This window comes from Ambystoma mexicanum, chromosome 2q (genome assembly GCF_040938575.1).
Source record: "Ambystoma mexicanum isolate Mex_15411 chromosome 2q, UKY_AmexF1_1, whole genome shotgun sequence".
Classification (NCBI taxonomy): Eukaryota; Metazoa; Chordata; class Amphibia; order Caudata; family Ambystomatidae; genus Ambystoma; species Ambystoma mexicanum.
The window spans coordinates 900,773,501-900,917,679 of record NC_090924.1 but is presented as its reverse complement, the minus strand read 5'-3'; the positions used below and the strand labels follow the sequence as shown (position 1 = coordinate 900,917,679).

Here is a 144,179-nt window from a genome sequence, read left to right as displayed (position 1 = left end):
CGTCCTAGGAGAAAGAAAACCTTGAGACTGGCCAGGGAGGACGATCCGGAGACCGGGAGCAGAGACGCAAGGGGCCCGGGGTACGGCCCAACCCTCCCATCTGGACCGGCAAGGAGAACCGATCGATCCGACCGGATGGAGAAAAAGATGCTGAACTGTGCCATCTATTGGAAGAAGATGAGGAGAACATCCCAGATCTTGCAAGTTCCATCAGTGAAACAGAATGGCCATCGCAAGAGGGGGGCTTGTGGGATGTTTTTACCCATGCATCCGAGCCCTACCAAAAAAAAAAAAACCTGTGCATTACTGGCATTGAAAACATCATGATGGCCAGAGCTTCCCAGAAAATGCCCAGGGAAATGCATGAAGAATAGGCTGCCACCCATTTTTGCCGATGTATGGGTACAGAAGGGCACTGCCTAAAACCACCATTGGACTACCCACACAGTAGCCTGAAACCATTGGGAATGGCAATGCTGATTGCCAAAAGCAACCTAGAACTGTGGGGAATTAATTTTCTTAAATCCCAAAAATGGTTGCAATTCCAGTACTCACCACTATCAGAAAGCCGGCGTTTTAAAACCACCAGACTTTTGTGTAAAACTGAATAAATGAACCCAAAGCAGGCCAAAGAAAGACTTACTGAGAGGTGGATACAATGTAAAGTTATATTCTGAAGTGACTTGAAGGTTTATAACAAGACTGGCTGAGCTCTGCAGGTCTGCAGCGGCTTAAACTGAAACTGGATTTAAAATTACCAAAAATCGAAATGTGTAAATAAACTGAGGGACAGACTTGTGACTGCCACATAGTTTGTCACCGTTAAAATGTCATAGTTTTGAACTTAGAATCAGCATTCTAGCTGCATATGTAAAAATTGTTAGTTTTATTTGAATGCAGAAAACTGGGTAACTAAAAGTGACATTAGCTGGGGCCTGGCTTAAGGAACTGGATTCAGCCTGACAACTTCCCCCCAATTGGAGTGAAACTGGATCCACAGCAGTTCTCAGGCCTGGCTGCATTCTGAGGGGAGGTTACCCCTCTCTGATTGAATTACCAAGGGACTGCTAGAGACTAAACAAATGACCCAGGCAGAGGGTTTATTGGGGGGAGGCCATAAATGGCTTCCTCTTGAACAATGGGCCTTCCAGGGCCCAGGCAGATGGTTTATTGGGGGAATCGTAAAATAGCTTCCTCTTGGCAGAAGCTGGGAGGGGCAGGGTCTCTGAGCTTGGCAGAAACTGGATAAACTGGTTTCTCCACCATGTGACCTGGGAAGACACACCCCTGTTGGCCAGAATATGATTTTAAGAAAGATGTATAACTCATGGTGCGGACTTGTCAAAATTATTTAAATGATACCATAATTCTTGTGATTTTTCTGTGCACGTTTTAAGACTCGTTGGGAATTTGTGTGATGTTCTGGGGCAAAACCCTACTATTTATGTATACTACAGACTCTGTGTTTAAGCTAGAGACATGGGAATTTACTGGAGTATGTATGGACAGGCCGTGTATATGTGTATAATTTTTAATGAAAAACCAATATTGCAAAACCAGTTAAAAAACGCAAAATGTTGCCGTTTCTGAATGCAAGCTCTTAGAAACATCAGAGTTTGAACAGAGTATACCTCATGTGATACGTGATGGGTGCATGAAATTTCAAACCACTGTGTATCTATGAAATATGTCTTTAGGTCAAATATAGATTTGTGGGCAAACTGACCAGGGGAGGATCCTCTGACCCATAAAACCTACAGCATCACCATGACACACATTTCCTTCCCCCAATCAAAGCAGTGCGGAAAGCTTGACCAATGGGCAGTTGAAAGAGGGGCTGGCTAGTGATGCTGCACACACACCCACTTTCAAAAGACATAAAAAGAGCCACTGGAAGCTAGAGAGGACATTCAAATCCAGTTGCTGCAACGCGCTCTGCCGGACCATACAACATCCAGAAGATACCAGATTCAACACTTAGACTTTAAAACTCCAAAGAACTTGATTCAGAACTCAAAGCAAGGGCCTAAACCCACAAACTGAGAACTCTTCTCAGTAGGCCTCAGCATCCAGCAAACCTAACAGCGGTAGCAGCATCCAGGAGCCGTGCAGATCAGCGCTGGGTCCAGAGAAAGCTGTGCAGAAAGATCCAGAAGCAGTGCTGTACCCAGAGAAAGCAGAGCAGTATCCAGAACCAGAGGCCAGAGATCCAGAGTGACCCAGACCGCTGTTAGCAGAACCAGAGAGCTGACCCAGATCACTGTGAAGTGCCGAGACCAGAACCGGAGTCCAGTCCAAAACCTGACCAGATCCGTGGGGAGGCCTATTTCAAAATGTATTGTGAGTACCTAGCAGAACTGTGCAGAACCATTCTCTTAGTTAAAATAATATAATTCAATCTATTTTAAATCTAACTAGAACTGCCTCCTAACTGTCACCTGTCATTTGCAAAGCTGTCACCTGTCATTTTCTAGCTGCAAGCTGTAACCTGTCGCTTTGAACTTTTACAATTTCAAATCGCAAAAACTACCTTTATTTAATCGTCCGTATCTCTGGAACTGGTTGTGCTAGGAACTTGGTTTAACTTTCCTCTGAAAGCTTAGAATTCCAGCTTTTCAACAAGCTACTCCTTATTCGCACTCGCGAATTTTGCCGCGATTAGCGATTTGGCCCGATTTCTTTACTTGTAAAAAGGTAGCTGCTTTTGCCTGAACTGCTAAATTTCGTTTGCCTCTTAAGAACCATCCCTGAATCATTGCTAGAGTGAGCCTGAACTCATATTAACTAGATACCACTCACCCTGAACCTCCTGAAGGGAATTAAAAGCATTTTCAGCATATTTCTCACTGCATTGTCATCATATTCAAAGCCTTTTGCCTGTGTTTCAAACTTCTGTAGTCTAAGCTTGCTGGGGTGAACTGAATTACATTTGATTGCATTTCTAAGAACTGTGTGCTCTCCCCTTCATTTACTTACATTGCATAAGGGGGGAGTGGATTGCCAGAGAAAAGTGATTACATTGTTTTGTTGAAATCATATTGAGTATTTTCTGTATTGCATTTTCATTCAACATTGCATCCATCTGAAACTAGATAAAGCATTCTCTACCACCTTATTCTTCTGTTCTTATTCCCAAGCGTGCTACCTCATCCTTTATACTACTCCTGGGTAATCAAATCAGTTTATTAGTAGAACATTACCCATTGTTGTTAACTGCTCATGTTCTGAAGTGTGATATTAATTATTAATTTATTATAAAGTGTGATATATATATATATTGTTTACATTCTCAAATAAACCGTTTAAACTTGCAAAACAGAACTACTTCTTGGCTCAGTGGGGTCAGGGGGGTTCCAAGAGAGGGGTGTTATATAGGGGTAGTCATCCAGAACTCATGAACTGGACATAAAGATATATCAATAAGGGTTTCCATTCAGTATCCCAGATTAGGCATTGACTTAGCTGTAGTGCTGGATTGAATCCTCTTACATTCTGCTGCAGGCTTCTGGCTTTGAAGATCCCACAACGCATGGGCCCAGTTCCAGCAAGGAAAACTATGACTCCCTTGGTAAGAGAAATGACACATCTTTCAGGTGGAAGTACTGGCTTCCACATGAGAGCAGCCACCGCCTTCGAATCACCCGCATCTTCGTTGCTGATCTTCATAGACAGTAACCATACCCAGATGGTCACCTTCCAACAGTGATCTTCAAACGACCATGGTTAGGGAGAATTCTCAAGAATGTGCTAATTTCCCTTACCTTTTGAGACCCCCAGCAACTTTGCTGGATTTCTAGGATTTACATTTTTACCTGGAAAGAGAGTGAGCCTTTTTTCCCACTATTTCATGTATTTTGGTGTGTGTTTTACTTTTGTGTTCTTTGGATATGGAGTTTTAGATAACTCCATAGGCATCATCTATTTCTTGTGTGTCACACAGCACCTTCAGTGCAGTGGCACACAGGTGTCTTTCAGACTCCCCAAGGTTTAAATACCTTCTCTGGGACTGACTACTGTCTCCAAGAGCATGTCAAGTTAATTTGACTTTGCTGGTCTATTTAAATTCATAGACCCAGCGCACACTAACTTCCTATAGAGTGCTGGAAGGGTTGCCTAGCATCCCCTGTGTCTAAACGCTCATGTAACTGTCAAATGTTACCCTTTCCTCTTGAAATGGCTGGTGGCAGTGGTTTTAGAATGAACTACCATGATTGTTCCCAACTGCAAACATCGGTAGCTAAAAATCGGGTCAGCCATGTTTTCCAATATGGCGCCCATGACTCCTCTGTAAAAACAGACTCTGGTCGTCTTTTTTCCCGTTTCTTTTAGAAAAGGTCCTTCTTGTGTTTAACTCTGCACACCAAACCAGGTATGGTCCCTTTGTTCGATGTCTGATCAAACAGTTGATCAATTCTATTAGATCAGAACAGTTATTTTCTGATTTTATATGTTCAGCAAAAGTTATATATTGTGAACAGGAGAATAGCTGGCAAACATACTGAACAACCAGAAATTTGGTGAATCTGAGTTGCTTTCAGGAGACTTGTGTACTTATCTGTTTTGTTAACAACTTCAATAGTACATTGCAGCTACTTAAGTTCAATATTATATTTTGCCTTTTGAAGTTCCCTCACATACTTTGTTCTGCCTGTTGCGGTTGCCTTGTATATTTATTTCTGCCTGTGTGTGATGAATGTAGATCAACATGGGTCACAACCTGCTAATTGGCTATGTGGTGGATGTGATAGCCATATGAATGCCTAATGATTCAATGCACATTGAATGAGTAGGCATTGCGCAGGCTCCTGCATGTCCAGTTGCCCTTACACTGCCTCAAGGCTTTCGTAGCACTTAAGGGTCTGTATCTGCAACCCTGCAGTCCCCTGACCTCTGCACTTATGTGCCACCTACTTGCAGCACTTGAGTTATCCGCACTTTCCCTCCCCCTGGCACTTGCATCTAAGGGCACTTCTCCCCCTCTTTCATCCCCGCACTTTTGCAATCTGAATGACACAAGGCCTAGTAAAATCATTGTTTTGTCCTCCCTCTGTCCTCCCTTCCTCGTCTTGTCACACCTAGAAACACTTGTTTGCAGGCGTGTTATACATGACTTATCATATCATAACACATATATCACTCCTAATTTATCGGAACACAACTATTATTTATAATAATAGTACTCACACCTTAAGCCCTCAAAACAAGGGGATCATGTCAAATTGGTTACAAACGCTGAGCACAATTAATCAAATGTATAGCAATAAGATCTTGTCCATTCATTAGGGTTGGTTAACCAAAATATAATCATTTAGAAATAATGTGGTTCACAACTTTAGAACCTTTTGTTAATGAAGCTGTGAAGAATGAGAACAATATCTACAATACAACACCATTTCAGGATAACCAACAACACATTGGACCTCATTAAGAGTTTGACAATATTTCCAACTGAAATGTCACCAAACTCATTTTCCGTTACTGACACTTGTTCTGGTGGTAAATCCGACAGATTATGCCGAGAAGAATTGTAGTGCTAGCCTCTATTCATGGACTTCATAGGACTCCATCTGGATTTAAAGAATTTACCTTGAGCAATAATTCGGCACAGTAAATGCACCATTTTTTGGAGGTAAAGTGGAGGAAAATCCTCCAGCCAAATGTTGATCATGCATAAAGAATCCATTATTTAAATTTTTCTTTCCAAATATGTTTATGGAAGCCCAAGTTTTACTGAGTAACAGGCATTTTCTCAAATTCAGCTCTATGGCATGACACCTAACCTTATTATTAACAACAGAGAAGTCCGAGACCAAAACCTCATGTTAGGTAAGCTAGGACCAGTATCATAATACCATAGAAAGTACCTACCGTAGGAAAAATAGTCACTGCAGGCATCTACACCTCATATGACCTATATCAAAGTAATCATACATATATGTCATTAATTAAAAATAAAACCTTTTATTTTCAAAAATGCACTTTCTTTAATATTTCACAATTTTTTAAAAATATTTTCAAACTACACTACTCCCATGTATATGTACTCAAAGAAAAAACGTTGTTAAAGGGATATTATGGCTAAGTTGCAATAATAAAAACCTATTAAAATCAGTGTCAAATCTTTGTTAAAGGGATGTTATGGTTAAGTTGCACTAATCAAAAACCCTTCAGTGAAAAAACGTTAAGGGGACCTTATGGTTACACAGTAAAATTGAAAAACTCAAGAAATTCACCAGTTATGCTGAGCTATGCAACCATAACATTTGCTACCGCCATGCCCTGCTAAAATTAACACCCATAACATCAAAGATGGCATCACAAATGACATCATTGATGACATCACTGATGACATCACATACCCAGGGTGGTTCTTTGTGTTCAGTGACAGTGAGAAGTTTAAGCAGATAATTTGATCTGGTCATACTACATTGAACAAAAGATACACATACTCTAAAGTTGTGTTATATGTACAACTTAACCTTGTGCTATGTTTTTAACGTTTTTTTGTACAGTTTGAACTGAGCTCATGGTGCACATGCATGGCACAATAAGCAGGCCCCAGACAGAGGATGTACGTTTTGTACATGATGATGAGCACTAATCCTAGTGTTATTTTATGTCAGGGTGTTTTTTTTCTCCACAGTACAGTTTCTAAGTGGGTGCGTCAGATTTGTATTCATTGACAGTCTCAAAATATATTTCTTGTACTAACACTTTTGTAGTAACTTTTGTATTGTTAGCCGTTAATTTCAAATTTAATGAAGTCAACATTCAGATACGCTTTTGATTTATGAGTCTACTCGCCAATATTAGCATATTAAAAATAGTTTACTACTATGATGCATGCTGCAGTTATTGCCTATGTGCATGTATTATTAGATTGCTACACTAACAACACTTTAATAGAACATGTATGTTCTCAAAAGAACATTTTAAGATAGATGGAGTAATTCAAGAGACTTCTTCTGATCACCCTTCATATGTTGCTTGCAACATTCTAAACAGAATCCTTTGTGGGGACTTTCTGTCTGAATTGGCGACATATAAGATGTCATCAGTGATGTCATCAATGCTGTCATTTGCGAGGTCATCGTTGATGTCCTAGGTGTTAGTTTTAGCAGTGCATGGCAGTGGCCAAAGTTATGGTTGCATAGCTTACCATAACTGCCACATTTCTTGCATTTTTAGATGTTACCTTATAACCATAATGCCCCTATAAAACTGAATTCGATAGGTTTTTATTAGTGGAACTTAATCATAATGTCCCTTTCACAAAAATGTTTCCACTTAATTTCATAGGTTTTTACCAGTGCACACCAATTTTATAGAAGTTCCTGATATCTATTTTCAAAGTGTTCACCTAAAAATCACTCTCCCCTCCAGATTGTCCACGAGCTCTACAGTCCTCTTTCCATGCAGGGCTTGATTAGAGGACCATGATGGCACGTGCGCTCTGCGAACAGTCGCGAATGCTATCCGAACACAGTGCAGCCCTTCTACCCTTTTTACCTTCATCTCTGTAACACTCCCTGATTGGCTACTTTCGAAAAGTCACACATCCATCCACCAATCACATAAAAAAAACTAAACATGTAACCCTGTTTCTAAGTTCAACCGTTCAGATCTACCTTTCAACCCTGAGCAGGGCTCCTCTATCACAAACTACTGTTCACCCTCTCACAGATTTCTATTTGCAGTTTCAAGAAGAACTACATCTAATAAGACTCTCTACAGGTATGCTTTAATTTTCAGAAGTATTTTTCCATCACTATATATGCATCTCCATAAGGATATGCTCTTTTTTAAACACTGCCATCAGGCGCCATATATTGCCACCATTTTTCACCTGCTCACATAAAGTGGCAGTTAATTGTACCATAAAAATTTTTAGAAAGTGCATTCTTCTTAACTTTACAGAATAAAAAATATGCTGCTCATACACCTTTGCACTGTCACTGTTTTACTCAGATTCTGTTAGAAGTTGTAATCCCTAAAATGCAGCAAGTTTCCTTACATATAAAGCTACACTATTTTAGAGGCGCTGCTAGCAGATTACATTTAGTGGCAACATATTATTACACCTGCTCACACCAAGTTCCAGTTACCAGTATTGTAGAAATGATTTGCCAGGCAAATGGTACAAATGTTGGGGATCCTACAGCACTTATGCATTTTTTTGACTTTCAATAAAATGCTGCTAAAAACATACATTTTTAAAACAACAGCATTCATATTCACCTGTTTCTCTTTTTCTACACAGGTTACTTTTCAATAAAAAATGAGAACATTTAAAAAAAACAATGTACACACGTCTTTGGGGAATTTATGTCTTCCCAGACTAAGTGTGTACCATATTACACATCTGTGGCAACCCCTTTCATTCACTTTGCCAAATTCCTCTGACATTAAAGGTTTATTTCCTTGCACTTTTCCTAAACTTTCTCTGCAATAAAACAGGACCATCAAGGATCAGACTTACAAAAGGAAGAGCAGTTGCAACAGGCCAGATTCCTCCTTCAGTTCAGTATAATTTTCTATCATCGATACTGCATATACATCTCGGGAGGATAGCTTAAGGGCAGCGTGCTCGCCTTGGATGCAGAAGAACAGGGAGCACCAGAGGTTTGATCCCCAGGTCTGCGCTTAGAAACCTCTGGGTATTAAGCGCATTATAAATAACCTATCATATCATATCATACATCTTTGAAAGTGTATGGGTTTTTTCAATCCACCTTCGATATTTTCCTAATGACATTACTACATGTGAAGACAACAACAGTGTATCACGCACAAATGTTTTAATTTTTATTTTTTATTGACTTATACATGGTTATATATAAGACAACCTTTGGCCACATTAAAATTCATACAAATCTAAGAAAAAACGAGAAATTAAAACAAGCTTCTCGCAGCTAGCATTCTGATAATATCCAATTTCCACTGATACCAGTTCTCCGTTACTGAATGCTTTCATTTTCCATCTCTCTGGATTTCACCTTGATAGTATCAAAAATGGTTACCAGCAATTTTACTAGGGCCAGTGATATAGATACTTTCCCACCATCCAGGAGGATTTTCCACCATTCCTCAAGTGATCTAAAACCATATTTGTTAAGAACCTCAGTCATAAGTTTTGTTCGTTGGATGTTTAACGCAGGACAGCTCATCACAAGGTGCTTTAGGGTTTCTAAGGAATTCATTTCCTTACCCTAGTCTGCATGTTACCAGATATTCCACACCTTTCTTCCACTGTTGTAAATCTCTGGTTGGAATCAATCGAAAGAACAAAAGTTGCTTCCTGAGGAACCAATTAGGGAACAATAGCAAGTATCTGGGTGTAGTGTTCAGTTTACGTGATTCTTCAATCGATAATCAATAGCGTTTGTACTTTGCTCTTTCTTCTTGCATCAGTATCTCTTCTTGCATGAGTATCTAATCTAATCTGAACAATTTTTTCAGATGTTGTATCAAACATAGTACATACGATATACTACTTATGAAGGTCAAAAAGTGTGTTTCATAAAGTATGTTCTATAACTAATTATATTTTCTTTCCTTAACAGACAAAAAAGTGCACATTATCCCCTTCTCACCATATCCAACTAAGTCTCCATACCTAATATGATACATATTGCAAGCCCAATAACCACATTATTCAGTGTACAATGTTCATATTCATTACATAATCACTGTGAACATATTACTGTCGCCATGGCCAGTGTCCAGATGATTGGGAGCATGGTGAGGTTTCGTCCAACAGTGCCAAAGTTATAAACCAGCCCAAAACTGCTCTTCCTATCGGTTGAGCAGCTTAACCATAACTACAGAGTCGCTATCGCAGACCCTGTAAAATATATATATACATGTTTCACCTTTTTTATGAGAACACATCCCTCCTACATAAAGTTCATTGCATAACTCCTGTGTTTAAATCAGATCCACTCAGTGTTAACAGTCAACAGTACTAAATCGTCACACTGTACAATACTGTTGATCCTGTTATAATTGTTCAAGCATATGTTTCCTTTTTTACTTTAAGTGTGATAGTGTGATATACTGTACTATGATGTCTCTATCCAACACAAGTCTGGCACAAGGGGCAGTGTGGTTGGCACAAGGGAGCTATGACAAGCAGCACAAGGTGCTGTGAGTGATGGCACAGAGTCTGTGTTGACTGTGACAGTCAGAATGTGAGGGCTAGTATAAAGGAGCAATGAGGACCTGGTCAATGTATGCTGGCACATAGGCTGTGACTTATAAGGGCTATGAGGGCTAGCACAGGAGGCGTTCAGATATGGCACAGGTAGAAGGGAGGGCTGGCACAGGGGGTGTCACCCTGTACCTTGATGAACATTACTATGCTGTTTTAGCAACAGCCTTGTGGTTATTGTTTTGTTCCTTAAGATGCTATTTGCACTGGTTCCTGTGCTATATTGAATTATATCAAGCACAATCAAAACCTTTATAAAGCTGTAGCTCACGGATCACAGCTTCATGCCAGCTCAACGGAAAGAATAAATAAAAATAAATTCGTAAGACTGTGCAAAATCTTCCACTGCCAGTTATCTTTGGGTCGAAAGGCTACAGTGAAAAGACAGTGAAATTGAAAGTGTTCTACAGCCAAGGAATAGGCTAAACACGTAATTGAAAAGCCTACCTGGTAGCTGTGCCTTTATCATGGAAAGGCGAAACTTCGCCTTAGAAAACAAGCAAAGACATCATAGTTACTGATATCAAGGGAAATCTTGGCAGCCCTTTTTAGAAGACGAATCATGTTGGACAGTTCAAGAAAGTCATAAGAAGATGTTGACTGTGACATTTATAGAGTTAGAAAAAAGACCATTCTGCTGTCGGGACAAAAGGAAAATTATACTGCTTTCTCCGCAGGTTTAAACCTTTGTAGGAGAGGGTGAGTGACAAAGAACTCAAGCGTGGTAAACGAGAAAACGTTATAATATTGTTATGTAATGGTGTTCATGTCTGAGATGGAAGCATGGAGAGGGTTGCCTCTAACAAAGAATATATCTAAAAAGCAGAAGAATAAAACAGAAAGATGCTCAGAAAAGTAATACAAATATATTTCCAAATGCCTTTTACTTTGCTTACGAACAAAACAGAGAGACTATTGCATACAATGTTGCGTGTTGTGATATATTTAAAGCTGAACAAATGTGAAACGTGTGATAACATCAAAAGGATCCATTATATGATTTTAAAATAATTGGGTTAACTAGCAGTGCAGTAAAAAAAGAAAAAACAGTAAAGTGTTGTACTGGATTCACTGCCTCTGTACCACCACTACCACACCACCAGATTCCCAGTTTGCACTTTGTGTTCATAGGCTGGTTCTGTTCAGTCATTGGTACACAAGCCAGCATGCACCATCACCATCCAAGAGATGTTAGTCCAGTCTTTTTTTACTTTCCATTTTGTGGCTTGTATGCCTGCATTTATGAAGGGGAAATTCAGGACTACGTGTCCCAGAAAGCAAAGAAAAAACGGTCCTTGCCTAACATCTCCCAAATGGAATAATACATGTTGGTACGTATACATTGAGCAGTTACATTTTGAGACACCCAGTTAATCTCACGTCGCAAACATATCTAAGAGACAAAACTGTCCAAATACGGAAAGTGATACATTTGCATAAAAACTTAACAAGTTCTCTTTTTATAAATGTTTACTTCTTACCTTTGTCTAAACAAATAGTAGAGCAATCACATATTTCTGATGCTGGGGAGGAGCTTTATGAAAGGCTTCTGCGCCCTCTGCACACAGCTTTGGAAACTGCACCGCCTCAACTGAAGAGCAGAACGCCTGCAGTTTGACCTTCCACCACTGGTGGAGCTGTAGGCAGTAGTTTCTCTCCTAGTGGATGCAGGGACTGCTCTATATGTAGGCCAATGCTTCCTGCTCTAGTGCTCACCCTTTGCAGGGAGGAAACTGACAGCTTGACAGTGCCTTTCACCAAGGTCCCTGCTGCATGAGCTCCCAAATATTATCCCTCTACTTAGGGGATGGTTTACAGGTCAGAGCTTCTGATAATATGGAGGGGGGGGGGCTGATCCCTCCACATCCCAGCCTGAGCCTGGACCTGGATTTAGCGATTGGGGAGCCATGCTTTAAGACTGCTGTGCCCCATGGGGCCAAGGAAAAACGAATTATCCATTAGTGTTAGGAAAGCAGTTGTCACTCCTGGCCTCATCAGCAGACTTGGTCATCATTGAGCCCGGGCCCGGCCGCTGAGGTAAAAGCCCAAAGGGGAGCATTCAAATACACCCCATGCCATTCCGAAAGTGCTCTTCCAGTGATTACTTTTTGATTGCATTTTTATTTCTGCTTTTCCCAATTTATACATAAATTGCAAGTCCCATAATGTAAATTGAAAGTAGAAAAGGATGGTAATCTCCCAATCAACATGGGGCAAGCTAATATGATAGATGTTTACTTTTTGTAGCGTGGCCACATTTCGAGCAAATAAAAATGCCCAGAAAATGTATTCTGTCAAGTCTCAAGTCTCCTATGTATGTGGAGATACCATGCCCCAGCCCTGGTCTTTCGTTTTTTTGTCATTGGCATTCTGGGAGTTGCAGTGCTGGGTTGCTTAAATTGAGTAAAATAGATTAAAGTGAAAGCAAATCCTCATGGAGTCATCTGATAACCTTACCCAAAAGGGCATGTGCTTAATGATCTGTTACCTTCCAGTTACTGCTGAAAGATAACACACAATGGGGCTCATTGTGAGTTGGCCGGTGTGGTTGTAACGTGCCAGTATTAACCTATACCAGCACATTACTGCTCTGGACAACTACGAGTTTGCCACTGAGATGGCGGAATGACCTTCAGCTCCCTCCAACTTACTGGCAAAAATCGCCAGTATTACAGGTGTTGGTAATACCGGCGCCTTTAATACCAGCAAAGTCCCCCATGGAGTCCTATGGGTCTCCATGGAATGGGGATTTACACCAGCTAACGGCACTCATAATCTAGTGGTAATACCGCAGGACCGAGTGCCAGTATCAGTAATTCCGTTTGCATGAATCCTGCCGGATATACCGCCAGGATACCGGCAAACATATAATGAGCCCCTATGTCTCCATGTACACCATTCGAGATCAAATTAAAAGGAGGAAATAAACGCTTTCTTATCAGAATTATATTTGTGTGACAATTACCAAAAGCTATGATCATGTTCGTTTTTCAGCACTGTAACCATTTCCACTAGAGGTTTAATTGACGTAAGGGCATGGAGTTTGGGCTCTAGAAAGGTTGGAGCACTGTAAATGACCACGGCAGTGTACATTTCTCACATTAAATACCAATATACATTAAACTATTTACAAAGACACTCTCAGAAAAAGGTTTATTTATTTATTTATTTATTCACATTACTTGAGCGCGCAGCAGACCAAAGGCATTGTGGCGCTTGTTACATTGGTGCTTATACTTAGTTACATACAATTCAAGTCCGTATCTGTTACATTGGACGAGATGACTTCTTTACCTACATACATTGAGAGGCAGGTTCTAATCTGCCCACGAGAAAACAATGAATATGTGGCTGGCAGGTAGTTCTGGTGCCATGCTCATTCATTCCTTAGCCTCTCTGAGGACCCGACTTTTCACAATTTTGTGATTTGCCATGAGACCTGTGTATTTAGGTAGAATTCCTGCAAAGTCCAGGCTGGACTAAAAACCCTTTTCCGTTTTTAAACATATGCACAGTACTTATTAGCCGTGCATCTTTTACTGGCCTATTATTAGTTCAGTGCAATCACACGTCTTTGTGTCTCTCACTGTGGTGAACTCCCACGGTTGTTGCCATGCTGCCATCGCCTGAACTGTCAAAACAGTCCCCTTCCACCCTTCGCTGAGATAAGCCTGCCCAGAAGCCATTCTATTGCTCCCATCCATGGCTAACGAGACAGAAAGACTACAAAAAGGTATGGAAATGCTGGTCAGAAGGATTATATGTTTGCAGCTTTCCATCCATTGATATCAATGGAAACCTCCAAATTATTGTATGATTTGATTCTTTACAGACTTTTTGAAGGTCAGTAAAGCCATTTTGCTTTACTTACCTTGCTTAGCTCATCCGTTTTGGGGTCACTGTTGTGAAGGCATCATGAAGTAGACACAGACATCAGGTTTAAGATTGGTTCCCAAAAGGCTTTATTAATTTAAAAAGCAGGATGGAGTAAGGCCCAACTTGCCCTATGCTAAAGTGGGATTTCCCTATCTAAACAAAACTAAGGCTAGTCTGTGTCAGGAATTCCAAATCAAAAGTTCAACTGTGTCCAAAACCTATACTGGCCCTCACAACTAACTGTGTACAATGTTTAGGGATGTCAGTATCAAAATGAATAGTGTTCAAAATAAAGTTCTGAGCTTCTTCCAGCTCTTGACTTGTAATCAGCTCCACCCTTCCCCAAGTACAAAACAGTTCATAACGCCTCAGGGTTTCCTTGCACAAGAGTTCAAATCTTCCAGCTTTTCAAAACAACTAAGTTCCTTGGGACACTTCCCATATCTTTTGTCATCAATACTTTTCACTGGTTCACATAAGTAAGTCTGTTTCTTGACTTCAATATCACATTAGCGGCTGTTGCAAAACACAAGCTTCTTTATGTTTACTTTCATTGGCACTTTCCATAAAGTGGGCCCTCTGTCTAAGTGCAGTTGTCGGACCAAATGGTCCACCTATTACAGGTCACGCAACCGATACCCGTATGCACTCTTTTACACTTTGTATTCTTCTGACTCTTGCCAATACAGGTTTCACCTTTACTTGCGTTTCCTTGAACTCCTGTATCTTTGGCCAATACTCAGTTTCTCATCTCATATGCCCTTCTTGGTATTTTTTTGGCTGTGCCAACACTTGTGTTTCACACAATTAATTCTGTGGTATCTGCCATTTGCACCACCTTGCTTTCACTTCATTCACAAGTGCTTATAATTTGCTTTTGTTATGTGCAGCATTCAAAAGTGCTGTCTTGCAGCTTGTTTGTTATTCAAAAATTACTTATTTCAGCATTCAAAAGTGCTTGTTTCCAGTCCCCAGAACTGCCCGGTATGCGTGTATCCATGTTTTCACTCACCGGTTGTATACAGCAGCTCCCTCAGGTTTCTTTCCACTCTATGCTCTGCTTTCGGGCTTCTATTAGTTCCGCTCCTGTCTCGCTGTAGCGATAGCGAGCCCCACTCGCTCTCCTGGAGTCCTGCAGCGAGTAGCCGCGCTCTTCCCTTGCAGAAGCTACCGAGAGCACGGCTCGCTCTCCTGGAGTTTTGTGGGACCGGCATGCTTCGGAACCCCACAGCTCCTGCTGAGTCTACCTGACAGGGAGGGCAGCAGGATTTTTAGACCCTCCCACGGCCAGCCTTGGCCTCAGCGACTCTCTCTAACTCCTGCTCTGCATGGCTCCTCTCCACTCCGTTCCTCTCCAGCCCGCTCCGTTCTCCATTCCGCTTCTTTTTCTCCAGGCCATCTCTCCCTTTGTGCTGGGCGGCCAGCATTTTCATACATATTGAGATTGTTAAATGACCGCAGGTGTGGGTCATTGAGCTCAATTGCCTGACCATGGTGAAACATATTCGTTGGACATGCCTGGCTGTTCCAATTGAAATCCTCCATATCCCTCTGTCTCATCTCAGTACCAAAGTGGTGTTTGTGGAGGTTTGAATGAAAGGAAGTGTGTATAACTCTGTGTTGTCACCTCCTCATCTTGGTACTTGATTGATGTGTGTCTGTATTAGCAATATAAGACTGATTTATATTGGTCTTACCCAAATGAGGATGTGTCTTCCTAGTTGGTCTCTTCCTTGTCCCAGTATTAAGGTGATGTTTCTGGGAGACATTTTGGGGGGAAAAAAGGGGAAAGGGCGGACAGTAGCCTGCAAAGGCTTGAGGGATAGAGGGTTCATTCTGAAAAGGGAAATGGGGATACCAGGTCTCGCCTAAGGACAGTCTCTCCACACTCCGTAAATTCTCTCCAGTCAGGTGATCCTCCCTCGCATATCCAGCCCCAGGGTCGGGATCCGAAAGCGATGACCTTTCCCTGGCCACCTGAGAGGAGTGTCTATGGGGAAAAGAAGTGAGGACGCCCTCAGGTTCCTCACACTGGCCAGTCCCTAATGCTACCAGTGCAGTGGACTTTGTCTCCTTTTATGCAATTCCTTGTTATTTTTAGGCTTCCCCATCACCTTAAAGGGAAGTGCGACATGGGTACTTTGTATTCATTTTCCTTTTTGTAACACGTTTGTTTCTTGCAAATATCCAAGAAAGACTAGTGGCAGCAGATCTTTTTCAAACATGTTTTTCCATTTTTTCACATGTGTATTTTACCATATAATACTATTTGGAGCACCATATATTCAAAATGTCTGTGACACAAGTTTGTTTTATCTGTCCTTTGGCATTCTTCCAGGGTTCTCGGGTTAGGAAATATCATATAATGAGTCCCCTTTCAGGGGCCAAGCAGCAGCTTGTGTAACTGGTCAGATGTGGGGGATGGCACTGTCTCATCCCTTTTCATACTTTGGCCGGGGGGATGTCTTTGCTGGACGGATGTGGGGCAGAGTCTGTCCAGGACCGGACCGCCCTTGCCAGTTTGAATGGTGCAGATCTATTCCATTGGAGGGCATTGGGTAACCCAGGCTCAAATCTAGGATACAAGGGGGACTCTTGCAGTCATTCTTCAAATCGGCATTGGATCTAAGTCTACTGCAAAGAGATGCATCCAGCTAAAGACCTGTGGACAGTTGCTTAAGACTTCCAGCATTGTCTCTGGCTCAGTCATGGTGAAGCCCTGATGCTCTGGCCCAATCTCGTGAAGACCCTCCTCAGGGTTCTGACCTCTGGGCTGGAAGGATCAATTTACCTCAACCCCTGCATGTGGATACTGCTATTGGGATTCTTTGGAAGTGTCCACGGAGCGTTCTCTGGGCTGACCAGCTCCATCCAGACCCTTGCCGAGCATTGGTCATGCATCCCGCTTTTGCCTTGGAACACTGCAGGTCTCCAGCTTGTGGGTCAAGAACAATTCTCCAACTCGATGAGTCACCTTACAGGAGCAGTTTATTTGTGCTTGCGGCGTGAGTCACCTGCCAATGCTTGAGTGTGGTAATCGCCGCTGCTGCCCACTTTCATCATGTCCTGGGGGCTTCCTAATGTCGTGGGACTTGTGGTGGTCTGCCTATTGGGGTGCTTGGGGTATCCAGCTGTCCAGCAACAGGAACCATCTCATCAGAGTTCAGAACCGCCCCTTAGACAGACCCAATCCCGACAATGAAAGTGACCAATGCAACAACAGCCTCTGGAGCCCTTGCAACAGCACCTTTGATGGAAGTGGGTGGGCATAGAGAATTTAGGAACCCTAGGAGTGGTTCCTGGCTGAATCGGACTAAGGTGTTCTATCCTGCTTGGATGTCTTCTTCACCCCCCAACCCCCACATAGGGTTGCATGGGTGCAAGGCCATGTCCCTACCTCTCCCTTGCCTGTTAAGTGAAGATCTTGCAAATGTTCCCCTAGTTCTGAGGGATTGGGCGAGGACCCCTAAACTATGGCACTTACCATTGTTTCTGCATTCTTGGAAAATTTTCACCAACCGGTTGGCTTTGCCAAAATGTGTTTCTCCCCTCCAAAATATGTATTTATTAATCTGTAAAGCGCACCCAAACCCACAGGCATCTAGGTGCTGCTGCTTAAATCAAGTTACATCAAGTTACATGTTACATAGTGGCAGTAGGCTATATGCGAAGTATATAGTTTTGCAGTGAGAGTATACATAGTATAAAGGGGGTTACAGTCTGAGTATGCAGGCATTAGGTGCCCAGAGGTAACAGGTAGCATATTTAGGTGATTGGTGTAGCTGATTCAGGCAAACAACCATGTTTTCAGGGCTCTCTGGAAAGCCCAGTAAGTGGGAGGGTGTTTCACTGTTTTGTCACGATAACTGGGACGCAAGACCCGCCCACTTTAGTTAGTTTGAACTTAGGTTGCACTAGCCTGTGGGTGTAGAGTGTTCGGGTGGGTCTGGACAATTGAGTCTTGGCAATTGTATTGACCAGGTAGTGTGGGGCCACTTTTAAGATGCATCTATGTTTGATCATGACAGATTTAATGGCGATTCTCTCTCGAATGGGGAGCCACTGCACTGTTTGCGCATTGCTGTGATGTGTTCCGTTTTTCAGAATATTCAAGGCTGCACGCAATGCATTGTTTTGGATGGGCTGATGTTTTTGAATATTGTGTACAGATGTACCAGCAAAGAGCAGATTACAGTAGTCCAGTCCGGTGCCGACTACTGCGAGCACAATAGTTAGGCAACTGTCCGTGGCAAGGCGGGGTCTGGTGTCATTTATCAATTTAGTAGTGTGAGTCGCTGGCGAGGAGATAGAATTGACTTGACGGGACAGGGAGAGGGTAGCATTGAGGTAGACCTCAAGAGTCTTGACCGCTGGTGAGACCGGTATCCTTGTTCTGTCAATGTCAAAGGATAGGTACTTTTTTGGTCGAGATTTTTAAGCACAGTTGACGTGCCGATGAGACTGAGCTCTGTCTTTTCGTCATTGAGACAAAGGCCATGATTTGCCATCCACGATTGGACGGTTGCATAGACTGAGCTCAAGGTCTCAGCATCATTTGCATAGTTGCCAGAGAGGGGTAGTAATATTTGCATATCATCGGCATAGTTAGTTTAGGTTATGCCGAGTACATCCAGAACGTCCAAATAGAGGTTTTGTAAATATATTGTAGATTATTGGTAAGGTGCATGAGCCTTGCGGGATGCCACGACTGATTGGAGCAGGAATGACACTGGTGATCTCAGAGAATACTTTTATTACTATGCCTTCTAGGAAGGAGGCAATCCAGGAGGTCACTTCTGGTGATAAAGCAGCTGCTGAGATCAGGTGTTTGCAGAGAATTTAATGGTGGACCAAGTCAAAGGCAGCAGAAAGGTCTAGGAGGAGGAGAAGGGCAGGTTTCCCTTCATCCCTAATCTCATCTATCTGATTTTTCTGGTCACGGAGTGCTGACCCCGTGCCATGGCCGGGACAGAATCCAGACTGGCATACTCCTAAGATGTGGTTGCCTTCCAGGTGGTGTTGGATTTGGACATAGGCTGCTCTGTCCAGTATTTTTGCAGGAAGGGGACTGTGGTGATCGGCCGGTAGTTGTTGGGCAGAGCTGGGTCAAGAGAACATTTGTTTGGAGAGTGCCCAGTTATTTTTTAGGCTTGGCGGCACTGTGCCTGTCCAGAAGGAGGAGTTGATGAAAGCCTTGATAAATGGTGCCAGGGTTTATGCACATTCTTTGATGAGAGATGCCGGGCAGACCTCCCCTTTGCATCTTGAAGGTGTGAGACTCTGTAGGATGTGTAGGGCTTCTTCCTCATTGATATTTTTAAAGTAAAACAGTGGTGTTTCAGGGTAATTGGCAGTGAAGGAGGGGGGTAGCGAGGCTCCTGTTAGCGTATTTCAAGACAGACTGTTTGACCGCTGTTTTTTCTTGTAGTGTGTTGATTTTAGGCAGTATTTCATTCTGAATGCTAGAGCACATCATGCTACATCTTTAGAGAGGGGAGAGGTTTGGGGGGCTTGGGCTTCCAGTTCCCTAAGGATGGAGATAGTTCCCTGGTGTTGGATTTGGTGTTGGATATTCTCGAGATAAAGGTAGTGGCTTTAGCTTGAATGATGGCTTGTTTGTACTGCTTGGAGATACTAGAGAATTCCTGCTGTAATGCGTCTTTGAAAGTTTTTTTCCAGCTCGTTTCGGGGAGTCATTTCTGGGTTCAGAGTTCCACATAGGTCCGGCGTAAACCAGGAATTAATGTGCGCTACTGGTTTGGCATTTTTTGGAGCTATTGGGGCAATTGCGTCGACAGCAGAGGTTAGTGTTCTGGCATAAAGATCAGCAAAGGATTTAGGGTTTTGCATGTCCAGGTGCTCGTGTTTGAGTGAATCAAGGAAGGGTAGGATCTGATCTTTAGGTAGTTTACAGGAGATGCGAGCCAGAGATGAAGGTAGCAGAGCCGTAAGGTGCTTGGTTTGCGGGTTGAGAGGAATAGTGAGGCCAATGACATGGCGGTCCGACCAAGGGCAGAGAGAGTTTGACCTAACGGTGATGCAGCAGTTAAGATCAGCTATCCAGTCAAGGGCCTGCCCTTTAGTGTGGGTGGAAAGACTGACGCGATGACTGAAGCCAAGGGAACTCAAGGAGTTGGTCAAGGAGATTGCCTGCAGGTCAGAAGGATTGTTAGCACCTAGGTTTAGATCGCCTAAGAGGATCACTTTCGAGGATGACTTAATGTTGTCTTCTAGTGTGAGGAGGTCCTCCTCTAAAGCTAGGATGGGGCCAGGAGGGTAGTAGACAAGGTGGACTGTGATGGTTTTAGGGGGATCTAGTCAGCATCAAAGACAGGGTGTCAGAATGTTCGTTGAGCAGGGTGTGAACAGGCCTAATGAGGAAGGAGCCTTTGGCTATGAGGGACACTTCGCCTCCTCTGGAAATCTGTCTGTCACTTGTAAAGATGGTGTAGCCTGATGGGAGAGCCAGTGACAGGGCCGGGACTAATGCTGAATGTAGCCAGGTTTCAGTAACTGCAAGGGCGTCAAGTTCCCTTTAGTCAGGAGGTCATGGATGTCTAGTACATGGGCGGGTACGGAGCGGGCATTGACCAGTGCAAATTTGAGTGCGGTACCTGAGGGTTTAGGAGAGGAGAGGTTAGGTCTACAAAGAGCACCAGCTGTGACTCTTGGTGCAATAGTGGTTTTAGGGTGGATGGGGCAGGTAGAGTGTATGTTATGATTGATGTTGTTGCCGGGGATGGTAGCATCAGAGGAAGCAGAACAGTTGGTAGCTCTGCCATGGTCTACGTAGGCTAGGCTGTGAGTGCCGTTTGCTAAGATTAACACCAGGCTATTTTTAGGAGCGATGGATGCTTACATCTACATTAGTATGTCTAGAGGTGTTAGAGAGCACAACATTTCTAGCAATATTAGCCTAGCAAGAAGTGTCAATGGTTGCATCAATTCTAACCTCATTAGTATGGCATAGGGTATCAATGGGCACAGCATTTTTAGCAGCAATAGTATCCTTGTGACGAGTGACCCTTAAGGGCACTAGGCTCGCTCACTTTATTAGGAAAGGACTTTTGAAGTGTTACATGCCTTTTTATTATAAGTCAGGGTAACCGGGTTGCATATACTCTTTCTTTGCTTGCCTAAATTTCCAACTGTTCTTGACCTTTTGTCTTGTTTTGCTTGCTTTACTATACACAGTCTGCTTATGTGTCTTAACTGAATTGCCATACTGTTTTAAAATTTCAAAGTGTTGGTATTTTCTAGTGAGAACAGAATTACAGTGGTAATTGTATATATGCATATGATATTAGTGTGGCAGTCATACTTACCTATCGGTCTTATTGCATAGAGTGTATCCAATCCTAATAAAATAGTGTTTTGTACTCCCCTGTTTAACGGGTTTTAATTGAGGGCTCTTTGTATGTATCATCTCATGTACAACTTCACAACCTCCATTATTCCTTAAGTCTACGTCTTACTGCTCAGCTTTCTACCTTCATAGAGTTTGAATAGACCTCAGTGTCTAAAAACCCTGTTCACTATGATAGGGTGGCCTCCCAGAATCCCCCCTCAGTAACTAAAACCTGCACTAACTTCAAAGGTCTTGGGACCATCCAGCTCCCAAGCACCAATATGAATTTCTGTTATTTTTCTGGCTCATATGATAGCACAACATTTGTAATTTGCATGGCCCTTCGGTAGAAGTAAAATATGTCGTGTAAATGGTGGGTTAGTGGGAGTATACATGAGGTTTCTATTAGATGATCAATCGTGCGGGACAAGCTGACATTTACTGATACTGGCATGTAGATGTGTGTGCTTTGTGTGTGATATGTTTGAGGGTTTTAGTGTATGGTGAGGTGGCAAGAGTGGGTGATATATAGTGAGTGATGTATTCCTGTTATGCAAATTGAGTAAGACAGGTGGAGGGTGCTACTGTGGTCACATACACCTGCAGTCAGTCACTCACAAGGTCGTTAACGCCTGGCTTAATGCTCCTACCACCAGGTTCTTGTTTTGATTCGCTAACCTTTCAGTGAGTCCATCTCTGCTGTAACAATGAACCCTTTCACCCAAACATCTTCCATCATCATTCTTCCAGACATTACACTGCTGCAATACGAGTAGGATTCTCCCCCAACATCCTTGATATATGTCTCCTGATAGTCTCCTGACACTACATGTGCCATCAATACATGCTATTTACCTAGAGAGAATTTTCCCTATTTCCATGTACAAGCAACATAGACCTAGCACATGGAGCAGCCAGATATAATGTTACTTGTTTCTTGTTAAGTAGCGAGCTGGAGGAGCTGGAGCAGTTTACAACTGCAGAAACAAGATTGCCTCTTTACTGGATTGGAAGGTGGTGTGCATTAAAAGGGGTAAACCTGCCAGGTAATGCTTGGATGGGCGACAGGAGGTCTGACAAGGTGAGAAAGTTCTATGGAGAGTTGCAGGGGGAGCTTTCGGTGTGTGCTTGGAGGTGAGAGGGGTGAGCAGTAGCCATGCTTATCACTCTTTTGAGTTTTCAAGGACGACGAAATCATATGTTTTGTGTGAGTGATCCTATTAAAGTCAATAGGGATTACAAATCATCTATTAAACATGAATGTTTGCTTCAACAGTGATTGTATTGACGTCAATGGGAGTAATCAGGCTTATTGGAAGAATGAAAATGAGCCATAGGTGGGTGACACCGCCAAAATAAAAGTAAATTGATAGGGAGTTAAATGACTCAACTGTGGTGTTCGCTATGCATGGGCGGGGGCACGGGCAGCAAAATCAGTGTAGCATTTTACTCACAGACCTCAGTCCTTCATCCTCCGACTTTTACCCTCAACACTCAGCCCTTCACTCTCAGCCCTTTACCCTTGGCCCCAGAACTCATTAGATCTGATCTCCAGCCCATTGTTCTTGGTCCTTTACTATTTTCCTGTAAACCCATTGCTCTTGGTTTCTCTTCCCTTTGGCCCTGGAGCCTCTGTCATTTACTAGAAATGCCTTTGCCCTGGTCCCTGACTCCTCTGCCCTGTGCCGAGGACTCCTTTACCCCTACTTCTCTTCCTTTGATCCTTGGCTATGGTGCCCTTTCACGCTTGGCATTTTTGTCTTTCAACCCTCTGCCCTTCCACATTTGGTCCCTTCCCCCTGACTCTCAGCTCCCCATTTCAGAAACAGATTTTCACCCACACCCACTCATGTGTCTCTTCGCTCTCAGTTCATCAACCCTTTACCCTTGGACCTTAATACTTAATTCTTTCTCCTCAGCCCTTCACTGACAGCCCTTAGCCATTTAGCCGCTGGAATCAGGCCTAATTCTTAGCCCTTCACAATCAGCCGACCACCGACATCTCTTAGCTCTCCCTCCCAAATGCTTTTCAGTTTTTGCCTTTCAGCCTTTTTCTCAGCTCTTGAATGCTTCTCGTCAGCCAGAAGTTCCTTCCTCGTCCTCTGCCAACAGCCCATTGCCTATGTTCTTAGCCTCACAAAGGTGGCCCACATCCCTCTACTTTAAGCATTTCAAACTCTGCCCTAAGCACTTCAGCGCTCGCCCTGGGCACTCTGGCAATCCTACTTTGCTCAGAACATTTCCCTTCCCTTCCAGCCTTCCCCCATGGTGGTCATATTTGGCCTACATTCCACAGAGCTCAAGTGTGTTTTTAAAAAGGAGTCATCCTGTGTTGCTGGCACTCTCTTCTGAGACGCTGACCTCAATGACAGCTAGGGACTGGGCACCACACAGAACTCTGTGAGCCCGTGGTGCAAGGTTTCACTGATGGCAGTCACATGGGTTTTACCAATGCAAGTACTAATTACTATTGACAGGTTCTTCCCGACCGCCAGCTCCTTGTCTGCCCGCACCATAGAATGCACTTACAGACGTGATGGTGCTGCTAATCTTGCACCAGGGCAGACACCAAGGTAGGCCTGTGCTTCTACTGCTTGGTCAGAGTTGAATGTTGGGGTCACGCTTGGAATATGTTCCGCTTACATCGGAGGAATGTGTAGTGAATGTCTCTGGTTGCTCCCTTACATAGCGGGGCTTGGTTTGTTTTGAAAAGCTCCTCGTCGCAGGTTAGAGAAGTTCTGGCGCTTTTCAAAGACCATCAGGTCGGTATATTTTGGTAGCAGATGCGCTGCTTTATTTGTATCTCTCCAGCTGCACTGAAAGGAAAATTAGAGCAGCACATCCACTCCTCAGCAGTCAAGCTCTAACTGACACGAACGCAATATTCCAGTTAGCGCTTCTCAGTAATATTCAAGAGGAACACAAAGGACACAATGTAAGACTTCATAGCAGGCCTCAGATGATTCTAAGCAGGGCCAATAAAACACCAGAACCTATCGGAAGACAGCCAATAGCAGCTTAGCCATAATGAGGTGTGCGCTGGGGCCGACCATGCATTAGGGAGCAGTGGAGAGAAAGGATGAGCAGAGCAGTGTCCTCCACCTCACAGCTGCAGTGTGCAGCTATGACCATAACTGGTAATAATAAGCAGCGCTCAGATACCTGAGGGTTCGTAGCACTATATAAGTGCCAAAGTATTATTATTATTAAACACAGTGTGATGAAGCAGGCTGTCTGGAGGCGTTGGTAATGTTCTGGGTAGTTAGGTCCATGAACAGGAATGATTGACAGCACCTCCCCCATCTTTTGCGTGAGCCACCAGGTGATCACAGGACAGCTGGAGCTTTGCCATGTCAAGGAGCAACATGAATCAGTGAGCAAGCTCAGGAAACTTGAAACAGGGAGAGAATTGCCAATCATCCTTATCATGTGTACACAAACACGTCAAACAATTACAAATCTGCTACATTGGCATGGATAGTTCATGGGATTGATCATATGAATGTTGTGGTCCACGTAGCATGAAATAACCTTTCTTGTACCTATGGTTCTCAGCCAATATCAGTTTGTGGCAGGTGTCTTCACTTGGACGCGTAATTCCTACCATTTCACAGATTTCCCACTCACATAAGCTTGCTCTTTTGCTTAGCCTCAGACTTGGGCATTCTCCTTTGCGCTGAAATTGCCTTCACATCTCTCAGTTCTGCTTTTTAGTTTCCTGTTCTCATGTTCAAATCTGATAATATGACTTTCTCTGCAGGTTCTCAAGTCTGACTTCACAGCATGGCTCCATACGTGATGTAGACATTATGCCTGGGCCTAATATACTTTCTCAGCGCATTGTGTTTTGAGGCTGTGCAAGAAGGGCCTGAAAGGGTTCAGCTATGGATTTGTCAAAGACTGAGATCTAGGTCCTGGTGGTGCCTGTGTTTCCAGGTCTGAGCTGCGGCTTTGCATACAATGGCCTCATTACAGTTTACTTGGTGCAGTAAAAATGTAGGTAAAAGTATAACTCTGGCAACAGCACTTTTACTGTACCTGGGAAACCCAAGTTTGCCTGTGAGGGCACTGAATTACCTCCAGCCCTGAGCTACCAGTAAATCAGGCCCCCACCATCAAAACAATGCTGCAATTACCGGCACCGGTGCCAGTAATTGTGGCAATCCCCTTCATGGAGTCCCCTGGGACTCCATGCAATGGGGATTTCATACCTTTGCCGGCACCTGGCATGTCCCAGAAATACCAGGATAGCAGGCGCTGGTAACGGTAGGGTGAGTCCACTGAACAGGTTACCATGCTGTGTTCTTTCGAGAGAGGAGAGCCTGCTACCTTTTTTGCATTGTCAGTTTGCTGCTATCCCTTCAGACTTACCGTCAGGATACCTTTTCAGTGTAATGTCTCTATCATGCACAGTGTATCAGTTAAAACCCACGAGGAGGTTTGGAATTATATATCTGCCAGTACAATGAATAAATATAAACAAACACTATAGCCACAGCATGCTTTTTTAGGATTTCCCACTGCACTACTATAGCTACTGATTTTGTTGTACAGACTCCCGATTTGCACTCGCTTCTACCTAATGGCTAGTGATTATTGGTTCTTGGCAAGTAAAACATAAGGTACAGAGAGGGAGAATTTCTTTTTATGCCTGGCTATTGGCTTGCAACTCCGAGATGTTTCCGCAGCAGTACAGTATTATGGCTAGTCAGGCTGGGCACCAGTTTAGGAGTGGCCAATAATGGCAGCCCTGTGGGACACTAGATAACACGACATGTTGAGGAACATATACACATTCCCCCATTGGCACTGCGATTTTCAGTCCACCAAACAGTAGGGGCGGGGGGAGCGTCATCATGCAGTTAAATTACTGATGAGTGTATCCAGAATGGGAGGGAAAAAGAAACCTGTAATAGGCAGCTCCCTGAAATGCAAGGTATCATTTCAGGGCAAAGGGAAAACTGTGTGAGTTGAAGTGTCCACAAGTTACTGGGTGGTCACCCAATCATAGATCCTCAAGCCTATCCCGAAACAAATTACCAGGAAGGCTGTACTTTGTCTCTCCCCACACCTATGTATATTATAAAGCTTACCACAGGACTTTGGGAGCCGTGATGAGGTAAATTGAGTAGTAGAGCTTAACGGATAAAGGGATGTTCACCTTTATTCTGCAAAAGCAAACTGCAGCATTAGAACGTAAAACATATTTCCAATTGGCATGTCTTCACAGCAGCTTAAACAATTTGTTTTGTTACATTGTGTTGCCATTGTTAGATGAACTCTGGTATGTAGTGTGTCACATACTCATTCATTTAATTAGTATAGGCTTCCGTGGTGTCGTCAGCATATGCAGTTGCCTTGTGTCATACATGGACCTAAAGAAGTTGCCAGAAACCACAACACTTTATAAACTAACAAACAATTCTCAGGAAGGCCTTGCTGTGTAATGTTGTGAGGTGTCTACATAAATGGCAGTGTCATGATTTACAACTTCTTTGGTACCTTTTGGTACACTTACATTCCCAGAAAAAGGAGGCAATAGGTCCTATCTGTCACAACATTTGTTGGACGCTTTGGTACTCCATTTTCTAGAATGCAGTGGCAATAGTTTCTTTAAAACACGTGTCTTGGGGAGTTCTTCAGGATTCAAGTTAAACGAGCATAAGAGTCCTACTTTTTGTGTAGGGGCTATGAGGATGAGGACAAATAGCTACCCTGCTTTTACACACAAAGGTTGTAGGGAGCCCACTGCTCATGTGCTCCATCTTCGCTACATGCAGTTTAGGCAATAACACAGTAGGCCAACAGAAAAATATACATATTTGAATTCGTAAATACATGTAACATTTGTCAACTAATATAAAATCAAACACAGACAAATAGTTGTATGCACACGAAAGTGTCAAATGAATGTTTGATGACCCAAATGTAAAGACTCATCACTCTTCTATTATTGAGGTCACTTGTGTGAGGTTAGTAACAAAAGTGAGAAGCTGCTTTCACAGAGTCGTCTATGCATTAGTTCTATCTACTGGGTGTCTACGCTCATTGGTGTTTCTGGGTTCGAGTGGGAGAGCACCATCATGAATTAATCTCTTTTATGTGCTTTCTCAAGCCCATCTTCAGGATGCTTATTGTTAATGGAACGTGAGTTAGATACCACGTTTTTTGTGCACACGGAACCATGTGCATAGGATACGACAATACAAAATAACAAAAAGAGAACATTAAAAGAATGTTTTTTTGACCTAAAAGCCTAAATCTAGACCATGTGTGTTATGCTCACGTGGGCTGGGTTCCCATTTACCTAAGATTTCATTTCCTTGCCGTGTGTAGAGTTATTTTCACGGATCTCCTTTTCATGGCGCTCTCCGGGATGGTGGTATTATTCACTCCTACAGAGGGGCAACAGATTGCCCCATCTTATTCTTCGTAATATGACATTCATATTATATTCTGGTTGCTATGATGATATTAATATCACAATATATGTATTCTGTTTTCCAGAATTCATCATCAATAATGTCTTGCTCACACAAGCACTTTTGGTAGTGTTGGTACTTGTGCTTAATTAGCCAGAATATCACGTAACAATTACTCTGTCAATCAAGATCTTTTGAACAGTTTGTTACTTCTCTGTTTCCCACAGTGCAGTACAGCATCTATTCCTGTCTTGCATAATTTCTATTAGATTCGTTGGTACTTCTGTTTCCTACAATGCAGCACCCATAGTTTCCTTCTTCCTTTAAAAATCTCACTGTATGTGAAATGTTGTGCTATCTTTCAGAACATTTACCAACATTTTACAATGACTTCTCTCTCATAAAGTCTCTTACTTTTCCAATATACATTTCACTGACATTCAATACGTTTACTGCAATTCACAGAATGCTGTGTCAATATCTTTCTTCTCTAATGGAATCGAACAATGACTCAAAAATGCTGACTGGGCTTTTACTGCACTGTCGGCATTTTAGAGAATCCCGCCTCCCAATACTGCGCCCAAGTGGAGCGGGGATTGCAGGGGTATCCTCCACTGTCCTTGGTCGCAGTAATGGGAGTCAGGAGTCAGGAGTGGCGGGGTTGTCCCCCGCTTACCATTACGGTAAGCGGGGGACAGGAAAAAGAAAAAAAGGACAAGCAGCGTCAGTACCGCCTCACATAAGTGGGTGGAACTAATGCCGCATGGGTACAAGGGAATCGGCGGTGCACACAGAAGTGTGCTGCGGTAAAGGTAAGTGGGGTCGGGGTGGGGGTATTTTGGAGGAAAAGTGATCTATCTGATCACTGCGCCATGCCGTAATTGGCATAGACCTTTTCAGCTTCGCAGGTCTCTAATCTAATCTCTTTCTGACACAATCTGTGTTCTTGGGTCTTCTGTGGGAGGATGACTGCAAGTCTCAGAATGCACTACAGCTTATTAACTGCCCCCATTATGTTTACTGGCTTTCAGTGTTGGCAGTAATGTCCTTCTCTCTTTGTTTGACCGGGTTCTCTGTGACCCTATCAGTCTGTTTGTTTTCTCTCCACAGCACAATTGGCCTAACGTTTGTACACTCTCTGTGACTGTCCACAGCCCATCTTTGCTGTGCTTTATTTAGGCTCTGCATTTCCTTCCATAGGACATCACACAGGCCTTTGTCAGAGGGTATCTCTGCTTCCCTCCAACCTCTCACAATAGGTTACGGTTCACCTTTGGTTGGCTCAGCTTGGCGCTGGCCTCTCATGACTACTTGCATTGCATCAGTACTGGTCTGATTGGGGTTCACACTGTGCCCAAATATCTCACAGCTGATAGATGTTCCTCTTTGCTGGGTTTAGCCCTGCCCTTGTCTTTCACTGCATCTTATGGTTCCTGCTCTATCGGCCTCTGCTGTACACCTGCGGCTGGCGTGTCAGCTTTGTTCGGCCTAGCACCTGTGTCGCACCACTGACCCTCGTTATTTACTTTCTGTATCCACACTGGTGATTTCTCTGGCCCTCCTCTCCAGATATGTGCCTCTTTCCTTAAGCACTGTACTATGGCTTTGCTCACACAATACTATAAAGGGAGGTTTAACTACCTCACCAGAAATGTGTTCTTACGTTGTTCATCACATTTGGTAATAATGGAACATCTGGTTAGAAGAGGCTGAATATTTGCAGCCTTTAACATTTACTTTTTAGGTGCCAGACTAAAAATAAACTTTTCTGAAACTGCTTATTAAATATTCTCAAAATTATATAAGGCAGAGTGTGGTGGGGTTCATTTACCTGTGGAGAGAACCCAGGGAGTCTGCCTTCACTTTCCATTGTCTTTCCAGCATTGAAAACACCATAGCCCTATGCGCAGCATTGTGGAGTGTGGTGGAGTGTGTTTACTGTGTTTCCCGTGGAGCCCCATGAAGCCCGTATAGACACTGGGAGACCGCCTTACAAAACCCCATATTTTGCATAACGATGGACAAAGTGGACAAAATGGGTGTATCTGCAAAACAAGTTCTTCAGCGCCCAAGATGCCAGGCGAGACTGCAATTCCTGGCCAGTGCCTCGCTCTCCTCATCCCCAAAAGTAATGGAGACTTCACTGGTGGTGCCGGACAAAGGTATGTGTGCCTTGGTTATTCCAGACTGTGTTGTACAACTGACTCAATTGGCTCCCGAATTATCACCTACGGCCCTCACGGCGGTCAAAATGGCACCCTCTGACCAATTTGTACTCTGGGAAACATCAATCCCCCCGACAATTAGTCTCAGGGGGAGGTGGGGTGTGGGACTTTGATCAAAAACAAAGTGCAAAAATCAACGGAGATGATACAGAACCTGGATACTAATATTGACATCATGGAGGGGTGTGGCCCAGGATGGAAATTAGTAAACCCACCCTTAGCAGAAATGGGGGGCGGGAGAAAGAGTGGGGTCAAAGAGCAGCGTGGAAGATTTCTGTGAAGAATCTAATGACAGGCATATGGTATGCTCGACTGCCACTCCAAACAATAGGAAAAGCAGAATGAAAAATGTAATAAACAATGATATGAATAGAAATCAACTAGAAACAGACAATGCCATTATAAAGGTTATCATCAGTAAACAATGCAACAAAGACAACTCAAATAACCCCTGCGCCTGCTCCTCCCCCTTTATTAATGACCAAGGGCCCTGCCAGGAGTAGACCTTTTGAAATAGGGGCGGGTATACTATCAAAGAACCATGACCATGCCCATGACTACGATCATGACTAAATTCCGGCAAGTGGGGCATTGGCTGATAGGCTGACTGAGGACATAGCCAAAATCACCCTCCAAATTGAAAACCTCTGTGGACATGTAGAGGAGGTCCCAAATACAACCTGCACTCCAGTCGCCCATTTTGAAGTACCAGGAACGTTCACACCGAGATATGTGACGTATGATGAACAAATAAACCAGCAGAGAGCTGCACTAGGGTTTTGCCCAGTGCCCATCAGAAGAACAATACCTATTGAAGTACCAATAACCAGACAACCATGGGCAGTAAGGTATCCATTGAGACAACCATACCAGCAAATGACACAAAATGAAGATTGCTTAAACACTTTCCCAGAAGAAACTCAAAAGGCCTTAATTGAAGACGAATAGTGACGTCACAAGGGCCAGGACAGACTCACAGGTGAACGAAATGACAACCAAAAGATGACACACAAAGACAAAATGTTATGAATAAGGATGTAATGAACTTAGAAGGAGAGGTGATGTTGAACCAGATAGAAATTTAACTGTAACTCAGGATGAAAATATTCAACCAACTAACGCCTGTACATATGCTTGTAACGCAAGAAGCTAAGAAAACAGTGCAGCTTGCTATGCTTAGTAGAAGAATAGAGCGGCATGCGCCATTATACATATCTACCATCTACGAAGCACATTATATAAGTGCAAGTCCAATTTATACAAAAAGCAGAAATAACCCAGGTTACTAAGGGTCAAACAGGATTCATGTTCTAACAAAAAGGCAGGAAGAGAGGCCTGAACCGAAACTCAGCAAGAAGCAGCTCGCGCCTGGGAAGTCGAGGTCAAACCAAGAATGGGAGGCGGATAGTAACTTCGGATAATCGAAACTTAAGGAGCAGAGCAGCCTGCCCCGTGAAGGTCGAGATAAGGAGGCACAGGCAGGTGGCGGCTGAAAGTAAGAATTAAATGCACAAATAGAAGGAAAACAAAGCAAATCCACGGTGTGCTAACACGTGACTAGCCAAGCGCGAAGAGGTACCAAAGTCTGATGTCACGCAAAGCAGAAGATACCATAACTTTTCCTGACAAGAAGCTACAGTTTCGAGGCCAACCACAGCCAACTAATTGACACATAGCCATTCAAGTACTGATTGATGGAAGGGAGGCTGGGTGAATCTTGGGGCATCCTGTATCTGGGTGTCCGTTCTGCATGCTGCTAATTAAAGTGGAGATTTATGCTTGGGGATGTAGCCGACCCATTTACAATGGACCAAATAATCTAGGGTCCTATAGCTAGTAGAACCAATGAGACGTCGTACTTGTAGTGACATTTTACATGAGTAATGTTAGAGGGAAGGGCGTAGACGCCCTCCTGATAAGAGTTAACCAATCCTCACACTCCATTACCATATACAGATACAGCACCTATATGTAAGTTACCTTTTCCAACCAATAGAATTGCACGACAAACTTTTGAGTGTTACACGTCAATGATGACGAGTTTTGAGCATAAATGTTACAACTTGTATGAAGGATGGTGAGAGTTGAAGCAAGAAGGACCATCGCATCATTGTTGATCTCCATGTTTCCCCGTTTCTTGTACTTGTCATTAAACGGACTCCCCTTTGACAAACCATTGAGTTGTCCTTATTGATTGGTGTTGGAGTAAGAAACCTGCACCCCCATCCACCTCAAGGTGCAGCTATCTCGTCTTAAAGTATTCGAGAGCCAGCTGTGATTCTATAGGCCAATCAGGGGTTAATCGCCCTCATTTACAGATGGAATCAGAATGAAAGCACTTTAAAGAGTCACATGGAGAAAGAAAAGTTAGAAACAGCGGATGAAAACCAGCCGCGGGGTGTTGGGCAAAAGATCCTCATCAAGTGTCTAGAATACATACAGAGAAAAATCCAAGAAGACTGAATGGCCAAATGGAACAAACCGCGGAACAAATGAACTTGGATCAGAAGAACACCACTGAAAATGATTTGGAATCATCATTTTATTCGGATATGCAGAGGGAGAGGAAGAGATTCAGGCAGAAAAAAATACAGAGCCACACAGAAGGTTAACATCGCCAACAGGCCCCACGACACAACACAATCACACTTGGATGTTCAAGCAGTCCTGATGTCGGCTGTAACAATTTCTCTTTCCCAATTTTTGAAACTATATGAGGTAATACACAACAGTTTCAAGGATCAGACAACCCTCACTACAATGATGCACTCAAAGCTGATATATCTGGAATCCTATGTGACTAGACATGAAATACTGGGTGAACAAATAGATCAACAAATATTAGACTCCATCAAAGAGTGCAAGCGAGAAAACAAAATTCTAGTTGAAGAGATAAAAGCCCTAAAAGATAGTTTGGAGGCAACGAAGCAGGACGTGGAGCTGGCCAGACCACATGAAAATAAACGTGGAAACTTGAAGGAGCCCGTTGAAAGCCGGGAGATTGTAAATGCCCAGTCAAACCTAGAAGAAGCCCAAAGGACCAGTCGATGGACAAACGAGATACCCTTAATAGAGGGTGTTATATCAGATCCATGGTCTGCCGACATCAATGTGAAAAATATACAAGGTGAAGATGGCGAAAAAGAACTTCATGAATGCTATGTGAGGAGAGTGAATTTGGAGGTTGTGGAAGCCCCGGACCTGTGCAAAGTGGATGGAAGCGATAATGTTAACATTGAGGGCGAGTGTACTGAAAAAGAGTACCCTACAGGAAGCATAGAAAATAAGGCTGATGACAAAGCAAACTTCAAAATCTTCCATTCATGAAGAAAAGGAAAACAGTGAGCATGTGAGAACAAAGTTATGCAAACAAAAAAAGTAAGAACGAAATAGAGAATAAAACAGCGAGATCCAATGGGTCAAGGAAATTCCTACGAAACATGAGAGAATGTCTATTAAGCCCAGAGGACGCTAACCTCAAAAGAAGACACTTCTATATCAGCCGTAGGAATCCAAGAGGAGGCTGCATATGGAAAAGAGGCAAATGCCTCTACAAATATTAATCTGTGGAATATCTCAATTTATGACGAAGATGAGATTGAAGAACATGGGGTAGTCAACATCCTTCCACAATTCACCACCCCAAAGGATCAAAGTAGAAATGAAGTGTAGAAAATAAGCCAAGAAAGCTTTTTAACTGCAGATGAGGCACTAAATCCACATTTTTAAACCCTGGCTGAAAAAAGGACGCTAGCAGATAAAGCTTTCAGCTTAAAGATGGGGTTACTAACATCAACGAGGAATCAAATCTTTAATCAAGTGGGCAACATGGGAGATTTGGACCCAGAAGTTGAGAGGAAAGACCCAAACTGTCAACTAATGGGCGAATTGTTGATAAACTTGCAAGATCTAAGACTAAAAAATAAGAGAGTCGAACTGAACATAAAAAGCCCGACCGTAGAAATAACCGTCATAATATTGGGAAGGATCTTAATGAAAACAGATGACTTGATCCTAAATCACAATAATGGGATGCAGCTTTTGCACCACATCCCAATGCTAAGAACTATTGAATCAGAGGAAATAATCGGAGGACATTTCAATTGTTGAATTTCCTAATGAACGAAAGCTTGACCTAGTTTGACTACACATTAAATCAAACATAATACGAAATGTGTTAATTGAGGCAGCGCCAATCATGCGACCATTAGGGTTTGATATTTCAATAGGCACTGTGGGTCAGAAAGTGGGCGATGGGAATAAGGAAAGGAAAATGAAATTGTCCAATATGAAGGATCAGAGGGAGGAAAATTCAAAGGGCAGTATAAAAATGCACGGAAAAATCTTAGAGACCAAATTTGGGAAAACACAGAGGAATGAATAGAACTGGGCCCTTTGCAAATAACAATTGACCAGAAGGGTGAGGGTAAAAGGAAGATTGATGAGCAAACAAAAGCCAGAAAACCTACTCTACAAGAACTTAGATCTTGGGATTGGCTGGCGGGTGCTTTTGCGACTTGGGAAAAAGAAATGTTAATGCCATACTGGAAAGGGGAATAAGATCAGGAGGGGTACATGGAACACAATGGTTTTGCCCACCTATTCAACAGGAATACGATTGAAATTAGGGACTATGACATCCTATGTCTCAAAGAGACCTGGTTGATGCACAACCCAATAGTGGATGGCTATAGTGTGTTTCTGAATAGTGCGATAAAGGGGATGAAGGGTCGTACAATGGCGGGTTTAATAACGATTATCAACAATGGAGTTGCCCTGGAGGTGATGGAGGTCTGCTCGCCCAGTCCACACATCCAGACAGTAATCATTAAAATGAATGGAAGTGAGGACAGGGGGAAGCACTTCTTGGTATTACTTTAGCTATACTGGAATGATAAATGGTGCGAAACAGAACAATTTGTGGGTACAGTTATGGACGTGGAATGTGTGGCAAATAGGAGAATGTATGGTGTATATTGTGTGGAGATTTGAATATAGAATGTCATAATATGGAGAATGAAGAAGATTGTGAAATAAAAATCGAACGCAGTTGGAACAAAGAGCTAAGTGGTGGGGAAATGAAACACAAGCTAGAAATCTTCATATGTTACATGGTCAAATAACCAGAGACATCCCAAGTGCCCCAACATGGCACAGAGGTGACCAAAACACAGTTCTAGATTATTACTTTGTGTCGCAGAATGTGTATGATGAGGCGCTATCACTGGAAGTAATCCACATGCAAAACAGTGAACACGACCTTGCAAGATTGATTTGGTAGGCACCACATGAGATAGATACAGAAAGTTGGCCAGTGAGTGTTGAGGTTCGAATCGAAACAGACTACTCATAAATTCAGCTGAAGTTACACAGCTGACCAAAAAATACGTGAAAGGAGCGAATGAGAATATATCCATAGTTCATACTCATTTATTGGTAGGTTTTGGCCAAAAAAGTTTGGGAAATAGGCATCCCAATTTTAAGCCTCGACATACTTATGACAACGAGACCATGGAACAAAAAAAGAAAATGCACAAAGATATAAGAGAAATGAAAAATCGGCCTGCTTTAATACACCCAAAATGCTGTTGGAACTGTAAACAGCAATATAAAAATTGGTTGATATCCCATAGAGGTATGATGATGCAAAGAGATGCAGAGACTATGCTTAGATTACCCTCTTTAAGTAATACTAGAGGACTGTGGCACATCCTAAATGAAGGATGCCAAAACCAGCAACAGCCCAAATTAATCCAGTCCCGGAAGCAAAGTGGATTGATCACTTTGGATGCCTATTTGCCAAACCAGATGGTGAGAAGGCAGTTACCCCCGATTGCAAGGATTGGAACATAACATTTACTTGGGAGGAGTTGGTGGAATTGATAGGGAAGGCCAGCAGCTCACGTGCCCCCGGACCTGATGGTCTAACTAACGCAATATTGAAATCGGTTCCGGGTGAGTGGGCAGAATCTGCACCAGCCCTGTTTGCTAAAGTGGTGAGAACAAAGGCGGTCCCTTCCTCATGGAAGTAGGTGGCGGTGGTGCCGATTTTCAAAAAAGGTTATAGATCAGAGGCAAAATAATATCAACCAATTGCATTATTAGATGTGTTGAGAACATTATTTGCAACGGGTCTATTAAAAAGATTACAGACATGGGATATGAAATCCGGCCATTTTGATCAATGACAGATGGGGGTTGTTAAAGGAGTTGGCTGTTCTCTGAATTTATTTTTGATTAACTTATTAAAAACTAAAGCATTCCAGGAGGAGAAGAAATTCTACCTCGCTTTCCCCGACCTAGAACAGGCATACGATGGAATAAGTTGAGAACTCCTGTGGGAAAAGTTAGCAGTTTGGGGATGCCCGAATGGACTAATCCGTGCAATAGAGGAACTCTATTCATCCACATCTGTTCAAGTGAGACTAAGTCAAACAGGCCTTTTGACAAAAGAAATTGTACATTCAGAGGTTTGAAGCAGGGCTACCCCTTTTCACCGGCTCTATTTAATTTGTTCATCTCCGATTTAAAATTGGCAATGAAGGATGAGGGAACATTTCTGCTAAGAATAGCAGAGGCCCCGTTGGGATGGCTACTTTATGCTCACAATCTCGTCATCATTGATCGGACCCCAATTGGCCTGCAGTGTAAGCTATCAATGTTGCAGTCGTATGTAGATCGTAAGGGTCTTAAGATAAATGCAACTAAATCGGAGGTATTAATAAAATTCAGCAAACAAGGGCAAAAGGAAAAGGGCTTCGACGATGGACATTGGGAGAAGCTGTAATCCACCCAAAGGAATCTATAAAGTATTTGGGAATAAATGTGAATGTGAATCCCAGGGACTTTATGAGAATCAGGGAAATAAAACTGAAAAACAAAAATTTGGCAACTCAAGGCAGTGTGATCCACATTAAATATGGATGATTTTCGATGGTCCAGCTGCTAAAGTTTTATAACCAAAAGGCAGCACCAAAAATATTATATGGCGAAGACGCAACATTGGGTGTGTCATGGAAGATTTGGGAGATGTTGGAAGTAATGCTTTGGCAGAAAGTACTATGCTTCCCAAGTTGTGTTCTGATGACATTTCTTAGGTACAAACTTGGTCTCATATCACTGTGTGCAAGGGGGTTATGGAATACTTTATCCCTATTCTGAAAACAAGCTGTGAAGACAGCCCAGCAAAGTTTGATATGCTAAAAGATGGGTGGGAAAATGATGGGACGATGTGGCTGTGGCTTTGTGAATGTTTAAAAATGTTAACAAAGATGGGCGTGACAGAGCAGCAATCAAAAACTAATCTGGAATCCGTGAAAACAATTTTATGGGCAAATGACTGGATGGAAAACTGGGAGAAAGAAAATCAGTACAAAATGTTTCAGCATCTGAGGGGAGATATCAAATGGTTAAAAAGGTTACCAAAACATTTAGAAAAATTCTCCAGTGGATATCATCGTGACAGATTAATTCGCTTTCGAATTTACTTGTTACCCGCAAGGGAAATCCTAAGCTGCAGGAATCGAGGGATGACCATTGATAGTACATGCCGATTCTGTAAAAAGTATGTGGAATCATTGAAACACCTAATCATGGACTGCCCCACGGTGAGGGACTGGAGAACAATATTTTTGGGCGATTCTAGATGGGGAATCATAGATCAGAGTGATGAGGAATGGTGGGAACTGTTATGTGGGGGCACAGATTTTATTTTATTTATTTTATTTATGTATGTATAATGCAACGAAGCCCGCGGGCATCAGGGCGCTTACATTTAGACTAAGACAACATATTGTTAAAACAGGAAACCTGGCTGCAATTTACTTATCCTGTAGGTTTCTCGGTTTATTTAAAAATAACTGTCTTCAGAGCTTTCCTAAATGCAAGATAGTTGCTCTCTAATCTGACTACTTCCGGCAGTCTGTTCCATGTTTGGGCTGCTTTTACTGGGAAAGATTCGCGCAATCTTATTGATGTCTTGAACAATGGGCAAACAATCTGCCTCAGCAATTCTGCTCTCAGCGAGCGACCTGGGATCTAGTGAGATATCTGTTCCCTCAAGCATACAGGTGACTTTCGGTAAAGGCATCCATGGACTATTGTCATGGCCTTAAAAGTGATTCAGTCTTTAATTGACAACCAGTGAAGGGATCTTCTGTCTGAGGTGATGTGTTCCCTTTTAGTTTTCTTGCTAACTATTCTTACAGCTCTGTTTCGAATAACCTGGCACCTGTCTATGCACCCATTGTTGGCTCCTATCATCAGAGCATTACCATAGTCTAGTCTAGATAGAATCGTAGTCCTTGTTATGGTGGCACAGTTCTTCTCATTCAGGTAAGGTCTAATGTGCTTCAATAGTCGCAGATAGTATTGGCAATTCTTGTTCATGTAATTGACATGTGATTCAGCACTTAATGATGCTTCTAGATAAATTCCCAAGGTCTTCACTTTTTCACCCACCTGTATAGGTTTACTTCTAATCTGGAAGCTTTACCTAATTTGACTCACGCCTGCCGTGATCCAAATATCATCAGCTCTGTTTTTCCTCCCGTTCAGGCACATCTAATTAGCTTACATCCATGTCTTAATGTTGTTGTATATTATCTCAAAATTACGTGCGTCTGGATCATAACAACCAGTCAGCACAAATACCAGCTGAGTATTGACCGCGCAATTTGTAAAAAAGGCTCTGATGCTCTCGAGCACTGTGCAGAAGTCTCTGAGATGTAGACTGAAAACCAAAGGGATAGAGACTTGCCCCCTGTGGGATTCCGTAGTTGATAAGTTCAGCAGGTGAAAGGTTTTCCCCCCAGTGTATCTTAGACTTTCGGTTAGCTAGGCCTTTGCTGAGCAACCTCCCATGTGTTCCAGTGCCCAATGGAGTTGCTTGTGGTCTATTAAATCAAAGGGCGCTGAGTAGTATCAGCATAACCAACTAGCCTTTGAACATAATCTTAAGCATGTGCGACTGAAGGTCTAGCATTGCTGTTTCTGTGCTATGATCACTTCTAAAGCCAGACTGTTGTTTGTGCAGTAAGTCTTTGGCTTCTACATATGCTTGTAATTGTACTGCTGCTGCTTTATCCAAAATCTTCAAAAGGAAATTACAATTATTAATTGGGCACACATTATTTGGATCTTCACTAGTGGTGTAACTATAACGGTTTTAATGGCTTCTGGTATGTGACTATCTCTGAATGATGAATTTACTAGTTGTGAGAGGAAGGGTGTAAATATATCCTTGTGGTCTAGGATCACCTTAGGGGGCAATATATTCTGTGCACATGCCATTGGTCTCATTGTTGTAAGGATAGACCTCATATCTTCTTCTCTAATGGATAGAAAATCAAATTTCTCCACAGTTTTATACGCCTGTGGGACCATTAACGGTTTTGCTGAGCAGGGATCGTGGCCGTAGTGCTCATAATTGTATCACGCGCCTTCAAGATTTTGGCTGTGGATGCCTCCTGAACCTTTACACACTCTTCCAGTGTTGGTTGAACTAGTGGGGACAGGGCCTTTGGTTTTTCCAGGGATCTCAATATCGTGAAAGGTTTACTTGTGGAGTTAGCTGCCATTGTTATTTGCTATTTATAGAAGTTCTTTTTGGTATCATTAATATTTTGTTTATATTTTTGCTCTGCTTCCTTCCACTTGTTCGTATTATCGATAGTATTATCTTTTAGGCTGACATGTGCTCTGATAAGATTCCTAGATGACATTTTTAAAAATGAATAATCTGTCAATGAAAAATGAATCCAGTGGAAAGTATAGGGGAAAGGATATGAAATATTGTTTTATGATGTATTGATGGTAATGGACGTATTTTAAAATTATTAAGACTTTGGAACAAAGAGGATAAGAAATGTTCCTTTGTTGATCTATTTGCTTTTATTTTTGGATTCAATGGATTAATGTATAGTGATGGATTGATTTGTTAAAAGTTTGTAATGAACTATATAACAAAATTAAAAAAGAAAAAAGAAAATAAGGCATTTAAGGGAACTGCTTGATAAGCATTTACTTGGCTGTTGCTAAACGGTTAAAAGGTTTAATACCATTTACTTGACAGTATAAGAAGCAATCCATAATTTTTAATCCGCTTAGAGAATTGGCTAAAACCTACCGGACGTTTTTGACATTGCATACAAAGCAGTTGATAAGTAGTCTTAAGCCTTTGAGAGCTTACATTTTCATATCCTATAAATAGATGGGTAGAGTTAAGTTACATGTGTTTTCTATAGAGTGAAATGCTTAGATTATGACTTTATGCAAGCACTTTGCCTGCTTAGTGAAGGCTTAAGAAATAACTTTTATTTTGAATAGGTCTCTCTCATTTCCAACTTCCCCGGCCTAGACTTCGTTGAGGGTCATGGTTGCCTGCTGGCAATCCCGCTCCCCATCTGTGAATCCAGCTGACAATTTCCCTCCTGTACACAGAGGTAAACTCTGCCTCCACCAGCTGGTGGTTTCATCCTTTCTGCTTAATCCATGATGTCTGCTTTACCCAATCCTCTGCGAGACTGACAGATCCTTCTGCGAGACTGACAGATCCTAGAAGGAATTATTACTTTAATGTGTTTTGGATCTTGTGGGTTGTGCAGTATAGCCATTACATAACTGTAAGAGAGAATTGTTTTCGCAATCAGGTCTCTTAAAGGCCAGTGCTGATTTCCCGACTCTTCACATTTTCCCTATACCTTTTCCTTTTTTGCTTCATATGGTAGGTATACTTTTATACCAAAGGAGCAGGTAGAAATTGATGATTTGGATTATCATCTCATCTGATATTTTACCTTGGAAACCTTTGTTTGGCAACTGTGGTGGGCCAGCAGAACATTTGACACATGATATACATTTTATTGATTTCATTCTTATTATTAATGCTACTGTGATGTTTCTTAGCCAAAGACAAAGACAAACATGTTTTACTTGTCGAACTATTTAAAGTAAAAGTGTTGGAGACAAGTACACCATAATGTATCAGGATCTTCCTATCTGGTAGGAGTTCTTGTCTCCCTTTGGTTCTGTGTTCTAAACACAGTCTCAGGGTTAGTGATCAGTTCACTTCTTCACAATCGTAGGGCTATTGCACCCATCATGCCTCTTGTCCTTCTAAAGACAGTCTCAGAGATATAGCACCCAGCATGCTTCTTGGCACATGCAAAAAATCTGAGGGATATATCACCTAGCACAATATTTGTAAATTCCCTGGTATACCGCGCCCAGCTCCCCTCCAACAATATAGGGCCCAGCTCACTTCATCATGAACACAGTGTCCAGCTCACAAGTTCAGGGATATATTGCTGACCTCACTTCCAGGGTTATAATGATACAGATACAGCGCACTGCTCATGCTGCCAGCTATTACAGATATTCTCACCCTCTAGTTGGGTTGCCACCTTGAACACTGCTCTGGTGCTCAACCCTCCTTCATGCTGGTATAGAGTGCCTTGGCTTCTTAGGTCTCTTAGCTAATTTGTATCTCTCTTGAGCCGCATCACTCTCTCGGGCCAGTCGGCTCTGTTGGCCTTCCAAGATCTATTGTCATTCCCAAAGGTCTAAGACTGCTCAGCTCTCTTTGCCTTCCCAGCTTTCCCAGAGGTCTTGTGCTGCTTAACTGTCTTGGTTTTCTCTGCTCACTTGGGTCCCTATACCCTTTTGGGCCACTCGACTGCTTTGGCTGTCTTAAAGTTGTATGGTCACTTAGCTCTTTGAGTCTTCTCTGAGTTTGTGGCCACTCCGCTGTCTTGGCCTTCGCAGAGCTCCTGTACCATCCAGGGTTCTTGCCTTTCTCAGTGCTTCTGGGCCCTTTCACTCTGTTGGACCACTCGTTATTTTTGGCCTTTTCCAACCTCATGAGCCACTCAGCTCTCAGCGATCTTCTCTGGAGCTCCTTTCTTGGGCTTGGTTGTTTGTCAGCTGCCCCATTGCTCTGCTTTGTTAGTACACCACTGCAAAATTATAATCCTTACAATTATTAATTGTAAAATGTCCCATCAGTCAGACAAAAGCCAAATCACGCTCCATCGTAGAAGGATGGAGACAGAAGATCTAAGAGGTAGGTTGTCCCAGGTAATGTTGTTGGCATAATAAGGGTCTTCACTAACAGGTATGCTTTAAACATAAGCATGATATCTACACTGTGATCCGCTTATAAGTGATGTGATCTGTGAGCAAGCACAGTGTCCCAGAGGAATGTTGTGGAGCTATGATTTTGATTTGATTTGATTTTTTGAATTTTTAGAGCACCTATCCCAAAGGAACGAAGTGGCATGCCACACCTAGGCGCAGATTTAGTTTATAATACATTAGACACAGTGATGGCTACTCAAAATGCAATCTTACTCGAACAAGAATGTTTTAAACTGTTTCCTAAACACAGCCAGAGACTCAATTTTTCGTAAATAGAGCGCAAAACAGTTCCAAGCCTGAGTGGCGCCTACTGAGAACCTTCTGTCCCTCCAGCGAACAGATTTAGAAGATGGAACTATCAATAGATCTTGATTCATGGACCGTAAAGGGCTGATGGGGTTGTAAATCTTAATCTTGGCAGTAAGGTATGGTGGTGCCAAGACACGCAAGCATCTAAAAACAACACACAGCAGCTTTAACCGCATCCGCTGATGGACCGGTAGCCAGTGGAGTTTCCTATGGAACTCTGAAACTGACCCTTTCCATGGTAATGAAAAAATTACACGAACTGCAGAATTTTGGGCCACTGCAAAGCTCTGCAGCCGGTATTTAGGACAACCTACCAGGAGCTCATTGCAGTAGCCCAGCCTGGAATTAACAAGAGTACCTTTCACAATTGATCGATCCCCTTCTGAGATAAGGGGAAGAAGAGGTTTCAGCATTTTCAACTAGAAGTACACTGATTTAATCATCTGGTTAATGTGCAAGTTATACACCAAATTTTATTGCCAAATGCAACCTACATTTTTTACTTATTCTGTGTACTTCAATGTAATTCCAAACAGAGGGGGGCATTGGACTATTTGAAAAAGAGTTTACAATTTCTTTTTAGAGCCAAAAACAACAATTTCTGTCTTATTGAGATTAAGTTGGAGCTTGTTATCAAGCACCCACATTCACATTTTTTCTGTGCATTTCAAGATTTTCTCAGCTGCCTCCAACGGTTGTCTTAATCTAACATAGATCTGCTTATCATCCGCATACGAATGATACTGAACTGAGCAAAAATGTTTAGCAAATGACAACTGTACGGATTGAACAATACAGGAGATAGGGATGAACCCTGTGGCACACCACAAGGTATTGTCAACATTTCCAAAAGAGAATGGCCCGGTTTCACCTATTGCTTTCGATTGGTCAAAAAGGAATCAAACCATCTCAATGCTTTATCAGAGACCTGTGCCAGGGTACTTAGTCTTGCACTGAGGATATTAAAATCAACTTTGTTGAAAGCTGCCAAAAGGTCAAGTATGACAAGCATGCTGATATCACGATTGTCAGCATTTTTGAGTATATCATCCCAGACCTTGAGCAGTGCAGTCTCAGTACCACTGCTTGGCCTAAAACCAGATTGATGTCCATCTAGAATGCTATTTCTTTCTAGATGATCCTGGAGTTGCATGGTTCCAACTTTCTGAAGGCTCTTAGTTGGCCACAGTATCCCCGAAATCAGGCGATCATTTGCCAAGACTTATTGTCCAGGCTGGGTTTCTTCAATAGTGGCGTAAGGTAGGACTTTTTTAATTCCTCTGGCACTTAGCCATTAGCAAGTGATGCACTGCCAACACTCTGAATAGGTTTGCTTAATGCTTCTGCATGCTGTTTAGCTAGTTATGCTGGGATAGGGTCATACATGAGGTTGGTAGTTTTAAGAGCACCTAAATGTTTCCGAACGGTTTCCTTTCCCACTGGGGCAAAATTAAACTCCAGATGGGAAGAGTCAATTAAGAGAGGAACAGAGGTGGACTGATCATCAATATTCACTCTAGTCTGCTCACTTTTATTAAAAAAGAAACTATTAAAACAATTTGCCATCTTCTGACTAGGACACAAGCATGTGTTTATACAATCAGGATTCGCTAGATTTCTAATGGTCTTGAAAAGTTCTTTCAGGCTATTTGCTGCCAGATTGTTTTGCTTCTGTACATTTTGTTTACGGTAGGAGGGTGCTCTACAACCAGTAGATTTGATCTCAATGGTTGCTTTCTGTTCCAGTATCAGTTCACAGCTTTGGTCTCTCAGCCACCAACAAGTTTGGTCACACTGCCTCCGCCTTCCCTGTGTAGTTCAGAGGCAGCCCATCACAAACATTTATGTTGTTGGACCATGGAATGAGCAGGTAGTGAGGAAAGTTGCATAAAGTATTTCATGGTTTTGCAGAGCTAAGCAAGGCCGTTTTGTGTTACTAGATTAACAGGAAGTGTCCCTTTGTTGGTGATGGTTAGACCTCGAGCTGGGTGGATGTTATGTATTTATTTTATGTTTTTTCATCTCACACAATATTCTGAAACACATGTCTGGCACAGCCCTTCAATCGGATGTATTTCTAAGGTTGTATAACATAAGACACTGCCATAAGGGAATATATATGTTATATTCCAGCAACACAGTACTGCAAATGTGCATAGTTTAGGAGATGGTTGCGTTAAAACATAGGCTATGCTTTTCACTGGGGACTGGAATCCTGAAACAATATTTCTCACGTGGTTTTGCTGTGCCGAGTCACCAAAGTACTTCCCTGCATTGAATAGAACACGACACTGCATTACACAACTGTGTGACCCCACTTTAAAAGCTGCAGTTTAAACTTAGCTTCTGCTTTCAAAATACCCCTTCTGTAAAATATGTGTTATATTGTATGCCCTACCCTATTCAATGCAGGGAGATACTACACGGGGAATTGGAGTGCATAGTAGAGTTCCCTGGAATCTGATTCACCTGACACTATCCAATGCAGGGAGGTACTGGGGGCATTCTAGTGGCCCCAAATCTGCTTTGCTAAAATGCTATGAACCTGTGATGGGTGCACGGAATGCTAAACATTTTCTCATGAGTACTGCATCTTTGCAGCATTTTGTTGGTACTGTGTGAGTCGCAAGTTCACCTTGCAGCAATTAAGAAAAAGCCTGTATGGTTCCTTTAAAGACCAGGACTCTGAAATAAACTGGCACTAAACTGTAGTGGAGGCTGCCTGGAAAGCTGTCCCAAAGCTGTAGTTGTAGTTGTGGTATAGGATGTGTGAAAGGCTGTCACTAAGCTGCTGTAGAGATTGTCAGTAAAGCTCTGCAAAGCTACAGGGGTATTCACTGAGGAAGCATGTATTGGGGACTGTAACTAAGATGCGGTTCATTTGCATATTCAGAATGTCATTAGAGTGTGACTTGCTACCCTTTTGTTGAGGGGAAGGAAAGAGTTGGTTCGGAGATGTAAGAGAATAAAGATGGTTCATCTGTTCCTGGGCTCCTGGTGTTTCTTGGTACCTTTGCGGTGTGAGTACCTGTAATGTGTGGAGCCCACCCACAATAACTGGCGACGAAGCCGCCGACCCAGGCGTGCTGCAGAAGGAACCCCTAACCCAGCAGTAGAAGACACCGAGTGACAATGATGGAGCGGTCCCTTCGACTGCAGCAGAGATAGCCTAGTTTAACGGCCGGCAAAGCGAGAAGATGCAGCGGGTACGAGTGGCCCTGGCGCAGCAGAAGAAGGACGCCGCAGGAGCCCACCCCGACAGCGGGAAAAAGCAGCCCAGCAGAAGAAGGACGCTGCGGGAGCCCACCCCGGCAGCAGGAAGAAGGACCGCCGAACGCAGTCCAGCAAAAGGAGAACGCTGCGGGAACCCACCCCGGCAGCAAGAAGAAGGACCGCCGAACGCAGTCCAGCAGAAGAAGGACGTTGCGGGAGCTCCCCCCAGCAACAGAAAGGACTGCAGGATGCTGCCCTGCAGAAGTGGACGTCGCGGGAGCCCACCCCGGCAACTGAAAGAAGGACCTGGATGCAGCCCTGCAGGAGGAGGAGGAGCCACCAGGCGTAGCCCAGCAGAGCCTTTGGAGCGATCCCAATGGCAGGTGGACGCCAAAGCAGAAGCATGCTCCCAGCAAGAAGAAGAGCCGCTGCCAGGAGCAGCCAGCGGCGATAGCGGGACGCCACAGGAAGGGTGCAGCCATAACAGGTACAAAACCCTGTGTATCCCGCGTAGTAATATAAAAAAAAAAATCGTGAGTGTGTATCCTCCTGCACGGCCAGAGTTCCACGGCCTAAACTACAATTGCCCACACCAATCACTAACCAATCACTAAAGAGGGCAAATAATAAAAGTTTCAACATCAAGAGGGCAAATAATAAACATTTAATCATCGTCCTCCAGCCACCCAGCCACACATAATAAGGCATCCAGCTATGGCCATCCTCCAGCCACTCAGCTACACGCACAGGACGGCATCCAACAAAGACCAGACGATACACAACGGGTACTGGACCCATCTTGCACCTCACACAAGCCACGCACAAAGTGGTATACTGCTAGCTACCACAAATATACCAAACGCTAAGCAAAAAAAAAATGACGTATCCAACCCTGGCACAGGCAGCAGCTGCTGACGCAGGGGCGCTCAACGGCAACCCCAACTCCCATCCTTATGAGGAGACCCAGACGTTCACCCTAAACCCTCATCATGACCAGGGTCAACGGTGGGAAGAGTGGGTGGAAGAATTTGAAGACTTTGTGGGTGCAATCGGCACCCAAGACCCCCCCCAATAAGATCAGCATCTTCACAAATGTAGCGGGAAGAGAGATCAAAAACATCATACGCACAATCCCCGCCCAACACCGGAACACATATGCTCGCCTCCTAGAAGCAATAAATGAGAACCTGGTCATCAGACCCAATAGAGACTATGAACGCTATACGTTCAACCAATGCGTCCAACTAGCTCATGAATCCATAGGTGAATTTGTCATCCGACTCCAAAGGAAAATCATAAAGTGTGACTTTGCCAACTTCAATGACGATGAGGCCATCAGACTACGAATAATTGAAGGGTGCATCTCGACAATGTTTCGTAAGCATCTCTTGAAGAAGCCCCTATCTCTGAAAGAAATACTGGACCTGGCCAGCGTTTACGAAAGAATAGATGTCCAAGCTGCTGCCATAGAGAACACCAAAAAGGAGATTCCATACCAGCCATGACCCCGTACACCCGGTACCCAAACTCACCGAACAGGCAAACCCTCAGGAACACCACGCAACGACCACCTAGTGACCGCCAATGCTATCATTGCGGGTTTGAATACCCCCACAAGGGACCATGCCCTGCAATTGGGAAATGATGCCTGAGATGCGGCCTAGAAAGCCACTTTCAGGCTATGTGTACAGAACAACTTCCAGAAACAGGGCCTCACTGCCCACAGAATGTCAATCGCCCCTCGGAACCCCAGGGAGGACAGCAGGACCAATGACCTGCCGAAAGGGGATTGCCATACCCCACAAACCCTCAACAACGCCCCAACACCGTGAAAGCACTAGAAGGACTACAAATTGTGCCTGACAGAAAGCCTCATGAACTCTATGACCTCCACCACTATGATCAAACACTAACGACCAGCTCCGAGAGGTCCTATGCAAGAGAATACACTCTGCTCCATGAACAAGAAAATTACATGAGCCCTCTCCCAACAAGCTACGACCCCTAAAACAACTCCCCACCGAGCTCCTCTCAAGATATCACGCCACTGACCAGGGCATACTACTGCGAGAAAAACCGACTGGTGGCACCAAAAGACCTGCGGAAAACCTTAGTAGCAATAGCCCATGAAGGTCATAGGGGGATCGAGAACACAAAAAAGATCCTACGTAACCACACATGGTTTCCCTACATGAACGTCATAGTAGAAGACATAATGGCTCACTGCAGACCCTGCCAGCTAGCGGCGAAAAAGACAGACCCCAACCCGATGCAACCAACAACACTCCCAGAAAGGCCCTCGCAAAGGGTTGCAATAGACTTCTATGGGCCCGTAGAAGAAGGAGGATACCCTTTGGTGGCCATTGACGAGTACTCAAGCTTCCCATTCATCAAGCAGACATCATATAAATCATTCTATGACACAGCACCCATCATAAACAAACTCTTCAGTGAGTGGGGCATCCCCAACATCGTCAAAACCGATAATGGACCCCCGTTCCAAGGAAGAGATTTTGCCAAGCTGGCAGACCACCTCGGGTTCCTACACAAAAAGATTACTCCACTCTGGCCCCAAGCCAACGGAATTGTACAACGATTCATGGCAACCATAAAGTTAACCCGGCAGAAAGCCCTAGTTGAATAGGTGTCACACCCTCAAGCGATCTGCAGTATGCTAAGAAGTTACAGAAATACACCACACGATGCGACAGGGCACACACCGGCCGAGCTAATGGTGAAATACAAACCCAGGACCCGTATTCCCCAATGGGAAGACTACATGCCGGAAGAAGACGCAGCCATAAGAAGGCGAGACGCTGAGAAGAAAGCAAAGTCCAATGAATGGACCGACATGAAAAGGAATGCAAGGGAGCCACAACTCGAAGTGGGTTAGACAGTATTAGTCCGACAGAGAAAACTAAGGAAAACCGAGACACGCTATAGCCCAGAGCCTCGAGTCATCACGGCTGTAAAAGGGCCCATGATAACAGCAGTAGGAGAACCCGGTGAGATGAAGTTTGAAGTTTGAAGTTTTGTTTATTTGTAAAGCGCACCAGGCCCGTGGGCCACCGGGCGCATAATCATAGTGAAGGTTACAACAAAGTATACACATGGTACCAAATAGACAATCTTTACAAATTATGCGTATACAAATTTACAAGTTATGATGGTTACAGTGTGGGAAATGTACATAGAGATAGTTGTGGGTAGGGAGCCAGGCTAGCGTGAGGAACCTTATTATTTCTGTGTGAACAGCCAAGCTTTGGCGTTGTTCTTGAAGGTTAGGAACGCAGGTTCAGTTCTTAAGTGGGTTGGCAGAGAGTTCTACAATTTGGAAGCTAGAATAGGAAAGCTCGCACCACCCGCTTTTTGCACTTTAAATCTGGGCAGGGTTAGGCTGTGAACTTGGGCTGATCTGGTGGGGCGGGATGAGGAGAGAAGTGTGAGACACAAAGAGAGGTATGGAGGTGCGTTGTTATTCAGGCATTTGTGCGTCAAGGCTAATGTTTTCAGATAATGCGAAATGCCTCATTCTTCAAAAAGCTATACTTGGAAGACATGGAAGAACCCGTGAATGCAACTGCGGACCTTGAGACTGAAGGGCGTGCAAGCCCTCCCGTTGAGGCGACGGGCGAAACCCAAGAATCACCAGGCAGGCCCCACAGAGCAGTGCTGAGACCTGCGAGACTTATTGAGCAGATGTAAGCCCCGCTTTCATGATAAGCATGGGGGAGGTGTTGCCCTGGAAAGGGACATGGCCCCCTTAAGAGGACAGGGCACACCAAGGCGGGAGGAGGGCGGAAGGGGAGGGACAGGGAAGGAAAGAGTTGGTTCGGAGATGTAAGAGAATAAAGATGGTTCAACTGTTCCTGGGATCCTGGTGTTTCTTGGTACCTTCGTGGTGTGAGTGCCTGTAATGTGTGGAGCCCTTTCACAGTTTGTGTGTTTGCTTCTCCTAGGCTCCTGGGTAGGTCCTGGGCAGCTATGTTACAATTTAAGTAGCAAATTCAAAATGAAACAGCTGAGCAGCTGACACGAAGCTTAAAATGTAGTGACTTTGCATCCTTCACCAAAGCTAAATTAAAGACTTCAACATTTCAACATGGATAGACCTACAGTAAGCCCACTGTACCTGCCAATGGGAAACGTTCAAACATTAAGCCAACAACACATGTATCACTTGATGACAGAGGAAGCATTCCCATGAGTTCATTAGACATCACTTCAGATTCATAAACAGAGTTTTGGGACTAGTTCTACCCATTAGCTAATATGGAGCAAAGACTTATTTTAAGAGCAGAGGCCAGATTATCTAACATTTCCACCAGTGCTAAAACTCAAGCAAATGCACTTAGCACCAGTTTTCCTGCTTAGGTGATTTAGAATGGCACCAGCAAGTTTTGTCACAAACCATATTACTTAAAAACATTTGCATTATGGCAAACATTAATCAGACCTTGTTCATGCAATGTTGTCTCTATAACATGAAAATAAATGTGTCTAGTGCATTTCTTGTTATGTAACACAGCAAATAGCAAAAACACAGCTTCATGTTTACCGCAGCGCACGGACTGAGCAAAACCTGCTTGCTCAATGCTATTATTCAAGGAGAAAAATGTGGGCCAAATTAACTTGCTCCGTTGTGTTGCACACGGTCTGTATGTATATAATCTGGCCCCAGATGTAAAAAAAAAAGAAAAAGAAAAAAATGAATGGGAAAGAATAAAGCAAAATGTAAGCCTATAAGGATTTTGGCTCCAAATATTTCTAAATCTGAAACGACTAGGAGAAATGTCAGTCTGAAGAGGTAGGATAGTTGCTCGGCTCATGAGGGTTCACAACCCAGAGTGTAGGGGTGTTTTCCAGGGGAATGCTCCTGTGAACCCCTCTGGGTCGTATAACATGCACCACTGGAGCCTGGGATGTGTAAGATGCAAAGCGCAAGGTGTACCTTAAATTAACTAACTGGACTGGAACTGGCTGATTGAGGCTGTATTTATACACAATGGGTCTTCCCCTTCTGTTTTGCTGATGGGGGGCCTTACTCAAAACACAGGGCGGATATCAGACAAGCAAAAAGCGAGTATCAGGCTACCCTGCCCTCTTTAGTGCAGCCTGTCTGATCAAAGGTATGAAGAAATTCGACTGCACCTTGCCTACCATCAATGAGTTGCATTGGCTGCATTGGCTGTCACTCCAAGAATGCATCACATTCAAGATAACCTACATCACCTTCAAGGCAGTGCAAAGAAGGCTCCCAGCTGCTGCTACATCAGCTGCCACAACATCACCATACTGGAAAACAAGAATGTTATCCTTCTCATGTTATGTACCAGTACAGTGCAAACACATACCAGTGCCCATCAGGCGTTTCAGGAAGACTCTACTCATCAAGTACCAACTTGTTAGCCGCAGATCACAGGATTGGGAACACTTACCATAGCCACACCACTTTTGTATCCTCCTCGTATACTGTACAGCTCTCCTTTGCTCTTCAGTGAGGTTCATGCTATAGAAAACCCCTTACATACATGAGTACATACAAACATACAAACATCGTTTCTGAGGTCGGTTTTGTTACAGTGCCATGAAGGGGTACGCTTTTGGATCAGCGAAACCTGAAAGGAAGTTGTCGAAACTGAGTTTCATATGAACTGTGATCATGTCTCCTGCATCTCTGTAAGGGTGAGTGGGGGGTCAACTTTGGAGATCCTGACCCCACCACCCCCTACATGGTGCGAAGTGCTGGGTGGATAAGGATAGAGCGGAAGGTGGGGAGGAGCTGGAGGGTGGAGAGAGCTGAAGGTGTAGGAGGGAGTGAAGGAGTGGAGAAAGCTGATGGTGCAAGAGAAAGGTAGTGCAGTGGAGACTGCAGAAAGTGCAAGAGGAGGTGGAGGAGCAAAGTAAGTTGAGGACACCAGTGGAGGTGGGAAAAGAATACAGAGGTTGGAGGAAAAGATTAAGGGAGATGTGAGAGAACAGAGACTGTTGGGGGGGACATCAAGGGAGTCTTTTGGAGAATGGAGAATATCAAGGAGGAGACTTGAGAACAGAGGGGGAAGATAGGAGGAGCTGGAAGTAGAGCTGGCAGAGGATTAAAGGATCCTTGGAGGTACAGTATCAGAACCACTCAGACATCACCAGTCTAACCATCTTCTGTGAGAAGTAGAAGGAATGAGTTTGACGCGAGGTTAGCTGACAGGCAGCAAAAGGATTATGGCTGAAACTGGGGACAGGCACCAGGCACTAATGAGCACCAATTCAGCGAAAAAGGAAAGAGAGACAGGCGTGGGTAATAGAAGCAGGCCCCTGAAACAGGGATATAGTATATGGCCTGGATCTTTGCCTAGAGACAAATTAGGCACAAAGCTATTTGCACCTTGCTGTATCGCTCTAGCAGATTTTCCAAAGGAATTTAAGGTGAAGTGGGAGATCCGCGTCAGCATCAGACTTTCCCCCACACTCCAACAATTCAGAAAAGAACTCAAGACCCACCTCTTGAAGGAATCACTCTGCCTCAACACCTAGGCCATTGCATCGCCCCTCGCGCCATCTGACTCGCTAGATGCTACCCACCCCTCTCGTCCCTGTCACCTGGTACAGCTATACTTATCCTGTGCCCCTCTGTATCTCACCTCCCCCCTATATCTGTTTTGTTGTTACCTCTGAAAAGCACTGCTTTATGCATCTGTACTGTTGTATACGCCTGTAAAGCGCTCCGTTGCTTCTCAGTGGTCCGCTCTCATTAAATACCATAATAATAATAATAGTAATAATAATAATAATAATAAAAGAGAGGAAATACGCCTCATACTTCCCACTCCACCTACACATTCTCTCTGTCTTACAGCTGCATGTGATCTTCACGCTGAGGTAAAACTAAGGCAGCACCTACTAAAAGCAGGAGGATTCCAAGAGAATCCATTGTAAATGCAATCTCTATAGCAGAATTGTCCCCGGAGTATAGCTCAGCAGCAACGTGCTCGCCTTGGAAACAAGATGACATGAAGCAACGCAGGTTTGATCCCCGGGCCCTATCTTAGAAACCTCTGGGTATTAAGTGCATTATAAATATGCAACTAAGTCATAGTCAGGGGTGTTGCTAGGTCTGGAAAAGACCCGGGGCTACGCTAATGTCGGGACTGTCGGGACTGGGGGCTAGCTAGCCTTTTGGTTGTAGCTTCTGAGATTCTATCCGGGGCTACAACCAAAAGACCAGGGGCTATAGCCCCCTTAGCCCCCCCCTAGCAACGCCTCTGGTCATAGTCCTGTACCAGCGCCTCGATACCCCTGGGCTGTGTGAGCGTTTTAAACATGCAAACAGAAATAAAAAATAATTTGCAGGTGACATTTACTCGTTTTACAAGACAGAGAGTAAAAGTGAAGAGTAAAGGTGATTTCACCTGCTGTCACTCTTCACCGTCACACTGTGCCCTGTAGATGTTTAAAATTGCATGCAGGGGACCCAATGGCATGTGGGAGCTAACGTTGGTGGTCCACTGCATGCAGTTTTCTTTTGTCATAAAATGACCCCTACCCACTTGACCCAAACTTTGCAGTGACTACATTTTGTACATTGTCCTGAATAAGACCCTTTGGAATCAGATTCATTAGTTGCGTTCACTCTGAAGTCCAATTTGCTTCGAGAGAGAGCCCTTTGCAGTAGACTTGGAAGTAGACTTCATTGGCCGATCTATGTGAAATTCTATCCCACATTGACCTTAACTCCAAGCTCTGAAGACTACAGACTATACCAAGGGAAGAAGACTCAATAAAGTAATACATGATGGATATATTTTCCAGGATTTGAGACCCCTAATAGCATTTTGTGCAGAAAATTGGAAAAAAACAGGATCAAACTATTTAATTGATAAACTATTTGTGAATATTGTTGTTAATAAATGAATATATATTTTTGGTGGAGTCTTAATTTGAGGAAGGTACGCTTTGGGCTTGTGGCAGATTAACTCCAGAAAACCCATAGAGAAATATTGAGAACCATAACAGGCGTATTTCCAAAGGGGACATTGGGCCTCATTCCGAGTAGGGCGGTAAGGGTTAACGGTCACCGGTAAAGAGACTGGTGCCATTAAACCCTTACCGCCCTACTACGAGTTCCCTTTGCGAGTTCTTCCTTAACGCCTGCTTTTAGCAGGCGTTAAGGACGGGACCCACAAATGGACTTTAGAGCTAATAACGGTACCCTAATTTACGGTACCGTTATTAGCGCCTTCCCCATTCCCATTGAGCCCTATGAGGGCTCAATGGGAATGGGGAAGGGCCCTGGTGAATGGAGAATTACCGGTCCCGCCAAACTTGGAATGGACCGGTAATTGCTCCATTCACCAGGGCGGAATCGGAACGAGTTTGGAGGCAGCCATGCCGCAAATAGCAGCGTGTTTACCTCCAAACTCGGAATGAGGCCCATTTACTCCTCAAATAACAGGTGTTTATTGTTACCCACCTTAATAGTACTCATTTTATAGACATGGAAAGGATTTAGGGCTGAGTGGACTTGCCAGGATTCGAGCATGTGACCATGAAGTCAAACATAGGTCCCTGTAGTGGATGCATTAGTCCACCGAGCCACAGACCCAGATGCTTAAAACATGCACAGAAAATGATAAGCAAATACAATGCTTCGAGGTCCCACTGGTGATCAGCGTTTTACTTTCCTGAGGTTAGGAGGCAAATCTAGGCCTGAAGAATAGGGTTCAACTCAAAATCTGTAGACTGAAATTACAGCACTCTGAATATCAGTACAATAACATGACCTTATTATTAAAGCAGCATTGAAAATTCATTCTCTAAGAATGCATCCTTTGTGGAGTTCATTTGCAGCCATTCACGGTAGCACAACGTGACATGAGGGCAATGCCATATGCGGCAGCTGCAACGGATTACACCAAACCATTCAGACCTCGGGAGAGTGGGGTTCACAGTTTGCACTGGAAATTTTCAGTTAGTCTGTTTGAAATAACTGAATAATTTAGATGTATAGTGTCTGGAATAAATGAATGCATGGTTGTAGTTATGTCTGGGATTTATAATGCACAAAGCTAGCTGGGAGGTAATGGAGCCCTGCACGTAGGGTGTGCATTTGGAGCGGTTACAGGCAGGGTGCAAGCTTGCAAAGTTAGCTGGGATGGATAGTGGAAGAACATGGGGTTCCAGAGTGGGAGAAGAAGGGTTGAGTCGAGCGAACAGTGATTGTTGGGATGTTCTTTGAAGAGTAGGGTAGTCAGGTCCTTCCTGAAGGGTAGGATGGAGGAGGACAGACTTATGTGATTTGGTGTTCTGTTCCAGAAATAGGGCGCCTAGAGCAGGAAAAGCCCTGTTTCCTAGTGTTTTCCCCTTGCAGTTGTGTGCTTTAAGCCTGGCAGTGTTGTGGCATCTGGTGGTGCATTGGCCTACAGAGATGGTAATTTTCTTGTTGTGACTGTTTTGTAGGTAATGCAAAGTGCCTTGCACATGATGCATATTTATTTGGGTAGCCAGTGCAGCTCACTGAGCATGAGGCAGATGGGGTTACATTTTCATAGTCGCATGCTGAGTCATGATGTAATGTGTTCAATGGCTTTCAGGAGAGCCAAGGTGGCATCGCAGACCCTTCCTGTGTTCAGGGCATTGCTGTAAATTGTAAGGTGATGAGGCGAGGGGCGTCATTTTTAGTAGCTCCTGTACCACAACTTTAACAATCTCTTGATTGTATTCCTGTATTTATCCCGCCACCTACTGTTCAGGGGGGCAGGCCACAGTGGGTCAAGATGCGACTCTCTCTCTGCTCAGTCATCCGAATCATTACAATGTCGACATTTGAGCTCTCAGGGGACCAATGCTTTCCCCCTTATTATACTGCCCCACTGACTGTTGATTTAAAGACAGCTCTCGAGGCCTATGGCATCTTTCATACTCAGTGCTTAAGAGCACCTTCTGTAGAGGTTGCCTAGCACCTTATGCTCATCTCCCAGCTACCTCACACCAGAAGCACTGCCATGCTTTAAGCACAGGTGCAGTGTTAGATACATAAGGGTATCCCAGGCTTCAATTGTATCCCAATCAGACAGGAATGTCTTCCCTGCAGGATGTTTTAATCAAGCAGTGTGCTGCACTTGTAGATTATCCTAGGTCATCGTAGGCTACATTGTTTGTACTGGCAGAGAGTTTTAGACGCAGATCAAACAGTTGATACCTGTCTTTTCATAATCCCTGTCCATTCCTCTACACTACTATGTGCAAACAAACATACATAAACTAAAATGCATCACTGTGCAAGCATGTGCCAGGCAGCATCACAAATCAAGAATTCCATTAATAAATGGCCTTTAGAAAACAAACATGTACAACTCAACTGATGCACAGAATCAAGTAGAGTGTTGATACAAAAACCCAAGCCTGTATATTCCTGAAGTGGTTGGCTATATTTTGTAAAGAGGTCAAATGTTATTTTGCAGGGATCGAAATAAGGATTTGATGAGCAGGATCTGAACGCAGCTCCTGGACACGTTAGGCATCAGCTAGCAAGCAGAGGCTACCTCTGGGAAACCTGGAGCTAGTAGTACTTAGCAAGCCCCACATCTAGCTTCCACACTAACACCTATTACCTGTTATATATGATCTATTATGCCTTAACTGTCTTGTACCTTTGTCCTAATGTGCCTTTACACACATTTCAATATCCACACATTTAATGTCAGGTAGGTATGTTTGAATAGTACCAGCTGGTCTGGGGAGTCCAGAGTAGCTCTTGGCAGCTGTTGGTGTGAAGCTCACCAGGCTCTTCTAGGCTACAAGCAGCAGCTAAATGGCTCCCAGCTACAGGCAATTCGAATCCTGGATGGTGTGCAACTCATCCAACGAGCACCTATTTTTTTTAAACATGATTGTGTTCATGTTATCATATTTTTATTCTGTCAATTAATACAACATAATTGTTAATGTGACCATGTAGAATTCCCAGCAGAGGGAAACTGCCGCCGCCAATGCTAGAGATTGTGCTTGCATTGGTCCCAGTGAGTGCTGCCATCCAACCCCCATGAGGCGATATGATATGATATGATATGATATGGCATTTGTAACACGCCTATACACAAGTGTTTCAAGGCGCAACGAGGCAGGGGGGGGGAGGAACAAGGGGAGACAGATAACGATCCTACTAGGCCAGGTGTCATTCAGATCGCGCAAGTGCAAGGGTAGAGGGTAATGGGAAAAGTGCAAGGGGAAGGGGAGAGGGGAAAGTGCAGTACATGGTTAGTAGAATACAAGATAAATAATAGGGCCAGCTGGTGGCAAGTGCAAGGTAAGTGCCGGGAGAAGGGGCTGTAGGAAACACAGACAGTCCCGTAGTGCAGGTAGGCAGTGCAGGGAAGAGTGGCTGGGCCAAGGACCAAGATTGGTGAGTGGCCCAGTTGCAGATTCTGTGCAGGTTCAGTGATTTTAGCAGGAGAGAGAGGGAGAGAAAGCAGAGGCAAAGAGGAAGGTTTTGAGGTGCTTCCGGAACCAGAGATGGTTCTCCTCAAGTTTCAGGGAGGCAGGAAGGCTGTTCCAGAGGGAGGCCCCTGCTGCGGAGAGAGATCTGCCCCCAACTCGTTGCTTGGAGAAGCGGCTGACACTGAGGTAGTTGGAGGTGGATGAGCGAAGAGCTCGAGAAGGAAGATATTTAGGAAGTGAGAGTTGAAGGTATTTTGGCCCAAGGCCCCAGAAGGCCTTGTGGACAATGCAGAGGGTTTTGAACTTAATCCTCGCAGCCACTGGGAGCCAGTGTAGTGATTTCAGTCCTGAGAGATACGGTCCCTGGGCTTGAGGCCAAGGACAAGTCTTGCAGTCCTGTTATGGATGAGTTGCAAAGGGCGGAGAGTAGAGGCAGGAAGATTTGGATAGAGGCTGTTACAGTAGTCCAGCTTTGAGAGAACCAGGACTCTGGAGACAGTGAGCTTCTGGGGGAAGGAGAGGAAAGGAAGGATACCTCTGAGGAGGTGTAGCTGGTAGTGTGACTTCTTAGAGACGTCAGAGATGTGAGGAGAGAAAGAGAGTGTGGAGTCGAAGATGACCCCGAGGTTTTTTGCCTTGCAGGTAGGAGCAGGAAGAGGGCCAAGAGAGGCCGGCCAGAGAGCTGCAGGGAAGGAGGGAGTGGGTGTGCCGATGAGTAGAATCTCAGTCTTACTGGCATTAAGGCAGAGGTCGTTGGCGGCACACCATTCCTGGATAGCAAAAAGACAGTCAGAGATGAGGGAAGGGGAAGAGGAGGCCGAGGGTAGCCTGAAAATGAGCTGAGTATCATCCGCGTAGCACTGAAAGTTGGGACAGAGAGCGGCGATGCGGTGAGCAAGAAGTGCCAGATACTGGTTGAACAACCAGGGGGAGAGGTTAGATCCCTGGGGGACACCACAGGTAGAGAAAAAGATTTCAGAGAGGAAGGAACCCAGTTGGACCTGGGAGGGTCGATTGGAGAGGAAGGAGGTCAGCCACGCCAGAGCCTGACCAGTGATACCCAGGTTATCACGAAGACGGTTGAGCAGGATGGTGTGGTTGACAGTGTCAAAGGCAGAAGAGAGGTCGAGCAAAATGAGAACACAAGGAGTGTTAGAGTCAAGGTTTGAGAGCAGGTCCTCACAGATGTTCAGGAGAGCAGTTTCCGTGCTTCTGGCAGCTCTGAAGCCAGACCGATGGTCATGAAGACTACCAACAGATTCAGCGTGGAGATTAAGCACTCTTTTACTTTTTAATGTGTTCAGCTTTTCATGTACTTGTTTTCTAATGTCCATTTTTCCAAATTCCAATGCTTTATTTATGTTGTGGAGGAGGGGATGGAAGAGCAGTGTGTGGATTAACGAAAACAGCCAGAAGGAGAGACGTGATATGTGTGCTGAAAGATTGCCCTACAAACGCAGGCTCTTGACATGTGGTCACTTTGCATTCAAGTAAACTAAAAACAGATAAAAAGGCAGAGCACTGGTTGAAATGTTAAAAACCAGCTCGCATGGGTGGCCCCAATTACCACTTCAATTTTATAAATTTAATTGTATTTTATGCATTCAAGCAGTGTGTTTTCATTCTAGGTCATTTTAGATCATACTACTTATATAGTGCACAGGTGGAGAGGTTGGAATACAGCTCACAAATCTGATTGCTACCTGTTCCACTATACTACCAGTGCTCTAGTATTGGATCAGGTAAAGGAGTATGTACGCTTAATTACAGCACAGTGCATCGCTATGCCCTGGGTGCCATCATGGAGATGTCAATCAGTGCCTACACTACCAAACACTCGACAGTCACTCCGCAACCCTACATGAACTGAACCATTTATTTAAGTGTTGGGTTGTTTCAAAAGAGGGACATTTTGGACTAAATTAGCAAACACCACATTTTTCTAAATTAATTTAGTGAATCGATTATTGCTGTAACATGGGCAATACAGTAATGTGCATTTAACAGTAGATATAAAAAATAATCACTCTGACTAAAGAGGCACAGTTGAAAAATACATGGCTACTGCTGTCTTCTAGTAGATTGCGCAATCAAGATATGTAACATCACCAAAGGGGACACAGAGTGGTGTTAGCAATGGGGAGGGAGAGTAAATAAAAAAAGAAGCAGAGAAGGAGAGAGCATATTCTGCAATACCTTTTCATTCCTTCACGTTGTCCTTTGTTACAACAGTGATTAAAGAAACATTAACTATGCAAAGCACAAAGTCCCGTGCCATAGTGTTTGTTGTATTTGTACACAATAGGTTTTGCAGGGACAATTTTTTGGTCATTCAAAACAAACTGTTTTACAAATGTTCCCAATGATGGGTGTCACATGCTGAGATTCCTAGTCATTTGTGATTGTGAACAATACCTCAGTCTATTTCAGAACTTCTTGATGCCAATTTCCATATCTGGGTACCGGCGCAACTTTAAGGCTTCAGTAATTCTGTTGGTCACTCCTAGTGTTGGGTAAAAGGTGGTGACATTTAACCTTTATGACTCTGGCGCCCCTGCTACAGAGTTCCCCGTGGTGGTGGTCCCTGTCACTTAAGCAAGACATGATGACAAAGGAGACAACCTATGTAGAGGAAAGAAGGCAGCCACACACAGTAGATAAATGTGTACAAAGATAGTTAGTTACATGTTGACCCATTGTTTAGCTTTATGGACATTTATCTCGTGCCCCCTGTACCCTTATTTCCTGACAATGATTTTGGCGAGATCAATGCTTAACGAAGTTAGAAATCCCACCCATTTTCCATACGTCAGAGAGGGAGAACCTTTTTGTGCAAGCAGTATGCATATTCAGTGCAGTTGAAGGCCTAGTGCCATTGTTTACATCAAGTACACACAGATTCTATTTTTTATAAGATCGGAAGTTATTTAGGTTAGATAACAAAGCCTCGTAAAGTGTCAATTTATTGGTGAGTTGGTTACAAGCCCAAAAGATGAGGGCATGCTGCGGAGGGTTGGGATGTTCCTCCTGTATCCATAGTTACCGTTGTACCCAAAGATAGGTTTTATGGAAGTAAAGCCATGGCCTTTCAAATTTTCTGTCGAGTGTCCTGGATGAAAAGACAAATGATTGTTATGAGTTGTTTTGACCAGGAATTTACATATTTTTGCAACGTGACATACAAGCGATATTTCAAGTAAGCATACAAGGAGTGTGTACATTGCATAGTTCCTGTACTTCGTAGATTGTTTCAACACCCGTTGCATCAACATTGCTTGTTTGTGCTGCCATCTATTCACTAAATATGGATTATTATTGAGGTATTATTTTAATATTATTTATATGTGCTTCTTCAATGTCGATATAGCACACATTTGATGAGTATTTGTCTTTGGTAATAATAGCTACAGTTGGGTTTTCCTTATTTTGTTCTCATATGTTAACAATCCATGACTTTTTATTTAAAAACATTTTTCTGCCTAGATTTGCTCTGTCAAGCCACTGGTATTTAATAAGCTAGCATTTTGGTGACAGACTGCTCAGGTGGGTGGGGGTCAGACTGATATGCAAATAGCTATTTCTCCCCTATAAAATGTATAAAGGACTAGAACGTGGTTGGGGACCCACCTGAACAGAACCTACCGATGAAACAGGTCATTGGGCTGTGTACATTCTCAGTAAAGGGGCTCCTGTACCTTTGCTAATTTTGTAATAATTGGGGTTTAATCCTAAATTACCACGGGTAATGCAGACATGGACCATCATGGTGGTTAGAGAGGCACAGTTTCACCTCACTGGTGGGGCCCAACAAGCTTAGAACATGTCTCTGGGGTTGCTTTTGGTACTCTTGTTCAGAGAATTGCCTAGCATTTTGGTGCTGGACTGTCCGGGTGGGTGGGACCAGGCTGATAAAGAAACGAATATTTCTCCTCTGAGAGAAAATTACAGTGAGCTAAACGCGGTTGTAGACCTGTCTGAGTGGAAACCTATCCACATGACAGGTAATTTGGCTGTGTTTGTACCTGCTTATCTTTCAGGTTACAGCTTCTACTGGGCCCTGTGTCGTCAATATACCAAAGAGTAGATAGAGGATGGCTCAATGGGTTCCAGCTCCAGGTCCTGATCTTAACCAGTGCCTGAGGTGCAGTCCTCAGCAAATCGGCAGCTTTCTGTCTTCCTCTTGGCTCATTCTCTGCTCCTCTCACATCCATGTGTTAATCTGAGATGGCTCATCTCCATACAGTGAGGTCTTCTTGATTCGCTTGCCCATTCAGTACATTTTCTGATTGGTGCCTTTCTAGCATCTCTCTGTGCGGGGTCTGGAACTGGATAGGTATTGTTCTTGAGTGGCTGTTGGGTGTACTGAGTTTTCCTCATTGATTAACAAGCTGATACATATCATTTCCCCTTATTACATGATAAGATTCAATTATTCCTTTCCCTTTGATAACAGAGGGTTAAAATCCCTAGCCATCATTTTGGAGCAAGGCAGACGTAATCTCACTGATGCATAGCTCTTCTGCGTAAAGCCTGACTTGAGCAGTGGCTTCCCCCCAGGCAGCGTGACCACTTCAGTTTGGTAACATAGAGATTGGGGCAGTGTTGAGGACCCAGAAGTAGGTCACATGAGAGGTGTAGCGCTTCAATGGGAACACTCTCTCCGGGTCTCATCACTCTCTCATCAAGGTTAATGGGTGTTCATGGGTTTTCACTGCAGACTGTTTAAGGGAAGGGCTTTGAAAATGGCTGCTCTAAAACCAATGAACAAGGTGGGTTTCCCAATAAACCCAGACCTTACTTGTCTTCGCCTCATTATGCAAAATCTGTGCAGCTCCGGCCCTGGAAATGCGTGAACAGCAAGGTGTGCAACAAGTAAATTGCTAGCAAGTGATATTGGATTGATGTGTGAAATGAAGGGGCACCTTCCATTCTCCAGTCTCCATGATTAAGAGGTAAAGTTTACCTGGTAGATATATCTGTTCTAATGAGGAAGGATTGTTTGTGAGTGGTGGTAGGACACTGGGAGATCTCTTGTGTACCGCCTCTGCGTAGTTCTTGGCCTTGCATCCACAGCCGCCGTAGACCCTCGTATTCCCACAGGTGGCCCATACGATGAGACTTTAGCACAGATGGGTATTTCAACAAGCCTCATCAGTAACAATATCCTAAACCCGATTCTTCAAACCTCAGGTTCACTCACAGCTTATGATTCTGATGTGTCTTCCATCACAATGATGTCTTTTTTCCTGAAATTGTCCTTTGATGAAAAAACAATGTGTTTCTTTGATGAATTCCAGAGATTCATGAAAGAAACATGGATGCATCCTCCATACTGAGCAGGTACTGGTGCCGTGTGCCATGCTGGAATAAAACAGGAAATGGGCAGACAAAGAACTGGAATAGAACAACCAAAGGCTGTTGGGCATTGGGCTGTTGGACAAATGCTTGAGAGGTCAAGGGGCCTCATCACAAGTTGCACAGTATCCCAGCTGTAAATCTGCCAGAATACCACCCAATGCAATTACTTTTAGCGCCACTTGGTCCCGTGGTATTACCGCCGGATTACCAGTGGCAGTGTAAGTCCCTATTGTTTTGAGTCTGAGTCCATAGGACTCAATGGGGCATTTTGGCGCTATTACTGTGGCAGTAATTGCACCATGGTAATTGCACCGAAAGTGGGTGGAAAGTCGGTGCACTTCCAAAAGCTGGAGGTGAATCCAACAATATTCCCCCAAACTCGTGATTGGACGGTATGGTAATGTGGCGGCAACGCTATTATCGCTGCATTTTTACCACGCCGCCCAACATGTGATGAGGCCCAAGGAGTGAGATTCAGTTGGAGCACACCCTTGATTAAAATAAGAAAAGCTGAATCTATTGGCCTCATCATGAGTTGGGCGGTAACGTCAGCGCTATTAGCACCGGCGCTAATAGCCCTACCGCCAAACCCCCGGCGCTATTAGCGCCGGATCAGGGGTTTGGCGGAAGGGTTATTGCCCATTCCCCATTGGGCCCAATGGGGAAAATTAGCGCTATTACCGCCAGCGGATTTCCCGCTGGCGGTAATCGTGCTTTAAATCGGCAATTGTGCCCATAAGGTGATAAGTTGCATCAGAACAACTGGCAGCCTGTTCAGTGAAAGATCAGGGAGAGGGGTAGGTGTTGAATGGTTTGTTATGGACCCTGGTATTGGAGGGATGCAGGTAAATGGGACTGTGTGTGTGGGTGGGGGTTATTTCAGAAAGAGAAAGCAGGATGGGAGACCTTGGCTGGGGGTAAGCTGAGGGACAGTACATTATAGGGGGCTCAGGAGTAGGGGATTGGGGCCTCAGCAGCATTGCTTCCACATGCAGGAGGGTCAAGGAAGGGTTGGGCTTTCCTCAAAAGGGTAAAGCCGGCTCTGAAAACATCCCCACCCCTAGCCTTACTGCCTATCTGGTCACAGGTTTGGAACTTCACCAGCTTGCTGGAGGGTATGCTTGTCAAGGAGGAGGCAGGCAGTGTAATGTTAACCTCTCTAAGAAGACAGCTCATCTAAGTAACACTGTCGGATGGCACTCCAGCTCATCACTAGTCATGCTGGGCAAGCCTGTGTTCCACAACACCCATGTCTGGCTCAGCCTTCTCCTACACCTATTAAACGCATGTAGGATCTCAATGTTTTGGCTTTCTTTTTTGCCTATTAAGTGCAACTTAAGTTGTTGGTGCCTTTTGTTCCTCCAACTAAATACATGGGCGGGCAAAAGGGGTTCTCAGGGCTTTGGCCTTCTCTGCCACCTACTAAATGCATAAGGAGTTCCCACTGCTTTGGGCCCCTTCTCCTTCACCTCCTAAATGCACATGGCGTTCTCAGGGTTTTTAACTTCTCCAACGCTTTACAAATGCATGTGGGACTTTCAGTGTTTTTGCATTCGCCTCTGTTTACTAAATGCAAATGAGGTTCTCATTGTGTTTGCTTTCTCTTTCATTTGCTAAAAGCACATTGGGTGGCCAATAATGTGGCTTTCTTGTATGTCTAACAAATGCATATGGTGTTCTCAGTGTCTTGGCCTACTCCTCCACTTACTAAATGCATATGTTGTTCTCAGTGCGTTGGCCTACTCCTCCACTTACTAAATGCGCTTGGGGTTCTCACTGCTTTGGTCTTCTACTGCACCCATTAAAAGCATATGGGGTTTTCACTGCTTTGCCCTTCACCTCTATGTCTGTACGCTCATGAAAAAGTGTCTTTAAAAAAGTAAACTACAATTTCCTTCCACTTGCATCCACAAAAAAGGAAACATGACTAATATATCAGCGGCCAATTGAAATAACAACAAGCATCGTCAAAGCAAACAATGTTGACTTTTGTGTAGGCTTGGGATAGGCATTTGCTAGGCATGGCCATAATAGTACTACCTGGCCATACAATGGCAACAGCTGCAAGACGACGGTGTGATTACCTCTTTATATGATAGCAGTGCCTGGCAAATGCCTATGTAATAGCAAACTGGTGGTTTTGTCAGTGCTTGTTTTTAACAGGCCTTCAGTACCAGGAACAGATATAAATCAAATTGCTGACAGTAAACTTGGTTTAGACATTGTAATTACGGATCTACGTGATCCGACTGCGGCTGAATGTCCCGCGGCCGGAAAGTTTGCATGAGAAAGGTGCAGACTTCCAAAAGTTTGCACCTTTCCCATGCGAACACACGTACATACCCACACCCCCACTCATACCCACAACACACCCACCCATGACACCCCCCCACCCACACCCTCAACACACCCCCACCCCACCCACACCCCTATCATAAACAAACCCCACTTACCTTCTTCTTCACGCTGGGTCCCTGCGGCGCCAGTTCCCTTTCACTTCCGTGATCGGGAACCGGCGCCACAGGGTCTTTTTTTTTTTTTTTTACGGAAGGCTGCAGGGTTTCCCCCCGCAACTCCCGCTCAATATACTGTAAAGTATAGTGAGCGGGGTGTTGCGGGGGACACCCCCGCGGCCCCTGTTTTAAAAATATTTTTACAGAAGGCTGCGGGGTGTCCCCCGCAACCCCCACTCACTATACCATAAAGTATAGTGAGCGGGGCGATGCGGTAGACGCGCACCCCCGATTTCTTTTTTTTTTTTACAATGCTACCACCAAAGGTTCGAACGTTTGGTGTTCGAACCTTTGGTGGTAGCATTGTAAAAAAAAAAAGAAATCGGGGGTGCGGGGGCGTTCATGCAAACCATTATATTCGGTAAAAAGGTACAAACCCGTAATTACACCAGGTAGCACATATGCACCTGCAATTAAGCCATTAACTTTCAGCAGATTGCTCATTAATAAAATTGATAGGCCAAAATGTGATATCTCTGCTTGATAGGGCTAACACAAAGAGATCCCAGGAGGATGTGTGTTGAGCAGGGAAGGGCAGGCATTGGGCGGCCATGGCCATAGAGATTAGAATGGCCCTGCACAGTCACTGAGAAGGGAAATAACAAAACAACACCCGCAAGCAGTGTGTCCCTTCTCACACAGCATCTCTCTCCCCATTGTTTGTTTGTTTGTTTGTTTTATTCATTTAATTGATGTATTTCAGTGAAAATGTGTTGGGCTATAGTTTTCACTTGTGCCAAAACTAAAAAAGTTTTATCAAGTCTGCATTATTTGGTGAAATGTTTCATAATCTTTGGGGTTAACATGCCGTGTAAAAAACTATATGTACAACTGCTCACCTTATTCTAAGCTACAGTGGTTGTTTGTGACGGACTGATGTGGATTGCTTGTTTAACAGGGACGTTAAATGCATATATTTAGCACCAGTCATTTGTATCACTTTCATTGTGTGCCTATTTCAACCAATGAACACCGAATACAATGTAATATAAGTTTACCTGCGCCGATAGAGTTCCTGTTTCGTAAATATATGGCTGCTGCTCCTTGGCGCTGGAAGTAGTCTGCAAGCTCCCCATAGATCGAGGTTCCTCCCTTTGACTGTAAAATTCAATGTTATGTATTACTTTTTTCACTATAAAAGCAATTTTTTACACTGTAGAAAAAAAGACAACTTAAGCAGAGAGATTTGGCTGTGGCCTCTGTTATTGTCAGCTTTCCTTCCATAAGTCAAATGCCTCCGCCGTGAAAATAAAAACGCAGGCAGGCGCAGGCTGGCCATCTGCCAAGCGATGGATTTCCCGGCCACTTGACACCATGATTAAAACAAACGTAAAGGCTTGTCCTTTTTTCCACAAAAGAAAGTAAACAGTAGCACGTTTGGACCTGTGATACCTCTGTAAGGCTTACAGACATGCAATCATTTTTTTATATGTATTTTATTCAATATTCAAAACAGAAGAAAAGTGCTTCATCAGGAAACACTTCACAAAAGTAGACAAACAGAACAGAGAACACCCATGTTATTTGCACTGGAAGGGGACACAGAGTATTACTGGCAAAGAGTGTGTAGTGGAGGAAGGAAGAACATTGGTGCGTACACGAGGAAGATACAGACCAACAGAGGGTTACAGAGCTACATTTTACAGGAATGAAACAATATCCACACACGTGTACAATGAGAAATACGCTGAAGGGGTAAAAGAGTCAGTGATGCTATGAGAATGCAGGGGGGGTGAGGACCCCTTCCAGGTTGTGTTGACACTTTAGGGCTGATTTAAAAGCCTGCACAGTGACAATGTTCTTGATTTCTGGGTGGGTAGAGAGGACTTTTAGTAGTATTGATACAAAGACAGTTGTTGGGAAGCTTCTGAGACTGTATTGGTCCCTTCTTTAGGCAGTTTTCATACAGGTGAAATTATCCTTCCCCTCTTATGGAAAATGACTATTTTACGTGCACAACAGGACTGTATTCACTCAATGAATGGTTTATCCTACAGTACCTCTCTTCGACATTTGTAATATCTGCAAATATGCAATGCACTGTTTGCCATGAACGAGGCCCATTGTCTTATGATGGTTGATAAAATCCTATTTCCAATCGCTGAAATGCCTAATAAAAAACAAATGCTCCTCTCCACCCTCCCCATGGTGTAGTTGTTATGTAAGAATTTGTAGAGTCCACTTGGTGTGGGACTTTACAAGACTTATCTCTTGGTATTAGGTAACCCACCTTTTAATATTGGCCTATACTACACACGTTGGTAGAGTGACTGAGCAGCCAGGCTTATCTTAAGATGGGTAATGTGAGCAGTAGGGCTGTACAATGAAATTAGTAAATACAGATATCGAAGTAAACACACCCTGAAAGTTATAGTATATATATATATTGATATGTACACAAGTATAATTAAACAATCTTTAAAAAGCAACAACTAATAGGAACATTAATATGAAAAGTTAGGATTCAATATTAGCACTTATTTGAGATCACTATTACAATATTGAGTTTCAAGGCAGGAAAAGTTAAAGTTAGATCAGAACATACTTTGTAAGTGGTAAACAAGTTAAATTCACCCCAGAGGGATGTAGCAGTCTTTTATCACAGCAATAATAGTGTTCAACAATTAAAACTTGTAAGGGAACAAGCACTGCCAAGGCCAATGGGTTAAGTAGGGTGCCCTTAGGGAGCCAAGACAGCCAAAGTCAATGGGCCAGTTCAAAGTTCTGATGCTCACTTCTTAGGAAACGTTTTCAAATAGTCAGTAGTCAGTAGAAAAATCACAAAAGCTCAAGAGGAGCCACCTTGAAGAAGCACAAGCTGGGGGGCCAGTGCAGGTGAGTTAACTGAGTTGAGTTAACTCAAAAGGTTTTAAAATAGTACTCCCCAAGCTAGGACGCAACACAAATGGCAAAAGGTAGATGTACCTCAAGCCCCACAGTACTTGAGAATTGAAGAATTGGTTCCAGCTGGATGACTTCCTGTTGCAGTGTAGCAGACCCTTGTTCCTGGTCCATGATTGTGGTTATGAACAGAAGGACGTCTGGCGGGATACTGCAGCAGCACTCGAGAGAGGGACTCTGCAGCAATGGATTCTCCTTGATTCAGCAGCTTGTTGTGGTTTTGACATATTTTTCTCAGTGCCAAAGCGGAACAAACAGTTCTCGTTGGAAGTTACTTGATCACCCAGTCCTGAACTCTGGTGAGAGAATTCTGGATGAAGATTTCCTGTGTTTGTAGGGTCTTCTGGATGCCCACACATTTTTGGCTGGATTCACACTTCCAAAGACAAAGCACTCAATGATAGCCAGGGGTCCAAAGGCATTCTGCACCCTTGAAAAGTCACAGCAAGTCGGGAGTTACGCCAAAATGAAGCTAGTCTCAAGACTTCTTGGTCGCACTAGCCCAAGGGAGGAAGTCGCCCCTTGTGGGTCTTCCCATTCAAAACGTAAATGGTGTCAGCACAGTTGCAGGGCTTCATCAGGCACTTCATGGTCCAGGAGTGTGCTGTGTCTCTTTAAATCTTCTTCATTGGATTTTGTCTTCCAATGGTTGACTCTGCCTATAGTCCCAAAAACATCCCCTTTAAAGCTAGTTTCCATTCATTCAAAGCCCTATGGCTGTCAATCACCCAGCAAGGTGGCTGTCCCTGCGGACAGCCAGCCGGCCATTCAGAACTGGTTTCACTCAGGCACACCTAGAGACAAAGGACAGGGATGTTTCAGTAAGCTCCCTCACTTCCTGCCTTTCCAGACACACTGGACAGGCTTGAGGGCTGATGCCCGCCAACGGCAAAATGCACAAAGGACTAAAACCTTATTCAACAACAGAGTAAATGCCTTGAAAGAACTAACTGACAAGAAATGGCGAAAAAAGAAGGCCAGGGCCATTTTGGAAAAATGTTCACCCTTGGGTACGGTACTGCAGCTGAGAAATGAGCCTGCAGATACATGGAACACAGATAGTAAAAAAGAAACCACTGCCACCAGCCATTCAAGTTAGTTAGTGTAACAGAATGTTACATGAGAAGTGGCTTAAGGTGTTACTATGTAACCCCCCAGCACTCCAAATTGGGCAGTGTGTGCTTGACCCACAAAAGAAAAGGTTAGTAAGACAAAAGTCATCTTACTATTCTTGGGAACAGTAGTACACCCAATAAAATGTATTTAAACAATAAGAGGAGTTAAAGGGACTTCTCAGTGGCACTGCACAAAAGGTGCTGTGTGTCACCATGCAAAAAGCAGATGCCTATGGAGTTTACCAGACTCCATTAAACAGTAAGAAACACAAAATGCTAGTCAGAAAAACAGGGAGTGGGGGTTAAGTCCACTCACTCAGGAGTACCAATGAAAAAAGCCCTGCATCCAGAAAAAGACCTGGGGGTCTCTAAGGTTTAAGCGAATTGGCACAGAAATGAACATTCTCCCTAACACATGTACCCCACCCCCCCCCCCCAGACTAAGGGACAGGAGGATTTAATCCCCTCCTGAATTAATCTCTTGTTCAAGTCATTCATACTTTCTTGAGAGACCATCAGCAATGTGGTGATTGCATCCTGGCACATGCTCAATGGTAAAATCAAACCCTTGGAACATGATAGACCATCTTAGTAATTTAGGATTTTCCACCTTCATTTGCATTAACCATCTCAAGGTTTGGTGAACAGTTTGAATATGGAAAGTAGAACCATACAAGTATGGCCTAAACTTCTTCAACAACCACACAATGGCACAACACTCACGTTCTATGGTTGCCCATAGAACCATAGAACTGGTCCTTCAGTTTTCTACTGATGAAGTAAAATAGGGCGTTCCTTTCCTTGCTCATCCTGTTGGCTTAAGACTGAATCTATTCCTGTATTTGAGGGATCTGTCTGTACAACAAAGGATTGGGTATAATCAGGTGCTCTTATGACTGGAGCTTTACAGAGGCCCTTTTCCAGCGCTTCAAATGCCTTGGCACACTCCTCATTCCATCTGACCTTCTTAGCAAATTCTGGAGAGCAGATGGCATTTAGGGGAGAAGCTATGCTCCCATAATATTCAATGAAATTCCAGAAGTACCCTTCAAGACCTAGAAAAGCTCTCACCTACCTCATGCCCAAAGTAGGCCACTTTACTCTGACCAATTTGACATTTACTTGCCTTTATGGTCAGATGGGCATGTTCAAGAAAGTGCAATACATATCCTAGGTGATGAAGATGGTCTTCCCAAGTAGGGCTAACATTGGAATGTCATCCAAGTATGACATGCAGAAGTCCTCTAACCCATTCAGAACCAGGTTCACCATGCTTTGGAATGTAACAGGTACATTCTTTAGTCGAAAAGGCATAACCCTAAACTGGTATAAGCCTCCTGCGGTGGAAAATGCAGTTTTCTCCTCGGCATGGTCTGTTAGTGCTATTTTCCAATAGCATGAGGTCAAGTCAAATGTACTGAGGAACTTGGCTGCTCCAAGTTTATGCACCAGTTCATCTGCCCTGGGTAAAGAATGGGCATCAGTCTTGGTGACTGCATTCAGTGCCCTATAGTCCACACATAACCTTAACTCACTGGTTTCTGCTTTGGGCACTAGCACGACTGGACAGGCCCAGGGAATGGTGGATGGCTCTATAAGCCCAAGGTCAAGTATCTTGTTGACCTCTTCCTTTCTGATATGATCAGACATTCTGCAGCCCCTGCTTTTGACAGGGAGACTGTCACCAGTGAGTATATCATGCTGGGCCCAAGGGGTCAAGCCTGGTGTCAGTGAAAACAGGGAGTCAAACTGACTGAGTCAACAGAGCGTTGCACTCCTCCTCTTGCTTCAGCATCGATATGTATAGAGTTTAACTCCTTAAATTGTCTCATCTGAAGGTTGTCCTCTGAGGAGATCAGGGAGAGGCTCACTCTCCTCCTCTTTATGAGAGGCTAGAAGCAAAGCTCCTAGTTATGGGCTAGAGACATAGGCCTTCAAACGATTACTGTGATAGACCGCTTCCCAAGTCCACTAAATAATTCACCTCTCCAAGTTTGCCTACAATTTTGAAGGGTATCTCTGCCTTGTAGAAACCATAACTAGTGCTAACTGCTCTGGAGTAAACTCCACCATGTTGGCCTTCTGGTCATGTCAATGTTTGACCAGAGCTTGACCAGCTTTCAAGTTTTCAGATGCTGCAGTCATCAAGAGTACCATCCTCCCCCTGAGGCCAAGTACATAGTCAGTTATACGGACTGGCTTTAGGGATGGATCATTCTCCAAACTTTCTATGAATAGAGCTAAAGGGCATCTGACAGGATGACCATAGAGGAGATCAAAGGGGATGAAACACACTCCAGCTTGAGGTAACTCTCTATAAGCAATTAGGAGGCATGGCAGTAGAAGGTCCCACTTTCTTCTCAGAGGTTCCTCTAAGGCACCTATCATGGTCTTCATCATCTGGTTAAACCTCTCTACCAGCCCCTTTGTTTGTGGGTGGTAGGCAGTTGAGAACTTCTAAGTTACTCTGCAACTTTTCCACATGGTCTGCATGTAGTGGGACATAGAATGTAACCCCCTGCCTGAGATAACTTCCTTAGGAACCCAACCCTGGTAGAAATACCAAGGAGGGCCTTAACCACTGCTTGTGCAGTAACAGTTCTCATAGGTATTGCCTCACGATATCTGGTAGCATGGTCTACCACAACCAATATAAATCGGTTACCTGAGGAGGTTGCAGGGTATAGGGGACCAACAATGTCAATCCCCACCCTCACAAAAGCAACTCCGACCACTGGGAGTGGGCACTAAAGGTGACACATTCTTGGAACAACTTTTGCCATAGGTCTGGCAGGTGTGGCAGCTCCTCCAATGTTTATCAACATCCGCATCCACCTTGGGCCAGTAAAGGTACAGAGAAAGCCTCTTTTTGGCCTTTTCGGAACTCAAGTGACCCGGCAGAGGAATCTCATGTGGTAGTTGTAGGAGCTTGGTTCTAACCTCCTGGGGTACTACCAGTCGCCTGAAGTTCCCTGGGGTAGATTCTGTAGGCTCACTGTAGAGGATACCATTCTCCAAGTAGAGTCTATGCTTCCCTGGGTCTTGCCCTTCCAGCTGGGAAGCTGTCTGTTGTCTCAGACCTTCTAGAGAGGAGCACTGCCTTTGTCCTCTGCTGAAATCTGCCCTAGAAGGTCCACCTTATGCAAGCAAAGTCTGCGGGTCAGGATGGTCTCTAGGATCCAGATCTTCTAAGCATTGAAGGACCTCCTCCAGCTCTGTCTCGCCAGTAGCTGGCTCTTCAGGAGTTGGCTTGTCCACCCACTGAGCCTCAGCTGGGGATGGGGTGACTAGGGTGACTGGGTGATCTGGGACTGTCCTCTGGGAAAACCCTGGCTTTCAGAGCAGGTTTGGGTTTGAGACCCTTTTTCTTAACAGAGACTCTGGATTTCTCCTTGGTCTCCTTCTTTCTTGAAGTGGAAGGTTGGCCTGCCTGCTCGTTTGGGATGCTGGATTTTTCAATGATCTCAAACTGAGAGTCTCTCAAGGTTGCCTCTCTGGCCAATCTTGTCAGCTCCTGTTTCTATTTGCTGGGAGGCCTGGGGGTACTGGAGCCTACTCCAAGAGTTTTTAAGTCATTACCCAACAGGACACTCCCAGGTACTTTGGTTTGCACACTAACCGGAATTCTTACAGTCATGTTATCACAGTGGATAAGAGCTGGCACAATGAGAACCATTTGGATAGGGCCTACAGCAAGTTTAGTGTGACCTTTGGGTGCCTTAGCTACATCCTCAGGTTTAAAGAAACGTTCATCAACCACCTATAATGCTGGCCCCAGTGTTCTGATGATTGGAGTCTCCTGGTCATCTAAAAGTACACTGTACTTGTAATATTCTTTTGTGTTTTCAGGTATGGTATTATACACATCTATATTTTGTTGCTCCCACAGACCAAAGGACACTAAAGAAACACTATCTTGAACTCCAATGGGTTCTTCAGCTAGTAGGTGAAAGTGAGCACTTGTCATTGGAGCTTCATTCTCAGGAACAAAGGCTAAGGAGACAGTGTGGAACCCTGAAGGTGTAGCCTTACATCTGGGATCCCCTTTCACATGGTCACTAGACCCACAAACCACACATTTACCAAAGCTTTTCTGGAATGTGGGGTTTCTGGTAACCTGCCTCTAGTTTGGCCCCCTCACTAAACCTGTATGGCTTACCTTGGTAATTACCCTTGTGATTTTTGTGGCCCTCTTTTGGTGGTGAAGTAGTAGAATTTACTATCTTTTTTGTGCTTCTTCGCCTCATCCTTTTTCTGAGTTGCCCAGAATCCTTATCAGTGGCCCTGTTGGCTATCCATAAATCAACAGCTTGAGCTAGCGTCTTGGGATAAAGTTCTTTGGCGTCAGCCACGTTCTGTCTCAGCTCAGGGGAGCAGGCATCACAAATATTCTCTAGTAAAAATAAATTCCTCATTCCTTCAAAGGAGTTCACTCTGTAACCCTTAACCCAACCATCTAAGTTTTTCAGGCATTCACAAACCCATGAAGCCGAAGAGGTACCATCCCTCTTTATGTGGTCTCTGAATCTTTTGAGGTATGGAGAAAGAATCTTCCCAAACCTGGCCATAAGAGCTAGATCTAGTATTCTGTAAACCATAGGTGAATTCAAAAGTACTCAACCAATCCAACACATCACGTTTATTATCATACATACTTACAGCCTCTTTTGTTAGGTGAACTCTCTTGGGACTTGTAGACCGAGAAGACCCTGTGAAGGAAGCAGAATCAAGGGACATCTTTTTCATCATACTCATGCTGCATTTCCCTTTCTCTGAGCCTCCTCTCCTTCTCTTTGTCCTCTGATTGTACTGCAAGTTTCTTGAATTCTAGTTCCAGTCTCATTCTTTCAAGTGAAAGATATTCTGGGCTTATATTCTGACCTGCAGGGTCATGATAGGAGGTTATTGAGGTACAGGGGACGGCTGTGGAGGGGAGTTGCTCACGCCTTGAGGATCCTCCTCACCTTTTGACCCATTTGGCAGATTGGAGCTAAGATCTGAACTATCATTCTCTTCAATTTCCTCCATTTCAGTGTTGTAAATAGGGGTATCAGCCTACTTCCAGGATTTTGGTGATTTAACAACTTTGTAATCAACTCCTTTTTTGTTCCTTTTAAACTCAGTCCCCTTGTTCTATATAATTCTTTCAATTATTCCATTGTAAGTGAAGTAAGGGGCTGTTCATTAAAATTATACATTTCTGGAATGTTTTTTGGTGGAGCTAGCTTTGTGGATGGTTTATTTGGGCACAAGCACAACCAATAGCATACTTGCCAACCCTACCGATTTAGGCGGTGGGATACCGCTTTTTAAGCAGTCCTACCGCCTACCGATTTTTTGACACCAAATACCGATTTTTTTAGTAAAAGTTTTTTTTACATTTTTTTTTTTTTTGCCCACGCCAGCTCGGGGGAGTCTTTCAAGGGCTCCCCCGAGCTGGCGTACCGGGAGAATGCCCGGCATGCAGGCTTTTAATGTCAAAGGCACCCACAGCGGTGGGCTAAAGCGCCCCTCCGCCGCGGGTGCCTTTGGCAAAAGGCACCATTAGTCCCCCACCACGCCAGCTTGGGGGAGTCTTTCAAGGACTTCCCCGAGCTGGTGTAGTGAGAGACGGTGTGGCATGCAGGCTGTTAATGTCAAAGGCACCCACGGCGGTGGGCTAAAAGCGCCCCTCCGCCGCCGGTGCCTTTGGCAAAAGGCGCCATTAGCCCCCCACCACGCCAGCTCGGGGGAGTCTTTCAAAGACTTCCCCGAGCTGGCGTACCGGGAGAATGCCCGGCATGCAGGCTTTTAATGTCAAAGGCACCCACGGCGGTGGGCTAAAGCGCCCCTCTGCCGTGGGTGCCTTTGGCAAAAGGCACCATTAGTCCCCCACCACGCCAGCTTGGGGGAGTCTTTCAAGGACTTCCCTGAGCTGGTGTAGCGAGAGACGGCGTGGCATGCAGGCTTTTAATGTCAAAGGCACCCACGGCGGTGGGCTAAAGCGCCCCTCCGCCGTGGGTGCCTTTGGCAAAAGGCACCATTAGTCCCCCACCACGCCAGCTTGGGGGAGTCTTTCAAGGATTCCCCGAGCTGGTGTAGCGAGAGACGGCGTGGCATGCAGGCTGTTAATGTCAAAGGCACCCACGGCGGTGGGCTAAAAGCGCCCCTCCGCCGCAGGTGCCTTTGTCAAAAGGCACCATTAGCCCCCCACCACGCCAACTCGGGGGAGTCTTTCAATGACTTCCCCGAGCTGGCATAGCGGGAGAAGGCACGGCATGCAGGCTGTTAATGTCAAAGGCACCCACGGCGGTGGGCTAAAAGCGCCCCTCCGCCGCGGGTGCCTTTGGCAAAAGGCGCCATTAGCCCCCCACCACGCCAGCTCGGGGGAGTCTTTCAAGGACTTCCCCGAGCTGGCGTAGCGGGAGAAGGCGCAGCATGCAGGCCTTTGTTGTAAAAGGCGCCCACGGCGGTGGGCTAAGGGCGCCCCTCCGCCGTGAGTGCCTTTCACAAAAGGCGCCATTAGACCCCCACCACGTCAACTCCGGTGAGTCTTTCAAGGGCTCCCCCGAGCCGGCGTGATGGCAGAAGGCGTGGCAGGCGCCTCATTGTCATTGAATGCACCCGCGGCGGCGGGCTCATTCAATGACAATGGGCTGCTTACGCGCCCTATTCCTATCATTACCTCCTCGCCTGACTATTTTTGAAACTTTAAGATTCCTACAGATTTTTGGTCACAGAATGTTGGCATGTATGCAATAGTCATTGTAATCCACTCCACACCAATCCCACCACCTGCCACCAGTGTTAGATAAGAATGTGTAGAGTCCAACTGGTGTGGGACTTAACAACACTCTCTTGGTATTAGGTCACCCACCAAGCCTGTACTACACAAGTTGGTAGGGTGACTGAGCTGCCAGGCTTATCTCAAGAGGGCTAATGTGTGCTGTAGAGCTGTACAATGAGATTAGTAAATACAGGTATCCAAGTAAACACTTATACACTTACATTTATAGTATACATATTTATTTATATATACACAAGGATAATTAGACAATCTTTAAGAAGCAGCAACTAATAGTAACATTAATATCAAAAGTTAGGATTGAATTCAACAAGGGCAATAAAGTAGGTGGGTAAACCTTTCTTATGCTAAACATATTCCAGCACACTCAGTGACATCGTTTGAGGTCAGTATTAGCACTTATTTGTGATCACCATTACAATATTGATTTTCAAGGAGGGAAAAGTCAAAGTTAGATCAGAACACACTTTGTAACTCATAAAACAGTTAGATTCTCCCAGAGCAATGTTCAACAATTAAAACTTGCAAGGGAACAAGCACTGCCGAAGCAAATAGATTCAGAAGGAGGCAGAGTTGGCTGCTGAGTTGCAGTCTGCGGCAGTCCCTACTACTCAGCTTCACTGATCCCCGGTGTATTGGCAGTCTATCTACGACCTTCATTGCAAAAAGTAGGAGATACTTTAAAAACCTCTTTGTTCCACTGAGCGGCCGCAGAGTTGGCTGCTGAGTTGCAGTCTGCGGCAGTCTATGGCAGCAATGGCGTGAACGCAGAGCTTGGAACATGAAGGACGCTGTCTTCACATCCAGCGCCCAGACAGTGAAGATCACAGGCTCGAACATAGAAGCCCGTTAAAATCTCTGCCGCCTACAACAAAAAAGACAATTTCTTCACCTGCTGTGAAGAGCGAAGACTACGATTTAGGTAGGAAAGCTGTGATTGTGGATTCAGAATTCCTACAATCATCATTGTCTGCCTCCATAGATAAGCCAGTGACTTCATACACATGCCTCCTCCGATCTCACACCGCGCACTCATTAAAAAGTAAAACTGCAAACAACTTACTAGACTCTTTGGAGGTGCAGGACGGTGAGCGGGGCCCGGGCAGCAGTATGGCAGGAGGAAAAGAGTTGGGTGGGAGGGTTGCTCTACAAAACACGGACGCGGAGAACCGTCACGACAAAGAGGGTTGGAGGGGAAGTTTGTCGGGTGATACGCTGGCCCCGCCCCCCTCTCTAGTTGCAAGCTTGGCACAGCAGTGCCCAAGGAAACAGAGATCTGTGAAAGAAACAAATCGAAAGGAACCTACCCGTTGCAGTATGAGAAAGCACTTGTACATGATTTGTTGACACAAAATGTTGAAAACCGTCAAGAAACGGAGGAAACTCAATTATGTTAAAAAAAACTTGAGTCCCTTGAAGCTGGACACTGGTGGGAAAAATATTCCAGATAATTCTCTAAAACAAAAAGAAAGTAATGTTACCCAAATGGAAAAAAGGAACGATAAGGGTTCAAATTGAAATTCACGCAATACCTCATAGAAAGGACCTGTCAACTTCAGCCCTCTCCCTGAATATTCTCGATCCGTTACTAGAAGAGGAAGTGACGGGGGATATTCAAACTCCAATGAGGAATTTTAGTGTGGATATTGAGGAATTAAATGATTCTCTACAGGACTTGTGCAACCCTATGAATTTTACGGACATGGGAAGCAAATCTGAAAAGGAAGGACAAATAGAAAACCCAATAAAGCGATTTCACGCAAAAACAACAAACAACACAAAGACATTGCAAAAACAGGGAAAATTTAAGGGGCCACCTAAATCAAAAATCACTCAAAAAAATGCCCTGATGAAACAGGCCCCTAAAGAAATCAAAATGACTGAAAAAACAAGGACTTATAGATAGATTACTTCCCAGAGAATGAGGGGCACCCATACTGTGGGCTCATTAGCACACTTTTTTAAGAAAAATGACAACTCAGCCCGGGTGAACCTTAGTGAACTCTCCGATCCCGAGATCCTGGAAGGAGCTCATTATCAAACCAGTCATGAAAAACCTGATAAACAGACTTTCCCATGATCTGGCATTCGTCCTATATCAGAGAAGAATACCAAAACTTTAAGGCACCCCAACCAAGGCAGAATTGTAGGCACTGTACCTGCACCAATTAAGTTCTTGGGGAATCAGCCTTACATCCAAGAAACAAACTCAACACCCTTCTTACAAATAGCAGAGGACACAGTAGAAGATGCACATCATAAACAGGTGAATAACCATCAATGCAGCCCTGACTTGGGGAAGAACAACCTACCCCCTGGTGTCCTCAGTTATGATGTTCAGAAGGACCTTACCACTTTCATAGAAACCATCGCCATGGCTAAGACCGGATTATCAGCTCATTCAATGAAGCAGGACAGCACTCAACTACCTTCTGAATCCAGAACTATTGAAGTACACGATACAATGACACTGGATTTGACAATCAATAAATCAACAACCCGACAGAGGGAGGGTGGGCAAGAGAGTGCTTTGGAGCAGCCGTACTGATCTCTAATAATAAGAAGGCCCAGAATCTGCGAAGTGAACGACCAGTGGAGTTGTCACCATATTTAAACAGAAAATTCACAATCTCATCTCAACCTAGTGGCAGGGAGACTCCAACAAAAAAAACAGACCTCTTTGCCATTATGTCTGTAGTGACGATCGCATTGGCCCTATTCATTAAATTATACATGGCCTTGAATGACACTTTGAAGGATCAAACCATGCTAGCAGCCATGATGCATACAAAATTGATATATCTGGCAGGATATATCATAGCATTAGATACCAAAAAGGGAGCTCCACAAGATATAGGTAAACAAAGGGATGTGTCGAAGTTGCCAGACTCAGGAACTATGGAAACAAGTCAAGCACTGAGAGTGCCGGAAACTTTGACAACTGCCACTCAGACAACATTTGAGCCTAACAAAGACCTGAGACCGAGTACAATTAACATCTCTCAACTTGATGACGCCAGCAGTGGCAGCAGAGAAATGAAGTCCAGATCTAAAGATAATAAGGACATGGCGATAGAAAAACTATTGGAAGAGTCCAAAAGAAGCACACCACGGAAGTGTATTAAAGATGTATTACACCGACCAAGAAAGCCGCAAAATGGATGCATAGTTCTGTAAGTAAATGAGCAAGCAGCGATCACAAATTCTCACTCTCATTTACCTAAGCAAAACTGAAATATCATCCAAAGTGACACAGATAATTACCCAATGTTCTCACAAAAAAGGTGTAACAAGCCGTTAGACACAAGACTTGTCAGGATAATTAGTGACTCACAAGAGAGCTCTTTGTCTCTACAAAAAAAACAAAGAGACTAAAGAAACAAGACAAACAACTATTCCTGCCCCGAAGAAAATTCCAGTAGAACTTTGAATGAAAGTTTCACCCACCTCATTCAAATGCCAGGATCCCGAAAAGAGGAACACACCCCCGATAACTACAAAAGAATCGGAGGAGAGTATAGACTTGATGGATCTATCGCAATATTCAATGGAAGAGTCTGAATCAGAACTGACCAAGCTCCCTGTGAGAGGGAAACCAAAAATAGCAAAACTGTCAGAAATCAGCCACAAAACAATTAATGAATAAAACTAATTCACTGATGTTTCTGACTTTGGCTGACAGGTGTAAAAAACTGGCAAAACATGGAAGAACAGATGACTTGGGACAAAGAGAACAAATGTCAACAGGGGAAAAAATTAACAAAGCCTACCAAGTAAATCCTACAGAGCATTCAGGAAGAAGTAAAACCAGATCACGTCATGATACAAACCCCCAGAGTAAAAGGAACAATGAGTTTATTGGAAATGCATCGACTTCTAAACAAAAAAAGAGAGAGAAAGTATTGCCTCAAATCGATCGATTGAGAACATCTACTAGAGCCCCAAGAATGAAAGAAAGGGAGAAGCAGCAAAGGGGGCAACGCCGCCCATATAATAAAAAAATCAAGAGCACTCGTAATCTTAAAATAGAACAAATTGGTGGCAAACAAGAAGAAACATTTTGAACAGAAAAAACATCATGACTCTCTTTCAATGTATTCCAAACTTGCGACAGATTCACTCAGATGACATAAAAATTGTAGAGTTTGGATATAGTGGGAGATTAGACAGTGTATATCTCCTCTTTGGTGGTGTGAATGATGTTGACAGCAGCGACGGAGAGCTTCCTAATGTTAGGCTTTGACCTAACAGAATGTGCCATAGAGGGGGTGGAATCTAAACAATCTGATCAAGACACGAGACCATGGGCAAATAGGGTGCCCTTAGCTCCTGAGTCTACCTTAACTCTGGAAAATGAACATAAACGTGACAAAGGGAAAGAGGGTAAAGACATGAATGCCCCTTCAAAATATACAAACGGAAAACTCAAACAGAGAGAAGAGGATGTAAATGTGGAGAGTAAGCTAAATTCACGATCCCATGAGGATGATGAATGAAAACAGAAGAGAAGAGAAACTAAGATCTTTGGAGACCCTTTGAAGCCAAAAGGTCCGCTCCCAAAATTAACACTGACTTTCAAACCAGATGCAAACCCAATCTCTCAATCAGATCAAAACAGCAATCTTGATAAAAGATCACAAACTCAAGATCACCTAAAATGGGTGTGGATTTCTGAAGCTGTAGCACATCCAGTTAGAAGATAGCCACTCATAAAAGAAGAGGTGGAAAATTACTCCCTGGCTCAACGCCTAATAACATTGGGTTCTTGGAACACGAGAGGTTTCAGGCATCTACTCCCATCTAGTGATGTTAACTTAGGTGATTTTGACATCTTATGTCTCCAGGAGACATGGCTAATTGAAAAACCATAATTGGATGGGTATGAAACCTTCATTTCGCCAGCCTCAAAAGGCTTATATGGACGACCACCATCAGGACTGATTGCGATTCGATCAAGGAGCGAATTTCACTTCATGCAAGCACTAGTCTCAAGTCAATTCTTTCAAGTGCTACTGCTAAACTGAAAACATAAAGATACCCAAGAAAAGGAGGATGATGGTGACGACATGATAATAATTAACACATATTGGAATCCACTAGCCATGAGTAATGAGAAATTCATGGAAATGGCAGAGAACACCTTGGATGAAATACATACAGAGCTTCAACCTAAATAAATAATGTTATGCGGCGACCTATGCCTGACCTATCCAAAAATCCCGGCAATCAAGAGTATACACAGAACTACAAAACCAACTGCAGAGAGAGGTATCCTGTCGTCTTCCCGATGGTATCTCGAGATTTACATAATCTCCATACGATATTGGAGAGGGATATGGAACTGGTACCAACTTAGGAGAGAGAGGGTCAAAAGGCCGTAATAGACCACATTTTTACTTCTCCCTCATATTTCAGTTTTCAAAATAATCCGGACCGAACATAGCGATCACAATCTGCTAATGGTGAAGTGGAAAACGAAGTGTGAAATAAGTAGTAAAATGAGAGCAGCAATAGAAGAATTTGGTGGTGGAACACGCCTAAGATTAATCGCAAATGCTGTCAACTGCAACAAAAAATGAAGAACTTGATGTTCTAAATATTGAATATCAACTTCTTTTAACCATCTATCAAACAAAAAGAAAAAAATTGAATAAAGCCACATTAACAAAAAAAACATCATTTGTATGATAAACTAGTGGTTGCTGAAAGGAGAAAATTAAGAAGAGCAAAATGACTGGCAGCAAAAACTAATAATGGGGAACATAGAGAAATGGCCTTAATGGCCATGAAAACATATAAAAGTTGGGTGAGATTCCAGCGAGTAAAAATGTACCAGACAGACACAGAAAATATGCGACGAATGATCTGTGGTAGAAAATCGAGGGAATTTTTGTCACTGATAAAAACAACAGCGAAAGATACAAAAAAATTCACTGCAGAATAGCGTTGGTGAAGAAGTTTGGGTCGAACACTTCTCAGCCCTCTTCCAAAAACCAGGTACGCATTACCCTCTCCATCAAGAAGCAATCAATCTAACTTGGGACGTCCCTTGCGATGTGGATTTGATCAAAGAGAAAATCTTTAAATTAAATACTTCAAGGGCTCCGGGTCCTGTCGGACTTAGTAATGCACATCTGAAAGAATTTCTGATGGAATGGGCTATCTTCATCCACAAAATCATCAGAAAAAGCATTGAAACAAGATCAATACCATCATCATGGACAATGTCAACTGTGGTGATCATTTACAAAAGTGGACTAAGAGGAAACGCAAGAAATTATCGACCAATATCTTTATTGGACGTTATTGGTAAGGTCTTTGGCTCATTGATGTTGGATCATTTTCAAGCGTGGATAAAAGCGACAGGCTCCGCTGACCTTTTTCAATTGGGCTTCGTAAAGAATGCAGGGACAAAGGCAAATATTCTCCTTCTAAGTGCATTGAAGGGAAGGATAATGGAAGGTAGCCCCAGAATTTTTGTAGCTTTTGTTGACCTGGTCCAGGCTTTCGACGAGGTCAACCGCAAAATCCTTTGGGAGAAACTCTCTGATAAGAAATGGCCAAAGGAGATTCTGGATCCAATAAAATCTTTGCATAGAAATACATTGATGAGAGTTTGTCTGAATTAAGCAGGTACCCTGTCAAAGATAATTCAAAGAGCTAGAGGGGAGAAGCAGGAGTGTCCACTCACCCCAACTCTTTTCAATTCATATCTATGGGACTTCCAAGACTCCGAAGGCGATGTCAGATCCTTTCCTCCAGCAATAGGAGGGGTCAAAGTATCACACCTGCTCTATACAGATGATCTGATTTTATTAGATCAAACTGTGAAGGGCCCCTAGCAACAGCTAGAAAACCTGGCAAACTATATCAAAAGGAACAATTTAGAAATCAATAAAAACAAAACAAAAGTTATGACACTTGAAAAATCAACTAAAAAAAACTAAAAACTGCAGTGGTGTCTGGAGGGTTCCAAGATTGAACATGTAAGAGAATTTAAACATCTAGGGGTGATACTGAGTAACAGCCCAAGAGAGTCCAATATGCAAGCTTGTCTCTTTGAGAAAGCACAGAAATTATCGACACAAGGAAGAGCAATCGACAAAACATGTGGCTGTTTCTCCGTGACACCGATCATACATTTCTGTAAGACAAATTTTGTCCCTACCTTGACCTATGGATCAGATGCAATGCCAAAGATTCCAGAAGAAATTTGGCTGAGAATGGAAGGCTAGTTTTGGCTGGAGTACTGGATCTCCTGATGTCGACTCCAATGGCACCAATACGCTGAGAGCGGAGTATATTTTCATTGCAAGCAGCAGTAATTAGAAACAGTATGATGTTATATAGAAAAATAATCCTCTCAGATCAGACAACATTTTTCAAAATCATCAATACTGAATTTCTAGGGAAAAAAAAACAAAATGCTGACAGACTGGGCACAGAGAAACCAGATCAAACTAGAAGAGATAAATTCAACCGAAGAGGAGCTGAAGCAAAATCCAACTAAGGTGAACAAAAAAACTAGAGGAACAGGATTGGATAATACATTATCAAAGGCATCTGGATACAAACTGATGTCCCATCTACTGATAATAACGAAGCAAATACATCAACCACCGGCATATATGGGAAAGTTTACTAACAAAACTTTACGAAATATCTTCATGAGAGCACGTTTGAACCGGCTTCTGACCAATGAAATCAGGGCCATAAGAGGACTCTCACCTACAAATAACTGCTGCTTCTGTAAAAATGTGTAACAAGTGGAAACTGTTAGACATCTGTTTCTATCCTGCAAAGGTTTGACAAAAGTAAGGAATACTTATGTGGGTCACATTTTTCAAGACCAGCGAATCTGTGATGAAGAAGACTGGTGGCATTGTTTGTTCCACACTTTCCTTCTCGGCTCACATCGCTGATGTCTCTAAAAAGTCAAAAATCCTACTGAACCTCCTCAGAGGTACTCTGCCCTTCCTCTCCTTCCCCCAGAAGTTCACTGTCTCCCAAAATCTGGTTCTCGCTAGGTTGGATTACGGCAACAGCCTCTTTCTAAATGTAACTGCCTTTACTCTCTGCCCTTTGCAACTTACTGCAGAACAGGACTGCAAGACTTGTCATTGACCTCAAGCCCTGGGATCATATCTCTCCAGCTCTGAAATCTCTGCACTGGCTCCCAGTGGATGCAAGGATTAAATTCAAAACCCTCGGCATTGTCCACAAGGCTTTCTGGGGCCTGGGTCCAAAAAACCTTCAGCTATCCATCTGCAAATACCTCCTCCCTCCAGCTCTCCACTCCTCTACCTCTAACTCCCTCAGGGTCAGTCATTATTCAAAGAAACAAGCAGGGGGTAAATCTCTGTCTTCGGCTGGTGCCTCCCTGTGGAACAGCCTCCCTGCCACTCTAAAACTTGAGGAGAACCATCTCAGGTTCCAGAAGCACCTAAAGATATTCCTCTTTGCTTCTGGCTTTGCACCCCCCTACCCTGCTGATTCTGTTCTCCCTCAGCATTATGCACCTGGACACGCTCTGTTCCTCTGGGCCCAGATACCTGCTCACCCTGCTGCCCTACCGCACTGCCTCGGGCCACCCGTTGCATTGGGGTCTGTGTCTGTACCCATACAGCGCCCCCTCCTTTTTTGTCTTCCTGCCTTTTTCAGACCTACTCAGTCTGCTGTCTTAAACTCAGCACTTGCCACTGACTGGCTGCACTATCATTGTTTGTTGCCTTTTATTTATTTAATTATTATTTATCTGTTCTCTTTGTTCTGCACTGTCCTTTTTCTCCCCGTTCCATGAACTTTTCCCCCTCTCCCTGCCTATGCACTTGCACGTTCTCAATGTCACTGGGCCTAGTAAGATCGTTGTTATGTTCTCCTCTGTTTCCCCTTCCCTTGCCTTGTCGCGCTCTGAAACACTTGTGTATGAGCGCGATATAAATAAAATATCAATTCAATTCAATAATAGGAGGAGAAAAAACTCCCTATGTGATAGCAGTGGCACTCTTTTTTCAAAGAGTTGACTTTCAAAGACAAGAGGAAGATGGGAAAGAGAAAACAAATCAGATTGTGTAATCAGGGGGGGCGGGATGTCAGACAAATTGGAAGGATGCTTTAATTTACTTGTCTTTACCCCTTTCTGCTTACTCTGCCCCAACCAAAGTCAATGGGCCAGTTCAAATATCTTTTTTTTAAAAAGTTTTTATTAATTTTAATCAACCAAACAACAATACAACCAAACATGCAGTGCTTTTTACAACAATACCATTAGTCAATGCTCAATCTTGGTCACTGCTCCCCCCCTCCCACCCCATTCCATGAGCCCATTTATTCTTCGTACTCTGTATCTGCCATGCGCAGTGGGGCCTCACTTCCCATAGATTCTGTTTGGTCTTGTATTGTTCCAAATAATTCCGCTAGTAGTGATTTCCATGCCATCAGGGAACCTGTCTCTTCCTCCCCCCTGCAGTGCTTGCCTCTTGCCACACCATTGTTTCTCCTTCTGACCACTTCTGTAAGTCTCTCCACCACACCTCCATCCTTGGCTTGTGACAAGTCTTCCATCCCATTGCAATCCTTCGTTTGGCAAGCACATATGCTAAATCTTTTAATTTACCAACATGTTTAAGTTTAGACGATCTGGGGAACCCTCCCAACAAGCAGGCCCATGCTGTATCTATAATTATCGTGACCCCCTTTTCCGCTAGCTTTTGTGCGACTTCTCCCCAAAACCGCTCAATTATCGGGCATGACCAGAACATGTGTGTCATATCAGCATTTTCTTCTGTGCACTTGGGACACACTTGACGTCCAGCGTTTCCAAATTTAGATATCTTCATAGGTGTCATATATGCTCTGTGAGTTATGTATAGTTGTATGTGTTTCAGTCTTGCATTTCTTGACACCTTTTTGTTGTATCCAAAGGCCCGTTCCCACATCCTATCCTCTATCGGGGTCCCAACTTCCACTTCCCAATCTAGTCTCAATTGTGTCACGTTCTTCCCAACCTTAGACATCAACATTTCATACAGTCTAGAAATCTCATGCCCCCCCTCCGATATGTCATATATTACCTCTATAATCGCGTCTGGTTCTTCTTCCAACACTGTTTCAGGCCATGTTTTCCTAATTCTCTGCACCATCCTGTGATATGTAATGTACTGGCCCATATGCAATCCCCTTTCCTCCCCAAGTGTTGCAAAGTCTAAAATGGTCCCTTCCGCCAAACATCTCCCAACGTAACCAGCCCCACCGATTCCCAGTGAGACCTGATTATCGCCCTCAACTGGGTATCATCTCCTGTCCGGCATGCCCGACGCCACATCTGCCACCCAAGCGTCATCATCCTAGGGCGCTCTTTCATTTCAGACTTAGGAAGCTAGATTATTTCTTTTAAGTAAAATGGAGCACCATCGTGTCTGAGTAGTCTAGACTCCGGGGTCACTTCCTCCGAGAGTCACTTAGCCACATACTGCAGCTGACTTGCTATATAATAAACCTCAAAATTTGGCAGTTTTATTCCTCCTTTTTCATAGAGGTTCTGCAACTTCCATAGCGCCACTCTGTTTCAGGTCCCAATCCACCGGAAATCTCTACATATACTGTTCAATTTAGCAAAGAACTTCTTAGGTATCATGTATGGAATATTACTGAAATAATGCAGGAGCCTAGGCAGGACAACCATTTTTAGCATTGCACCTCTTCCAATCATAGCTAGGGGCAACTTTACCCAGAATTGCATACACTTCTCAATTTTCCGGATTGCCACCTCAGTATTATGCCTATGTTCCTTCTCCACACATCTATCCCAAGGTACCGGAAAGAACGCACCGCCCATGGTATTTGTAGCACTGGTAGCCATTCCTCAGGGATTCCCTTATAACTGCCCAGCGGGAACATACTAGATTTCCGGGGGTTCACAGCTATCCCAGACAATCCTGCATATCTCTTCATCACTTCCAGTATGTACTGGAGATTTTCTTCTGGATACCTTAAGTATAGCAATATATCATCTGCATATAAGGAGATCAGGTGGCGTTCCCCCCCACTTCAATACCTATCGTGTCATATTGTTGTCTGAGGTATATCGCTAGGGGCTCAAGGGCCAATACATAAAGCATCGGGGACCATTGGCACCCCTGTCTAGTGCCCCCGCTAAGTTGCCATCTCTCAGATATTACTGATCCTGTTCTTACTCTGGCCAGTGGTTCACTGTATAGCATCTTTGCCCACCTCATGTACCCAGGTCCCATCCCATATTTCTCCAAGGCCACCAGCAGCCATGGCGATTTGACCGAATCGAAAGCTTTGATCGCGTCTAAGGACACGATCGCCATTTCGCCTCCAGTCGCACTACCCCAGTCAACCACCCTTCGGAGTCGCCTATGGTTATGAGTTATGTTTCTGTTCGGGACATAGCCTGTCTGATCAGGGTGAATTAACTTGCCAATTACTCTTCGCAATCTGTTTGCCAGGACAGCCGTCAATATCTTGCTGTCCTGGTTCAGCATCGAGAGAGGTCGGTAAGATCCACAGCTGCGCTCAGGTTTGTTAGGCTTAGGGAGCAGTATAATGATCGCCTCTCTAAGTGTTTCAGGTAACCGTCCCGCCTCAAACGCTTCATTGAGCATATCTAACATTGGAGGGAGCACTTCTTCCTTGTATATTTTATAAAACTCACTCGGGAGCCCATCCGCCCCTGGGGTCTTACAAGTAGGTAGCTGCCTCACCACTTCTTCCAATTCCTCTAGGGTGATTGGTTCATCTAGCTCTTCTCTCTCCTCTTCATTTATCATAGGTAGCCCTATGTCTTCTAGTGTTTCTAATATTTCTACTTGGCTACCTACTCTCTTGTCTGTATATAGCACCTTATAATATTCTGCAAACTCTCTGTTGACCCCTTCTTGGGTGTCCACCACACCACCATCTTCTCTCATTATCGTTCTGATCGTAGGTCTGGGGGCTTCACTTTTGTATAACCATGCTAGAAGCCGTCCAGTTTTATCCCCTCCCGCATGCTGTCTCTAAACATATTTTTTGTAATTGAGATTGCAGAGCCTTTCCCAGTATTCAGCACATTTCTGCTGAACCCGCACCATGTCTTCCCATCCCTCTTTTAGTGCTCCCTCCAATTCCTTTTCTGTTTTTTGTAAGTCAGCCAAAACCCCACCTTGCAAGCCTTTTGATTTTGCTATAGCAACCTCTCGCATTACTACCTTAAAGGCTTCCCATGGCCAGTTCAAATATCTTATGCTCTCTTATTAGAACATGTTTTCAAATAGTCAGTAGTTCAGTAGAAAAATCACAGAAGCTCAAGAGGAGCCACCTTGAAGAAGCACAAGCTGGGAGGCCAGTGCAGGTGAGTTGAGGTCAACTTAAAAGTGTTTAAAATAGTACTCCCCAAGTTAGGAAGCATCACAAATGGCAAAAGGTAGATGTACCACAAGCCCACAGTACCTGAGAATTGAAGTATTTGTTCAATCTGGATGCCTTTATGTTGCAGTGTAGCAAACCCTTATTCCTGGTCCTTGGTTGTGGTGATGAAAGGGAGGAAGTCAGACAGGCTACTGCAGCAGCACTCAAGAGAGGGACACTTTTGGTTTTGGCACCTTTTTCTCAGCGCCAAAGGAGAACGAACAGCTCTGGTTGGAAGTTACTCGATCCCTCAGTCCTGAACTCTGGTGAGAGGATGCTAGATGAATATTTCCTGCATTTGCAGCGTTTTCTGGATGCCCACGAAATTTTAGCCAGATTTGCACTTCCGAGAACAATGAAAAAATGAAGCTTTTCCCAAGGCTATTTGGTCCCACCAGCCCAAGGGAGGAAGTTGTCCCTTGCGGGTCTTCCCAGCCGAAATGAAAACAAGGTCAGCTTAGCTGCAGGGCTTCACCAGGCACTTCAGGGTCCAGGAGTGTGCTGCTGGCATCTCTTCATGTCTTCTTTGTCAGATGTTGTCCTCCAGTGGTCAACTCTGCCTCTAGTCCCAAAAACCTCACCTTTTAAGACAGTTCCCATCCATTCACAGCCCCATAGCTGTCAATCACCCAGCAGGGTGGCTGTTCTCCGGACAGCCAGCCAGCCAATCAGGACTGGTTTCACTGAGGCACACCTAGAGACAAAGGACAGGGAATCTTTGGTACCGTCCCTCACTTCCTGCCTTTCCACACACACTGGAGCCGGGGCGGGCTTCAGGGCTGAAGCCTGCCAAAGGCAAAATGCACAAAGGACTGAAACCCAATTCAAACAACAGAGTAAAAGCCCAGAAAGAACTAACTGACATGAACTGGTGAAAAAAAGAAGACAGGGGCCATTTTGGGAAAATGGTCACCCTTGGGTGCTGTACTGCAGCTGGGAAATCATCCTGCAGATACATGGCACACAGGTAGTAAAAAAGAAACCACTTCCACCAGCCATTCAAGTTAGTTACTGTAACAGAATGTTACATGAGAAGTGGGATAAGGTGTTACTATGTAACTACCCCAACACTCCACATAGGGTGGTGTGTGCTGGAGCCACACAAGGAAAGGTAAGTAAGACAAAAGTCATCCTACTATTCTTGGGAACAGTAGTTCACCCAAGAAAATGTTTTTAAACATTAAGAGGAGTCCAAGGGACTTCTCAGTGGCACTGCACAGAAGGTGCTGTGTGTTACCATTCAAAAATCAGATGCCTATGGAGTTTACTAGACTCCATTAAACAGTAAAGAACACAACATCCTAGTCAGAAAAACACATGAGGGAGTTGGGGAAAAGTCCCACTCACTCAGGAGTATATATTAAAAAAGTCCAGCAAAAGAGCTGGGGGTCTCTTAAGGTTAAAGGGAATTTGCACAGAAATTAACATTCTTCCTAACAGTAGTGCTAGACAGAAACTGTGCTATCCATGCAAACGGTTTTGGCATACACGATCACATGGTGACTTATTGTGGTGGGACTGGTGGCCAGGGGCAGCTCGCCCATAATGAGCCAAAGCCAGCCCAGTGAAAAAACTGAGCGCTCCTAAGCACATCAAGGTGGGCTTTAGATGTAAAAGGGAACTGTGGTTTCCCTTTGGCATTTTAAGTTCCCCAGCATGCATGCCCAATGAGCCCAATAGTCATTTTGCTTCCCCAGCCTTACAAGGCCAATTGGTGATGCAGGCTGGGGAACTGCAGGACTAAATGTGCTTAGAGCAGGCTCCTCTGCCACCCCACACATGTATGCCCTCAGGAACCAGGAACCTCTGTCTTCTTCCTGGTTACTGTTGCACACTGTATGGGTGCTGGAGGGCCATCGTAGCAGGCGGAGTCGGGACCAGGGCTGCAGGTATGCAAAGAAAGGAATGTATGTATGTATGTATTTACACTTGTACATATGTTTAAACACTTGTGTATAGGCGCGTTATAAATGCCATATCATATCATATCATTTATGTATGTATGAGTGTATGCATGCATGTGACTGTTTTTATCTGTAAGTGTGCATGAGTGAATGAGAGATTGTCTGTTGTGTGTGTGTGAGAGTAAATGTGAAAAATGAATGGATGTATGAATGCAGTGGTTCTAGTCTGGGTGTATTTTCTTACTGTGGCATGGAATGTTTTCATGGGTATCAAGAGTAAAGCAAGTATGATAAGTGTCATCACCTGGCTAAATTGGCCTACATTGATGGTGCCAGTCCGGTTGTATGTTCTTACTGTGACATTGCATTTTCTGCTGGGCATCAAGAGCAAAACAAACATAGTAGTGCTACTATGACGCTAGACTGGCCTACTTTGGGGTAGCCAGTCTGGATATATTTTCTGTAATAGTGTGGCATTGCAGTTTTTACTGGCATCAAGGGTAAAGCTAGCTTATGAGCGTTCTTTCATGGCTAGACTGGCCTTCATTGGTGCAGCCAGTCTGCACATGTTTATTACTGTGGCATGTAATTTTTACTGACAAATCCAGCAGGTGTGGGTTCATCTGTGGGGATACTGGCATGTATTGGCAGAGCCAGCATTCTTATAGTATATATTGGCAGAACCAGCATTCTTATAGTATCATTAAAGGTATTATGCGCAAAGCAAACATGAGTTTTTTCTGATATGGGAATGTTAGCAGATATTGGGGAATCCAGCAGCGAAATCTATGGGCACAGCCAGCATGCACATTTATGTTTATACTGGCATATATTTTGGGGAAATGAATCATGAAAATGCCTGATAAAATGCGCCTGTGAACTATTGGTGATTTGCACCTATTCTATTTTTTCATGACTTATCCTACAAAACCGATTACAAACTGTGTCGATTTTTACACAGTTTTTCACATCAGGAGTGCATGAAGTGCTGAAATGAGGCATGTCAGAACTCCCAAGGCAAAACATCGCTGGAAGTCAATAGCCGCTAGAGGGGAAAGGTTTTACTGTTTTTTCTTTGCCTCTTGTAAGCCTGGGTTGCATCCCTTCAGAACATAACCAGCATGTGGGGAGCAAAGAGATCAGAGCAGGAGCACTTGCTGATTGTGGTGAGTACTTTTCAAATGAGCTTACACTGGTACAGTTATTACTGCAAGCTATTAATTCTACAAAATGTCATATGGCAACTGACACAGTAGCTATGCCCATCCTAGCCCTAAACATAACCTTTGTTTTGCCCAACTCTGTGCCACATGCTAAATCTTTGCATTCTGGGGCAAGAAGTCACAAACACAATCACTGATTCCAGAATACCACGAGGAATGCTGTACATTTCAGTGCATGCTTTGCAAATCTCCCCCTCATGTGACAAATGATTTGTCATATGGGCCACCGAAAAATGAACCGGCTGTGCACAAATAGTAGACGTGGGAATTCAGACTGGCACATTGGTAATGCCGACCATAAGGTTCGTGAGGGCTAAGTCTATAATGCTCTGTAACCTCCGTCCTCCGGACTGAAGACCGTGCATGTGGCAGCTGAGCGCAGTGTAAAGCCTACTATCATAACATAACTAAACTTTCTGGTTTTCAGTTAAAAAAAAGCTATAACAAAGATATAACACCCCAAAAGAAACTTTCCCTATTCAGGATTTATTTTCCAACAAAGCTGCAGAACAGTTTGCTAAGGACAATTTACAATGAAAATAAAAATAAAAATAAAATTCCCAGCGTACAACTTTATGAAGCTAGATAAAGGTCCTCCTTGAGACAATAGTCCTGCTAGCAACTCTAAAGCAGCAAGAAAGAATAGGGTGTGTAATGTGCTCCATCATCTGGTCCATGTTACTTGATGGGAGGTAATGCTGCAGAAAATTGGCTTAATTTAATAGCTCTGCAAACCATTTTCTAGGAGGGAGTAATTTGAGATCTCAATTATTTCCATGCTGGCGGTGATCGATTGGCAGGTCCTATCTTTTTAGTAGCATTTCGGTGTTGCTTTTTATTAAAAATGCTGGACTACAAGTACAGGAATGCAAAGAATGTGGCGGGACGGGAAGTGTGACTACACCAGACCCGGGGCAAGTTGAGCTCCCTGGGGTCAATCGATGATTTCATTCATTCCAGATGCTTCATTTGGTGCTGACTGAATCGCAAATGCCAAGAGCCTCTGCCCACCGACCCCCCACCAGAGGCTTCGATGCAGCACTTCCCATTGATAAATGTTGTCTGTGCTGAGTGCCATTTGCTGAATGAATGTGGATCAGTGCATGTATTCAATTGCCCTCTATCAAATACACTTAACATGGAGCAGCATAAACTCTCATTCCTTGGAATGACACACAGAAGCTTCTCTCGCACTCTGACCAATCACAAAGCACACACCCATGTGCTTGGTTTTTCCATGTTTTGGGTTACCTGCTCTGGAATCGCCCTTGTTCGTCCCGGTTTCAGAACTCTTGCTATTAGGAAATACTTGTAAATGTACTTTTTCAGCATTTCACAACTAAAAGTGAAGGTGCAATAGTCCTTTGGAAGAACTATGGATTGTATACATGCAGCAATAAGAGGAACATGTTTTAGTAACCATTGAAAAACATTGCTGCCCCAGCTTTTTTCAGCTGTCAAAAAACACCAATAAACATAGATTTTTAAAACACTTTGAAAACACTGGAAAACCCCACAGGAATTAATAAAACATATGCAGAGAAAACTTGAAGCATTAAACAGAAAATGATGATGAACCCATATGAACCCTATGGTCTACACTTACCAAATTATTGATGTCTGGTAGTGTCAAAGCATAGTGTTATGATGCATAGCTTGAGCACATCCTCATTGAGATACATGCCTGCAATATGGCTGCCAGCATTAATGGCATGGCAACCTAAAGGTCTGCTAAAGAGCATATGCTTTTGTAAAGACTGGAGGGGGGTGTCTGTACTTCCGCTCTCTATATGGTAGAGGAGAGGCACAGAGGACCCCAGCCAAGATTCTCTATTATTGGTACGTGGTCGAGCAATCAAGACCTAGCTTCTCAGGAGGTAATGCAAGCTGGTTCTTAAGTACAGTGTAGTCCCCAAGCCCCCACAAAGGAATGTCCACACACTGGGACTCATCACAACTTTGGCGGTAACCCTTAAATCCGGCGGTCGCGCTATTACCGCCGGATTTAAGGGTCTGCCAAATCAGGACTTCAGCGGATTTCGCCACAGCTCATAGTTGGGGGGAAATCCATAGAAAATGTGTGCTATTACCACCGGCGGCAAATCCACCGGCGGTAAGAGCGTGAATTTTCCCCATTGAGCCCAATGGGGAATGGCGCATTCCCGAATGGGCTCAATGGGGAACTACATTACCACCAAACTCGTGATCCGGCGCTATTAACGCCGGGGACTTCGGCGGTAGGGCTAATACCGCTGGCGGTAAAACCGCCGGCATTACCGCCAAAGTCGTGATCAGGCCCACTGTATTGGTTAAAACACAGTCTTTATATAATTAATATTCAAGGTTATGTACACTATCACAATAACTCACTTTGTGCTCAGAAAATCAATAATGGTAAATATATGCAGTTCTAAAGTGGTACCACAATTATTATCAGATCTCATTAAAGTGCATCAACTATACTGTCAAAATGTCACACAGATCAATAACAAGGAAACCAGCAATAGAAATAGGAAGGAAAGCAAGGTGGTTGAAACCTGTAAAGCAAAGATGTATCACATGCCCAGTCCATATATTGTTCTATGAGTCTTATTTCCCTCAACAATAGTTCTACAGCCCCAATGTACCTGGAATTGTAGCGTTCGTCGATGGGAAATCGACGGCCCTTCTTGAGTGCCCTCCCTTTAAGGCAGGAGTCACGGGTCGTTGAATGTCCGACAGAGAACAGGGTGAACTACAATGGTGAAGTGGCAGCTTCTTTCCTAGTGGTCCTCGTCGACGACGGACCGTTGGCGTCCTGTAAGGAAGAGGCGTGCAGGGCACCTCGGTGACGGTAGTTCTGGACCGCAAAGAGATGTTGAAGAACTGCGGCCCAGCAAGGGCGTTGAGTCGTCGGCGTCTCTGTGGTCTTTAGATGGCGGGAAACCCACCGGCAGGTGCTCCTCGGCGCGTCGATGGTCGGGCCTTCTCCAGCAGGATAAAGCGGGCGGCAATGCGGACGAGAGCGTCCTTGGCTCAAATTAAGTTCTTAGGCAAACGGGAGCACGGCGGGTCCAGTCAGCGACGGTGGTCGTCGACAGTGGCAGACAACAGTCCGGGAACTTCTCTTTGGGATTCCGCGGCAGTCCCCGTCTCTGGCCGGCAGCCTGTCGTAGGTCTGTCTACCAGGGCATTCATGCAGGCAGGCATCCAATCAGGTGCATAGTGCATTCAGGCCATTCACTCCTCTCCAGACACTCACAAAAAGTTATGTGTATTGGGACAAGTACCCAGCCATTCAACACTCCACACTGCATTCATACCAGTTTCGGGCAGGGCTGTCTCAGTCATTGGGTCAAACACCAGATACTAGACACCCACAACACAGAATGGGTATTCGTCACACACTCCATTCACCCAGGTCCCACCCACAGGGTGTACCCACAACATACAGTCACTGGGAAGGCTCCAGCCAGTCTGGCATGGACTTCACAACAGCACCATATATGGAACTTCCACCCAACAGCAGGTCAGGGGGAAGGGACAGAGTCAGGGCTTCCCAGGACTTTGGGAAAACAAGGTAACAGGCAATAGAAAGCAAGATGTCACGGGGGCCATCTTGTTTCCTATCAGGAATCAACTGATTCCAATGGCAGGGCCAGGGTATCCCAAAATGGAGGATACTCAGAGCACCTGTCAAATTCAGCATGGAGCTGCCACCAGCCCATAGCCTGCTCTGTGGGCCACACACAGGTGCCCAAAAACATACACTAGGGGCACAGAGTTGTACCCCCACCCATGGGTGCCATAAGGGTATCCCATGGGTCTGTACAGCAAACCCAAAGAGAGAGCTGCACCGCCAGGAGTCCCACATGAACTCCTGCGTGGAAAACACGAAAGAACACACGATAAAAAACAGTAAAGGACAAGGATACGGAGACCCTGTCCCTCCGATGCATTTCCAGCATCACAGCTTTCCACCACACCTATCTATCTATAGCTATATCTATAGCCAATCGAAGGAGTTGGTTTTAGGGTAACCTGTAGGATTGAATTGCTTACGGCCATGATAGTCGCATTCATAGACCAATGGTCATAATCAAGTGGATTTTCCATGCCGTGACTGTGAATGCCTTTTTAATATTGATATTAATATTTTATTTCTATTGCGCTCATACACAAGTGTTTCGGAGCGCGACAAGGAAAAGGAAGGGGAGAACAAAAACAATGATCTTACTAGGCCCAGTGGCTTTGAGAATGTGCAAGTGCATGGTAGAGGGGGAGGGGGAGAAGTGCATGGAAGGGGGAACAAAAGGAGAGGGCTGAGGGAGGAGGAAAAAGCATAAATAATAATAAACAAATGGGAGTGCAACCAGCAAGTGGCACGTGCAGGGTTTAAGGCAGCATGCTGGGTAGGTATGATAAGTGCAGGAAGAAAAAAAGGGGGTGGTGTATGGGTACAGATACAGATACAGACCCCAGTGCAAGAGGTGGCCCAGCGGCAATGCGTGAGGGTGGCAAGATGAGCAGGTACCTGGGCCTGGAGGACAGAGGGTAGCCAGGTGCATGTTGCAGAGGGAGAGTAGAATCAGCAGGGGAGGGGGGGGCGAAGGCAGAAGCAAAGAGGAAGGTCTTGAGGTGCTTCCAGAACCAGAGATGGTTCTCCTCAAGTTTTAAAGTGGCAGGGAGGCTGTTCCAGAGGGAGGCCCCGGCCGAAGACAGAGATCTACCCCCAGCTTGTTTCTTTGAGAAACGACTGACCCTGAGGGAGTTAGAGGTAGAGGAGCGGAGTACTCGAGATGGGAGGTATTTGCAGAGGGATAGCTGAAGGTATGTTGGACCCAGGACCCAGAAAGCCTTGTGGACAATGCAGAGGGTTTTGAATGTAATCCTTGCATCCACTGGGAGCCAATGGAGAGACAGTTCCACCACTTATCCTTGTATGTAGGTCGGACATTGCCTTCATAATTTCACTCCTTAGAGGGGTTTGGAATGTGGGGATGGAAAAGAGTATTGGGATGGTAAGGGATGTGATGGTGAGAGGAGTGGAAGATGTGAAGAGGTGGGAAGGGGAGGATGCAGGGATTAAAATGAGTTGCTCCAGACACATACCTAATGATCATATCTGGGTGGCTTCATGAACCTGGGTAGGGGGTTGTTCCACAGGATAATGGAGTCATGTGTTGATCATAGAAAGCAGGCACAGCAGAGTGTGATGCACAAGCTGATATTGCATATCGTTTGAACATTGATGGAATGCTACTGCTTGCAGTTATGAAACACCTGCCTCCTTGCCTGGGAGAGCCATGCCAAGATGTGTTCAGTCCAGGGTCTTCAAGCTCAATGGGGAAGCAAGCAGTGTTATAGAGGCAGGCCTTGTTATGTTATGTTATTATTATGTATTAAAAGAACATACCTACGCTCAACTGTGTGCACCATGGCCAGTAAGATTAAAGCAGAGCTGGATATTTAACAGATAGCTGGTGATTATTTGGGAAATAGAATTGTCTTCAGAGGGACGGGGAAGTTGAGGTTTACATGATAAGGACTGTGGGGGTCATTACAAATTAGGAGGTAGCCATGCCAGTATTAGCGGCATGGCTACCCCCTTATGGGATACCGGGTCCGGGTTCCTTGAATGAGGAATTACTGTGCCATTCCGACCTTGGAGAGCCCGGTAATTCCTTATTAAAGGAACCCATCCCCATTCCCATTCAAGCCCCCATAGGGCTCAATGGAAATGGGGAGGGTGCTAACAACGAGCCCGTTAAACTCAACGTGACTTAAACTCAATGGGCCTCATTCCGAGATTGGAGGTAGTCATGGTGCTATTAGCGCCATGACTGCCTCCAATAACGGTACCAAGTCCGCCTTGGTTCAATGGGGACTTACCGGTCTATTCTGACCTTTGCGGGACCGGTAAGTCCCCATTGAAAATGGCAATCCCCATTCCCATTTGAGCCCCCATAGGGCTCAATGGGAATGTGGAGGGCACAAATAACGGCCCGGCACATGGGAAGGTCGTTATTTGAGCCCTGGTCCCCTAACGGGAACCGTAAGGTACGATTGGTCCAACCAAACATACGTTACGGGTCCCGTTGGGGGACCTCGGAATAGGGCGCAAAGGGATTACCGGCTCCGGTGTCCTTACCGGTGCCCAGTATCCCTTTGTGCCAAACTCGGAATGAGGCCCAATGAGTTGGTGTACCGAGAGGCAATGCAGCTGCCATAAAACAGGCATGGTAGGTTCTTTGCAAGGCCATCACAGCAACAGGCATGTGGCTTAGTTTTTACTCTTTTAAGGCCAAGGTAGACGTAGTTAACAAAATTAAGCATAGATGATAGTAAAACATTGATCACTGTTATTTGTTGGGGCAAAGTAAACAGGAGTAAAAGCTTTTTTAGCAATTTCAGATGAAACGTGTCACTATGGCTAAACTTATTCATTTGAGGGACAATGGTTATTTCATTGTCTAAGATAATACCAAAGAGCCTTACTTTTGTTGGAATAGGTAAGGAACCCAGGATCAGCATCCAGATGGAGGAATTCCAAATGGCCCCTTTCATTACTGTATTGAATTTGAGGCGGTTATGCTTCTTCCAGTTTTTAACCTCTAGAGTTGATGATTTACCAATAACAATGATTTTGGTTGTCTGGGCTTTGAACATGATTTACCTAAATCTGTGTATCACCATCATTCATAAAGACAAAAAAACAATTGAAGCAAATTAGCCAGAGGCTGCATATCTATGTAAGACAACAGTGGCTGTGGAGTGTACACCAGTAAGATGCAGGATGGAATCTTTGTAATAATTGATTCAAAGGCTCCAAGTTCTACTGATTTAGTCTTCTTGTTTAAAAAATGAATTAATCAATTTTGAGGCTCAATTAGCAATCCCCACGTGGGCAAAGCAGCTAGTAGGATGTCATGATTGGCCATATTGAATACCCCACAAAGATCGAGTAACACCAGAGTGCAAAGCTTACCACTGGCAACATGTTTTGTAGATTCTGTCAAAGAAAATGGAATAACTTGATAGCCTGATCGATAGAGTTCCTGCTGGCTTTCTACTCGAATAGAAGAATCCAGTGCAAAAATGCCATCAAAGGTATAAACCTGGATATGGATTTCACCTTGTACTAACTGTTTGAATCCACAGGTATCCACATGGTCAGAGAAAGATGTTTCTGCAGCATTCGTTTTATCTTCCAGCTAGCTGGTAATGTCCACCAAAACACAATTTTGAGCTATTGTTGAGGGAAGTTGATAGGAAATTGCTAAAGTGTTCTCTTTTGTCAGGAATTTTACAAGCACTATATTCAAAGAGGTGGAAGATAGCAAGCGGGACTTGGTATGTAACGGGTCCACTGCAGATAACAGAGGAGAAGCATGTTAGTAACTTTAAATCCAAGACCTATGGTGCCCCTAGTTTTTCCAGTGCAGGTGGAAGTCGTGGATTTAAAATTTGCTGATAAAATGTAATTTACTGCCCATGAATTATGGTAATTTAACCAGGATTCAGTCAAATAAATGAGATGAAGGTCCACAGGTTTGGAATAGTTCACACTCTTGATCCTTATATTTCAATTCTGAGCATGGATTCGGGAGATAATCCTTGCAGCTGAATGTGGGATCCATCATTAAAGCCCTGCATCAGCCCAGTTCTGTGTTGCAAAGTCCCCATGGCACAGCAGTGAATGGTTGTCAGCAGCATATGTAGAGATGACATGGCAGGGCATGTTCCTATGCTGCTCTCCATGACAGCCTGCTGACCTGCAGGATGGAGGTAATGGAGGCCAGGTCCAGGAGCCCAGTGTTTGAAGTAGTTTCTGTGTTATCTGGGCTGTTGTCTGAACCATACTCATGTGGTAAAAACGTAGTTCATGCAGTTTTCTAGAATTATCGCATTCAGTACGTGATAAATGCAGTTTCTGCGAAGAAACAGCACACAGGTTTTTTTCCATATCTTATTTAGTGAATACTCAAAGCAATACTCGGCTTAAAATCGATTCGACAGATTTTACCATCACTGCCAACATCATAAAGAGGGTCTAACATATATTTTTAACTTCCCAAGTTATTACTGTACTGTACATTTCCAAAGGTGTAATTCTGGTCACAAGCATCTTACAAATAACGTAAAGACTATAGAACAATGCGCCTGTATCCTTGAAATGTTTATGTGGCACTTGTACCTGTTCTATCCAATCTGAATGCATGTCATAGCATAGCCGTCTCTGTATGACGTGCAGACACCCTGATCATCCTTACCATGTCCATTGCCCTCCCCTAGAGATTACTCGAAAGTGGGTGCATCTTCGTCTGACATTGACTTTAAGACACAGATGCTGTCACTGATGGGCACAATGCAATCTTCGAACATTCCCTGGTGCTTAAATAAAGGTAACATATGTCCTGCAATTTGAAAACATTATCTTTCAAGAAATCTCCTCAAATACAATGCCAAAGAACTACCTTCCTTCTTGCTTTTGCTTATATGATGTTCACACCCCCTCCTCTGTCCCCCCCCCCCGTAAACCCTCCCCCCAGTCACTAGTATTCATAATGAGTGAAGCTTTGGGTCCCAATATTTCTTTTAGGTAAACCCATTTTGGCATAAACTTGACTGCATCCCATACAGAGGTCGAAGTGGGATGGAACGGTCGGGAGCAGTGATCCCATACTTTTTATTCTTATGTTTTACAGTTCCAATACTTTTATTTTAAAAGGAAACCGTTCTGGAATGGTTTAGTTTTATAATAAAAGTGTAGGAAGAAGTTGCCGCTTGCACCTCAGTGCACTGCACTGCACATTCCCATAAATAGCATGTGTGTTTGTTTGGGGGTTTGGATTGTGTGTGGGAGGGGGCGCAGGGATGGGGTTTGTGGGGAGCAGGGCAGGCCAGCAGAGAACATCGTTCCACTACTTCTTTTCGTACACATCGACCATTTTGAGAGCTCTTCTGTTCACAATCAAACTCCCCGCTATTAAAGGGAGTGGGTCGTGGAGTTTGTTGCAAGGGTAAATACAGCTTTTAGTGGGTAGTGATCACTTTTATCATGGGGAATCTCTTTCTGGTCATATAAAAGGGGACCAGCTTTTCTTTTTATTAGCACCATACAAAAGCAAGTTTTGCTGTTTCACTATTTCCCACCTTTCAAGCCCTGGGCGCCCCTTCTTGAGTCAGCAATAGTAGATTGCAAAATCATCTCCATTATGAAAGGGATCACTGTTAAGACGGATTTCTGAACTCTGTCCTGGTGGCGCAGAAGTTCAGAAGGCCAACCTAATTACTTGGAACAGGGTAACCTCTGGACAAGCCAGACCAATCAAGGTAGCGATCGCGGCGGTCAAGACTAGGTCTCAAGAGGGGTGAGGGTGACTGAAAGCCCGCAATGAGCACACAAAGCAAGAGCGCTTACAAACTACTCCAAACAGTTGTTATATCAAAAATAGATACACATTTATTTTAAGGCCTTTAAAACAATGACCGTAGCGAGAAAATCACAATATCACAATATTAAACCAACACATACCATATCAACACAATATATATACAAATACACAGTCGCAAGCGTTTAAAGCACGAAATATGTAGTCCACCTGAAAGGAAAGGAAAACAGGCAGTGCGATAACGCTTTTGACTCAGTTCGCCTTTAGAGGCACCTAACTAGATGGAAGTCCGAGCCCTGCGAAGAGTGGAGCCTTGTGCTCAAAGTACCTGCCACGCCGGTGCCAACGGGCAAAAGGGGAAGCTCTTCGGAGGAAGTCAGGCAGTTCGGGTTAGTGCACAGCAGAAGGAGAACAGGTTCCGCAACTCAAGCGCAGCCTCCACAGCAGGCAGAAGCAGAGCGTGAGTACGGCCAAAAGGGTGCTGTTTTTACGCAGCAGGGAAAAGCAATGGGATACTGCAGGAGGGCGACCAGATCCTAGCTAAACTACTCACCGGTCCCCGAAGCAAGCAGACCCAGGCTTCTCCACGTTCGTTTCAGCAGCTGGCAGGTTCAGAAGAGCAGGGAACGCCTCGTAGTCGTGTAGAGCAAAAAGACGTCCCAATCGACGAAACCAGCACAGTTTTGTTGCCGCACAGGACAACGGAGCGGCCGTGTGTATTCGAGCCAAATGAACCCTCCTCCCTTCAGACCTGGGGACGCCAAGCGTATGAAGCGTGGGAGAGGGACAAGGACTCGCAATACAACACAACCTGGCGGCGGTTGCAGAGCCAAACTCCTTGGTAAGCTGGTCAGTCAACTGGATGGCCCAGAGACGCTTCCGAAGGCTTACTTGGCAGGAGATGATGAAGTCGCCGGGAATAGCTGTTCCTGCTATTCCAAAGGTCGAAGCACCAGTACAGGCCTTCTGGTTCGATCCAAGGAGGAAAGGGTTTCACAGGACGACAGCAGTGCAAAGGAGGATTCCTTCAGCGGGTCACCAGCGATTCCTCGGTCCAGCCTCTGGGTTGCAGGATACTTGGCTCCTGTATTCCTTCGTTCGTGAGAACTCAGGAGATCGACATGGTAGTGGTGTTTCCAGCTCCCTCTTATCCACGGTTCCCTTCGCGCCAAAACGGAGGGGAGCCAATGGGAGATCCGCTCATCAAAACACATACCGTACGTGGACCAATCACGGACCACGGTGGTCCCAGGCATTCACACCACCCTAGACTCTCTGGCACCCAGGATGTGTATTGGGACCAGACATCCCAGCCCACACCCTGGAGGCACACAATCGACATGTAGAAGCCCGCGAAAGCAACCACGTTTCGCGGGAAAGTACATGCCCAAATAAGGAAGGCCCCGGGTCGCCCGACCTGGGGAAGGTGAAGGGAGCAAGACGGTCAGTGGACAAGACAAAGGAGCCTCGTGGTCTGGCCATTTTGGGAGAGCCAGGCCACCATTTTGGGTTCAGGGCAAAAACGTGCTCAGAACGCCAAAAGGAGCTCAAAATAAACAAAACGATCGCTGCCACCATTCGAGTCCCTGAATGACTTACACCAATCAAATACCACCCTAAAAGAGTATCTAGGGTCTGTAGAAGGCTAGAGACCCAAGAGAGCTGTAACTTAGCTTACAGTGCCCTTTTGTGTCATGTTGCACTAAAGCTGCGACACGATAAAAGAAACTACGGGAAACCACGTTCCCCGGTACTGACTGTCTTAAGGGCATGTCAGTTTCCCCGTAAGAAAGGAGCGAAAGCCCAGAGAAGTGCGGCAGAAGGCTGTACTTCTCTGGCAAAGTCAAGAACAAGGTTAAAAACAATAGCAAAAAGTTTAGGGGTTGCCACATGGAAGGAAAATTCCCTACAATTACGAAATCTTTCCTAACACTCGCCCCTCCCAGACTATGGACAGGGGGAACTAATCCACCCCTGGATGAGTCGCTTGTTCAGGTCGGTTAAACATTCTGGACAACCCATCAGCATTGCTATGTTGGACACCTGGCCTATGCTCAATAGTGAAGTCGAAGCCTTGTAGACTTATGGACCACCTAAGCAACTTTGGATTCTCCCCCTTCATGTTCATTAGCCACTTTAACGGCTTATGGTCAGTCTGCACAGTGAAGTGGGTCCCATAGAGGTAGGGCCTCAACTTCCTTAGGGCCCACACAACAGAGAAACATTCTTTCTCTACCGTGGACCATCTGAGCTCTCTGTCCTTAAGCTGGCGACTAATAAAACCGATAGGGTGTTCCTTACCCTTCTCATCTACTTGTGATAGTACAGCTCCTATCCCAGTGTCAGAGGCATCCGTCTGCACGATAAAAGGTCTTTGATAATCAGGGGCCCTGAGCACAGGGGCCTGGCACAAGGAGTCTTTTAAGCCATTGAAGGCCTTCTCACACTCGTCGGTCCAAGTTACCTTCTTGGGTTTCTTCGGAGTTGTGAGGGCAGTCAGGGGAGCAGCTATGGTGCCATAGTCTGCCACAAAATTGCGATAATACCCCGTGAGTCCTAAAAAGGCTCTCACTTGGGTTTGCGTAGTGGGGGTAGGCCAGTCTTGTACTGCTTGTACCTGACTGAGTAGAGGCTGTCTCCTCCCTCCACCTACTTCATGTCCAAGGTAAACCACTGAGCCTTGTCCATTTTGGTGAGGGGCCACTCGGACACCCTCAAAAGAGCTATCTGAAGGACTGCTTGGGAACAGGTCGGGGAGAGGTTCAGACTCCTCTTCCTCAACATCTGAAGCCAGTAGCAGTGCTGCGATTTCGACGCTTGGGCCGAAAGCCTTCAGCCTATTCACGGGAAGCACTTTTGGAGCCTGTCCAGGCCTTCCAAGGTCCACTGAATAGTTAACCTCACCCAGGGGCTCCACCACTGGGTAAGGGCCTGGCCATTTGTCCTGTAAAGCTCGAGGCCTTAAGGGATTCATGATCAGGACTTTTTGACCAAGTGTAAAGTTGATGAGGGAAGCTTTCTGGTCGTACCAATGTTTCACCAGCGCTTGTCCTGCCTTCAATTTATCACTAGCCAAGCCCATCAGAAGTACCATCTGTTTTCTGAGCCCTAGCACATAATCAACTACATTGGTAGTAACAGGGGGAGTGGGCATCTCCCATCCCTCTTTGACGATGGCTAAGGGTCCCCGCACGGGATGACCGAACAGAAGTTCGAAGGGGCTGAAGCCAACACCCTCCTGTGGTACCTCTCGGTAGGCAAACAGTAAGCATGAAACAAGAAGATCCCATTTTCTTCTCTGAGGCTCCTCCAGAGCCCCAATCATGCTCTTTAACGTCCTGTTAAAACACCCCCCCAGACCATTGGTCTGGGGGTGGTATGCAGAAGAGAACCTGTAGGTGACCCTACATTCTATCCACATAGCCTGCCTATACTTCGACATAAAGTTGCTGCCATCATCCGGCACAACTTCTTTAGGGAAGCCAACCCTAGTAAACATGCCGAGTAAAGCTTCTGCAACTGGCTTGGCAGTTACAGTTGTAAATGGGATGGCCTCAGGATACCGGGTTGCATGGTCGACCAGCACCAGGATAAACCTATTGCCTGAGGATGTTTGCGGGTCAAGGGGACCAACCATGTCGATCCCTACCCTTTCAAATGGTACCCCCACAACTGGGAGCGGTACCAACGGAGCTTGGATTGTCGCGCCAACCTTACCAGAAAACTGGCAGGCGGCACAACTCCTGCAGTGACTTTCTACTTGCTCCCCCATCTTGGGCCAGTAGAAGTGCATGGATAACCTTTGCTTGGTCCTCCTCATACCAAGGTGACCAGCAAGGGGAACGACATGCGCCAACTGCAGGAGGAAGGGCCTAACAGCAAGGGGAACCACCAACCTCCTATGGTCTCCTTCTGTAGACTCTGTGGGCTCACTATACAGGAGTCCACCTTCCTGGTAAATCCTATGCATCCCAGGAGGTTCACCCTCAAGCTGGGAGCAGGCCTGTCTCCTTAGGCCTTCCAGAGATGGGCACTCACGTTGGCCTTTACTGAATTCGTCCCTATCAGGACCTCCTTCAACTAACAAGTCTTTTAGTTCAGGATGATCGTTGGGGTCGAATACTTCAGGCATCGCCACCTCCTCGTCAGGTTCGGGCGATTGACCAACTTCCTCCACCGCAGTGGTAGGCGAGCTCGGGGGAATATTCTCTTTCCATCGTTTTGACTTGTAGACTCCTTTCGCCTTGGGTTTCCCCTTTGGCTGGGGCGGCGTATTGGACTTGGCCAATGCTGCCCGTGCTTGAGACCGTGTGTAGGGTCTTTCGGCAGTGTCTCCTACGAGCCCTAAAGCTCTGAGATCATTACCCAACAAGACCTTTCCCGGGACGTTTCTCTGAATGCTCACTGGAATCCTGACTGCTGTACCATTTAAAGTAAGATTTACAGGGATCACGGGAAACATACGGAGGGGGCCGTCAGCCAACTTAGTGGGCATCAGAGTAGCTCTGGCAACTTCCTCTGAGTCTACCAAGGTAGAATCCACTACAGTGCGACTGCACCCACTATCCCTAAGAGCTGGAGTATCCACTCCATTGATCAGCACACTGTCTTTAAAGTAGTGCTTGGTATTATCCGGAATCCTAGCATAAGCCTCTGCGACTTTAGGCTCCCAGGAACCCAGGGACACTAAAACTACCTCGGCCTCTATTCCGCTGGGAAATGAGTCCGAGGAGAAGGATGCTCCTGTAATCTCTTCTTCCTCGTAGGAGGAGAAGGCCAGATTAGCGGAGTGGACCCCCAAAGGTCTAACCTTACAACGGGGATCCCCCTTCACATGGTCAGTTGCTCCACAAGAAAAACAAGCCCCAGTGGGTCTGTTTACGTAGGGAGGCTTATTGTAACCAGAGTTCTGTTTTGGAGGCGAACCTCCACTACCCTGTGAGTTCTCTTGTGTCTTACCCTTGTTTTTCTTTTTGTGGCCCTTATGGGAAGAAGGTTTAGCAGATTCCCCACCCTCCATATCTTTGGACTTTTTCCCTTCCTCCTGCTTACCAGGATGAGTTTTGTCCTTATGGGACACTCGATGTGACACCCATAAGTCTGCTGCAATGGCCAGCTTCTTAGGATCTATCTCCTTCGAATCGGCCAAATGCTGCTTAAGCTCCGGGGAAGAAGAAGCAAAAATGTGTTCCAGCATGACCAGATTGATCATGCCTTCGAAGGTAGAAACCTTATAACCTTCGACCCAGCCAGTTAAGTTTTTCAAAGATTCAGCGACATAAGATACCCAAGTACCACCTTCCTTTTTCTTATACTCTCGAAAACGCTTTAAATATTGGGCCGGAGTCTTCCCAAACTTTAAAATGAGAGTTTGCTTTAACATTGCGAAATCAGCCCGCTCAGCCTTCGACATTTCCATAATGGCACTGCAGCCAGAATGGGGCAGTCTACTGAGCAACCACGCAATCTTATCAGCATTGTCAACTTCTTGAACCTCGCATGCATACTCAAACGCATTCAGCCAGTCCATAATGTCATTCCTTTCTTCATACACACTGAGCAGATCTTTCGGAAACCGTGGATGAGAGGAAGCCCCAGACCCATGTCCAGGACCCTTGGACCCATTTGCAACCTGAAGCTTGGCCAGTTCCAACTGGTGATCCCTGTCTTTCTGTTTTTCTGCCTGTTCGATTTTTAGTTTGGCTATGCTAAATTCAAGCTCCTGCTGCCTAAACCGCAGCTCTTGCTTCTTGAATTCAAGCATAGCCTCCCCATCAACACTGGCAGAGGAAACATTAGACATTACATCCTCCCTGTCCTCGTGGTCGCGACGGATCAGTGCAGCGGCAGAACCGTCGGTTCTGCCAGTGAGAGCAGCCCCACCACCTTCCGCACTGTCCTCAGAAGTTATAGCGTCAAGCTGCGCTTCTTGCCACGCCACGCTTCTTTGGATCATTTCCAATTTTGTGCCTTGCGAGGAAACACCTCTCTCCGCACACATCTTTTTCAGCGTTTCTGATTTGGAAGCATTTAAAGTTAACAACGTATTTGTTTCCATACTGTTTGATAGGACTATGGCCTTTTTAAAGTTATATTACAACAATTCACTACGTGTACTGTTTGGAATAACCTGAAATGCTTTAGTTCGAGCGCAACACTGGATACCTTCAGTCGTATCCCACCGCTGTACACCAATTTGTTAAGACGGATTTCTGAACTCTGTCCTGGTGGCGCAGAAGTTCAGAAGGCCAACCTAATTACTTGGAACAGGGTAACCTCTGGACAAGCCAGACCAATCAAGGTAGCGATCGCGGCGGTCAAGACTAGGTCTCAAGAGGGGTGAGGGTGACTGAAAGCCCGCAATGAGCACACAAAGCAAGAGCGCTTACAAACTACTCCAAACAGTTGTTATATCAAAAATAGATACACATTTATTTTAAGGCCTTTAAAACAATGACCGTAGCGAGAAAATCACAATATCACAATATTAAACCAACACATACCATATCAACACAATATATATACAAATACACAGTCGCAAGCGTTTAAAGCACGAAATATGTAGTCCACCTGAAAGGAAAGGAAAACAGGCAGTGCGATAACGCTTTTGACTCAGTTCGCCTTTAGAGGCACCTAACTAGATGGAAGTCCGAGCCCTGCGAAGAGTGGAGCCTTGTGCTCAAAGTACCTGCCACGCCGGTGCCAACGGGCAAAAGGGGAAGCTCTTCGGAGGAAGTCAGGCAGTTCGGGTTAGTGCACAGCAGAAGGAGAACAGGTTCCGCAACTCAAGCGCAGCCTCCACAGCAGGCAGAAGCAGAGCGCGAGTACGGCCAAAAGGGTGCTGTTTTTACGCAGCAGGGAAAAGCAATGGGATACTGCAGGAGGGCGACCAGATCCTAGCTAAACTACTCACCGGTCCCCGAAGCAAGCAGACCCAGGCTTCTCCACGTTCGTTTCAGCAGCTGGCAGGTTCAGAAGAGCAGGGAACGCCTCGTAGTCGTGTAGAGCAAAAAGACGTCCCAATCGACGAAACCAGCACAGTTTTGTTGCCGCACAGGACAACGGAGCGGCCGTGTGTATTCGAGCCAAATGAACCCTCCTCCCTTCAGACCTGGGGACGCCAAGCGTATGAAGCGTGGGAGAGGGACAAGGACTCGCAATACAACACAACCTGGCGGCGGTTGCAGAGCCAAACTCCTTGGTAAGCTGGTCAGTCAACTGGATGGCCCAGAGACGCTTCCGAAGGCTTACTTGGCAGGAGATGATGAAGTCGCCGGGAATAGCTGTTCCTGCTATTCCAAAGGTCGAAGCACCAGTACAGGCCGTCTGGTTCGATCCAAGGAGGAAAGGGTTTCACAGGACGACAGCAGTGCAAAGGAGGATTCCTTCAGCGGGTCACCAGCGATTCCTCGGTCCAGCCTCTGGGTTGCAGGATACTTGGCTCCTGTATTCCTTCGTTCGTGAGAACTCAGGAGATCGACATGGTAGTGGTGTTTCCAGCTCCCTCTTATCCACGGTTCCCTTCGTGCCAAAACGGAGGGGAGCCAATGGGAGATCCGCTCATCAAAACACATACCATACGTGGACCAATCACGGACCACGGTGGTCCCAGGCATTCACACCACCCTAGACTCTCTGGCACCCAGGATGTGTATTGGGACCAGACATCCCAGCCCACACCCTGGAGGCACACAATCGACATGTAGAAGCCCGCGAAAGCAACCACGTTTCGCGGGAAAGTACATGCCCAAATAAGGAAGGCCCCGGGTCGCCCGACCTGGGGAAGGTGAAGGGAGCAAGACGGTCAGTGGACAAGACAAAGGAGCCTCGTGGTCTGGCCATTTTGGGAGAGCCAGGCCACCATTTTGGGTTCAGGGCAAAAACGTGCTCAGAACGCCAAAAGGAGCTCAAAATAAACAAAACGATCGCTGCCACCATTCGAGTCCCTGAATGACTTGCACCGATCAAATACCATCCTAAAAGAGTATCTAGGGTCTGTAGAAGGCTAGAGACCCAAGAGAGCTGTAACTTAGCTTACAGTGCCCTTTTGTGTCATGTTGCACTAAAGCTGCGACACGATAAAAGAAACTACGGGAAACCACGTTCCCCGGTACTGACTGTCTTAAGGGCATGTCAGTTTCCCCGTAAGAAAGGAGCGAAAGCCCAGAGAAGTGCGGCAGAAGGCTGTACTTCTCTGGCAAAGTCAAGAACAAGGTTAAAAACAATAGCAAAAAGTTTAGGGGTTGCCACATGGAAGGAAAATTCCCTACAATTACGAAATCTTTCCTAACAATCACTCAGGCTGAAAGTGCCTGACAGACTCCAAATGTAGTGTTCTGTACAGTATCATAAAAATGGATGACAATAAGAGGAGGACTAGAATCAAAGCAAAGTTCCATAGCAAATACTAAGTTGTATGAGTAAAGAGTATTTGCTGACTTGAGCTACAAATTTACAGAAAATCAAATTAACAACTGCCTTTGTTTCTCATCCGGTTGGCTTTTTTTTAGCTTTAGACAAATAACAAAACAAATCTATATTAGCTGCTACGTCCGTCCATGTCCCTTATAGCATAAGTATATAGAATGTGTTAATAAAGCCTGTAAACTCATAACCCACCAGTTTAGGAACTAAGCCTGCAATGTTCCAGGAACCACTAGTTAATACAGTAGGGTCTATGTCCTGGGCCTTGAATGTTGTCATGTTATCAGGTGCACTGGGGTTTTCAGAGACTGCCATCAGTCAACACTGTTGTTCAACTGACTCTCCTCCTCTCTATTCGTTCCCTGCTGACTTCTGTTTCTCCACCTGTAACTAGCGCCTAGATGCCTATGGGCTGTGAGCGCTGCTATAAATGTACAAATAATAAATACAAAATAAATACATTTCTTCCAAAGACGTGCACACACAAAATATGTTTGAATGTAGTAAGTGGATCATACAGTGGTTCAACTCTAAGGCATGAAGCCTGGACATCAGTATAGTTACCAGGAAGCCTCTTTGCAATTTGCCCGTTAACCGAAGGAGGAGAAATCAACCAATCATGGTGGCTCGCAACAATTGGTGCCCTAAAATAGCCCTCAATGGCCAAGAAAATCAACCTTGATGGTATGTTTGTAGGCCTCTGTGGCCCAGCATGACTTTGGTTTGGTTGATTCCTCTGACATGGTCTATAAGAAACCCAGAGGAATAGTTTGAATCAGGCTCTCTCACTCTCTCATGGTTGTATTGCAATGATTTTAGAAAATCTTCAGCAACCCATGTGCAGGTAATAACCCCACAGTCCCCTCCAGGAATGTTCCTATCTTTTCCCACATCCAAAATCAAGCCAGTTTTGGAATTAATAAAATGAGCACACTTTAAGTTTAACAAGGCAATGGGTTCGGGTTGGCAAGCTCTCAGCTTATTTACCTGCATTAGAACAGCCTGTGGGGGAAGGTGCAGAGTTGAGATCCAGCATGCTTGTCTATTCGGTTCTATGTGGAAAAAGTCCGCAGGAAAATGTAGCCATGTGAAAATGTAGTCAGCAAAAAGTAGTTTTAAAAAACGTAGTCATTCAATACAAGCAATGCAACGTGTGAAAATGTTGTTAGTGATAAGGTTGCCAACAAGCTATTTTTAAATAAACAAAAGTACAAGGCTGTAACCCTAAATATGACCAAAACCTCTAATGAAAACCCCAGAATCACTCTAACTCCATTCCCAAACCCCTCGCTCTAATTACAACTCGTATTCAACCCTTACCTTTTTCAGAACACTAAACCTTCAATGTGCTAAAACATTTTATTTGTATGTGGATCAATACAAAATAAATAGAAAATGAACAGTGAACCTATCTCCAACCCAATCACCAGCTTGCCATATATTAAATAGCCCTTTCCCTAACCCAAACCTTTGCCCTAATACTAACTTTACCTTAACTGCAACTCTAACACGTACACTAATGCTTACTTTACGCTAATGACTAGGTTTATCCTAATCGCTATCCTACGCCAACATCACCAGCCCTCTCCAACCTGTGCATCCCTTTCTTTAACACTTATCCAAACCCATACCCTAACGCTTACACTGACACTTAATATACATATTTACTCTAACCCTAAACCCTATCCTTACCCTAACACCTCGCCTTTCTCTAACCCCTATCCAAACCCTAAACCAGGCAATCAAAAGCCCACTAAACCCTCCTTAACCCTAACAATTACCCTAGCAGCACTACATTTTTGACTACTTATTGCTTGGCAACTTCTTCGCTGCTGAGGTATTTTTATCACAACTGTTTTCACGGACAACATTTATGTTGACTACATTATTTCTGGATATCATCTATTGCACTCCCACAACAGAGCAGCAATGCCTTCATTGTGTGACCCTGATTTCTCCTAAGGGCAGACACTGTTGTGATCTCAGCATGAAGTCTACTCTTTTTTTAATGTATTTATTTTGTGATTTAGTTTACAGAGTAAAACTTTACACACATATTCACATAGAAAAGTTCAACACACTGAAACAAAATTTACAACATAAAAAATTCAATCAACATAAATATAATCATAAAAACCATCTTAAATCAAAGAAGTCTACTAATGCTTTATGCACAGGGCGTCTTCTGGGTCAATTGTCCTGTGATAACATTGCACATATCCTTGAATTACTGGAGTATACAGCTAGCCCGTTTTCAGAAGTCAATATGTTAAGCCCTGAGGTACCCTCTACGATTGTATACAGGGCGTGACAGGAGGCATACCTTCCATCCTTAATTGTACACTTTGCGGCCAAAAGCTCTAGTTCAAAGAAGGGTGAAGCATCTCTTCGTCTGCCTTATCCAGCGCATCCTAGAGCACGTCCATAACTGATTTCTTCTCAAGGAGCGATTGGCACACAAACCATACAATTAGCATGGCCTGATGCACTGAGGATGCTTAATGCCCTTTGACTAGCAAGGTCCATCTCAGTAGATAGCCTGGGGGGAAAAGACAAACCAGAGGCTAATAGAAATAAATAAATCCTTAGCTGGAATCGGGACCCAACTTGGTTTAATAGCTGCACTAAAATCATCTAATTGCAATTCTGTGTTTTTTTTAACCTATTCTTTACAGAAATTGTGCTGTAAAAGACACTATTGGACCTTTATGTTTTTAAAGGTAGATCTTGGTCTGGCTCCCTTGCTGAGCTTGGTTGCTCCTGTATATTCATGGGAAACATTTATGCGCCACCCTCTCAATTACATAATTCACCAGCCACCACTAAATCCAGTAGAAAATATGAATTTCTTCCTTTCAACCCATAATGCATTTCTGGATACACTTATCCTGGTCAATGAACAGCAAGTAGGTGTAGATAGTTTTTATACAATTTTCTCAGCTTTACCTCACGCCAAACTCAGAGTTTACACACACACCAGAGAATAGTCGGAAGACAACTTAATCACTTCATGAGCTCTACTTACTATCCTAGATCATAGGAAGAAACATATGATTCTTTAAAAAGCATCAAAAAGAGTTAAAGAAAAAGCTTGATATAACCTCAAAATATGTACAAGGCGCCATCAGATTAGAGTTTCGGAAAAATTGACATAGTGCCACCTTTTAGGACCAGAAATCACATTTGATCTGTTCTGGTAAATGTATTAAAACAGCTGATTCTTCTTCCTACCATACCAAAGCCAGCCAGGAATCCTATCCAGCCCTCTGCTTCATCTCCGCCTCCTGCTCTGACTTCCAGCACATGATCTGTTCACCTAGAACTTAGGAAACTCTGCCTTCTCTTTGTAGCTTTATTTTAAAGATTGAAAGTGAGCCTTATCGAAACCCCACCTATTTCCTAGAAGTCAGTTATAATCTGGGGGCATTAGTGTTTCAATATTTAGTTCTGCTCTTTTCAAATTGCTAGTGAGTGCCTTTTCTATTGACTTTCCATTGATTTCACAACAGTACAGGGAACATCTAGGTCCCCCCCCCCCAAACCTGAGATTGCCAATCAAAACCAAAACCAAAAACTGAAAACTGCCAATAGACGAAATTCTCATAGACTTTCCATTGATTAAAAAAATGAATCAATTGCTTTACAAAAGTAGCAGTGAAAATGTGACCCATGATGATCTAATTTAGGTTCCCTCCATAGCAAATTCCAGAAAAGCATAGCCAATCAGCTACCTTCTTCGTAGGATTAACATTGTGAATCAGTATATATTTTTTTAAATGCATTCGAGTTTTCCAAATGGCTGAAATCCAAATTGAAGTTTAAGATGCATCTGTATAATGGAGAATTGCAACGTAACTTTAAATTGGGTTCTGTTCATTGTCCTAGGACATACATTCCATGAAATATATAATTATTTTCAAACGTATTAAAATCTAAAGGGCAACAGTATGCAGATGTATAAATATTTGGTGTCTTGTTTGTGAAAACCTGCACATTATTACAGGTTAGGGTTTGGTTGCATGGAAACTTTATTTTAATCACAAAATACAGATAAAGAATTGCTGAGTGCACATTCTACTGGCGTAGGACACAGAGAAGTGTTCTACCTACGTTTATTAATTTTAACAACGGAGCAATGTCTAAAGGACACATTTAAATCAATGGGGTGTTTAATGCATTTTGAATTAAATAGAGCTTTCAATAGTGACAAACGTGTGTGTGTGTGTGTGTGTGTGTGTGTGTGTGTATGTGTGTGTGTGTGTGTGTGTGTGTGTGTGTGTGTGTGTGTGTGTGTTACAACATGTTAAACCCAATAGTGCTAATTACATATGTCCAGACTAATAACTTCAAATTTGCTTATCTTAAAATATGCTGCATGCAACAATCCCAGACATTCTCCCCCCTTTTCACAGTCCTCCTCTTCCTTCTCCTTCATCCCAATTCTTGTCCTCCTCCTTCATCCCAGTCCTTCATTTTCTGTGTCTCTGTCTGTCTTGTCCAAATCTTTAACCTTCTTCTTTGTCACCATCCTTTTCCTCACCCCAGTCCTCCTTATTAAACTTCAGCTCCGTTCTTCCCCTTATAGTGATTATCTCCTCTTTTATCCAGTCCTTCTACTCCTTCTCATTCAATCCCATTTATCCTCCTTTCATAGAATTTTCCTCTTTCATCCCAGATCTTCTACTTCATCTAAGTCCTTCTCCTTCATCACGCCATTCGTCTATTTTTCCTTCTCCTTTCCCCAGTCCATCTTCTCTTTCTTCTCCTTTTTCCTCCTCCTTTTTTCTCAGTCACTGTCCTTCTCCTTCTTCTCTGTCCCCATCTTTCATTTTGTCCTCCTTCTCCTTTGTCCCTGTCTTCCTTCTCCAGAGTCTCAGTCCACCATCATCTCAGTCCTTCTTCTTTGTCCCAGTGCTCATTATCCTTTTCTATCATCATTGTCCTCCATCTCCTTATTCCCCTTCATTGCAGTCTTTCTCCATCTTCTTCTTCCCCTTCCCAGTTAATATTCTGCTATGCCTTCATGCCTTCATTTCAGTTATTCCCTTTTTCGTTCATCTGAATCCTCCTTGTACATCTTCTTTATCTGAGTCCTCCTTCTCTTTGTTCACTTTTGTTTCAAAATGTTCGTTTTCAGTTGCCTCAGTCTCTTTCCTTCCTGCCAGTCCTTCTTTGCCTTAACCTGAGTCTAGGTCCTCCATCTCCCCTGTCCAAGTCTTCCTTCATCACCGTCCTCCCTTTAATTCTAAGTTGTCACAGTCCTCATTCTCCTTCTCCTTTCCTCAATCCTATTCCTCCTTATTCTTCCTTATTCTTCTTCGTACCATTACTCATTCTCTTTCTACTTCTTGCCCATTTTTAATTCCTCACCATCCTGCTTTTTCTCCTTCATCTAAGTCCTTTTCCTTTGGCATACTCATTCTCTATCTACTTCATCACAGTCATCATGCTCCTTCATACCTATCCTTATTCTCCTTCCTCCCTGTCCTCCTTCTCCTTCATCCGAGACCTCCCTCTCTTTCCCTGTCCTGCTTCATCACAATCTTTGTTTTCCTTTGTCCAAGTGCTCCTTGTTTCATTCCTGCTCCTTCACCTTAATCGCAGTTCTTCTTTTCCTATATACCAAGGTTCCTTGTCCCAATAGTTCTCTTTCTTTGACCTCACTCTTGTTGCTTATCCCCTTCCTCCTTCCCCTTCATCCTGTTCCTTCTCCTTTATCCTGGTCTTTCTTATTTATCCCACAATTTCTTTTCTCCTTTTCCTGCTCCATTGTCTCAGTCCTACTCCTCCCACTACTTGTTCCCAGTCCTTCTCCCCTCTCTTTCATCTCAGTCCCACTAGTTCGCTTCCCCCAGTTCATCTTCCTCTTCTCCTTTGCCCCTGCCCTTCTCCTCCTTATCCTTCACCCCAGTCATTTTCCTTCATCCTACTGTCCTCCTTCTCATTTGTACTTGTTCACCATCATCCCAGTCTTTCTTCTCAGTCTCAGATCTCATTCTTCTCCTTTGTTCTAGTCATTCTTCTCCTTCATCTGAGTATTTATTTTCCTTCCATTTCATTCCAGTCCTTGTTCTCCTTCTCCTTTGTCCGAGTGCTTCTCCTTCTTCTCCTTCATCACAGTGTATCTTCCTTTTCTCCTTCGTTCAAGTCCATTATCTCCTTCACATTCTCCTTCATTCCATATACTTCTTCTTTATCCCAGTGCTTCCCCTTCTCATTCTCTGTCATACCGGTCCTTCTTCTCCTTCATCCCAGTCCACCTCCTTCTTTGTCTCAGACCTTCACTTCCTTCTCCCTCCTTTAACATAGTCCTTCTACTTTTGACATGATTCATATCACCCCTACCTCCAGAGCCTTCCATCCACCCTAGGGGAGTGTCCAAGACCCCCCCACCCAGCAGGGGCTGTGGAAGGGGGAAAGGTAGGAAGAAACATATACCTGTCACTGTGCATCAGTAATGAGAGTATGCACCTACCCCCTGCAGTGGGCAGCTAATCTCTTTCATCAGCACAGGAGAGGCTAACTAATGTCACATTATATTGTATTGATATTCCACTGCCCATACCTTCCTGTAAACCATATCAACACACAGTACATTTAAATAGATGCCCCACACAGCATGCTCATATTCAAAATGCTTCTAACAGGTTTTTCATTAATGAACACTTAATAAATGCTCTTACACTTTCCTATATAGTGTACATCTTTTAATTGAGAAATAAATAATATAGAAACATTGCTACTAATAATGTCACTAAACATAACACACTTAATATGCAAAAAGTTATTAATGCATGAGCAGCTACCATTGTCACCTCCTCTAAGTCTACCCAAGACTAATCAACCTTCTCAGAGACATCATAGCCACCTTAAAAGTAACCGCCGGCGTCACCAGGTCTGACTAGACAATCTCATCACATCTTACTAGGCAATCTTCTTAGAAGCACATGGCCTTTCAATACCTCAGTACCGTTCTCAATATGATGTCAATGATGTGCAAATCTCTCATACTCACTATCTGTTGAGAGTAGGGATATGAGGAGTGGAGTGGAGAGGACTGGATGCCTGGAGAAGTCTACACAATCCGAGAAATATTCCAAACAATATCAAAAACCACCTATAAAAACCACCATGGTCTTTCATCAAAAAGCAGAAAAACAGGCAAAAATGCTTCAAAAAGAGTCAATGTCAATTGGAATGAAACATAGTGCCATCAGCAACCAATTAAGAATACGATCTGTTCATAGGTGGTGAGCTTTAATGACATGGTTAGACATGAAAAAATACTCCCCATATAGCTCAGTCTCAAAAGCAAAGATAAAAAGTTCCCTCACTGCTTAAAAGCCATAAAATCCAATTTCAGTGTATTAAAAAAGTCAGGCAGAAAAAAGGAGAGATGTCACCCCTCCGCTCTTGCATGAAGAGAGTGCTTCCAGACTGCCTCTGTGCTCCAGCTCCCATTTGCCTCCTGTCTTCTTCTGCCAGCTCCAGTCAGGTCCATGCACAGCTAATCTCCTGCTCTGTCCTCCGAAGCCAGCCCTTTTAAACTATGTGAGCATAAGCTGCCACTTCCCGCTATTAGCATACTAGCTAACAGATACAAAAAGCTGTTTAGATCATCAGACCATTATCAGTCCTCAGCATCCTTCACAGAAGCAAAAACATGTTTTTGATAAAAGCAAGGCCAATACACACTGTCTAAAACCTTTCACCCAGTTTTATGAGCTGCTGTCTGATCATACTGTGGCTACAAGCCTTGCAGGAAGTGCTGTAGAAATAACCTCCATTTTAGTTATGTTTACTATAACTGAGGCACTTGGAACACTTCCCAGAAAGTCTGAAATGCATCCTTGAAACATTGTTTATGCAATTCACTCACAGTGTTCCATAACAAGATATGGTCTATCGTGAAAGCTGGAAATCTAAACCTAATGTTATTTTCTGCACCTAATTGTGAATCCTACCTATTGCCTGAATATATAGAATGCATTGCACTAGGTGCTCATATTAAAGGCTACATGGCTGAGAATTACAGTCAGACAGCATACCCCAAGCACGGTTAAAACTAAAAAGATATAACACTTTGTCCTGATCCTTCGCCTTTGTCTAAGCCCTTCTCTTCCTTCTCCTTCATTCCAGTCCTTCTCCATCTTCTCCTTCTCTCTTATACCAGTCAATGTTCGTCTTCCCCTTTGTCCCAGTCCTTCTCTTCCTTCTCCTTTTTCTCCGTCTTCCTCATTCTGCTTCTCCTTTGCTCAAGTCCTTCTCCAATTCTCTACTCCTTCTCATTCTTCTCCTTCATCCTAGCCCCATTCTAATGTTCCCCAGTTTGCCATCATCCCAGGCCTTCTTTGTTCCAGTCCTCCTCCTTCTCCTTTGATCCAGTGCTTCTCTTTCTTCTTCTTCGTCCCAATCTGTCTCCTAGTCCTTCATAGTAGTCCTTCTTCTAATTCTCCTTCATACCAAACCCATTTTTCCTGCATATGGGGCCTCACTCTTTGTCCCATTCCTTCTTCACCTTCATCTGAGCCCTTCAATTTCATTCCAGTACTTCTCTTTCCTCACATTCCTTTTCCACTCTCCTCTTTCCTTGCCTCCAAATCATTCTCCTCCCTTTCCTGATCTTCTACTTTTCCTTTGCCCTAGTCCCCCTTATCCGGCTCATTTGTCCCAGTCCTTCCCCTTTGGCTTTGTGTCAGTCCTTCTCCTTTATCTGGGTCTTTCATTTCTCCTTCTTCATCCCAACTGTCCTTCTCCCCAGCCCCTTTTTGCCAATGTACCAGGCTTTTCCTTCTTCTCCTTTCTCAGTCTTTCTCCTTCTTCTCCTTCCAACCAATCCTTCTTTTCCTTCTCCTTTGTACCAGTGCTTCTACATTTGCTTTATCTCAGTTCTCCATCTCCTTCCCTGTCGTCTAAGTCCAACTTTTATATCATCCTTCTTCGCCATATTTGCCTACTATATCGCAATCCTCAGCCTTCTTTTTACTCTGTCACAGTCCATCTTCTTCATAATGGTCCTTCTCTTTTCTCTTCTCCTTTGTTCCCATCCTGCTTTTCCTTAATCCCACTCCTTCTTCTAATTCTCTTTCATTCCAGTGTTCTTTGCTCCAAGCTGCTCTCTTCTACTTCATCCATGTTCTTCTCCTTTTACTTTGTTCTTTCCTCTCCTTCATCCCAATGATACTTTATACTTCATCCCAGTCCTTCTTCTTCAACTAAGTCCTCATTCCCTTTCTCATTCATCCCATTTATTCTTCTCTTTTCCATTCATCACAGTAATCCTTTGTCTCCTTCACCCAGGTCGTTCTCCTTAATCCCAGTCGCTATCCTTCATCCCAGTCCTACATCTCCTATTTTTCATCATAGTCCTAGTTCTTCTCCCAGACCAACTACTCTTGTATCTCAGTCCTCCACATCCCATACTTTCCTTTGTCCCACTCCTTCTCCTCCTCCTCTCAGTCAGCCTTCTAAAGCTCCAACCCAGTCCTTCTCCTTCTTCTTATTCTAGGTCCTCTTACTTCATCTCAGTCTATTTTGTTTATCCTTATCCAACTTCCCCACTGTCACAGCCATTCTCCTCTTTCTCCCTCTCCTACATGCAAGTCCATCTTCTTTTTCCCCATTAACCTTTGTTGTAGCTCTTTTGCCCTTTCTCTTTTTTTTCCCAGTGATTCTCCCGCTCCTTCATCCCAGCCCTTCTTCTCCTTCACCACAGTCCGTCTTTACCTTCATGCTGGCCTTCCTCCTTGGTTCATGTCTTTCCTCTTATACATCGCAATCCTCCTTTGTCCCAGTACTTCCCCTTCCTTGTTGTCCTAATCCTTCCCCTCCTTCTCCTTTTCTTTGTCCCAGTCCTTCTTTGTCCTCTCCTTATCCTTTGTCCCAGGCTTCCTCTGTCTCCTCCTTCACCTCATTGCTGCTTTTGCCTTCATCCCAGTACAACATTGTCTCAGTCATTCATTGTTCCTTTGTCATAGACCTACTTCTGCTTTGTTTTAGTCCCTGTCTTCCTTCTCCTTCATCTTTTTTTTTATTTTGTATGTATTTATTTATTTCATGTATATAGTGTCCAGACCCTGAGGTATCACAGCGCTTGTACAGATGTTGAAACACAGTCAAACGCAGTAGATAACAGTATACATCATAGAGGTAAAAATCAGTAGGTCATATTTATTAAATAGCCAGGTTTTTAGGACTTCTTTGAATCTTCATCCCAATCCTACCTCTGCTTCTCCTTCTTCTCAGTCCACCTTTTCCTTCATACCGGGCCTCCTCCTTTGCCCTAATTCTTCACCTCCATCTCCTTTTCCCCAGGCCTTCTCCTGCTTCACTGTATCCTATTCCTTCCCCAATCCATCTTCTCCTTCATCATAGTCCTTCTTCAGCTTTTCCTTTGTCCTAGTGCTCCCCATTTTCCTTCATTCCAGTTCTCTTCCCCTTTTACCCAGTATTCATTTCATATTGTTAAAGTCCTTGTCCTCCATCTTCTTCTACTTAATCCAAATTGTCATTCTCCTTTTTCCTCAAAGGCCCCTTTCCCGTCTTCTTCTCTTTCATGCCATTCATTATATTCCTTCATCTCAGTCCTTCACCCAGCTCCTTTCCTTCTTTTTCTCCTTCAACCCAGTTGTCATCCTCCTACATTTCAATGTGTTCTTCTTCTTAGTCCACCTCCTCCTTCTACTTCATGCCAGTCCTTTTCCTCCTTCTACTCTGTCCAAATCCTTTCCCTTACCTTTCTTCCCATCCTTTCCTCTCCTTCTTTCCATCTTCTTCTTTGTATGAGTCCTTCTACTTCTCTCCCATTCTCCCTTTCTTCATCCCAATCCTCTTTCTCCTTCTTCTCCATTTAGCCCTCTTAATTCTCCTGAACTCAGTCGTCTTTCTTTACCCTTTCTTTCATCACAGTCCTCCTGCTTCTCCCCTCATCCCCATCCGTGTCTTTCATCCCACTTCTTCTCTTTCTTCTTCTCCTTCTTCTTTTTCCCAGCCCACCTCCTCTCTTAACCAGCCATCCACGTCTCATTCAGTCCCTTTCCTCCTCCGCTGATCACATTTTCCTCAGTCAGACCAGTCCTTTTCCTACATCCCAGCAAGGGTGGAGTGGGAACCAAAAGAGGTCATGGAAATAATGTTCAAAGTGGTCCCATATTATACATTTTTATCAAGCCCAATCCTTTTTCTAGGAGAACATTTGGAAATAACAGGTTACCACACAAAAGAGGCCCAGCGTGCAGAGGCCTACTGGAAAATCTCCAGAGTTCCCTATAGGCCAGTCCACCTCTGGCCTTTCAGCAGGACTACATGGAAGCTGCTAATCAGCACTGAGGAGCAGTGGCTGAGGTGTGTGGGTCTTAGTGCTGGAACAGCAGGGTGCTGCAAGTAAGGACAGAGGAGCAGTGGCAAAGCTCTTTTTGGGCCTCATTGCTGGCGCAATGGGGGGCTGTAGGTCAGGATTGTGGAGCAGTGGCAGAGCTGTGTGTTTTTCCCCGTGCTGTAAAATGACAGGGCTAAGGACGGAGGCTCAGTCGCAGATATATGTGGTTCCAGTGCTAGAACAGCAAGGGTGCTGCAAGTCAGGACTGAGGGACAGCGGCTGAGTCGTGTGGGTCTCAGTTATGGAATAACTGGGTCGGTTCAGGTCAGGACCGAGGAGCAGCGGCTTAGATGTGTGTGGGTCTCAGTGCTGGAATAGCTGGTTAGGACAAGGGCAGGACTGAGGAGCAGTAGCTGGGATGTGTGTGGGTCTCAGTGATGGGACAGCAGGGGAGCTGCACGTCAGGGCTGAGATAGAGCCAGTATTGTTTATCTTCACATAATTGCCAATTAGTTGAAACTTTATGCCTGATGACGCGCAAGGAGGAGCCCACATGGAAGAAGATGGACAGACTGGGCTGGAACCAATGACCTGACATCCCCTATGGAGCAGGTAGCCTATATATAGGGTCGCACCAACCAGCCATTTGGATTTGTACATTATGTAACTTATGTCACTGATGATGCCATATGCCTTCATGAAGTGTTGTTTGTACTCATTTCGGCAGAGCGTTCCGTGGCTGCATAGTCCTTTGCTGGTGCATTTCTATTTTTGTGGAAATAAAACTTTGTTTTCCTTGCAAGGGGTGTGCTAGGCCTTTTTCCCTAGTGGGTTGTATTTTTTCTGGTGTGAGCGTTGAGGGGTTTCTCTACAGTACTCAGAGCAGTCTAGGTTTTGGGATCAAAAACCAAGGTGCTTGCACTATTGCCAGGTATTGCCAGGCATTATCCCGGGAGGATAGCTCAGCGGCAACGTGCGTGCCTTGGAAACAAGACGACATGAAGCAACACAGGTTCGATCCCCGGGTCCGCGCTTAGAAACCTCTGGGTGTTTAAGCACGTTATACATACGGAACTATGAGACAATAACAATTACCAAAATATATAACAAACAATTCCTGTAACAGCGCCTCGATGTGTGAGCGCTTTAAAAATGTAAATACAAAATACCAACAAACCTCAAGGACTTGCATCATTACCATCTATTCATTTATTTTTATTTACAATATTTTACAATGCGCGAGCACTGCAAGAGGGCATTGGCGCACAGCACAAAATAATTGGATCAATCCAGTAGTCGGCAATCCAAACAATTCAACAGAAACATAAGGAAGCAAAAGGGCTTACATTTTTTTTATGAAAAATCAGTAAGGAGGGGGATAACCGAATATCCAATGGCAAAAAATTACAGAATCGTGAATCAACTGAGAATACCTGGATTGATGTCTTTGATTTGGAGATTTTGGGCATTTAAAGACAAAGTTCTGAGTTGCTCCTCAGAGAGCGAAATCTACTAGCTACTTTTAATTTATTCACTTAATATAAAGGTTTATCTAGAACAACGTTTTTGTATATTGTACAGCCCAGTTTAAAATGTATTTTTGCTTCCAAAGAAAGACAGTGCAATTCAGCAGGATCAAGTGAGATGTGTTCAAATGTTTGCTTTCCGGGCTTCCAGGTGAGACACACTATGAAAAGATGATCTCAGAGGTAGCAAATCACATTTAGCGACTCCAGTCAAAATAATGTGACTTACATCAATGTGCGATAAAACTAAGGCATGTAGTTCAGAACGAAACAGGTTAGAATGAATTTAAGAATTGATCTTCCTTATCAAGGAAAGTTGAAAATGAGCTGCATTGTATTTGTTACAGGTGGGTATTAAAAGACACTGTGGGCCTCATCAGAGTTTGGGTGGTGCAGTAAAAATGTGGCGGTAACCGCCGTATTACCGCACTGCCCAATCCCGAGTTTGGGGGAAACTCGAGGGATTCACCCCCAGCTGTGAGCTGGAAAAGAGAGGGTTGGGGAGCACTACAGAGGATGATTAGAAATACAGGGGCGCAGCAGGATGTCATGCCCTCTCCAGTTGCTTTCAGAGGAAGAGGGCATGATGGCCAGGATACATGAGCAAGAAGGGGGCGTGTCCACCAATTAGCTGAGACCAAAAAATTCGCAATTGAATTACTTAGAGCACATTTGACCACATATGAAATAAATGTGTCGTCTACCACATTACACAAAACCCACAAAGAGTGCACAAACGGACAGCAGGAATGACCAGAAATGACTACTGGATGCTGCTATACCTTTGTGCATTTTTGGTAGTTTGGTAAAAATACATTCAAAGAGTGCTTGCATTTTTTTAATTTTGAAATTAGGAGAACCTTTACAAAACATATTGCCTTTTAAATAAATAGTTTGATCAACAAAGTGATAATAGCCGAAGGAACACAGGAAAAATAAGGTATGCAAAGCACAAACTTTAGAGCATAGAAGCAACAATCCAAAGCAAACAAGCACATACTGTACTCACCTGTCCAGTTTTTCTCAGCAATGGTGGCACCGGTTTAGTTTTGAAATAAGAACTCACATGAAGATCTTGCTGAGAATTGTAAGGTGGAATTGCAGAAACTAGCTTGGGTAAAGACTGTCTATACTCTCTGGCAATACTCGCCACTGCGACACAATCCAAAACAAACCGTCGCTCCTTTTCCTGCAAAGCATGTTCCGACGGAGCAGGGGCAAAACGACTAAAGGATGTTGATTTACGCTGATGTAACATTGCTTTAATGCCCAAATCTCAAAAGCCAAACACGGAGTGGGTTTAAGCCACCGCCGTATCACTCCTCTGTCTCCTTCCCACAAAAAAAACTCCACAGTGAGCAAACAGCAACACTAATCAGCACAACGGTTGCTAAGGACATGGGGCCTCATTAGGACCCTGGCGGAGAGGGTGTTACGCCAGCGTAGTGCATGGCGTACCTCTCCGCCATACTACGAGTTCCCGTAGCGCCATGGAGGTTTTCTCCGCCTGGTTTTACCAGCCGGAGAAAACCATGGCGCTACGGGACCTCGTTGTTAATTACGCCACCGTATTTTACGGTGGCGTAATTAACTCCTTCCCCACTCCCATTATACCCTATGGGGCGAAAATGGGAATGGGGAAGGGCAGAATGGGGATTGGGGATTTACCGCTCCGCCGAGGTCGGAATGGGGCGGTAAATCCGCCAACCCCCATGGCGCTATCGGCGGCTTTCCGCCATGCTTCGCGGTGCATTTAGCACCGCGAAGTCCGCCTGGGTCGTAATGAGGCCCATGGTCACAAAAGTAGCGACTAGCGAGCTACAACACTATCATTATCTGCCCGTGTGCAATTCCGAATTTGAAGGAACTGAAAAAAAGTAAATTCCAAACAAAACCACGTTTTCTTAATTTGTGTCATCTATTGGAGGGCGGATGCAGAAAAATGTGGCCAATGCCCAACAAAGATTAAACTGTGTAATAATTGGTGACGTAAATTAATGTTTATCTTTCTGTAACTTTCCAAGTACTGCTAAAGGTTCACAAACTCTTGTGCACAAATTGCAACTTTTAAATATTTCGAAGCGTATACCGACATTCAGTAAAAGCCCAGGGGCCAGATTACAGAACCTTTGCACTGGTGCAAGTGCAAAATTGTACGGTAATAGCACTGGGGCAAAGTTTGCCCTATTTCTAAAAATTCACAGGGGCGTTTTATAATGGCAAAACCCAATTAGGAAACGCTCTGTGAATTAGGCCCTTGGACAAACTTTGCTCTAGTGTTAACACCGTGCAACTTTACACCTGCACCAGTGCAAAATATCTGTGATCTGGTCCATCGTCGTTTGTGTTTGAATGTATACATTTTGAACAGACCTTGGGCCTGATTTACAGAAAAAACGTGCAAAGTGTGTGCAAAAGCACGTGCGCTAGGATTGGTTGGGGCAATTGCATTGCGCAAAGAGGCGATTTACAGAAATATGTGCTAGCAGGCACATACAGTTCAAAGAAAACAGGTTTGCACCTGACACGCCCAAAACACGCCCCAAGTGCAAACCAAGGTCCCACTGAAACAGACCGTTTGAGCAGAATGTGAACAGTATCACTAGATGCTGCGAAAACATTACAAATGGCATGGTGATTACTCATAGGTAATTACCAATACTTGCATACTTGTACCCATACCAACCATCAACAATCCCATGAGTGCCACAAATCTGCGCCTACCAAATGCAGAGTGCACCTACACCAAAGTGCACCTATTTCCACTATAGCACACATACACCTGTTCTTAGGTGGGCTACTGTTGAAAAGGAATGTTTTAGCACAATTTGGAGCCTTAAGTGTTTTAGGCCCTAATTTACGGGGTCTACCTTCAAGGTCCAAACAGACCATAAGCCCTTAAAATGGCTTATGCAGATGAAGGGTGAAAACCCCAAACAGCTCAGGTGGTCGATTAGCCTGCAAAGGCTAGAATTCCCCATTGGGCATAGACCAGGGAAGGGTCATGATAATGCAGATGGCCTTTCCAGAAGGTATGATGACCGTCTGGATGAGGGTGTCGATCTTGTAGGAGATTAGACCACCCTAACCTCAGTCTGGGGGGGGGGTCGACTGTGATGCTGGAAATGCATTGGAGGGATGGGGCCTCCCTGTCCCTGTCCTGTACTCCTTTTATCATGTGTGTTCTGTGTTATTTTCTGAAAAGGGGTCCATGTGGGACTCCTGGCAGTACAGCTCTTCCTCTTTTTGGTTGTGGTGAACAGACCCTTGGGATACCTTAATGGCACCCATGGGTGGGGGGTACAACCCTGTACCCCTAGTGTATGTTTTTGAGTACCTGTGTGTGGCCCACAGAGCAGGGTATGGACTGGTATGGACTGGTGGCAGCTCCATGCTGAAATTGACAGGTGCTCTGAGTGTCCTCCATTTTGGGATACACAGGCCCTGCCATTGGAATCAGTTGATTCCTGATAGGAGACAAGATGCCCCTGTGGCCTCTTGCTTTCTTTTGCCTGTTACCTTGTTTTCCCAAAGTCCTGGGAAGCCCTGACTCTGTCCCTTCCTCTGACTGGCTGTTGGGTGGAAGTTCCATATATGGTATTGTGGGGATGTCCAGGCCAGACTGGCTGGAGCCTTCCCAGTGACTGTATGTTGTGGGTACACCCTTGGGGTGGGACCTGGGTGAATGGAGTGTGTGACCAATATACAATATACATTTCATCTTATGGGTGTCTGGTTTCTGGTGTGTGACACAATGACTGAAACAGCCCTGCCCGAAACTGGTATGAATGCAGTGTGGAGTGCTGAATGGCTGAGTGCTTGTCCCAATCCACATTCCTTGTTGTGAGTGTCTGGATGTAGAAGAATGGCCTGAATGCACTGTGAGCCTGATTGGCTGCCTGCCTGCTGAAGGCCCTTCTGAATGATTGGCTGCCTGAGTCTGGCTCAGCAGTGTGAATGAGAGACATAACAGTATATCTGTCAGGAATCGGTGGGTAAGCTGAGGACGGCGCTTGGTACTTGTAAGGAGGAGATACTACAATTCCCAATAGGCTTTTGGATTTTGGTAGTTTTCTCTAACGCGCGCTTCACCAGCTGGTCATTAGCAGCAACGGTTAAAACCAGTCGCCGCATGTGCCTCGGTGCAGGTAATTACTGATTATCGGCATGGGCGGCGGCAGCATCGGAGCAGACCTGTAGGAAAACGTTGGACGCCGAAGGACTTGTCGAACTTCTCCCTGTCTCGGCCTCGACGACAACGTTGAAGAACACCAGAAAGCCTGTCATGGGCTGCGGCGGTGTAGCGGTTCTCTCTACACCGGATTTGACATCGCTCTTCAGGGTCCGGATGTCCTCGTGAGGCATCCGGGCCATCAGTTAAGTAGATTTGGCTCTCAGTGTTCATATGGTACGATCATGATATGTGGGTGTTCCCGCATTGATTTAGCATCCAGTAATACAGGGAGTGTGTGAGGTAACACGCTCTAAGACCCGTTTATTCACGCCTTTCTGAGAGGAAATCTATAAGAACTATGAACTGATGACTATTGGTTCACGCAACACTCTGTCTTGTGGGTTCATGGCGCCCATCGGGCCTTATGTCTTGTATGTTCACGAAAAAGAACCATCCTAGGGTGGTCATGTGGCTTGTAAATCCTCTAATGTATTGTTGTGAGATTACTGTCCCCAGTAACAGGTTAAGGTCAATGTTTGTGTTATGTTATGTTTTGTGATGTTCAAAGTGAAGACTCGAAAAGTCCCCAAGGTTATGTTCACTCCATGATTAGGAGATTAGGCTGGGTGATCAGGAATTAGAGTTACAGGAACAGGAGTTTTGTTGTTATACGTATTGGTATGTTATGTTTCCCTCCTTTCCTTTGTCTCTCCATCCCCTTTCCCTAACTCCATCTTCCCCCCATTGGCTGCCACGTGGCTTCCTGTGAAATACGTTCAGGCGCCCGTGCCAACCACGGTGGGAGGGGTCAATCTATTTGGCTTCCGTGGTTCGGAGGAGAGGATCGAGGTCCCCTACTTCCTTTAGACTTGACAGAATTACCTGCCCCCGATTTCGGGGTAATTGAACCACCTAGGCCAAATGGATACGAATCCTCCCTCGTTAGCAGATGTGCTAAAAGCAATACAGGATATACAAGTAGAATTGGTACAGACCAGACAGGAGTCGAGTATATTGAAGGCTCAGGTACAGGGTTTAGTCGCACAAGGTACCCCGCTTGACGGGGCTGGAACCTCCACTGGAGGACAAACGGGTAGAACCACCCCTACCGTGATTGTACAACCCTCTAGTAGTGTGCCATTGGCCACACCTGAAAGATTCACAGGAGATCCTAAGAAATATATGACCTTTTTAACACAGTGCCGACTTCATTTTTTGTGTAAACCAAAGGCTTTTGAGACAGTACAAGCTAGAACTGCATTTGTTATTTCCTATTTAACGGGAGATGCAGCAGCATGGGCAATGCCTTTGGTGCAAAAGGATGATCCTTTATTATATGATTGGGAAGGTTTTCTAGTAGAATTTGGAAGATTATTTGATCGCCGGGAGATTTCCTTGGCTCAAGACAAAGAATTGTTAGCTTTAAGGCAAGGAACACGTGACCTGATTGCGTATGTTACACAATTTAACAGGTTGGTGATTGAGACAGATTGGCCAGAAAAGAAACAGACTGTATTGTTTTATCAAGGGCTCAAAGAGGAGCTGAAGGATGCTATCGCTCAAGTAGAACCCCAACCCATGACATGTACCGCCATGATTGATTTAGCGCTTAGATTGGATCATCGTATAGGAGAGCGTAGGGGTGAGAAGAAGAGACCGGAAGTGTTGCCCTTTGCTAGATTGGATAGGAGTAAAGGAAACAGGAGTACAGAAGGGGAACCCATGCAAATTGGTGGACTAAGGGGCCCCCTGTCTGTTACAGAGAAAGAACAACGTAGGGCTAATAACTTGTGCCTCTACTGTGGACAACCAGGACATTTTATTAGAACTTGCCCGAATACTCCCAAGAAAGGGGCAGGGGTAGATAGAAACAAGGTTGAGTCGGGAAAAGGATTGGGCCGGCCTTGGGGGGAACTCAGGCGACGGGCCCAGACACAAATAGGTTCCCCAATTGGAGTGCAAATACGACAGGGAAAAGAAATTCACATTTGTACATTCTTGTGACTTTACTGTTTGCATGTACGAAGCAATTAGTGTCTGCAATGGTGGATTCAGGCGCTACTGGTAATTTCATTGACATTGGTTTGGCAAAAAGATTGTGTTTACCATTGAAGGAAAAATCACAGGTCGAGGGGGTACAATCAGTGGATGGTTCACCTTTGATTTCAGGACCCATTTGGCAACAAACGGAGCCGCTTATAATGAGGTGTGAGTCCGGGCATTCAGAAGAAATTGTTTTTGATTTGATTGCGGCGCCCCAGTTTGGGCTCATTTTGGGCATGCCTTGGTTGCTTAAGCACAATCCAAGGATTGATTGGATTAAGCGGGAGGTGGTTTTTGCAGGAGTAGAATGTGAGGGTCACATGGAGGAAGAGGTGAGACCCGCATTGTATTTGGCGGATCAAGTGGCAGAACCACAAAGGGTGGGCGCAATGGCTGTGAGTATCCCACATCAATACCAGGATCTAGCAAAGGTATTCGACAAAGGGGGAGCAGACAAGTTGCCACCCCATAGATCTTATGATTGTGTAATTGATTTGGAACCAGGGGCAAAGTTACCTTGCAGTAGAATCTATGCATTGACTGAGAAAGAAAACCAACATTTACGTGAATATTTGGATGACATGCTAAACAAGGGATTCATTAGACATTCCACCTCACCTGTGTCGTCCCCATTATTTTTTGTTCCAAAAAAAGAGGGAACACTTAGAACATGTATTGACTATAGAGCATTGAATAAGGTGACAGTAAAAAATAGGTATCCCTTACCTTTGATTTCAGTGTTGTTAGATCAAGTGAAATCAGCAGTGATTTACACTAAATTGGATTTGAGAGGGGCTTACCATTTGATCCGGGTGAAAGCAGGGGATGAGTGGAAGACAGCTTTCAGAACTAAGTTTGGTCTGTTTGAGTACATGGTGATGCCTTTTGGTTTATGTAATGCTCCTGCAGCATTTCAATACTTTATGCAGGAAGTTTTGAGTGAGTTTCTAGATCAATTTGTTATAGTTTACATTGATGACATTTTGATTTATTCCTCTTCTGAAGAACAGCACAGAGATCATGTAAGAGCAGTGTTAAAAAGATTACAAGACCACCAGTTATATGTAAAACTGGAAAAATGTGCTTTTCATACCACTCAAGTGGAATTTCTGGGTTTCATTTTGACTCCCTCTGGTATTGTGATGGACAAACGGAAAGTACAAGCAGTTACGGAATGGCCAGCGCCTCAATGCATTAAAGATGTCCAATCCTATTTTGGGTTTTGCAAATTTTTATAGGCGCTTTATTTCCAACTTTTCACAAATCATTACACCTATTACCAGATTACTAAAGAAGTCCACTAAGTTTGAGTGGAATGATGAGGCAGAAGTAGCCTTCAAAGAGTTAAAAGAAGCATTTACATCAGCTCCGGTATTGAGACACCCTAATACTGAAAAACCTTTCCAAGTGGAAACAGATGCTTCCAATGTGGCTGTTGGAGCGATATTGTCTCAAAAGGATGAGGAAGGAGTCTGGCATCCTGTGGCTTTTTACTCTCGCAAGCTTACAAGCTGTGAACAAAATTATTCAATCACCGACAAAGAATTATTGGCAATTAGAGCAGCCTTTTTGGAATGGCGACATTATTTGTTGGGGGCCAAATATCAGGTGACAGTGGTTACAGATCATAAGAATTTACAATACTTCAAGACAGCACATACATTAAGTCCCAGGCAGTTAAGATGGTCACAGCATTTTAATGAGTTCAATTTTGTAGTCACCTTTCGACCAGGAAAGAAGAATGGAAAAGCTGATGCGCTATCTCGGCAGCAGCATATGGAAAACATGATAACCGAAGTTAAGACTATCATCCCGGCGGAAAAGGTAGTAGGTGCAATAATGACTCAGTTACTAAGACAGGTCAAGCAGGAAATGAAAGGACAGGTTAAACTGAAATGGGGAGAGAATCCAGCAGAAACATTCCACAAGGGACTTCCCTATTATGCAGGGAAATTATTTTTACCTTCGCTCGCTTTACGTAAAAAGGCGTTGCATTGGTGTCATAATTCCCCTTTGGCAGGACATTCAGGAAGCAAAAAGACACAAGGGTTACTAGAGAAATATTTCTGGTGGCCGGAGTTAAGACAAGATTCTATTAAATACATCCAAGAATGCGAAACATGTGTACGCAGTAAGTCAGATCATCAAAAGAAAGCAGGGTTACTCCAGCCACTACCCACTCCGGAGAAGGTTTGGACACATATATCCATGGATTTCATCACTGATTTGCCTCCGGATAATCAGTATGACACCATCTGGGTGGTGGTGGATTACCTTTCTAAACAAGCCCATTTTGTACCTTGTAAAGGTATTCCTGGCGCAGGCAGATTGGCAGAATTGTTCCTACAACATGTGGTCAGATTACATGGTTTACCTCAAAGTATTGTATCTGATAGAGGTCCACAATTTACTTCAAAATTCTGGCGTGCTTTTTGTAAAATGTTAGGCATGGAGTGTGCTTTGTCCACTAGCTATCATCCACAAACAGATGGACAAACTGAGAGAGTCAATCAAACGCTTGAACAATACTTGCGATGTTATTTAAGTGATGGACGTGAATCGTGGGTACAATCTTTATGGTTGGCTGAGTTCACTTATAATAACACTGAACATGCCTCATTGGGAATGTCTCCGAATGTATGTTTGTATGGTCAGACACAGAATATGTTACCAGAACATCTACCTGACATGGAGCATATCCCTATGCTTCAGGATAGAAAAGAGTTATTATCACAACTTAGACAGAAAGCACGAGCCAATTTAGATCAAGCTAAGAAAGAATATAAGAAATATGCTGACAGGAAAAGGCGGGAGGCTCCTAAGTATAAAGTGGGGGATAAGGTATGGCTTTCAACACACCATCTGCCTTTAATGGGACCTCGGAAATTTGCTCCCAGGTTTATTGGTCCTTACGAAGTCGTGAAATGTATTTCTACAGTGGCTTGTAAACTAAAGTTGCCCCACAAGTTAAAAATACATCCAGTGTTCCATGTGTCTCTGTTTAAACCTGCAGCTCCGGGAACGCGAGTACAGAGACCACCAGCTATTATCAAGGATGGGCAGACCGAATATGAAGTCAAGAAGATACTGGACTCAAGATGGAGACAGAAACAGTTATGGTATCTCATACAGTGGGTAGGATATGGACCGGAGGATTGTTCATGGGAACCGGCCAGTGCGGTGCATGCACCTAGATTGGTGCGACAGTTTCAATTGCAACAGTCTAAGAAAACAAAACTTGGAAGGGGCCTTAAGAGGGGAGGTACTGTCAGGAATCGGTGGGTAAGCTGAGGACGGCGCTTGGTACTTGTAAGGAGGAGATACTACAATTCCCAATAGGCTTTTGGATTTTGGTAGTTTTCTCTAACGCGCGCTTCACCAGCTGGTCATTAGCAGCAACGGTTAAAACCAGTCGCCGCATGTGCCTCGGTGCAGGTAATTACTGATTATCGGCATGGGCGGCGGCAGCATCGGAGCAGACCTGTAGGAAAACGTTGGACGCCGAAGGACTTGTCGAACTTCTCCCTGTCTCGGCCTCGACGACAACGTTGAAGAACACCAGAAAGCCTGTCATGGGCTGCGGCGGTGTAGCGGTTCTCTCTACACCGGATTTGACATCGCTCTTCAGGGTCCGGATGACCTCGTGAGGCATCCGGGCCATCAGTTAAGTAGATTTGGCTCTCAGTGTTCATATGGTACGATCATGATATGTGGGTGTTCCCGCATTGATTTAGCATCCAGTAATACAGGGAGTGTGTGAGGTAACACGCTCTAAGACCCGTTTATTCACGCCTTTCTGAGAGGAAATCTATAAGAACTATGAACTGATGACTATTGGTTCACGCAACACTCTGTCTTGTGGGTTCATGGCGCCCATCGGGCCTTATGTCTTGTATGTTCACGAAAAAGAACCATCCTAGGGTGGTCATGTGGCTTGTAAATCCTCTAATGTATTGTTGTGAGATTACTGTCCCCAGTAACAGGTTAAGGTCAATGTTTGTGTTATGTTATGTTTTGTGATGTTCAAAGTGAAGACTCGAAAAGTCCCCAAGGTTATGTTCACTCCATGATTAGGAGATTAGGCTGGGTGATCAGGAATTAGAGTTACAGGAACAGGAGTTTTGTTGTTATACGTATTGGTATGTTATGTTTCCCTCCTTTCCTTTGTCTCTCCATCCCCTTTCCCTAACTCCATCTTCCCCCCATTGGCTGCCACGTGGCTTCCTGTGAAATACGTTCAGGCGCCCGTGCCAACCACGGTGGGAGGGGTCAATCTATTTGGCTTCCGTGGTTCGGAGGAGAGGATCGAGGTCCCCTACTTCCTTTAGACTTGACAATATCTGGGTACCTCTCACTGACTAGAATCGTTCAGAAGCTGCAGTCGAAACTTGATGCTTAAACTTGAAACCCACCTGGAAGAAGAAGAGTATGTTGCTGCTTTCCTTCAATGTAATCCGAAGGCTGTTGTGTCTTCAAGAGACATCTTCCCTGGCTACGAGGTAACATTGTGAACCAGCTATTCTTCACCAAAGCTCCTTGGAAGTCAGTCCTCGAAAGGCTGCCGACCGGAGACGGGCACCGCCGAGGAATCTGAAGTAAAGCGCCCGGACATTGAAGTACATCATCATCGACCGAGGTTCAGAGAACGCTGTAACCTCGTCTACCGGAGCTGCAACGCTCTATTGCCGAAAACATTTGAATCAAGGACTCCCTTGCTCATCACCGTCGACCGCTTTGTCTCGCCGGAGAAAGTCAAGGTCGCCGACGAAGTGAGGAGAATCCGCCCTTGCTGGGCCTACGTTCTTCATTGACTCTTTGGGGCAACAAACTATTATCGTCGAGGTGCACTGCACGCCTCATCTTCGCAGGACATCCACCAACGATCGTCAACGAGCACCGCCAGGACCGAAGCTGCTGCCTCAATGCCATTGTTCACCCATTTTCTTCACGGGATCTCGACAATCCGTGGCTCCTGCCTTAAAGGGAGTTCACTCAAGAAGGATCGGAGGATGACCCAATGTCGAACTCTGCTAAACCAGGTACATTGGGGTAGTTGAACATTTATAGAATGACATAAGACTCTGCTAAATGATATATGGACTGGGCTTGTTTAATATCTTATTTACAGGTTGACCAGGTGGGGGGATCCTCACACAGAACTGTACCTAGTGGTAGTGGCCCAGTATTCTGTCAATTGTTTAACCAACCTGTTTTCCTCCTATATCTATGGTTGATACCTTTGGCTATGATTTCTATGCCATTTGAAACTGTCAGCGGTTGGTGCATTTTAATGGAATCGAGAGTAATTCTGGTACCACCTAGAGATTGGACATATTTATCATTATAGTATTACCTGAGCACAAAGTGTGTTATTGTGTGTGTATATAACATGAACCTTATTTATACACCACTATAAAACCTATGAAATTCAATTGAAAAACATTGCTACAGGGATGTTATGGTTACAGGTAAAACTTAAAATCCCCCGAAATTCGCAAGTTATGGTACGCTACACAGCCATAACTCGTGCTACTACTGCGCACTGCAAGGACTAACACCCATGACATCAAAGATTACATCACAAATGGCATTGATGACATCACTGATGACATCACATGAATATGTAGTTGTCACGAAAAGCCTCCAGAAGGGATTGTCTTTGTTATGTTGCCATAAAACTATCATAGATCATGGGGAGGACTATTATCATGACATAAGTAGGTAATTTCACAAGGCATTGGTATAAATAGTATTCCATTACACATTTCTTTCCATTACAAGACCGAACTGATGTACAAACGTAAGCAGTGTGTGCAGCATTCATAATACAGGTGCAATATCTACATTTTTCCCATGTCAATTAGTGAAATGATGCATGCTTTGTTGTTAGACTTGTGTGGACTGTCAAACATTTGATAAGTAGCTACCAATCCCTCAGTTACTATATAAATATATCACTGCACACAAAAATGAAAGACAGCACAACGCATACCAATAGCAGCATATACAAAGAAAGTAAAGTAAGCAAAAACATAGTAGTACTACCACAAAGTGTTCATAACCAAATTGATTATTTAATGCACAGAAATAAGTGCTGCATTTCAGACTTCCTTCTTCCCGTATATATACATGTAGCATATGATGTCACTGACCCCTAAAAGCAGTGTAAGAGCATATGAGAATGGTAAAGTGTAGAAATGTAGTACCTTCTCACTTTGCAATTCCTCACTGCTACTCAAGAAAATCACCTAGTGTACATATCTCACTAAACTAAAAAAGAGGGTGCCAGACTTGTGATGTCATCAGTGATGTCATCAATGACATTTGTGATGTCCTCTTTGATGTCATGGGCGTTAGTCCTTGCAGTGCACAGTGGTAGCGCGAATTATGGTTGCGTAGCATACCATAACTTGCGAATTTCTGGGTTTTTTAGGTTTTACTTGTAACCATACCGTCCCTGTAGCAACGTTTTTCCATTGAATTTCATAGGTTTTGTAGTGGTGCAACTTAACCATAATGTCCCTTGAACAACATTTTTTGTTAGTGAATGTCACAGGTTTTTAGTAGGGTACTGTAAACATAAGTTTCCTTTAGGATACTGTATTTAGAAATGATGCTATGTTTGTAAGAGCACACCTGTATCGTAACGTTCCTTTAGGAATGATTTTTGTACAAGATTATCACAGAATACTCCTTTTAGATTGTCATAAAGCAAGTGACAATGAAGGGAGTAAGTGCGATGCGCATCATAGACCCTCCACACAGTTGTTTCCTAAATTGAAGGAACGGTGGTAGTGTGGAAAACACTGCAGTAAAAATAGGTAGAAATAGGTACCTAATGAAAGAAATGGTTGGTCGTGTTGCAGTGTGTTTTGAAGGGCGCAAGTGTGCAACAGCAAACACAAACATTGTTCTTGCACTTCCAAAAAGGGCACCAAAGCAATGAGTGTACCGCGGGCACAAAAGGAACATGCAGTATTAGGAAAGAGAACGCTATTTGTGGGGGGAAAATGCTTGTGCTATGAAAAGATAGAATCCCATTTATATGGTAGGACAATGGCACAAGTTGTAAAAGACACAAATACACGTCTGCACAATACACTGCGCTGTGTACATTTCGGCACCAAATTAAAAATAACATCCCTAAATGGGTGGCTGCATATTGGGAAAAAAACCATGCAGGAGATCGGAAACAGAATCATTGCCTGCCCTACTACCTCCCTCAGCACAAATGCCACTATATGTCGTGCTACATGGTGTGCATTTCTCCCTAAACAATCAACAACAATAATGTTGTCTAGATTGAGCGTCACCAAAGTCTCACACAAAGAAATCAAAAGCAATCACTTCAGTGTAGGTGCTCCATACATATACAAACCCACATGATACCCTGCACTCAACTCTCATCGGACGCAAGTTTTCATTGACTGTCAAGTAATGCATGTGCCATTCACCCACAGAGCATACGCTGTCCCTCGTACAACACACAGCCATAAGCTCACCCTCTGCACTAAGGTTAACAACTTTATGGTATAGCACATTCTGGGCGTGCACTGCACACGCAGAAAGCTTATTGCACAATTCTGTGTCCTCCACAATCTCAAACAGAATATGTAAGTTTGCAAAATCGGCACATGTTACACTTACAACCGTGCAACTGTGACAATGGGCCTCATTACACGGTAGGCGGTGAACCATGGCGCTATTAGCGCCATGGTTCATGCCGGTAAAATACTGGCACCGCCTTGGTGGAAAGGGGAATTACCGCCCTATTCCAAGGTTGGCGGGGCGGTAATTCCCCCTTCCACCATTGCCCTTCCCCATTCCCATATTTGCCCCACAGTACCGTACATTACGTGGCATTACCGTGCTAAGACACTAGAGGTAGGGGGGGTGGAGTTGAGAAGGTGTTAGGGGTGGTGGGGGGGGTAAAATAAAGGGGTGGGGATTGTGTGTGTAGGACGGTGTGTATAACGCCATTTTTTTGCCTTTTTGTCGTGTTTTCATTATGTACGTTCATTCATACATTTTTTCTCTTCTTTTTCTGTCTTTTGCTCAGTTTCTGTTTGCTTCTCCTCCTGTTATTTTTTCCCACTGAAGACGAACCGTTATGTAACATTTCGACAGGATTCTCTTCAAAGCTTTGTGCACAGTGGCAAACACAACAGCATTGAAGTAAAGAAAATGCAATTACCCTGGAACCACTGGAACTCTTGCTGGTTATTAAAGTTGTCACTGTCATAGGCCCTCATTACGACCCTGGCGGAAAGTGACTGACCGGACCGCCACAGCGTAAATAGCGTTTCCGCCATTGCACGAAGGAGCAAAGTGCGGCCCATTCCGACCCATCGGGCACGAGCACCACGGCATGGCGGAAGTGCAAAGTCCGCGATGGCGGAAATGACCCCAAAACGGCCCACACCGCCGCCGTACGGCGCCCTAGGTGCAATACCGCCACCCATCTCAGCGGACACCGCAGTGAGCGCCAACCGGAAAGTACGGTGACCGTAAATATACAGAAACGGAAGTAAAAACATGGGCCCGGAACGGGAAACATCCCGCCGTACACCTATAAAACCACAAAATCCACACAACCACTAAAAACACTACCCTGAGACACACCCCAACCCGTCATCCACCCTAGCGAAACCAAGAAAAATGGGAAAAGTAGCGAAGAAAGCGTGCGACCGCAAGCGGCAGGTCCACTTCTCCCGTGAGGAACTCACCGTGCTAACAGAGACCCTCCAGGAGAATGCTGCCGTCGTCTTCTCCACGCAAATGACCAGGACGGCACTTGCGAACAAGAAGGCCATATGGGCCCTGGTGGCACAGCGTGTAAGTGCGGTGGGGACCGCACCCCGCAACCCACAGCAATGCAGAAAGCGATGGGACGACCTGCGGATACGCGTCCGTAGCATACTTTCTGCCAACCGCAACATTGCCACAGCCACCGGGGGAGGTCCTGAATCACCCATCAAGTTGACCCCCTGGGAAGAAATCTGTGCCTCCACCATTGGAATGGAGAGCATAGAGGGAGTCGGAGGGATGGAGAAAGGAGTGCAGACATCCGAAGAATCAGGTAGGTGGCCCAAATAAAACAATGCTAAATCCACAATTTCCAATCATGTGAAGTACCATGTGTCCCCATAGTGCAACAGAAACACATGTCCAGGAGAACGTCCACACACATTGGCCTGATAGCGCACTTTAAAACTCACAATAAATACATAAATAATTAAAAAACCCTAAAACACCCACTACACGTGCAGCAGGCACACCCTAACTGCAGGCTGCCAAACAACTGCACCCTCACTCCACACACAAATGAAAGCACCTCCAAGGCCCCGACCCAAATCACCCTCAGGTACCACCCCAATGCATGTGATACAATGCCATTCCAATTCCCACAGACCCATTAATAACCCTCGCCCTCCTTTACTCCACCACAGGGTCCGATCCAAACGACGAGCATCAGGACACCCCTACCAGCACACCTGCAAAGAGGGCCAAGACCAACGGCCAAAGACCCTCCACCTCAGCTGCACGGATCAAGACACGGCAGCAGCACAAATCAGGTGGCAGCACAGAGGAGGGAACATCAACAGGCACCCCAGCAGCCAGCATGCCCACAACACCACCACCACAGGTCCCCCCAATGGATGCCACAGAAGGCACTGCCTCTGGTGGCAGCAGCACCATAGGTGACACCCCATTGATGGCAGCATGCTCCGACACAGAAAACGGGGATGTCGAAGTCAGATCCATCCATGACCTGTCCCAATCCTCCTGTCTGTCCCATCCCGTACACCATGAGGATACCACGCAGGGGCACCCACAAGACGACGACTGGCCATCCCCCACAAGCCCTGTGGCAAGGCAACATGAGGTCACCAGCCCCTCTGTGACACCACCGCAAATGGCCATGGCCCAGCAGAGGCAACAGTCCCTCGACCAGTTAATCGTGCAACAGCAGCAACTGGCCACGCTCCTCAAGGACCATGCCGATGAATGTGGGGGCACTAAGGCAGACATAGAAACATCAACTGAGACACTTAGGGCAGAAATGGAGAGAAGTACAGAGACACTAAGGGCACAAATGGAGAGTAGCACCGAGAGCCTGAGAGTACAAATGGAGAGTAGCACCGAGAGCCTGAGAGTACAAATGGAGAGTAGCACCGAGAGCCTGAGAGTCCAAATGGAGAGAAGCACCGAGAGCCTGAGGGGGGAACTGCATGCGACGTCCAAAGACGTATGTGCCGAACTTGCCAGAGTGCGCCGTGTGCTCACTGAGCTCTCACAAACCCTTAGGGACATGCATGGACGTGAGCAGGCAGAGACATCATCCGTTGCAAGTTCCGTCCAGGGCAGCCCCCAACGTAGATCTGGGAGGAACCTGCGCTCCACAGGCAGGGGTGCCCCTGATACCCGCAGAGGGGGCTTGCAATAGCGACTGACCACTGACGATGAGCATCTTTGGACACTGGTGTTCGGGGGGGAGGTAGGAGGGTGAAGGGGGTGTTTTGGGCTCACTTGGGTGGCGGGTCGATAGGGTGTTCAACATGATATCACATATGCCATAAACAATGCACGATCAACCAATGAGATGTGTGGACAATGATCTTTGTGTACTAGGCCATCATAGGCGTACAGTCCATATTGTGCATGTACCAGACACACACAGTGCCACGAGTACCGTGTCCATGTATCAGCCACCAGGCGTGAGTGCTAGAAGCATGCATCAATGAGATGCTGACGAATGTCACGGCCCTCCGGTGCCTCGCAGACTCCTTGAGGTGCTGCCACATCCCCACCCTCATCATGACCATCTTCAGGTGCTTGCAGTTCTGCGTCAGGGGGCATGGGCACATTTCTACGTACGCACATGTTGTGGAGCATGACACATGCCATGACCATCTTTGCAACCTTCTCATGGCGGTACAGGAGTGCCCCGCCAGACCTGCTGAGGCAGCGGAAACGAGTCTTCAGTAGGCCGAATGCCTGTTCAATGACTACACTGGTACGTGAGTGGGCATGGTTGTAGTCCTCCTCATGCTGGTCCCGTGGGTTCCGGACTGGTGTGAGGAGCCATCTCTTCAGTGGATATTCAGCATCACCTGTATGTGGACGATAAACGTATGATGTGGAATGCCATTGCTACGTACGCACACCCCCCCCCCTTCCTGCCAGGTCATTGCCGAATCACATACCCCACATCATCATGCATGAAATGAGACTCACCGAGTAGCCAGGATCTGTTCCCTGCGTGTCGCTCCATGTAGCGTGGTATTGTAGAGTTCCTCAAGACCATAGAATCATGGGTTGATCCAGGGAATCGGGCACAACAATGTGTAATGATCCTGTTGGAGTCACACACCATTTGTACATTCAGGGAATGGAATTGTTTTCGGTTGCGGTACTGGGCCTCCATGGCATGTGGGACGACCAATTCCACATGGGTGCAGTCGATGGCACCAATGCAACCCGGTATGCCGGCAAGTGCATGGAATCCCACTTTTGTGTTGGTAATTTCCTGCTCCGAGCGTGGTAGAGAGATGTAGTCGTCTGCGTGCTGCAGGAGGGCATCGAGCACTTGCAATAGTGTCCGTGAGAACAGTGGCTGAGAAATGCCATGCAACTGTCCGACTGTGTGCTGGTAGGTGCCTGTGGCCAGGAAGTGGAGTACAGACACCACCTTCAGTAGGGGTGGGATGGCGGTTGGGCTATCTATCATGCTGACAAGGTCAGCCTGTGTCATGTCCACAATGGCGGCTATGGTGTCCCGGTCCAAACGGTAGAGGGTGTGGATCTGCTCAGCAGTGAGGTTGAACGGATGTGCTCGGAGGCGTGGGATTGCGGGCTGCCTGCGTGGTGGTAGTGGCTGTGCTGGCGGCCCTTGCTGGCCCTGCCTTGGCCTCCTCCTCCTCCTGCGTCTCCTCCGTGCGGCCGGTTGTAGTTGGTGTTCGTCTTCTTCTTGGAGTTGGAGTACTTGCAGTGCTATCAGGTCCCCCAGGGCCAACATCGCGAGTCCTGCCGGTAGCATTTCTGAGTGGGTGTGGTTGTGGGAGGAGACTGGGTGTGCAATTTATGTGTTTTCAGGCTGTATGGCCTCCACCTGTGGTGATTCATTCCACCTGTGCAAGCTGCTCTCCCCTTTGGCCGAGCACGTCCCGCACACAACGCTGCAATTCGAGTAATGGCATCTTGCTATTGCAATCATGTATTTGTACCCGATGGCCGTGTAACATTGGTTGATATGTACATTCGGCTATGGTCCCATTGTTTCACATACAATCTTTGCAGTCGCGAACAGACTTGTGAAGGGTCAGTGGAACGTAGTACTCGAGTAACGGTGGGCCCTCATGCATCACTGTACCGAGTTGCACCGACGGGCGGGGCGTCCCATTTGTGGGTGAAGGCAGTTGCCATTTTCACACACAGCCGCACTAGATGGATTAATTTGTGATTTCAAACGGCCACAGATGCCTTTTCGACGTGATGTTGCAAATGAGGAATTCGAAGGGCGGCGCTTTCGGTTTTCAGCTAGCGGCGAGGAGATGCCCACAGGTCTGACTGCAAATATAACGTTCTATTGTTCAATGTCCTTGAGACAGGGGCCATGGCGAGGATGCAATGATTGATATGAATAGTTTGGGATGCGCAATAGCGACGTGGGCGATGAGGCCGGACGTTCCCAAATACATGTTACTTCACAACACTGGAATTCCGGGCTGGGGCACTGTGGATTTTGCAGGCTGCATAACGCACAGACTCAATGGATATTTCTAATGTTATGTGAGTAAATATTCAGGCGTTTTTATACCGGGATGAGGGAATGATGAATGGATGCATGGGCAGATGATTTGATACAGAGTTTGCCATGTACAGGGCTTCTTGGAATCTGTCCGCCTCCCCTGCGCTATGTGATGCAGGGCTGCCATAGTGGGACCATCGTCTATCTGGCCTTGTTGAGCCCTCCCTGTCTCGACGCGCCTTCAGACACTTGTGTCCATGCACGTTAACATTCCCATCTGATGGATTCTGTTTTCACAGACGCATGCACAGGTACACTCGTTTGTGATGGTGTTTGCACCTCGATATAGATGGTTATGAGTCGCAAGTGGTTTTGGGGTGGTGATGATCCTTTGGAGTGGGCTAGCATGCATATGGCTGTGGATTTAGTGTGATCATTGAAGTGAGTTGTTCGAATGTAGTTCTGATGGCCATTATGTTCTTTTTCTTTTCTTTTGGTTGACAGGTATCTCCTCCCCTTTTGCCACTGCCATCTGTATGCCACTCCTGCAGATGGCTTTTACTCCCGACACCTGCTGCTTCGTGTTAATCAGTGGAGCAGCATTACGATCTTATGGGACGATCGCCAATGGGCCACATGCCCTTACGCAGTACTAGTGGCTCGGAGCAACATTTCGGCCTTTCAGCTGGACTAGTGCCTCCCCATTGGGACGGCCCTGCGGTTCTGTGCGCTTCCATGTTGCCTTTTCGTACGTGAATGTGGCTCTGTGTACCAGGATGGAACAGGGCGTCACACAAGTAGTAGCTGGTCATTTCTTGCGGATGCAGCCCACAATGGTGAAATGTGTTTTGGAGTTCATGGCCTAATGGCTGTATGGGCTTGGTGATTTTGTTGTGCATTAAATTTCTATTCTGATATGGGCCGTGTAGCGTTCTTCTTTGCAAGTGATGTGGCATATTCCTATTTGGGGAGCGATGTATTGTGAGGAGATCTGCATTGGGTTCCAGCTTCGGAGTTTAGTTGCGTGGTACTGTGCTGGGCGCGTTTGCCTACGAAGCCCAGTGAGGTCAGGGATGGGGGCTGCCAATATGACTGTTTGAATGTTGTCATGCTCAGGGGCGGGGGATTGGGTTTTGTGTAACAGATGCCGGTCAGCCAGGTGGACTGGTGGAATGATGTGATTTTCGGAATATTGCTGGTCACAGGTGCCTGTGTTTGCGTGCGTTTCTTGGTGGGGGACTGTGGTCATGTCCATTGGAATGGCTTCTGTATTCGTGCCATCTGTGCCCTGCAGCTCCCATTGGCCCCTCTTGTGATTCTTTTGTTCGTTGGCATGCATGGGTGACTTGTACATTTCACTGGTTGCATTGTGACTTCATTGCACCTACGGGGAGTTGTACTTTGTGGGCAGGGAGCGGTGTACAGGCACTCAGTGGGGCCGTTTACGGTTGATTCGCGATGCCGTACTTCTCGCCATGGCGGAATGGTACTTTCCGCCGTGCTTGATGGCGTTAGGTACATGTCCGCTAGGGTCGGAATTCGCGTACCGTTGCGCCATGGTGGTATTTACGGTTTGGCATGGCGCGCGCGCGTACTTGGTGCAGTTAGCGTTGGCGTTCACTACGGTGTCGCTAATGGCATCGTACTTTGCGGTGACGGGTCATAGTCGCACCGAGCGCTATTCGATGGCGGTATTGCATTTCCGCCATCGTTTTTCGATTTCCGCCAGGGTCGTAATGAGGGCCATAGTCTGTGCAGAACATCCCAACACTGGACATAAAGTCGCACATGCTTCTATTTATCCAACGTCGCTCAACCTCTAGCTGTGGACATCTGACAAAGGCATGCTCCCATTTGGTCTCGGTGTGATCGCTGAGAAAATCACCTTTGCTGTAGGAAAGATGTGCAACACAGCTGTCATCAACCTCTTTAAATAAACTAGCAAAAATAAACACGACATTTGCCCCAAATGCAGTCCTCCAAAATGCATGACCACCGCATCCACAGTACCAACAGAGGCCACATATTTGCAAAGAAGATCCATGCAGCCCAAACCCCACTCATAAACTGTGGCCCAAAAAGTCTGCACTCCTTTGAACTGAAAATCAGTATCAAAGTCTCTTTCCACGGCATAACTGTGCAGATTGTGCACAAAGCTATCACCAACAATAAGCACTTGCCCTCTCGCCATGTCCGCTAACCTCAGTACTTCTACCCTTCAGTAAATAAGTCACTGCCCCTTTAGTTAAACCACACCCTGCAATCCTCATTGGATAATCCCCACAATTCCATTTGCTAAGGCTCCATGCTCATAAAGCCATGATGTGGCACGTGCACTTTCCCAGCTACAGCTAGGGCCATGCCCCAGTAAAGCACACACAATACTTCTTCCCTTTGCACTCGATTTTTCCAAAAAAGCCATAATGTGGCACATGCGCTTTCCCAGCTACAGGTAAGTCCACGCCCCAGTAAAGCACACACAATACTTCTTCACTTTGCACTCTATTTCTCCAACAGTCCATTACTGGCGCCTATTCACAACTATCCAATTTTCAAAAATGCCTACACCAACCACATACTGAAACTCTGCATAGCACACTACCATTTCTGTACACAACTCCATAAGTCCCCTTTAACACACTGAGAACACGTTCCCTTTGCTTGCAAAGCCCCTCCAACACAAACTTTTCCTACACGATGACCCATTTCACCATCCACAACAATCTGCCGGCGCACCCAGAACACCGTTCGCCATGCAAACAACACTGCACCCTTGCGCACACCCACAACAACACTATAGGCCTCATTACGACCCAGGCGTTAAGGGGTTAACGGTGCTGTAAAAGGTTGCGGCACCGTTAACCCCTTAACGCCTTACTACGAGGTCCCTTTGCGGCTCCCGACCTTAATGGCTGGTCTGTACCAGCCGTTAAGGTAGGGACCCGCAAAGGGACCTTGAAGGTAATTACGGTACCGCAATTTTGCGGTACCGTAATTACCACCTTCCCCATTCCCATTGAGCCCTTTGGGGCAAAAATGGGAATGGGGAAGGGCCAATGGTAAATGGAGAATTACCGCCCCGCCACCGCCAACCTTGGAATGGGGTGGTAATTCCCCATTTCACCATGGCGGATTCGGTAAATTACCAGCGTTAACCATGGCGCTAATAGCGTCATTGGTTAACGCCAGG

The 144,179-nt window shown here is 44.7% G+C and overlaps 1 protein-coding gene across 1 annotated transcript; it reads right to left on the bottom strand.

Annotated features, from left to right (window-relative positions):
• Positions 1 to 60,113: 60,113 nt before the first annotated feature.
• On the bottom strand, positions 60,114 to 123,338 carry LOC138569034 (sperm microtubule associated protein 1-like). The gene is made up of 3 exons (XM_069646745.1): positions 123,031 to 123,338; positions 66,038 to 66,137; positions 60,114 to 60,277 (listed from the first exon to the last, which is right to left on the bottom strand). The coding sequence occupies exons 1-3, from the start codon at positions 123,277 to 123,279 to the stop codon at positions 60,126 to 60,128; spliced, it is 501 nt and encodes a 166-aa protein (XP_069502846.1). The 5' UTR covers positions 123,280 to 123,338; the 3' UTR covers positions 60,114 to 60,125.
• Between the last annotated feature and the right edge of the window lie 20,841 nt (positions 123,339 to 144,179).

Coding starts and splice junctions, on each gene's coding strand:
- LOC138569034 (XM_069646745.1), bottom strand. CDS start 123,279: ATGTTACATCAGCGTAAATCAACATCCTTTAGTCGTTTTGCCCCTGCT. Junction 66,138..123,030: donor TGCTGAGAAAAACTGGACAG/GTGAGTACAGTA, acceptor TGAATTTTACAG/TCAAAGGGAGGAACCTCGAT. Junction 60,278..66,037: donor CAGGAACTCTATCGGCGCAG/GTAAACTTATAT, acceptor CTTTTCATCCAG/GACACTCGACAGAAAATTTG.